Below are 144179 nucleotides of genomic sequence, written 5' to 3'. Positions count from 1 at the left end.
AAGACGATAGAAAGCAACATCGGAAACACACACACGAGCGCAGGCACACGCACACACGAACTACATGTACCTTACATACTCAAGAATAAACATCCTCTTCAGGTATTACATGAGGCATGAAGTGCACAACCTGTCAAATGAAAATAATTGCACTCTTCAGTGTCTTTATTTCCCTCATGTATTCCGACTGTATAAGTGATGAATTGACTGTGAAGCACAAACAAGCCGTGCCTTCTCAAAGGAGCTTCACAGAGATGCCAAGCTGGTTTTTTATTTCTAATGGAAAAAAAAAAAAAAATACTCCTGCAATGTCACAAGTATTTTTTTTTCAAATGACAAATAATGGCATGTAGTATTCAGATGTTTCCGTTATTAAAAGCACACATATCCTATTTCTAAAAAAAAAAAAAAAAAAGTAGTATATGGCAACCATAGTGTCGCGGTCCGGGTTGAGGTAGGTGAGGACCCAAACGCAGGGAAGCCAGGCAGGGGTAACTTAAAGGGCATTTAATAACAGAAAACAAAAGGCAAACGAGGAACTTGGGAAAAACTGGACAACGACAGGAAACCAACGACAGGGACAGGCGACAGGGACAATGACAATGAACCAACAAGAACTGAGAGCAACCAGGGAACTAAATAGACACAAATTGACGAGACAACGAGGAGCACCTGGACAAGACACGGAGGGTTGGAAGGACCGGATTGGTTAACACAAGGGCTTGGGTAAACGAACGCAGGTGGACACAATAGACAAGACGAGACACGACACGGGAACAAGGCCAAAACATGAAACCAAATACTAAACCAAAATTAACAAATACAAATCATGACACATAGCTCTTACAAGAATGCTATTTCCATTAAAAGCGAGTTAGTTAGGTTTCATTTCTGCACTGTCACTCCATGACTGTTTAAGAATCATGATGTTTGCGACCTTTCAAAAATGTTTGTAGATGCATTCAAACAGCAAGAAAAAGAAAATATACTTACTTCAAAATGCCCCAAGAAAGGCAGTGCAGTCAAAGAGTGAACCACTTATTCCACTATATTTCATTTAAACACACTCAAGGACAGCCAAAACAAATTAAATATTTGTACTTTTTTTTTTTTTTTTTCTCCAAAAGACTCAAATGTGGTTTTCCAGCTGGATGAATATTTCAAGCAGAATGGCTTTGATCGAGTGCATTTGAGAGTAGGTGCATGCAGCATCGCAGCGCCATGCTGCATGTCGGGCGGGCTCCATGCTTGGAGCACTTTGGAAGCCGAGCGGAAGAGAGGCTTTCCATGGCCACCGTCCAGCTGAGATAATGGAATTGGTATGTTCTCCCTGAGATGTCTTTCTGTCTGGAGTTAATTCCGTTAATAGCAGCGACTTGAGAATTCCAACCCTTTGCTGGCGTAGGTCGTAATCACAGAACACAAGAGATAGCTTTTTGTAAAGTTGGTGATTGATATATAATGGATTGGGAAGTGACACACACACACACAAAGCTTTTCAATTGTTCTTGAAACCAGCTAATGTGTAATCGTCAAAAAGTCTCGCCTTTTTTATCTTTAATTCATGATTCACGCAAGGCATCACAGAACACCAGCGATGACAATTTTATTTTATAGTCTGACTTTTTGCTAAAACACACTCAGCCAGTCCTTTGCTAGCCGCCGTAATTGTTTGCAGCTTGATTTTAACACACTCGATAATAAATAAATCATTTATGATCGTCAAATTGAGCACATTTCGACTAAAGGATTTTTTTTTTTTTTTTTTTTTTTTTTTGCTACTTGGCACAAGTAAGAACGCCAAAAGTAAACCATTTCTACAGCGAGGCATAATAAAAGCGCCATTGAACCTCCTGACATGCTCGTAAGCTGAAAATGAAGAGGACTTCACCTTAACCCAACGCATGAACCACAAAACAACAAAATAAAAAGCTCCTCCGCTTCAAGTGGCAACCTTTAATTCAATCAAGCAATCAAAATTACTTTGCTTACAACAAGAGAATGGCTTAGTCAAATCCCAGTCAAGACATGACGAATCTAATTGAAAATCTTTGGGGTGACCTAAAGAGGGCAGGAGGTGCCCTTACCATCCGATAGATTCAGAATGCCTTTCCAAGAAGGACTGGACCGATAAAGCCAAGTCAAGATGTGACGCTCACCTAAGAAGAGAAGAGAATTATACCATTTCATTAAGTGGTAGTTAAGTAAACATGCAACCATTGGTTAGTTTAACAATTCTACACAAACTAAATAATATTATAAAATAACCGTGTGAGTTTTATTCCAAAACACTTATCTGAACATTTCTCTTATTACACTAAGTCTCTTTGTGTCGGCCTTGTAGGTCATAATGTGAATTCTACATGGCGCGTAAGGAGGAAATCTCCAACGATCTTCACCTTGAGTTAATTACTGCAGACAAATACGGATCACTAAGGACGTTATCGCCGACTGCTTCGGGAGACTTGCCCCACATCTGATATGATTTTAAGCTCAAAGTAATCTCTGAAACGGAGCAATTTGTTTGCCCTGTTGTGAAGTATCTCCTTTTTTCATTAGCCATTATGAACAGCGTAGACTCCATCGCACTAATTAACTGCAGTTATTACCGTGCGATGAGACTGGATAACACAAGCTTCCACATTGTTTCTATCCAAGTATTGCTTTGCGTCTAGAGGTTTGACATTAGCCGCAATGTAGTACGTATGGAGGGGAGTACTTTTCAAATACTTCAAAGGCCAGCAAATGCATTGTCACTACGGAGGCACCACACAACACGTAAATATCAAAATGCTATTCTTGGTATAAAACAAAAAAAATATATAAACAATTTTTAAAAAATTAAAAATGAAAAAGACTTAAGAAATTAAAAGATTTAAAAAATGTACATTTAAATTTTACATATAATTAAATTTAAATTTAATTTTTTTTTTTTTTTTATTATTCTTCTTTTATTCTTTTGATTTCTTAAATATTTTAAATGTTTAAAAAGAATTAACTGAATTTAAATTTAACTTAACTCGTTCACTACCAGCCGACTAAAAATAAAAAAAAAATTGATCTTTGACGTCTTTAGCCGTCAATGGTAGTAAATGAGTTAAAATAACCAAAAACAGTTTGCTCAAAAATGCATTCCTGAGAATAATTCCTATAGTCATGCCTGCACTTGCCGCTTTGCGATTGTCTTGTTGGTCTCAGAACACACTTCGCACTGCAGTTTGTCCATGCCTTGTTTAAAGTCTTGCCCCGGGCATTTGAGCTCGGGTGGGTGGCAGAAGGTCACGCAAGCATCAGTTCTCTGACCAGATTTGCTGCAGCCTAAGCAGCTTCCTTTCTTTGTTGTGGTCAAACACAAACACAGGTGGGTTTTTTTTTTGGTTTTTTTTTTAAGGCCTAACTCATATTTTGTATGCTTTTGGCCTTTTGTCCACACAAGGTCAGCAAAAATGGACTCCCCCCCAAAATAAATACATGCAGTCCATACAAATCTTGCAGCAGCATTTTTTTTTTGCCTACTCAATTTAAGCCTTGCAAAATGACAGAAACATGATTTTATGCATAATTTATGAGAGAATATACAGTCGGAGTACTCTTAGAATCCACAACAAACGTAGTTATTTTTTCATTTGGTGAAGTTTTTTTTTTGTTTTTTTTACCCCAGACTGGAGAACATTACCCGTATGCATGTCAACTTAACATTAAAGAAGACAAAGAGACATTTTTTTATGCATAAATACAGTACTTATATCCATTCATATCCACGTTCATATGTACATAAATACATATACAAAAGATTCCTCTCTAGCCTTGACTGTTTGGACTCCTCCAGCTCGCGTCTCCATCCAGGTTTTCGTCGGCACAGTAGATTGTTGATTTGTCTGTGGGGGAGGGAAAAGTGAGTACAATGGACAAAAGCAATTGTAGCAACTCACATCCATTCCTTTGCTCCTTGCGGCTGTTATTGTATGAAAGTGCTGTCGACAGCTTTTGCGCGACCATGTGCGTTTTCTGAAACAATACAAAGCTCACCTGCCTTCGTGGGCATAGATTTGATGAGGACAGCAAAAATGAAAGAGAAAATCCATATTTGCAAGGATTGTAAATGACAATCCGATTTGATAATAAAATGCAGCTAATTACGTTAATTGGAGAAGGTAGACTTATGTTGTTATCAGTCAAAACACATCGTTAGTATACTTAATAACAAATGCAGGAAATTGAATATTTATACTTCATGATGATGATAATCATGATCACGATGATAGTTAAAAACTCTTAATGTAAAACATTTCAATGGTGGTGCACTAAATACAAAACAACATTTAAATAAAACGTCTACTCTGTTTATTATTTAAAATGCAATATGAGCTCAAGGGCAGAAAACATTGTGACAAAAAAAAATAATATATATATATATACAATATCCACTGCATAATAAAAAAGTTTTTAACTTTGTTGATCCCCAATTCATCTATATATTAGACATTTTGGAAACCACGCAGCATTTCGATTTTAACTGTATCGTATCTCCTGCTCCTTTTTCCCGAGGCGTTCCCCAGAGCGCTGTCCTTGATCCTCCTCTGTTTACCTTTTACATCCTCCAAAAAACTCCCCTGGCTGCCCGTTCACCACGCAAGCAGTCCAGTCCAAGTTTTTCTTCTCACTCTCACTCACCTACCTTTTTGACCTCCTCCACCAAGGCATTTCTCCTGCGGTCTCCACTCTTCAGACGCTAACATTTTCTCTCTACCTCACATTCTTTATAAAGCACTCAAAATGCAAAGACATTATTGTTATTATTATTATTATGAATTTACACCAAATTATATCCTGTTACAATGTTATTACAATGTTATGAACGTCACACTGTTGTTCACGCTGATCTAGCTAAATTATTTTTTTTTGTTTGGGTGCCCTGCAACTTTCTGATATTTGTTCTGTCAAAACACATAGTGGCTCCCATAAGTATAATTTTCCTGCGAGAGCGAGATAAAACTTCATCTTATGAAATGCCATTATCTTGTGCCTTTTGCGTTTGACCAAAAATCCCTAAAATGAAACACAAGAACAGAAATCAGTTTTAAGAAGTGGGACACGATCCTGGTAAACATTTTTATTAGTCATCTGTTATTTATTTGTCACAGTTAGAGTCTGAAGATTATATGGCTGCATTTTTTTTAAGGAGTTCCAAAATGGGAAAATGATTATAATTGACTCGTCTTTGAATAGTCTCCGGATGGCGTGTCCGCCCATCTGTGAATTACAGGACGTAAATATATATTCATCAAAATAAAGAAAGCACAGTTGCTTTTCTCGCTCTGATTCGAATGAACCAACAAAATTAGCGGCGCAAGTTTATGGTAACCATCCAAGTGTGATTTTGATTCTCGGTGAAAAAGTGCCGGCGCCACAGGTTAAGCGGTCTTTGGCTTCTCTGTTCAGACTCTGGGATGTGCAAGCAGCAACTCGACTGTGTCTATAGTTGCTATGGTAACAACGGTTGTATTCCACAATGTACATGCTGGCGGATTGAGCTGCGGCTCGTTAGTTTGAGACAGGAAAACACACACACGCACCAAAGTTGTGTTAAGTGTGGGCATTAATTTTCATGTAAATTGTTATGTGCCGCTTATTTTGACCGAAAAATGTTCACCACCGGGTTAAAAATTCCACTTTAAAAATAATACTTGTCTCCTTACTACAATTCATCGAGAAATACAATAGAAACAAAATTGTTACCTGTTTTTAACAAAACAGTGAATTTGTGAAGATACAGGCATCTGCTGCTCTCGATCTGTGGACCCAGATGGATATACAAAGATTCCTTCATCTTTTTTTTTTTTTTTTCTCCAATTGCAGTCCAGATTGTGCCGGATTAAAAGATTTGCCTTGTGTCCTTCCACCACTATTCAAGGCTCATAGCTAATGTTGCAAATGTTCTCTGCTTTCTAATGTTCAGCTGAGGGAAAAAAAAGAAATAAATTATTTGAGACATATTAACAGATAATGATTTGCAACCGGTGGGGAAAAAAAAAAAGAAAAAGAAAAATGAAAAAAAAAAAAAACAGCGATGAAGCCAAGTAGCAGGGTGGGCGATGTAATATATTTATGGCCTTTGAATTCCAAGATATAAACTGATGTCTCACCCGTTGCGATTCACCTTCAGCCTCATCACACCATCAGTGCACCCCCCCCCCTGCTATACCCCCCCCCCGTGCAAATGTGGTCGTTGATGGGCTGTCTAATGTGAGAACTGGAAGAAGTCGTCGCCTCGACTCATTTGGTCGCTTCATTGCACACTCGGAAATATTTCATGAGGTCTAAGTGACTAAAACACATAGTTTTTGAAACATTTTTTTTTTTTTTTTTTTTGGAAGATCTTTACGTTTTAATACGGTTGAGACAAAAGTTTAGTTTGGCAAAAATAAAACTCGACCCGACCCCAATGGCAGTGTTGAGGCTACTGGATGATTCAAAAAACATTCTAAATTCGACCGAATTAATACACACGTGGGGATTTTTTTTTTTTAAATCTTAAAAATATTATCTGTTACAGTCCTCACACAGAAACATAAAAAAAAATCCTTTTGAAGTACGACCAAAACTTTTTTTCTAATACTACAGGAAGATAACAAGTCATAACTAATATGTAATAAAAAAATAAATAAACCCTAACTTTAATGCTATGGTTGCTTCTGCACAAGTAGAAACCTCCACGGACCCTCCTGCGGGTTTTTGAGAACAGTCACTTTGTATACGCGAAATAAGCAGACTGACTCAAATAAGGCCTATATATAGCACAAAGGTTGCCGTGTTGCTTTGTCATATCGCGACATGCTTCGGCCCAGTTGAGTCTAACTCAGTTGGAGTGCAGCAGAGTATACGACAACTGGACCAACGTGAAAGCACCCACAGACGCTTTTGGCTTTGGGAAAAAGTTATGACCCGACTTGCGTACGGACGGCCGCGCCATCGCCAGTTGATATATATATATATATATATGTATATATATATATATATATATAAAATATATATATATGTATATATATATATATATATATATATGTATATATAATGATACCAAATAAAATGGTGGCAGTTGGGAGGTGGTTTTCTCAACAATAGCAAAAAAAAAAAGGGCCTGGAAAAAAAGAAATAGAGAATTGTATCTTTATAATACTGATCTGTTCATTAGTCACTGAGATGATACACTTAGAAGGTATGACTCGAAGCATTTTCCTCTTGAGATCAAACTTCCGACGGTAGCCGTCTTCCTAATAGTGCAGGAGGTAGTCGTCATTACGCACGTGCGACACATTGTTCGAATATCGGACATTAGGATGCCGAGAAACAGTTGTGGTACAAGAAAAAAAAAAAAAAACTTCAATGTAGCATTGCATTTAAGCTTCAGAAATGTGGGGCAATCATTACTGCTGGGCACTGCTTGAAATGTGACTTTGATGTGTATGTGATGTGCAAGTAGAAAGGGAAAGACGAAACCATGCAGGAACGGTAACGACAAAGCACACGGCTGAAATCCTGTTAAGTGTACCGGCACTTGTTTTTTTTTTTCTTCCCATTCACATTCCAATTACATGACCGTCCTACATGGACATCATGAATCATAGACTAGATCATGATGCTTTAATGAAGACAATGAATTTCTGACAAGTTGGGCCCGGTTGTTTCCTGAGCTCAGTGATGTTCGGAACAGTCGGAAATGATTATTTCTTTCAACAAATCAAGTCAAGTGTGTCGAATTATGACTTCATCGTAGAGCTGCGGTTTAACTGCAGAATGGTGAAGTTGTCAGGTGATAGCATGGAACACATTTTTCCAGTCATTTCATCGAAAGATTATTGTTCACCGTTGCATAATGCACGTTTCATTACCTTCGGTGCTACGAGGATTATATCGCCAAAGACACATTTTTTTGGTGTTTTGCTAAATCCCTATAAATATGTCAATATGTGCTCAACTTGTTTTCCAAATGGAAGAAATCACAAATAATATGTTTTATACGCTTCCTGGACAGAGAAGAGATAAAAAGTCATTGACCAAAAATATGACCGCTGTGCGCACCTCTGCAACACTGGAAAAAAAAAAAAAAAACTACGAACACGGTCAATTCTCATCTTCCAGTTTCATGTCCGGGTAAATGTGCCAATTAATGAAGTAAGAAACCGAGTCAATACGTGGTATCCCCCTCCCCCTCCTCTCACATATGTGCAACGATTATCCAAAAGTTGAATGTAACAAAAATCAATTTATTTTGTCCCCTTAATTTGAACATTAAATTCTCAAGTATTGCCTATTTCAATTCCAATAAAACATAAAAATAATGTTGCTGTAATCATAAATAAACAATATACATAAAAAGAAAATGAAATCCAAATAAATAATAAACCTCCCTTTGTTTTATATAGCACACCTTAAAAGAATTTCATTTTTAAAAAATGCTCCGAAAGATTTCATTGACAAACTTATGAAATAACTTTATGTAGAATCTTGGGAATAAATGATTCCATATTTGCATGTACCTCGCGTAACGTACCCTAAGGCGTACACGCACCCCTGGTTTTTGAAACACGGAGTTTGGGGATAATTCAGCTCATTTCATGTATGTATGTATGTCTTATTCCTTGTACGGTTATATTTTTTTCTGAGGACATATCGTTTTAAATATGTATTCATTTTTAATGAATGTAAAATGAAATCTTTCCTCGAAAGTGGCCCTGCAAAATCCTCACAAAGCGAGTTTGTTGATGTTGAACGTAAAAGCTCTTCAAATCAGGATTAAGACGCTGGCTAATGGTGGGAAATAAAAATTGGGGATTTATTTTTTGTTGTCGGCGATCGTTTTTGGAGAAGGATAAATTCCTTGAATTTCTTACGGCATTGTCGTCAATTTTAATTTGACGATTCACAGTTATTTTTTTGTCTCCATTTTCTCTCTGCCACGCTCATTTTGTTTTTTTCTTATGTTTTGAATGAAATTAATTGTTTTAAAAGCATTTAGTGGTTTGTTTTCTTTGTGCACTTCTCCATTCACGGATAAAGGAGCAGATAATTGATGGGTGGATGTTTCGATGAACATATAAAGAAAGCTTTTTTTTTTGTTTGTTTGTTTTTTCCCCAAGACCACTACAGCTTTCTCGATAATGGCTCTTCTTTCTCAAATGTTGCTTTCTTAAAACATTTCATAAACGTTTCTTAAAAGAACTAACAGGAAAAAAAAAATATTTCGGTTCTGTTATCTTTCTCCGAATGTAAATTAGTGTGTCAGACATTTCTGTGTGGTGGCTTCGACTCATTCTTGCATTTAGCTTGTAGGGACCAGCGACAATTTCGGTTAGCTTAGATTAAATTAAATTCCTTTTTTATTAATTCAATTAATCACATTTTTCAACTACCATTATATTTAATTGTCTTCACGTTTCACATTAATCTCAGATTCTGGCATGGAAAGAATAAAAGCATTTTTTTTTATTTTTTTTTTCCATTTGTTTGCCGTCTCGGCGACCAGAACCACCTTAGCTATAGTTAGTACGTCTCGTCATTTGGCTGAGTGATGCACTTTCATGAATCATTTGGTCAGATTTCTAAACCGTCACACATCATTCTGTCATTGTGACATCTCCATCCAAGCATACCGTTGTCATAATGGTTCTATTTTTTTTTTCCCCTCACTTGGAAAATTGAGGTTCTCTCACGCACACAAAACTAATTCGAGTGTTACTATATAATGCTGCGGGGGGTTTTGTGCCATGACTTGAGATGTGTAATGCGCCTAATTAGCAGATTGACTGAATTGCATGTGGTGCAGATGTCTTCACCCCCCCCCCGCATCTCTTTTTGTCATCAGTTTACTGTACCGGCACAAAACATTTCCACTTTGCTTGCTAATTCTCATGGAATACTTATTTGATTTGAAACAAAGTGATATGTACCTTATTACAACATGATCATCTTGTTCAGGATGAACGCACAGATTAACTCCAGTCCAGTTCAATCGACGTATCGTCGCATCAGGATGCGGCGAGCCAGATATCGGCGGAATTATTGTTTTTATTGCTGAAATGCTAGAATTCCAACCATCCTTTTTCGTTTTTGAGTCATTTATCCTCACAATGATCCCGCAAAGTTGAGGAGAATTCTGACTGGTCTTTAGAAAAGTGGAAAGATAATTCCAAATCTGACTTATAATTTTTACCTTTAGAATGACCGCAGTTATGAGCAAGTTTTCATTCACAAATCATTTATTTTGGTTATTCTGACCGTCATGACAGACGAGTTCAACCTGCAGCTCATGCGGATAAAACACGAAAGCATTTTAGTCTTTCCGCTCATATCAAAAGGATACGTACATATGCATCCTGCCTTAGTTTGTGAAAAAAAATGCAAGATACAACTCGAACATTATATCAAAAACAATTTGTTGTTGTCTTTAAAGATAATAGCGAAGACAAATGCTGCTACTGTTTAACAATGCGAAATTTGAGAGCAAAAAATAGAAGCACCAAAATAGTGTTGAAAATAAAAAAAAATAAAAACCTCAAGCAAGACATGTTAACATTTTTTTTTTCATGGATTTGTTTTAGAACCTGCCCAAATTGAACACTTTGAAATACCTGTCAGTGATTCAGAACTTCCGCCTCAGGGAATCACACTCCTATTCCTGGGCTGAATTCCTGACTATAGAGGCACCGAGTACAACATCGCACACCGCCAACTGACACGGAGAAGTCAAAGCAAACAGTCGCAACAACAAAAAAGGCATGATTTGTTAAATAATAAAAGCCCGTTCATGTACACAGGGAGCAGTCACGACAACACATTTGCATTTCTCTGTCTTTGTCAAACATCTTCGCGCCGAGTACAAATTATGGCAAAATAGTTCATGCACTGCAAACCGAAAGCCCGTAAAACATGTTCCGCCGTTTTTGAATCGCACACTGTTTCAAGCGATGCTGTTCTCCATGATGCTGTTTCTTTTTTGGTAGCCATGTGCATTCTGTGGGGAGCACAGCATCGCCGTGGCACCTTGACAAGCTCATCCATCAGCACAGCGTGTTCACGTCCTCATCAAATGCCTGCACAGCACCATAAAGTGGAGGAGGAGAAGTGTCACTCCCTAAACAGGATATATGGCCTCACACTGAGACACAAATTAGACAGTAAATACATTACAGTGCAGGTACATACCTCCCCAGTAACATGTTTGCACTGCTGCTGGGCCAAGAACAACACCAGAACCGTTGAAGGAAGCGGCTCTCGCATCAACAAGAATGTGACACTTTTTGTGATTCACTCATCTCACTAACATTATATATATATATATATATATATATATATATATATATATATATATATATATATATAAATAAATATATTAGTGCTCTCAAGCGATTACATTTTTTAACTAATTAATCGCAAAAAAAATCCTTAATTAATTGCGATTAATCACGTTTTTTTCTACTGCTATTTTTTTGTGAGGCTAAACGCAGTCATCTTTACAGGATTTTTTTTAGAAACAATTCTCAAAACTTATACAGTACATTTTGTTGTAAGCACCACACACCAGCAGTGTTGGTTTGCAAGGCCCAGTGGTAACTTAAGCAGTGTTTTTGTTCTGAGATCATGTGGAATTTGGCTTTCCAAGTTATGCAAATTAATATTTGAAAAAAATAAAACTGTGTTAAAATTAAAAAAAAATTAAAAACTTAATCGCGTTTATTTTTTAAAAAATTAAAAAATGAATCTTGAGTTAATGCTTTAATTTTAACAGCCCTAATATATATATATATATATATATATATATATATATATATATATATATACACGACTCCATTATTTCACGATTAACACATCAGAATTAGTTTCCTCTCAAATGACTCCAATATCACGACACAACTCCACCAAGAAGGAGGAGTCCCAATTAAATATAGCAAAGTGATTTGTTGATGTTCGTCACTGCAGCAGCAGGAGCACAAACAGCCAGAGGTAGCGCATGAGATTCTGTAATTAGGACAAGTGTTTTGGCCTTTTCTCCACATCATGGAGAAATCCGGTTTGCTATGATAAGCAGAGTTATGTGTGAGGAAATGAACCAACCTGACATGCCAGATGGCTTGTTTTACAAGACTTCTTCAGAATTCCATCTGGAATTGTACTAATAGAAATGACATGCAAATTAAAAAAAAAAAAAAAAAAAACAGGAAGTGAGGTGTTTTGACATCTTGTCTGCATCCGTCGTCATCAGTCAGATCAACAAGAGGGCTAAATCTGTCCTAGAGTGCAACATGTCTACATTTGTGATTCAGAAAACCAGATCGTCACAAATGCTTGCGATTGAATGTTATTAGAAGCTTCCTCAAATAACTTGTCATGAAAGTTATGTAATGGTATTTTCAGCTAGCCGAATGCTCACTTGCGAAATGTGAAGGACACCAAACACGACACATAAATATGCAATAAAAAGCCACGCAAACAAAACTTTTAGCTCACCGAGAGGATTAAAACGCAACGGAAAAACAATCCATTATGGAAAAAGCCTTTAAGGTTCTTGCTCATCGGAGCTTTGAGTAAGTTTAGGAACTATTCGCAGTCAACGCGTGAATTAAAAACAACACTGACGCATGCAACATCATTTTCGTGGCGCTTAACAACTCTGGGCCAAGTTTTAGTATCTTCAAGTTTTCTCATTCCCGCACTGACTCAATGTTGCAATTGTGCTTTTCTGCTGGTGTGCTGCGTATGTTTGGAAGCTTTTATTCGTGTAAACAAACATTCACCATAATTAGGCTCAACGAGCATTTCGCAAGTCTAGCGGAGAGACAAGACAGCTCATTTTTTCAAAGGTGTACGCTGTCAAGTCTGCAATGTATTATTACGGCGGTACTGTAACATTTTCATTTCCAAATGAGATGAAGACTGTGCAAACAAATCATGAGGGAAAAGTCGTGCACAAAAAAAGAGATACTGAACAAAAAAACTCAAGAAAAAAAGTGTAATTAAATTCAATTAGCAAAAAAAAAAAAAATGCTTGTGATTCATTTTCAGGAATAAAAAAGAAATATCACATTTACACAGAAGTGATTGACTGAAATGTGGGAAAGGTCAAAAACGTGATTTGGGTTTCCGAAAGGTTTGTAGCCCTGTCAGAATGGTTACTGGCTGTCACTCGGAAACAAACATGGTCCATTTTGAAAATGCCACAAACAGGAGTTACTCTCCTCTGAGATGGAACACGCAACACAGTTAATCCCAAATGTGCTGCACTGCCAGTTTTATTTATTTATTTATTTTTTTTTATTTTAAGAACAAAATGTACTGCTTTTACTCAGTGGAACAATGTGAATCCGACTAGAACCACTCGTTGATATATTTTCTCTTTTAATCACACTGCCAAGACTATTATCGCCCAATTAGTAGAAAATAGAAGTTGCACAAATAGAAATAATGTTGCAAAGAATATTTGTCATTAAATTATTAATTTAGTAAATGGAGCACAGCTTCATCCTCTGTCCTTGAAGTCGTTTTTTTTTTTTTTTTAATTATTATTATTTATTTGTTTTTTTTTATTCAAGTGCGTCTCAGTATAATAATAATTTATAACAATGTCATTGATTCAGTATTTCATGCGCAACTTAAGTCCTAATTTATGGCCATAAATTGACATTACGGTTCTAATTTTTATCAGGTCACCTCTTGGGCTCTAAATGATAAAAACGCAAATGCAAACAATACAGTTATCAAAAAAGCTGAACATGTCGGACAGTTCAAAATACAGCTGGGATTTTGAATCTCTTCATCAATGTGTTTTCACGTCTTGCAGTACGTTTCAAAAGTCGCCGTAGGACAATGAAAGTCTTGTCCAGCGGTCTGTATCGTTAAATGATATATTAAATCTCAAAGCAATTGACATTCCCTCTGCGGACTTCAGCATACGACAGTGCCAGCTGGTTGACAAGTCCAATTAAAACGTATCAAATTCCTCTCATGACACAGTACACCAGGACCCTCATGCATAATTTGTCTGCACTATTAAACCAAAAAAAAAGTGGAACACACAATATTGCCTCGAGAAAACAATCGTTACCAAATGTCATTTTTACAAATTAATTTTTCAGACAATGCGAAAAAAAATGTTTTTTAATTCATTACCATTTGCATTGAAATAAACAAGAGGAAAATATTACTTGGAAAAGGCAAGACAGGACAGATTAAAAGCTAAAAATGAAAAAAAAATATTCTATGATTATCATTAGATTTTATTATTTTTATTCATCTCCAATTTGTGGGTGCATTAAGTGGCCCAAAATTTTTCACTTGGGCGCTGGGATATTTTTGGTGGACTCCGGATAGAATGCATCCTAGCAGAGGCACTGCCATCATTTCTGAAGTGGGGCGGAGGGCCTAAATTATTCAGGAATAAACAACTTTTATGTCACAGGTTATATGATAATCACTGATATTAAAAAATGATTTATTCGATTTATTATTTTTGGAATGTGGGAGAAAACCAGAATACCCGGAGAAAACCCACACGGGCACGGGGAGAACATGCAAACTCCACACAGGAAAGCCGAAGGACGGAATCGAACCCTGCACCTCCCAACTGCGAGGCGGACCTGCTAAGCAGTAATCCACCGTGCCGTCCCAGTTCAGACTCATGCAAATTTAAAAAAATATTTTTATCCATGTTGAATATATAAACGGGCATCTGTTTTGAAATGAAACACATTTTATTGAAACGGATTTGATTGTTTAATGATTTGGCTTCAATATGGATATTTTTAATACTTTGTCTACGTGGTGGGTGCTATAGCTGGAGGGTGTTTTTTTTTTTTTTGTTTGTTTTTTTTACTCTTAGCCCCATCTCCCCCCCCCACCTCCCGTCCCAGAAAAAAAGCTATTCAACTCATGATATCAATCTTTTTTTTTTTTTTGGCAGCTTGGCCATGCAGCTTTGCATGATTGGCTCTCTCTCTGTCCTCTCACACTCCCACTGACATGCATTTGATTCGTCACCAGCATCCACAGTCTTAACTGAATAGTGCAAAGAATCTCAGAGTAAATGTTCTCTCTTGGCACACTTCAACGGCACAGAAACTGACTATTCAGCTGAAGGATCTTCTAAGTACCTTTTTTTTTTTTTTTTCCCAGACGAAGAGGGTGGGATTACAATACACCACCAAAAAAAATATAAAGGGAATGGATGATGTGAAGATGACTTGGCACATAAAAACGCGCAGGCCATGATACGTTATTATCACATGATAAGACGCCTGTTTCTTTGAATCCTTTCTTGTGAGAGGAGGGTGAAAGAAAATAGGGCAAACTTAAGTAATTGGCTTCAGAAGTTGCAGCTTTCTCCGCTTCAATTTGAGGTTGGCTATGAGTAACCTGCCAGGCTTGTCAAATCTACAGTACTTGAACGTTTCTGTGACGGGTAATGGTGGCCGCTCTCTTCAAAGTGTAAAAGTGGAAGTACAGTCAAGCGTGGAAAAAATAGGCTTTGTTATCAAATCGGAATATTTCATATGTGCAGCTCTCAAACTGATGTTTTCAAATGGAGTGTCTGCCATTTAAAATAAAAAAGAAAATTCCACTTTCCGAATGACTAATTATGGAACCCTCAACTCATTTAGCCACATCGACGTCCAAGCCAGATCCGATCTGGTGGTCGAGCTTACACGCGTATTATTGGCTGTCCTTAGTCCGCGTTATTCATCTCCTGTCTTACAAGAGATAGTGTTACAAATTATAGTGAAGGTGACAACATTTAAAATTGATAAGAGACGCTGCCTCGGGGCAATGAGTCGTGCACATCAAAAAAAAAAAGATTTGATTTATACTGTGAAATCAGATAAGCCCAAATGTGAATGTGTCCACGGAAAGCAGGTCCAGTGCAAACACCTCTCGCTATCTCGCTGACTGTCAAAGTTTTCTCAAGCCCAGTGGCAAAAAACACAACCAAAAGAGTCAACACACACACGGGCGGTGCTATCATTATGAACAGGGACACATTATTTTTAAAGGTTATTTGTTGACAGGGCGTGTTCCGCTTCTGGAAAGAGAAGGACACAGTCTGTTGTTTTGCGATGCAACGTGACCGCTTGAGGAGAAAGTTACAGAAAAATATTAGGCTTAGTACAAACTTTAGCAACATGGATACATTTTACAAATTCACCAATGAAAACATACACCATTTTTTTATAATAAAAAAAGACATTACTCAAGTAAGAATTATTGCTAAATTATTATACAATAAAATACAATATAACTTTATTTGTATAGTGCATTTCATAACAGTTGCAGCTGTAACCAAGCACTTTACACAGATTAAAAAAAAATTGATAAAAAAAAAATATATATATATATAATTTTATATAATATATATATGTGTATATATATATATATATATTTATATATATAAATAGATTATATATATATGTATATTTAGATATATTTATATATATATATATATATATAAATATATATATATATATATATATATATATATATATAAATATATATATATATATATATATATATATATATATATACTAACAGTGTGCTTTTAATCAGCACCTTAAGTATTAATGTCAAATTGAAGTTGAATAAAGTTGGATTCATTTTCTATACAGATTTGTTTCCCTTATTGTGCAGTAATACTCCTGATAACCGTAGCCGTCCAGTGAAAAACACTTGTGTCCATTTTATTTTCAGATTTTTTTATTTTTACTTGAACGGGTTTCCGTGTCATAGGCATCCCAGTAATGTGGAAATTGAAATAAAATACAAAATTGGACATACTTGCTTTTATTTATAATCCGGTGCACGTTATAGTCTTAAAAATACGGTACATCTTCAAATGATTGTACTTACTGGCACTTTACAAACTACACGTATGAAGTAAGAATGTAATTATTAATCCGGACTACTAGACACATGCGAGACAACCATGTGATTTTTTTTTCTTTTGCATTACTTGACCATAAATAATTTACAGCCTCGTTGTAGGAATCCCCATCAATGTTTGGCTGGAGCGAGTGCTCTGTTTCAACGGATCATTGAGTGAATTACTGGTGAGCAGATTTGCTAATTAAAAAAAACAGGCCGCACCATTTGCTTATTATGGAGTTGATTTTGGAGTCGATCCAGCAGAAAACCACCTGGTGAGTGACTTCACACGGTGTTATTAACGACTACACCAACCCGATCCTTTGAGTGAGGGGATAATGCCATGTCTTTACTTTCCAGGTAGCTGGCTTGAGTTGATCCCTGGCACTGTGGCTGAAAGCTGCTGAGGGATTGTTTTCTCCATCTCCTTGTCTCACAGATTGGATGTATCAGAATAGCACCCCACCCCCGCCCCGCCAGCGCCCAACCTTCGCTGTCCACCAGGAGAAAGCCCTTGTCTCGGTTTTTCATTAACCAGCTACTGTAATTAGCTTGTTCGAGTCGGGTGTCTTTTGCAGCAAACGCACAGCCGTCGTCCATGTTGCGCCTACCGTGATTACGCCAAATGCAATAAATCAATAAACCATTTGGAGTGAGATGTGAGCTTTTAATTTGGCTGCATTTAGCTTTCTGAGAGACACTTCCTGTACTGGAGGATGCAAAACGCCAAAGCGGAGCAGGCGATGCGAGCTGTTATCTCCGTCTAACACACAGATACACTTCACTATAGCCCCCATATCGTCACGCACAGCATGAGGCACAAAATGCCGGGGAGAAAGATGTATACCTCCCACAAATAAACAAGAGTTGTCAGCGAGCTTTATTTAATAAAACCAAATTTCGATTGACGTCACATTTAATCAGAGCAAGAAATCACGTTATCACGTCGACTCCTGCTGCTTGGTGGAAATCAGGAATGCTCAAGCAGCTTCCGAATACACACAAACTGAATATCCTCAGCCACATTTTCTAGTAATCAACCACAACTTATACTGATGTGGGAAAATGTCTGGATGCCCGGTATTATTCAAGCAATATACTTCATACCCAATGCTAATGTAAACAGAATCTGAATCAGAATCAGAATCAGAATGCCCTTTATTGTCAATGTACCCAGTGTAAAGATTGGAGAGCTTCCCACATCAGCGCAATTAAAAAAATAATTAAATTAAATATGTCAATTTAATTCATTAAAAATTAAATAATGAAATAAATATTAAATTAAATTAATAAAACATGTTATGTTGCATTTCTAATGATTCCTTTAATTTAGTTTGAGAGGAGAGACTCCTTGTTGGGGGGGATTCAATAAAAAGGGCTCGTTGTGCTTTTTTAGTGACGTCACTGATGAGCCTGTGCATTTGGTGCGTTCCAAAAAAATGATGCAAGTTCACACATTGGAGGGAAATCTGCAAAGCCTTCTGGGAAATTAAGTTTGCAGCGGACGTCCTACGTTGTTTTATCAGGATTTTAGCTGGCCGGCCATCGGAGGATCGACCCGCATCTGGTAACTCAACGTGAATATAAACAAATTGGAGACAATTTAGTAGACATCGAACATTCAAATGGTTGATATTATAAAAACAAAAATTGGAGTTTATTATTGTAGTTTGTCACGAGACTGTCAGCAACACAACGGCATCACAACGATGACAGACGTCTCATCTTACTTTGAGCGTTGCTATCTTGCTAAAGACAGAATTTGATAATGCGGTTCTCCTAAATCCCCAAACTTGTTTCCCCGATGAAAGCAATGCTGAAAGAATCAGCCCAAAATCTTGAATAATAGTTTATAAATGACACTTGCATGGATAACTAACCGTCCTAAAGTGTCAAATAAATATGCCACGTTATTGAGCAGACTGTAAAACCAGACGGTTTATTTCTGAAAGGGAAGCCTTTGGAATTGATGAAGGACCAGTACAGCCTGCACAAGAATGGATATGATGAAAAGACGGCCAATTGAAAAGAAATAATACAACAATAAATTCAAATGGATAATACGAGGCAACATGGTGACGTGAAAGAACTTTTCAGATTCCGTATTTTTTATCCAAACAAGTACATTTTGCAATGGGTTCATCAAGAAGAAAAAAAATATGGAAATATATTGAATGATGTGATATATGTAACCGGCCGCGTAAGGAAACGGGTAAGCTTCGGACCTTTAAATGATGAGAAGAGGAGAAGGAAGACACACTGAGACCTTTAACAAGTGAAGCAAAGAGGTAGTCGATTCTAATTGGGTGGGAATAAACGAAAAAAAAAAAAAAAAACGTTTTGTGAGGGAGCTCACTCAAGTGTATAAGAATTTTCATTATAACCGAATGAAATGCACGACGCAAAGATAGATAGTGTATCTTTTCAATCACGATGGGTGACATTTTATTGAATAAGAGATTAGCTCTTGTGTTTCGCCAGCAAATTAGTTTCCTGTCAATTTAATTTTCATTAAACAGAGTGCTGTCATTCGTTCCCAGACCACAACACTGCAAAAGTGACAACTTTATTGGGCGCAAGATATTTTCCTTCCTGGGCACATTTGGTAAAATTAGGGCACTCTACGACATCACTTGCGACCAAATGTGAGTAGAAGCACACTAAAGGGAAATGTCAATACAAATTGGACAATTTGGCACCAAAGAATGGTGCCGTACACTCTCAGATCAAAGTGTTTCAGCGACCCATTTATCAAGATGGGCAGCTTTGTGCGGCTGCTCGGCGGTTCAGATGCACTTGGAGCTAAATTTGAAAGTTGGACTCCTTGAGAGTGATTCGCCAATATGTTCAAAAGTCTTAAAATAACAAATCCCAAGGTTGATTTGCAAAGAACTAAACATGAAGGCTGCTGCTCGTTTCCATTACAAATCCATGCTCAACCTTCCAACTATAACCTATCAATGAACAATTTCAAGGAAATGACCCTTTCCTCCGGTATTCCCCAAGGCTCTATCCATGGTCCCCTTCTATTCTGATTCGACATCAGGGCTCGACAATAGTGTGCCTATGAGTGCCTGTTCTGAAAATAGTTCACCAGTGATATAAAACTCACAACCTCATAAAAATGACGAAATCATTGTTGATGACTTTTGTGAGGAATGATTCATTTTATTTCAGAAATGTGGATCAAACGGATAGCACTATGCGAATCAGCACGGAATAAGTTTACATGATCCATGCTGTCCCCACCTCCATCCTAGCACCCACTTCACCATCTGACCGTCTTAAAAAAAAAAAAAAAGTCCTGTATTGCATGCCATTAGATTTCTCACATTAACAGTAAAATAAATAAATAAAAAAATCATCGCCAATTGCAGCAAAGCCACCATCTCAAATACCAGCACATTTTGCATCCACTTCAACAACTCCTATCCCCCCCACCCCACTCCTTACAGGATAAGAGTCTGGATGCCACCCTCGATATCACTCTAATTTCAGTCACACATTAACTCTTTCGCTCGGTCTGTCTATTTTCACCTCCGCAACTCCGTCCATCCTTCTTCCAGAATAAGCCTTCCAACGCTTATTCATACACTAGTCACATCTCATCTTGATTACTGCAACTCACTTCTCACTGGCCGACTGAATAAATCCAGCCCTAAAATGCGACTGGTCCAAACCTCTGCCACCCGCAATTTTTTCGAGATCCACCTCACACAAATCCCATTAGATGTTTTGGAGAACAGACTTAGAGGGTTTGGACACTTTCAGAGGAGAGACATTGAGGATAATGGTCGAAGGGTGATGAGGATGGAGCTGCCAGCAAAGAGAGCGAGAGGAAGCCCTAAGAGAAGCTTGATGGATGTAGTGAGGGAAGAGATGAGGGCAGTTGGTGTTAGAGAGAAGGATGCGCAAGATAGGCTGAAATGGAAACGGATGATGCGCTGTGGACACCCCTAACGGGACAAGACCAAATATCTGAAACCAAAACCAAGGAATGTCTGTAAATATTTCACGTTTAGTTTAGTCAAAGATTTTGAATAAGTTTATGTTTCCATATAAATAAGTATATTATTCTCGATTGCTTCGTGCAAGCTGTTAAAACTATTGATAAAAGTGTGACAGTGAGAACTCTTCTCATTGTGGATCGTTTTCAAATTAATTTATGGTAGTGCATCTGTTTTGATAGTGGATCTTTGAGTATTTCAACTACGCGGAAATAGAGAGAATATATCGTCGTATTTGCATAAAAGTAGCTCATGACGTGGTAAACGTACTCCGAAGACTTTCGTCTTTGTGAGTGTTTCTAATTTTCTAAACATTTATTTTAGGTCAAGTGTGTACTTTATAAATATAGTGTGAATATTCAAGGAAAGCAGTATTTCTTCTTTACTAATTCTAAAAAAAAAAAAAATGAAACCACTGAGAACTCAAAATAAGAACGACAAAAGTGTGCCTTGTTCACACATGAATGTGTAATTTTATATAATTCAGTCTGAATGTCAATGAATATTGAGCAATTCTGTATGGAATAATAATAATATTATTCCTATGGAAAGTGTACCACAGCAAAGGTGTTCATGGATAAATGATTTTAAGATGTTCAAAGGGTGTAAAGTCAACTGCCTTTGGCCAAGTTCCCAACAATATAATCCACATAATTTGACGTGAAGCATTTTTAGTGTGTTTCAAAACAACTGTCAAAAACATAAATTCTGCGCAAAATCAACCTTGTTTAAAGATTTGTGAGATTATTAAGAACAACACAAATGGTCCCAAGTGTGACATATGATGGGACCAACCCTAATTAGCCAATCAATTATTGAGATACGCTGGCAGTTGGCTCCGCTGTGTGCGGCGTTCAACAGTTTTACGGCCTTCAAAATGGCAACGGGGGTTTCTTTTATGCACAAGACAAGACTCCACTGTCACCAAAACCAAAATATCCTCAGAGAGGGAGAAACATAAAACAAAAACAAAAAAAACTGAATTCCTTCCAAGAAGAAAGCAAACCACAACCAATTATTCTGTCACCTGGAGGCTTCTATGAAAGGCTGACAGATTGTGTAAGGCAGGTGATTAGTTCAGCTGTTTTGGCTATGAACTCTGTGCTTAGAGAACTATTATCAAGTTTAAAGGAGAGAAAACTAATATGCCACCGAAAAAGTCCTCTAACAAGCTTGCACCTCAGTTGAAGACACTTGGAATTGTTGAAACTGCTTTCTCAGGCCGATATCAGAAAAAAAAAAAAAAAAAAAAATACCTTTGCAGTGCCATGGGTGGTATTTTAATCACCCCGCAGTAGGAGCAAGATGTTGCCCCTCAGATACGCCGCTACGAGTGTAGTCTCTTGTAAAGAATTCATCAACGACAATTTGTTTTAACATTTAATAATAAATCAGAGGCGGTAGACTATCATAACTAAGACAATCCTCCTACAAAAGACTGCAATGCCTGAGGCTGTTAAATGCTTTACATCATGTTAACATTTTATTTAACGTGAGATTCATTCGTAACCCTAACACATAACCCTGAATCTGCAACCCTAACCCTTAACCCAAAAAAATCTAATTTATTATAATAATAATAATACAATAATAATAATAATAATAATATCAATAAACATTATTGTTATTATTATTATTATTATTATTATTAATCCTAACCCCTAACCCCATGACTGAGTGTGAATTCCTTGGCAACATATCTTGCTCTTGCTATCATCGTACGAACAGGGAAACTGTAATAATGCATTAAGTAGCCGATAGAAGGAAAGGTGCTAAAGTGGCAAAGTCGTAGCGTTCTCCCAATAGCTGCTTATTGACTTGGCTGTGGACTGAGTGGTGCTGCGCCCATCCCCACCCAAGTGCCACCTTGTGTGAGTGCAACGATCGATTTGAAATTTCTCGAGGGCAGCACAGAAGCCTGGTGGTTACATAAAGTGTCCCACATCTTCCCTCCCTGCAGCATTTCTCTGTTTGCATACGATGTCGCGTATAAGGAGGAGTGTTAAGGCCATTAGGCAATTTCAGTCTGGTCCAAATAATCCATTTTTTTTAAGTTTACACAAGCCCAAAATTAACACCATCTTTAAAAATGTAATTTTAATTTATAAAAACAATTTTCATCATTTCATTTATTTCTCGGAAAGTCTGATGTCATCTGAGCACACAGAATACATTTTGAAAAGTATTTGTTTTAACTTGAAAATCGACAGAAATAGAAACAAAGAAATTCACTTCAGTATTTGATGACCCCATATCTTCATGTATTTACTTAAAAAAAAAAAAAAAAAGAAATCAGCAAGCACCAAAAATGCGCACGTTCATGTACGTGCATGAATAAATAAAATACGACTAAAAACGAAGACTTCCATTCCACATATTAAACTAGTCGAGGGCAGTAAATATTCAGCAGCACTGCGCTGATTATAATTGGCAGGGAAAAAAAATACAGTTGAAACATCTGAATATATCCCTATGCTGAATTGATATTAGGGAAATTGCGAATGCCTTAATAGACCTTAAATGTTGCCTCATTAGATTAGCGCTTAAATGCCATGTTTGTAAGGTTAAGAAATGCAAATGAAAAGCATTAGTGTATCATTTAAGGCTGCGTTCAACATTTGTCCGGTAGCTAAGTAAGCCGTCACGTCGTTGGTGTCTAATTTAATTCAATTTGGATCACTAATACTTTTTGAACGTGTATATGATTAACATTAAACTTTCATGAATACTTGTAGTATCTTTGAAGCCACTTGAACATGAAAATGATATTTGATATTTTCAAGCAAACAGCCCATAGTTGAATTCTCCCTCCATTTATTGGCATTTGAATCAAAATTCCCTCTTACGATTTCCCCGTGAGAGCGACAGTATGCAAGTGCCTCTCGCTAATCGCATTCCAAGCACCTCCCACCTGCTCAGACGGCCCACTCCTGCCTTGACAGCCCGCTACTTTGTGGCCTCGCTTTGCCCGAGCGTGCCACGACCAGCTGGGGGGCAATCTTCGGTACAACACCGGAGCTGCATTAACTCGGTTGCAGGCGCACTTTGGGGAAGGTGCAGGTAACTGTCGGGTGAGACGTGGCTCGTGGCTCGTGTCAAAGGAAAGACAAGTTGCTTCATATATTTAATGAGATGCAGATTTGGGGTGTTTGGAATAAAGGGGGAAATGAAGCAATAAATACCAAAAGGGAGCGGCGTCAGCAGATTATGTTATAAGTCATGGACACCGCACGTCCCATTCTGCTTGGAAATCATTCCAATGTAGTTGGGTTGTCATTTTTTTTTTAATCGGTGAAAAAAAAAAACTTACAGCAATAAAACCCAATTGTGCACATAGTTATATATTAAAAATCAACGCTCCTGTTATTGTGTATTTTTCTTCACTTTTTGAGGCTCGTGATTAGAGTTTAGTCTATCATTAACTCAAGATTTATTTTTTTTTACCGAGCATTATACATATTCCCGTAAACGGACATTTTTTTCTCTTTGTGTCATTCGCCAGACATTGTCATCATCTGGAAAGGTTCCTTAAGATTGACATTGAATGTTGCATTTAACCACCGCCACTATCATAACTTGCCAGTAGCCATGATGGATGAGCTAATTTTATCTCAACAGAACACGAACAGCGAGAGTCGAAGCTGATGCTATGGGGACGGCACCGTTTTTTGGCAAAGCATTCAACTTCATCGATTGTACTCCGACAATTTTGTCAGAATTGCCGACGAGGCGTAACATTGCCAACTACTGGCCTGGCATGGACATTGCAGCATTTTCATTTCATTTCTGTTGCTCTTTCTATACAGTTACAAATTTACAAATGGGACAGTTGTGTTAGAATTTGGATTTCCGTTTAAACATTAACTGCAGAAATCTTATATTACACGGAAAGAGCCGCAACTCACATGCCAATTATTGCAAAACAAATGGCGCTAACATAAAAACCAAAAAGCATATACGTGTATAAAACGTCAAACGTACGACTTGAACTTCCTTGTCCGCATTTCCAAACAAATCATTCCAACAATCCCGCCAACCAGAGCCGTCGTGTCGCCACGGACGCTTCATCTCATTGGTGTTGTGCTTCGTTTGAATTAACGTTGAGTCGCATTCCGCCACTGGCTCCATTGCGACAACCATTTATTGAAGTGAGAAGACTGACTTGGGAATTAAATTTCAAAGATGTTTATAGAGAAGCCATTGACTGACAGCTATCAATTTCAAATGACTGTAATTTCCCCACTGCAGCCGGGTTTACAGTCGAATAAGGACAAAATAAACATATTTTCTGCGTAAGGATGAACGTCTCGGGAGGTGATTCGGTGAATATATCTATTTTTTTCCTCCACCAGTAAAGCAGAACTGTTAAAGGTAAATGGATTACATTGATATCAAATTTTTTCCCGATTGCATTCCTACACTGCGGGCGAAGGCATTAGCGGTAGTTAGGTGTTAAGCATCATGCTCAAGGACACAACAATTCCAGTGCAGGATCAAACCATGAACGCTCTCATTACGGGATAACCCACTCCACCTGGCGAGTCGCGGCTCCACACAAAACATATAGAGCGCATATCTCAAGTGCACGTATCGACTCAAAGGGATTCACTGGCTTCAGTAACATTGGCATGCGGTAATTAAAGTTAAAATAGCTTGTGTGGATACTACTTAATTGTTTTTCTCCTTAGACACATAAAAGGACGTATGTTGGATTTGATCAACCTACCTTTTAGTGAAATCGCGACATTGGGAGCATTGATTTACTTATTTACAATATGTGCATTGTGGTAACAAGACACGTTGTCGTGTTATTCGCAATGTAAAAAAAATAAATAAATAAAAGAAAACATGGATTTGGAGGTAATTCATCAATCTAGCAAGCACTGTGTTGGCTTTTTGAAACATAGCTCCCAGGTGTGTGCTTTATTATATAGAGAGCAGATGTAGCTGCAAGGAGCATTGCTATTTGAAAGTATTTAATTGGAGACTGCATTTCAAGACAGCCAAGCCTGCCGCTGGTTTCATTCTAATTGCCAGTAGCAATGCACTTAATGAAGCGAGTGGGGAAAGGAGTGCGAGTGACCAGGTTTCCAAGGCAACAGCAGCGGTAGCCAAGTAGTGTTTTCATCGAGAGGAAAAGGCTACAGGAGAGTAGTGTTTCCCTGCTGTGCTTCCCGTAGCTCAATAATAAATGCCGACAGTATAGTTTCATTGTTATATTTGTTCGAATGATTCAAGGCTGAAAAATTGGCGTAGAGACCCTGACGAGTAGGGCCTTAAAAAAATAGAGAGGAGTAACGGTTTTCTGCTAAACTTGAGAGTGTGGCGAGTCGAAAAGTGCCATGAGTGGAGTTGGTGTGTTGAGGAAACAAAAAAAAAACAAAAAACTGCCATGTCTATTTTTTAACAAGCAAGATGTGCGTTGATAATTGACAATTTGTGTTGTTATATCTTTTTAGTACTGTATATTTTTTACAGCTCTCTGATGACCTCTCCTGGAAACGCAACACCACAGCAGCGATAAAGAAGGTCCATCAGCGTCAACACTTCAACCTGAACAGTCACTCGTCCATCAAAGGTCAGCTGACTTACTGAGTCTCTACTTGGTACAGCAGCTGCATTGAGGCAGACAGAGTGAGGACGATCAAAACGGCGCAGAGGATTATTGGCTGCCCTCTCTAACTCCTTGTCGGACATCGACATCACCCGGTGCTTCAGGAGAGCTCAGAAGATCATCAAGGACAATAGTCAGCCAACTCTTTGACCTTTGACCTCTGGCATGTGCTTTTTTTTAATTTCTTCTATTTATTATTATTTGATTTGTAATATTTTTATTTGCACATCAAAGAGCTCTCCAATCTCGTATATTGAGTACAATGACAATAAAGGGGATTCTGATTCACACAAAAAGTGCCCGTTTGATATGTAATATTGCTCAGACATCAGCTCACAGTTTATGATGTTTTATTGACGTTCCGCCAGAAATATTTCCCTCCCTTCTTTCTACTTTAAAACATTGGCTACTTTAAGATGATGTTACACGAATTTATTACCTTGTCGTCCCAAACACACCCCCCTTGCCTACCTCCAATTTCACATCTTACGGCAGATAATGCTAGCATATAGCCTACACAGTAAAAATAATATGAGCCGTAAAACATTCCAAGCCAGGAAGCTGGAGAGTTATGAGCTGGAGCTATTGACTGGATTTAACATCTTTAATTTATCATCAGCCCGGCCCATCTTTATCGGATTGTCGATTATCACATGGTCCTGGGTCTCCCTCACACAATTCGAGGCGACTACCCTGAATACAAAACCACTTCCATGAGTCAAAAAGCAGATAATAACCATAATACTGAGACAGCACATCCCTCATGTGAGAGGGTCTCCAAAAGAACATTGACACATTAATAATTGATAGATAGAAAGCCAGCAGTACACAGCTATTCTGAGAAGCTCGGTGCCGACCACAGGAGAAATTCCCAGCAGCCAATAGACACCGCTTATGTCATCCTTTACTACAAAAAAAAAAAGGAAGTGAAAATGTCAACATCTGTGATTAGATGACGACTTGGGACTCGTGATTGCAATTCATTTGAAAATATAAATCTCCTGCAGAAGGAACAGTTTTGTTTAAGTGACGTGAACCACCAGCTCGCCAATCAAACATGATTAACACTTTCCTCTACATTTTGGCGGGTTGGGTCCATCATTGCTTTCAGTACACCCTGAGAACTTGTACCGCTGCGGTGGGTCATTTCTTTTGAAATTGATCCAGGGATGTGTTGCTGCTCCTCGCAGTTCACGAGCAAGATGTTCAAACAGGATTGCGCAACAAAATCCATAGTTGATTATTCCCTCCCCGTAAATATCAGATTCAAAGTATTCGTTTTAATATAATACCATTTTGTGGAGCATTCGGGCTTGCCATTAAATTGAAATTGAAAAATGCCCCTCCCTGCTAGCTTAAGTAAGCTAAAGCTAGCTTTAGCTTTGGCTGTCTGTGTAACAAAGTCCACCGAATAAAAAACAAAAACTCTGAAATTACAGGTTGCTTTTGACTCACCCATGACTTAAGAGAAGTCAAAGGGAAAACATGAGACTCCATGGGGTTATTAAATGAGTGAAATAAACAAATAATATTATCTTGTGAACCAACAAGGTTTGAGCAACTCACCGGTGAGCAGAGACTTTTCTAAACTCACAGCAGGGTTACCGTGAAGCTGTTTTAATCAATCAGTCACCTTTGAGGTAGTTCAAATGTTTGAAATAAACTCCGCCAAGCCACGGTGAGGAGAACCAAGCAGTCGGCTCAAAGAGACATGTCCACGAAATCAGCAGCACAACAGCAAGTTTTAGTTTACGTGGTTACATTTACATGCTATTGATTGAGCTTCTTCCTCATCCTACAAAACAAGGTTGACTCCGATAAGAAGCGCTCGCTCCTTATACCCTATTACTTGGATGAAAGAGAGACTAATTAGACCTGAACTCAAGTGCTATGGTAATACGCCTCTTAATTGCATCTATAAGTCCAGCATTGTAAATGTCAGGGTGTGTTGTTTTGAGATACCCTTAGTTGTGCTTGCTTATCCTGCTCAACACTGCAATCCGAGTAAGCCTAATAATTTGCTGCAGTTTAGGAAACACAAGCAAGACAACATAGCACCTCGGTAATTCTGTATCATATATTTGATAGTTATTACAATGTAATTACTTATAATTACACTTTTGGTGAAAATATTAATTGTTGTATTTAATTGTTGGTTTGCTGTTGAGCAGTTTTGTGCCATCCTTGAATGGTATTTTTTTTTATGAATGGGAGCCCTTTGCACGGGAAAATTAAAATACGTTATGAGGTTATCTTGCTTTTTGCTTCAAACGCTTTGTTGTTGACGCGTCTTTTATGAATCTTGAGCTGTGGCATGTCTTTCATACATGCACTGAGAAATATATTGAGAATAATTAATGAGCATGTATTTTGCATGTAAGCGGGTTCGATATTTTGTCCATATTTCAATGTTTTGTGTGTGTGTGTGTGTGGTGCTATGTGTAAAAACAATTAAACATTGTACGAAACAAAAGTGACATGTCCTTACATCTGCATTCTGTGTTCATGCTCTTTAGCGGAGAGGCTAATTCGCTAGCAGACGGAGGTGGTGCACTTTTGTCTGGCGCATGATTGAGCGAGCGGAGGTGCACAACAAGATGTGCGTTCATCTTCGTGAGAAGGTTCAGCGCAAAGGATAATAGAGGTTGTATTGTATAAACACCCACTCGCTCTGGCCACATGCTGTCACTCTATTATCGCTTTGTGAGGGTTGATTTCCAATTTAATACAATAACTGCATTGTCATATTCCCCCTGTTTTGTGTTTTATTCTTAAACGAATTATAATTCATGGAAGGTGCAGAATGAAGCAAAACAGAACTAAAAAAACAAAACAAAAATGGTTTTGGCTCTCTTGGTTCATTACATTCTCTTCAGGGTGAACAAGAACTGTGACAAGCACAGACATTCTCCATCCTTCATCGTAGAACCGTTGGGATTTCTTTGGGTTGAGGATGGTTCACTTGGATGCTTTTCATCATCCATCTCGATTGGGGGGGGGGGGGACCATGCATCGCAATCATACGCTACATTGCTCATTTGGAGGTTATTCTCTGACCAAACGTCTCATTGGTCGATTGCCAGCAATGCTTTCAATTGGGGTAAAAAAAATAAAATTAAATAAGACACTAAAAATGCGGCCTTCCAGAAGAACGGCGCTTTATTTGCAAGCAAGAAAGCCGGTATGCACCATTAATCATGTACAGTCAGTGAACCTATCAGTGTTCTCGTCTGTCTGAGGGAAAGTGCAATATGGCCAGTGTGTGGATTTGCCCTCGAAAATTATGGGGGAGCTCTATATATACTTGATTTCTTCCTGGATTGTCAAGACCACGTTGCGTAAACTTGCGTCATTATTATCCAATTAACTTTTATTGCCATTGACGGCTAAAGACGTCAAAGATCCAATTTTATTTACTCGGCTGGTATTAAAGGGCTTTATCAGTAACTATGCCTTTCAATATTGATTTTCATACTGAGAAAATGAAGCAAGAAAGGAAAGTTATTGATTTAAGGCAGAGAAACAAGAATCTGAGTCTATGTACTAAAGTCTCTGAGCTGCAAACACAGGATTTGCCTGCGCTTGCGTTTGAGAGAAATTTCCTACAAATACCCAGGATGATCTTTCTTTTCCCAAGAGGTCCACAAACACAAACTCAGCCAACAACGACCATAATCTCCCCCTAAAATCCACAGTAGATTGAATCGCCTTGCACCTTCACTCCAAGGGGATGCCAGCGGAGCTCGGCAGGCTCGAGAAAGGCAGAGATAGCAAGTTGACGCTACTCACCGAGCTAAACAAGATGGATGACGCCCGGAAACATCAGAGTGAGGCGACATGGAATATTGCAATTCTAGTTTTGGAAATAGCTTAACTGCAACATTTCCAAGCAGCTCACCGCATCACACATAATGCTGACTTTGTATGTTCAACGGAAGCTGACAGGCTTTGCAAACATAGACTTGGAAAAGAATCACGGTCAGAAGTCTTGGGTACACAATGCAATTTTCAAAAAGGCATCAACTCAAGTCGCTTTTGTGACTTTGTATCACTACTCTGAATTATTAAAAAAAAAAAAAAGTATAAAAAAGAAATATTAGAAAGAAAAACTGTAAACTGAGTTTCTTGTAAAACATCACCGTGCCTGAATATCAACAAAATCGTCGGTTTCAAATCGCAAAAACATTTGCTCACAGCCAACAGTGGCATCAGGTAACATCTTTCCATGGAACTCGTGTAACCTCAGATTCAAACACAACAAGCTGCTTCGTAGCAAACAGTGAGAGTTAAAAAAAAAAAAAAAAAAAACGGTTCCTCAGTTCATCTCCAGCAGTCTTTCCATTCTTGTATATTATTCCGCAAACGGCACATCCTAATCAACATATTGGTCAAGTGAATGCATTTGTGGAATATGTTTGTGGAAATCCTTCACACTATAGACAATTGCACGCAAAATACGCCATTTCACTTTAACTCCTGGGGAGTTGATTTTTTTAGTTTTTTTTTTGGGAGATAGCAAAGTACTCAACACTTTGGATCACAGGACTCTGATGTAGTTCAGTGTACTTTGTTTAACACTTACTAGAGTAGATTTATAACTTTTCTTATTCTAATGTGCGCAACCATCAACTTTCTTTTTATTTATTAATTGGAAAAAATCTGCCTGTCACATACAACTTGATGCAGATTTGAATGCCACATTGACATTTGATAGCCAACCAAAGCCAAAAAATGAGAAAAAAAAATATAGTAAAAAGAAAGTCTTTACTTACCGGAACAATGTGTCGGCTTTTGTGTTGGCAGATGAGGGCAGCACGTTTGGACGAACATACAAAAATGAAAAAGGTTCTGTTGGCCTAGTTAATTCAATTGCAAACACTCAATTGCCAGTATAATGTGGTTGGTTGTCCTCCACTGCTGAGCAGCTTGTGAATGCAATACAAAGTGTTTACCATTCACAAACTGAAAGGACGCACGGAGTGCTTCACGAAAAAACACGCTTCGAACTAAGACAAACAAGCATCTTAAGATTTACATCACAACACAGCATTGCTCGTTGTGGAGTTGGGGCCGGCTGCTCGTCAATGCTTTATAGAATTGCTCTAATTAGGCTGTTGCAGGAGGATTACCCGCTTCGAGTACGGATTTTGTTTTTCAAGTAAGAGAAGGTCTAAATGCAGGTCCTGGGACTGATTTTCTCGTGATTAGAAAACGGTCATTCCTCTCAATATGCTTGTGGGTATTCTCACGAAAATGAAGAGAGGATTGTTCAAATATTGAAGCATATGTCCACACATGCGCTAATTTGGAGTTTTATGATCAAAGTTGTTGCAGGAGGGTGGATAGTACTTAGTAGCTCTTGTCAAACGAGACAAGGAGGAGGCGATCGAACTGTGTGGGTTTCACTGGAGAGGCTGCATTTATTGCACGTCACCCCTTTCCTCAAATTAAACACAACTTAAGATGCTTATTTCGGCTCTCAATTGCTTCTTCACACAGCCACGCGTATCCATTCCGTGTTTTTTCCGTCTTTGAGCTCACACGTTCACGCTCGCTTGCTCTCTCTCACTCTCTCCCTCGGTCTGTCCTTTTTAAAAACCTTCTCATCCTCTGTTCCCAAATTCGACGACCGAGGATGTAACGGCCATCGTCTTACCTTTGGCAAAAGAGCGGTGATACAATAAGACATATCGCTGCCATTTTTTTTTTTTCCCTGAAGTCATTTTATTACAAAGTTCATGAGGACAGTATTACAAGAGAAGTTGTCAACATGCTAAAACAGAACAAATTTGAACACAGGAGTTTTAACAAACTGGTAAGATAAGACAATCCACTGTTCACAATAAACATAACTTGATTAAGTCTTCAGGAGGTGGGAGCCAGTGAATGACTACAGTGCAGGCATAGAACGGCCACATTCACACCGACTCAGCAAAGGTCAATCCAACCAAGGCAAAGATGTGCACAGCTCAAGAAAAACAGGTTACAATTTTTATGTGCCATCGGCTTTTCTCTGAACTTTTAGAAAGCATCACTTGTATGTACATAAAACTGTACAAAAAAAAAAAACATGGCATCACAAGCATTTTTGTCCTATATAAATATACCAATAATTAGGATAACAACTAGATTCTCTCTCTCTCTCTCGCAATTGTCTTTGCTTCCCATGGACGGTGAAAAAGATGAAAATATATGTGCAGTTAAATTTGTGTGAAGAGGGCCTTTTTTGAATATCAACCAGCACTGACATTTCAGGAACTGAAAAGCAAAAGAAACAGTAAACAGTTTCAACCAATTATCTTTGGAATTCATGCGAAAATCTCAGCCTGCTTTGACAGCAGACAGAAGGTTGTGGAGATAGATCTATGTACACTTACACCACCAACAGATACTTGTACTTTAAAAATTATTTTTTTTTCTTCACACAACCGCTTGGCTAAAGAGTCTTTGACTGACACGAAAACAAAACCGCTTGCCAATTGCAGCACAGTAATTTGTCCAGCTGTCCACAGAAATAAATGATCACTTTACAATACAGACCACAGAGAGGCAAAAAATATACTCAAGTGAATTCAACATGAAATCAATGCAAAGTACAAATAAAACAATATTCAACATATTTTAGGTGTTGTTTCAGTGCTTTGTGACGTCGTGTCCTTTTGATCGGGGGGGTCGTCCACGCTCGATATCATTCAGTGAGCCTTCAAAATCAAATTTAGTCCTGTTTTTTTTTTTTTTTTCCTGTTATTCAATTCAGACTAATGCCTGACCATCCCTTCCCCAATTTGCTAATCAAGAAGGAGATACGTTTCATATATGTGCCAGTGATAAGCATGTACTTACGCTGGAATCAGGTTAACACTAATCCCAGGAGGAGGAAAAAAAAAAAAAGATGGATGCAAAGCAGTTGCAGGTCCTAAATGAATGAGTCAAGAAGACACAAAACAGATCAAAGTTGCGACTGAGGCGATGTGGCATTGGCTTTATCACTCCTTGCCGTCTTTCAGTCTGTCGTTAATTCCAGGTCAGTGATCACACCCGCTGCTTCCGGGCCATGAAGCGGCTATCCAGGGGTACTCGTGAGGGGGAGGGGGGGGGGGGGGGGGGGGGTTAATCACAGTGCATCATGGCTGTTGTTTGAATTTAATTTCAGTCACTAAATGGCTTTGAAAATGGCACAATGCGCTCGCTCCCCCCCCGCCCCCAAGGCAGGATAATCGCCCCCATTATTTAATCATGGCCATGTCCAGTTATTTCCATATGTATTCGCTTCAATTACTCGAAATGCACTTTTCAATGGCGGCGTGATGAGGTAAGTGCTGATCCTTTTAACTGATTGTAGTGCTGCGGGTAGATGTGGGTGCCTTGTCCTGGGGAGGTGTTTCTCACACACGCACGCACACGCCACGGCTCAGGACTCATTACTCACCCTAATTAGGATGCGTCTATTTGCGGATCTTTCTTCTTTACTTAGAGACAATCTCACCATGGAAATTTTGCTGCAGTGGTGAAAGGTATCTACAAGTCTAATCAAATCGATGTTTTGAATCAAAGACATCGCCCGGCGCTCTACCATGTTGCAAGACAGGCTAATGTAGTCGTTACTAGCTTCCAATTACTGACTAATACAAAGTGTCCTTCAGGCATATCCTTCAGATTGACTTGGAGAAACTCCATTAGGCAAAACAAATCCTTACATTTTGGACGCAAAAGGAAAAAAAAAAAAAAAAAAGAAAAACCTCACTGATGCATTGAGCATGCTGGCTCCAATACAAGTCTGTTTCTGTTATGTTAAAGACGATTTACTCGAACGATGTTCTTCAAGGACCGAGTGTCGTTCTGCATTAAGTCGATCCGCAAGACACGGAATTTACCTGTGAAAACTGCTTGAGAAATTATAAGACAAAAAAACAAAAAAAAAAACAATAAAAGTGCTCAAAATGAAGAGGACGACGTCAAGTGCAACGCGAACTCCAATTCCCCACTTGTCGTTTTGTGGTAAATAATTTGACATATTCATTAATTCTCCAGGCATCCACAAAGCATGTGAAGGGAAAGTCGATTGTCTGGATAAGGGAAGAGCTTCAAAACAAGAGAGAAAAAAAAAAAAACATACACTGGTATATTTTGAGTGAGTCACAAGGATTTGAGGCACAAAACAAAACAAAAAAAAAAACAATCCCAATTTGGTCATTGTGACTCCAGGGGACTTTGGCCAAGTCAAGCGTTTTGATGATAAACTATAGGTCACAGTGCTGAGAGTCAATGGAACATAATGTCTGTTCAAATGTTTCTGCAGAGCTTTCTCCACCCACTGTGGAACTCGGCAGGGAGCAGAGGTAAAGGCCATTTTGCTATGATTAGGGGTTGAAGGTGTTTGTGATTATATGGCGCGGATAAATGCTTTCCACAATATTGAGCTTCTCTCCCGCAGATGTTTTCAATCAAGTTTTAAACAGCAGCAGCAGCACCAAACAAAAATCTTTACTGCGGTTAAATTCGGAGCCAAATTACTTTCTTTTTTTTCCTTTTTTTTTTTTTTTTTTTTTTAAAGTCAGCTTCTGCCGGACAAAAAAAAAAATATATATGTACAGCACACCATTCAAAATGTATTTACAGCACTGTACAACAAGAGAACGTTTCATTTGATTGTTAGTTAAAAACATGATGCCGCTCGACGGGACCTTATTGGCTGCCTATCAAAACTTTACCTAACAATGGCACACGAGCACTGATCACAAATTCCAAATTCAAAAGATTCACTTGACAGCGTTGGACTTGGCGAACGACAACAATTAGTTACTCCTGAAGTAGTAATTAATGAGCAAACTCGTTTGGATCCATGTCCTGATGAATAAATAAAAGAGTTTATCAATTAACCTTGTGGAATTTCTAATAAATATGCAAATAAATTAACAGGAGGTGGAGATGGCAAATGACTCAAGTGACCACGCCGGCATTTGATTGCATGACTGATAATTTCAACGGGGCATTGGCATCGGTGGGTGAGCCGCCTTATTTGTTCTTCTGCCATGGTTGATCTTTCCTTTCATTTCTGCACTGATTACAGAGGGGGGTGATATTCACAGATAGATTTCTCTTTTAGGAGTGTGGGCAGATGGCGAGGTGGGTGGGAACTCCGAGGTGACACTGAGCGGCATCTCCTCCAAGGGGCAGTCCTGACCGGCATCGTGACCGCTGCTCGTATAGGCACTGCGAGAGGGTGGAAGGCGCGACCGGTGCTCTTCGCCACCCAGAATGGCGTTGCCATTTGCCAGGCGTCCCAGACTCCCTCTTTCCTGGTAAGGCACAAAGGTGGAGAGTTTCGGTGGGTTCCTCGTCCTGCGTACAGGAGAGGGATGCCCGGGCATCCAACACGCATCTGAGTGGCCCAATTCACTGCACTCAGTTGTACAGTTTCCGGTCATTGCCACATCAGGGAGTGAGCGAATGTCTGTAGGCAGAGAAGAGAACAAGACATTTGTTAGTTTGTTTGGAAATAATCTCGTTAATCAAACGCAAGCAATTATAAGCCTTTTTAAAATCCATCTCAGATCAGAAATGGTGTCATCTGAACACAAAGAATTACAGGCACCCATCTTTTGAGGTCTTTGCAGCTGTTGCTATGCAGTGAGCAGCAGTTGCTATGTAGCGGTTGCTATGGCTGTGTAATGAGCACGACTGTGTGTAGTCCACTAGCTGATGTGATACATTCAGGAGATGGCGTGCTGTGTCTGTGTCATTTAGGAGTATCCAGCAGCAGTTAGTCTGGCATGCTTGAAACGCGACATCGGCGAACTGTTAACAGTTTCAACTGCCGCGTATTGATTTCAACTGCATGCGATTTGTGTTCTGAAAAAAAAAAAAAAAAAAAAAAAAAAGAATCCGCAAAGATGTAGCAGGATTAAAAAAAAAATTAATAATGATAATAAATTTAAAAAAGAATAAATAAATAAATAAATAAATAAATGACAATTAAAAAAAAAACAGACAGCGCAAGCGTTATTGACTGACGGCACAGCAATTCTCAACATCCATATCAATTAAACTATTCCAAATTAGTTTGTAAATCAATGAGACCATAAAGTAGTGTCCGGCGAAAAAAGCTCCAAAATCTTGGGGAATTTACAAACCTGTCAATCAAAAATCCAGAATGGAAAGACTCACTATTACAACATAACAAAATATTAACTAAACAGTGAGTTCTGAAACATCTAACTTCTGGTAACTTCTAGTGTCGCATTTATATTTCAAAATATTTTTTTATTACTTATTTTTAATTATTTCAATTAAATTAGAATTAATAAACAATATATTGGCGTTAATTAAGTTTTGAATTAAAGACAAAAATAAAATTATCAATAAAATTGGGCATAATATGTTACAAACATTTAGGTATATTTTTATTAATTATTTTTATTAACAATCATTACCTTTTCATTTGTATGAATTAATTTAATTATCACTTTAAATGACTATTTATGTTGGAAATTTACGGTAAGCAGGCTGCACAAAAGAAGGCGACGTCGTTTAAGCGCAGCAGCCAGACGACCGACTTGTCATGCAACCTACCTGTTGACAGACTACACTTTTGGCTGCGGTTAAACGGGAAGCATTTGGAATTTGTCTTTGTTATCCCTTCATACTCTGACAAGGACAAGCAATCAGTGTCTGCAAAGCCGAGAACAGACGAAACCACTCTGACACGATCGCTATGATAAACACGTTAGTGTGATGTCATGTCAACATTGCGCATACAATAAAAGCGCATGCATATCACTGACTGTTGATGCAGAAACGAGGCAGTATTTGAGCAAAATGTATTTGCGAGGAATGCGTCCAGCTTGGTGGCTCGGGGGTAAAAATGATGCCGCTGCATGTGACTGATGCAACCACAAGAGACGGCGAACCACGGGCAGCCCACGGAGGAAATGTCATCTTAACAGAGATTCGCCATCCGTATTGTATTCTTGACCAGCGGCAAGATAATTATCTCACTAAATGTCAGACCTCTGCGGTTGGAATCAGGCCTACGAGGGTTTAAATCAATCAAACAGCTTGTGTTGTCTAATCTCTTTTTGGATAATTTTGAGTGCTTTAATAATATTTTGTTTTAAACCCATGTCCAGTTTTACATCTGAAGTACCCATTTAAATTCGAAATAGCCGTTCGGAAAAGACATTTAAAGCATTTCTTGTCAATGCAATTGCCAGAGAGGTTGTTTATCGGACCTCGGGGAAATTTGAGTGCTAAACAACCTCAAATATGATTTGACTATTTGGTTGAAATTGTCCCCTGGCATGAGTATTTATGAAGCTGTCTACAGAGGGCAAAAAAAAAAAAATGGCATGTTGCGTGATAGTTCGTTATTTTTTAATTCCTTAATAAAGCTGTCGTTCAAATTCAAAAGATGGAGGGAAAAAAATGGGCACGCAAAACACAAATGGTTGTCATAAACTTTTTGTTTGGCAAATTTTGCAGCAGCTCAGCACATATTTCCCAACAAGAATGCTAGCACTGATGCTAATGCTAACGCGAGATGTCCCAGCTGGTCCGCGAGTATTATAGAACCCAGCTGTCGGTGATCCAGGGTTGCCATGGCAATGACAGAGATGTTACTTACTCATGCGCAAGCCAGTGTGCTACTTTGATTTTTTTTCCGATTTTATTTTAAGGTAAAATGATCCCATGCGTATACAGGTACAAAATAATCCATGGAAGCGTGGAAAATTGTTTGTCACAATGATAATTACTGTTCAAAGGCGGGTGCGCTATCTTTTGTTGCCCTTAATCTCATTGTTCCTCTAATCCTAATTGCTGCTTTTATGGTGTCACAACATACCTTTTATATCCTCGCTTAATTATATCATTCACTCGCAATGTTCGATTCGATAAAATGAGACTTTTGAAATCAATTCGACCCGGATGTCTAACACCCAATGCGTCAATGTAAATCTTCAATAAGAGTCACGAAAAGCCTCCGAAACGGTGCGTATATCGCACACATGACGGAGTTTATTTCTCATCTCTTCCAAGAATATTGTCTGGATGCATCGCTTTGGTGAAATGGACCCCTCGCTATACAAAGTATGTTCAAGGGAGGAGAGTTGAGTGAATTGTTGTGCGTCTGAGCGTGAGCACACTTGTGTAGGCAAAGACTCCAAAAGGATTTCACACTTGATTAAAACCTCTCCACAGCTTCCAGGAGGTTTACTCCACACCAAGCCGCCTCGTGTCAAATTCTGCATAGCTGCAAGACCGGAAATCATTTACCGCATCTTTATTGAAAGAATTTAATTTTTTGTAATTTTTTTTTGGGGTCATGCTGCAATTAAGGATATATATTTCACTTCCTACTGTATGTGTAAACACATTTATATTTCATCGGACACATCTTTACTGATTGTCAGTTTTACTAATCGACTTCAGTTTGTTTTTTTTGAAGGCACTGGACATAATGAAAGCGAAAGAAAGCATCCTGATGCCAAGGACCACTGAGTGCTCATCAACAACATCAACAGCCATAAAATAAGCAACGACAGCTCGTAGCCTGCCAACGTTTGACATTTTTCTTCTCGCAATGTCAAAGCGCATGTTGCACTGTAGCGGGGAGACGGCGTCAAATGTTCAAAGAGCAGCTATTTTCATACTCCAAAAAGTACCGCCATCTCCATGCGTGTTTCAGCTCAATTTTCACATGGTTTTATTTGCGAAATAGTGTTGATAATTAAACGAGCAAGTGGTCTAAATTGGGCGAGTGCAGCCCGCCGCGTCGGAGTTGTTGCCGTCATGAGTTTGCATATCATTTCAAGCCCGTGCACGTCAGCTTACAGCAGTTGTCAACATGCAATAACACTAATGCACATGCTTGTATGAACTTTTTTTTTTTTTTCCTCTTGAAAAACACGCTGAAAGGAATGAATAATGTATGATTCAGAGGTTTGACAGAAGCTGAAATACACAAAAGAGCACAACGTGCTTGTCGCTTCAAAGCAAACACCCGAGCTGGTTGTCGTAAAGGTTAACATCTGCGGCTGATGATGAAGTAAATGAGGGCGTATGGGGTGAAAAGGGGGAGTTTAGAAGGCCATGCTCGAGCTGATTCCGCAAGCAGCTAGAATTAGCAGGTGAGAAAAATAAATGGGTGGCTTTCGTTTGCCGTGATGTGTTACGACACTGAAGTCGTATTGGGAGACATTTTTTGTTGAATAAAATGGCAAAAATGTCAACCCTTCATTTAAAAACCAATGAGCACAACAACCAATTCCTTATATTATATTATTTATTTTTATTTATTTTTTTATGTAAAATATGTGTCTATTGTGCTTTTTTTACAAATATAAACACATTTCTTTTTGCAATTATTTTTTTTACAATTATTCCTGGCTAAATGTTTTTTTTTTTGTTATTTAACTTTTACAATTTAATTCATGATTACTTTTGTGAGAGGTACGCGGAATTGTTTGATATTTTGTTTTTTTTTGTTCATGCTTTTGTAAAAAAAAAAAAAAAAAAAAAAAGACTCAATACATACGCTGGTATTTATTTGGAGGACTACTTTTTTCTCTTACATGAGCTCTACCATACCAAAGTAACAGTACTCTTACTTGCGTACATTTTAATTTTTTTTTTTACCTTTTCCTGTTTGAGAAGTGGCATTTGTAGTTAGAATTGCATCCACTTTTAAGCTTCATTAGTATCGTTTTTTTTTTTTTTTTTAATCATGATGGTTTAGTCCCATCAACGTATTACTGTGTGACCAACAAACATAAACAAAGCGAATATTTTCTTTTCTCTTTTTAATGGTTTAAGTCATGAGCGAAGCCTTCATTTGGCTTTAGAATGCAAAAAGTTATAACAAAAAAGGCACATTGAGAGGAGTCTCTGAAAAACTACTTGCAATTCTTTATTCCCCCCCCCCCCCCACACAGTGAGACCGTAAATTTGATACAGACTTTGTAATGAATCTCATTAGATGCATGTACCTAATGTTGTGGCTAGCGAGTCTCTTCTTGAATTATTTAATGGAAGGAGCGTTTAAGAGAAATGATGATGGGAAATAATTGCAGCTCTATTTTGCAAGTGGAATTGGCTGCCTGATGATTTGGCTTTAACGAGTTGTACTTCTTCCAATATGCATGCACCACAAATAACGTCCTGTCTCCAGCTTTGGAAGCAAATGCACCTGTCGTAGTCTCCATTTATGTTTATATATATGTTATAAAAAATAAAAAAAAAGGATCACTTTCTTCACATTCCTCTCTATCCTCGCCACCGTTTCACCAACTCAGTATGAACCTTTGCAAAGCTCCAAAAGGCAACCTCGGACGCTGTGGCATAACATCGCACTCCGCAGCGTAGTCGCAAGGGGTAGGGGTATTCGCACAGTTTAACCCCCCCCCCCCTCCTCCCTCTGCCCCCCCCCCGGGTGACTGATACATGTGAAGGGTGGGTTTGCATGCTGCTTGCATCAGGGTGCCAGTGGGAGGTGTTGAGTGTCTGAGGCAGGCTTCCTCATCGTCTGATCCCCTGCCCAAAGGCATCGGGAGGTGGTGGTGGTGGGGAAGCTGCCTCTTCCTGAGATTTCACACTGCTGCTCTCCGTTTGATTGCAAATGCTGCGTCTCCCCACCGGCTGCTTTCTAGTGCGTGTGGCACACGGCTATGATCGATGGTGGAAAAAATATGAGAGCCACAGCTCATAGAGGGATAACAGCCACTATCGTTTCAGAGTGTGGGGGGGGGGAATTAATGGGTGTGTTTGTGGTCCCTGCAAACAGTTTATGTGGCAAATGACTAAAAAAAAAAAAAAAGTTCCATGAAGAAAAATCCTCTACATCTGAGTAGACATTAACGCCTGGTTCTGGCTGTCGGTATAATAACTGGCTGTGAATGCATACTGAGTTTGTCATACTTGGAAGAAAAACAACAAGACCAGGGTTTTGTATATCTTTAGCTGTGACATGTCAAACCTTCTTTTTTTTTTTTTTTTTTTATACAAGTGCTCAGAGCAGCCTCTCACAGCAAGCCGAAGGAACCAAAAACAGCCTTTTGTTCTCCAGAGGGGTGCATTTTTTAAGAGATGCAAGGCGCAAGCACTGCAAGCGCACACACTGTGTTGACATGCACATTCTCCTTGCAGAATAATGGAGCACACAAAATAAAAAAATTTTTAAAAAAGCAAGATGGAGTTAGTAACCTGACACTTGTACTTTTACGTCTCACAGACATGATGAGGATGTTTTCGGTCAAAACCTCAACTTGAAAGTTCAAGCAACCGTTTACCGACAATGTTGTCGCTTTATGCCTGCAGATCATTTTATGCATTTATTCCAAAACATGCTTTTGTTTAATATTGCTGCTCAAATCCAAAACAGCATCAGACTTTGACAGCTTTTCCGATCTAGATTCTATTTTTAAAGCTTCTAACATATGTTTGCACATTAGCAGCTTTCGCAAGGGGTTCGGTCGGCTTATGTCTTTACATTTTGTATCAAAAACAAAAATTGTAACGATGGAAACACGACACTAAAATGTAAACGATTTAATGGTTTGCAAGTTCACAATAAATTTTAAGTCAGTCTCGTAGCAAGTGAACGGTTTGGTTGTTTTTTGGATACGAAGACCAATTCTATATTTTTATTGCGCTTTTAAGTAGTGATGGACAAACGAAGCTTCGTGAAGCTTCATTCTGCCATCACTACTTTTAACCTAATATTGACATTAAAATTGATGATAAAGTGATTGTATAATTAAAAAAAAAATACAACCAGAACAATAATGACATATAAGCCAACAACTTCCTAATCACTGCCAATATGCCTTTGAGCAAGGCACAAAACCCCCAACTCAGCCCATTCCAAGTCTCTCCTGGCATCCTTAACGACGCGCTAGAAGGAAAAATACGGCAACTCATGAATGGTCGTGTTAACATCAGTAATCGTTCCCATTCGTTTGAATTCAGCAATGTTTTAAGAACATTTTTAGAATGCTAATGCTTGCGTTCTCAGTCCACTGAAATGTCTTCTTGATTCATTTGGACAATTGGCGCTCTACTGCCCGGTCATACAGTCCGAGCAATAAAGTCACGGCTCTCGGTCGGGCTGCATCGCGTGCGCTCCTTAATTGTTCGTGTTTGACCTACTGTGCAAATTGGGATTAAATATCACTTCGAAAATTACATAACTTAATGGTGCTTGTTTGTGGATTCTGACTCCATCGACACTCGCTCCTCTTGAGGGATTCATAAAAGGATTGTTGGTCTCCACTTCATGGGTGTAAGTCCGATGTGTTCGTCTCCCTGAGCAGGTAAGGCCACATGCTGACAGCGCCTGATGAGCGGACATGACGGCCAGCGGCAGGAAGCGCTGCTGTGGATGGTTGGCTGAGTGACGCTACGAGTCCTGTCAGTTCTTCCGACAAGCACAATTCTGCGTAAGAAGACTTTAATTTTGAAGACTGCTTTGTGAGGGCTTGCGTTTGACAGTCTTATCACCTTCTGACAGATCACGCTATGCACTGGCTCCTCCAATTGAGGAGGTGAGATGTGATGTGTAAGGCACCACCGGTGTTGGGGAAGCTACTTGGAAAATGTTGTGGGCACAGCTACAAGTTATTTTATAGTAAATGAAGCGTCACTAAACTGAAGCTGAGAGGAATCAATATTATTCTTCCTCCTTAAAATGAACATTTTTTTTAATTTTATTTTTTTTAATGCATTTTATTTCTACAAAAATAAAAAACAAAAATTGATGATGCAAAAAAAAAAAAAAAAAAAACGTATTAATACGTCTTTGGGAGGCGGCGAATACGTTTTTGAAAAGGTATATGTATGTCTTACGGATTGAATGAGTTAATGACCAATCTAAATTGTTGAAAATGACGTGCTGATTTTCACGATGCACGAGGCAGGGACAAACAGGCCATTTTTGGGGTCTCTTAAAAAAAATGACGGAGGTACAAGGTTTTGGCCCGACACCAGCGAAACATTATTGTCAAGTCAAAACTACAATAAATGCAAATCCTTTCTGATTTATTTGCCTTTTTGACAGCACTAATATTAGACCTTACGGCACAGCTGAATTAACCCCAAAATATACTTTTTGAGAGGCTTATACCTGAAAAATACCGCCATGATTGTTCAACAGAGTGTTTAATCACCCAGACCTTTGCTGATGAATGTGACATTTACTTGGCGAGAACAAGTCTGTCTATTCCTATCTCTAACCAATGTTTTTTTCTTTTTTCTTTAATGGCCTGGGCCTCTGAAGCATGCGAAGCTTTCAGGCGTTTTATGTTTTCACTCTATTGACCTGTATGCCATAGCGGCATCACCCTCCGGCCCCAGCAGATCCAAGACCCCTTTAATGTACAACAGTAAACTAACTTTTTCTTTTTTTTTTTTTTAAACCAAACATCCCACCTACAGTATCTAGAAATAGAATTGTTTTTCCTCCCACGCATATAAGACACACACGCACGCGTGCGCATTATTCATCGATTCAAAACCGGCAATTAAAGAAAATCAACGTCAGCCAATATGCTGTCAAAATGTTCCCTTTTAGGATTCGCGGTGAAAAAAAAAAAGGTCTGCCTATCGTTCACTCATCGATCGTGTTGACATGTAAAACAGATGTCTTTCATGAGACATTTGCTTTTTTTTTTTTTTTTTCCCTCTCCTCCCCCGAATTGATCGTCATCTAGCCGTTGGTTAATTCTATCTTTGATCGCAAGAGTGTGAGACACCGTCGGATCTAGCAACCTGGTGCTTAGCACTCTGAATGGAATACACGATGAAGAAGGAAGGTTATCATGCAGTCAGAATGTTGTGTGTAGCAGACGTACGACATCGTGCACATGAAATTACATCGAATTGAATACAAGCCCTACGCCTTTAGCAACTTCCTGGAGCTGACATGGGAGTTCCCAGACGCAGTCGACACGTACTTTGAGGATTTGGATTTCACTGAGTCCTGTTTTGGATATTTGAGTCCATGGGAGTCCAGACCGAAAATTCCTCATTGAATGTTCCCCGATGGATGAGCAAATATGACGCCTGCGCTTTTGTCCCCAGATACTAAAATGAAACTTGAATCGATTCCGATTCGATTTGATATTCGATTTTTGATTCAACCAAAGAATACCAATTTCGCTTTTGTAAATACGTCAGCCTTCATGCTTGTTGGCGCTGACTTCACCGCTTCCGCCATTTTGTTGCGACAGGCTACTTTTGCATAGGAACAAGTTATCTAACTTTATGTGGAAAAAGAAATTAAAAGTATTGATTTACTGTTTTATAAATCGATATCGGGCTATGAAAAGGAAGATATCGATTTTTTAAAAATCAGTCCTAGGAATAACTTCAGTGAGAAATAACGTCCCTCCATAACGTTTGCGGCGGTAGTCCGGGTTCCTAATTCCAGAATTTAAGAACTTCCAGTCCAAAAGAGGTGCGGTCGGCTAGAGCATTCAAATAAATATATGCAATCAGAAAATTAGGACGTCAAAATTTCCATGAAAAATCCCATGAAACAAATGCACAACATGAGTAAACATCCGTCTTTTTTTTTTTATGTCCGCACTTGCCATCTGTTCTTCAGTGCCGGTGTATGATGGCTACCTCATTTCCCTGCCAGACACACTTTCAATGTAGATAGCTCATCAAGATGAGTGACAAGTGTAGATGCCTCGCAATATATCGCTTCAAGAGCTACAGACCTCTGGTTTTCACCGATGAATCGCGAGTGCTACAAGAATGTCTGACAGAAACCCTCGCAAATCAGTGACAATATTCCAGTGGCGTGGATTCGACTGCCTAATTAAAGCAGACATTCAGAAGAAATCTGGCATGGGAAGAAAGTTGCATTAGAGAAAAAATTTCTGTCAGGATCCTTGAAGAACAAGAGCTCTACGGGGACAACTCGTGCGAAAAAGTGCGCTTTGAAAAGACGGAAGTTTCAAATAAACGGCAAAGGGATTAGTCGGATTTGACACTGCTCAAAAGAGAATCGTGGCGTTTTGTTTTTAACTGTACTAAAAGCTATGGCATCCCGGATGCGTGACACGCTTGCAACATGGCACAAAGGCTGTGGAAGACAAACTCATGTCATGTTCTCTCTTGCTTAAGGCGTGTCGAATGTAGACACATTATCGCGATAATTTAGGAATTGGATCCTTTCACAGGGAGGTGATGCAATATGCTCAATTGACCGACACGCCATTCTTCGGGAACTCACTGAAAATCAGGGAATCCGTGTCTGAGCAGTCCCTCCGGTTCTATCCATCATTATGGGTCGGAACACTCGTGAGAGGGAGTTTCAGCAACTCTTGGTTGCCAACAACGCAACGTGATGGGGGTGACCTCTTGGGGGGGGGGGGTTTCCCTCTGATGCCTGCCTGAACTGTTTGACAAACTGAGGTTGAAGTGGGTTTGGCCTCCAAGTTGCATCGCACTCTAACCTCGTTCGCAAATCACATATGCGGTGACACTTAAAAAGACCCCACCTCAGGCTGTCCACTTGGCAGAACACGCTGCGCCATGCTGGATGTTCTGGCAGACCCAGTTTTTTTTTTTTTACAAGCCCCCAGCACGCCTGACAATTTGGTGATTGAAATTAGACTAGACTTTGGACCGGCTTGGAGCAGGTCTAAGTTGTGGCGCAGGTGGTGTCACGCGATTTTGGTGAATTTAATTGAGGTGCAGGCAGATAAATATTTTGAAGTATGTTTATTCGACTATTTTTTTTTTCATGACTGCAGCTTAGTGACCGAGAAACCTCTATTGTCGAGCCGCCACTGATGAGCACGTCTAAAGATTAGCAACAGCGACTAACGCACCTCTCACTAATTTTATAAGTCTAGTGTGAAGCATTTTTATATTGCTATATTATATTTTATATTTTATATTCCCATCTAAATTCAAGCGAGGGTGCTTCAACGCTTCCCCAAAGGGGCGTTTCAGAAATGTCTTAATATTTGATTAGATTTTCGGTTACGGGGCATGGCAGGGTGTTGACCCCTTGCTTTCTCTTTTATTTTTTAAACATTATTCCGTTCATGCGTTATACATGAAAATGTAATAAGTGGTGGAATACAACCCAACAAATTTCAGTTTTGTTTTTTTCAGGGAAAAATACGATCGTCATTATTGTAATTAAAGCCAGCAGGACACCATGATGAAACTACAGAGAAATCACTTTCATGCGCAAAAGAAGGTGAAATGAAAATGGCGGGGGTTGTAGATTTATTGCGATAATGGGGTTTCTATTCTGGTTCCTTCTAGATTTCACATGTGGCTGCAATCTCCGCGACTCCATTAGATGTCAGCTCATATTTAAAATCAGCCAATTTTCTAATTTGCTTCCCGTTAATAGTCTGCGTCTCATATTACCCGATTCAAAGGTTTGGCCTTGCTGAGGTTGTGTGATAATTACGGTAATCTATGGTCAGGACCAAATATCATCGCAACGTTTGTGATCGCACAAGAGAGAGCTTTTTTTTTTTATTTAAAAAATATCTGAATATTGCGATGACAGTTTTCCTTCAAATATTGTGTTGATAAACCATTGTCTCTCGATGGCATCAAAGCCTAATCCAGGTTAGAAAGTTTAATTCTGCTCCAGTTAGGCTCTTCCAGTGACCTATTTGCTCTGCAATAAAATTACAAACAAGCGAAAGGGGGGGGGGGGGCAAACAGCAGCAGCACAAAGCGTGAGCTAGAATGATCTCAGAATTATAGACGTACAACTCAACAACTCAAGACAATTTGCCGCAGGGGACAACTTGATGGGGCTTTTTTCCCCCCGCAGACGCCTCTTACAAAAAAAAAAAAAACGGATGACTTTCTGCCAGGGGTTGGTACAGACAGATGAAGTCCACTCCCGATTTAGCAAAAAAATAAATAAAAACGGTACGGCACCTGTATGAGGACACCTGCACTTATGCATTAATGCAATATTATGACACCAGCAGCGACCTAAGCTGTGACTCACGGGTCAAAAAGCCCCATTAAAATGACAACTCTTTAAGATGCTGCCGTGATTTGCTCATTATTTTCATAGGAATACAAAACAGATTGTTGCCAGGAAGAGGCAATAAAGGCAGCAAAGGTTGATCCCTGCGTGATATTGCGATGGCAGTCATTAAAAGCGCAAGAAATTCCCTGACAGGATTTGAAAAAGAACAAACATTTGACACTACATGCATCCTCTGAGAGATCTAAGGCTGCAAAATCAGACAGCATTTCTAAAGAAGCTCATTATCATGCAAATGGCATTCATGCCATTTAATCTCACCCTACTTGGTGTCCCACATGGCAATGAGTCCGCACAGAGGAAGTGACAGTGAGACCGCACGCAAAGCAAAGCGTCCATATCAAAATTCCTCCATCTGTGGATGGTTAGGTTTTGTTTTTGCTTTTGTTTGTTTTTGTTTTTTTACAACTGTGTTTTGACCCACAATCAACAAGAAAGTAGTTGAAGTCGCCATGACAGAATTGGTGGTCAAAGTAATGTGCCGATGACGGTTTTCAGCTTCTGAGGACAAAATTTATTTATTTGAGAATTTGCTTGTTGTAACACAGATGGGAGCATAAATGGTCAATAAATCAGTTGGTATTTAGCAGGAGCGCATTACCAATGTATTTTTTTATGTATTTTTACAATTCCTGTTTTCATCAATTAAATGCATCACAATGACCACGTGTGTCATAGTCTGTGTTTGTTGTTTTTGGTTCCGTATTTAGTTTCATGTTTTTTTTCCTCATGTTTGGTGTGTCTCGTCATGCTCATTACGTCCACCTGTGTTCGTTTACCCAAGGCCTCGTGTTAACCAATCGACTCCCTCTAATCCTTTGCGGCTTCTCCAAGTGTGTCTCGTTGTCTCGTTAATTTGTTTGTATTTACTTCCCTGTTTGCTTTCACTTGTTGTTGGTTCATTGTCCTTGTCAGCGTCCATGTCAATGGCTCCTGTCCAGCGTTTGTCATCTGCTTCCTCAGATTGTTTCAGTTTTCAGAGTTAGGAACACGTGGATTAAAAGCAATTAAGCGTACCTGAAGTGAAGTGCACAATAACAGTTTTAGAGGCTGTATCAGAATCGGTAAATCGTTCTTCTACCAACATTGAGCCAACAAGTTGAAATGCAATGCCCAGCTAATATTTAGCGTAGAAACGGCCAAAAATGCAAATCCTGCTGAGTGATAGAAGGTTAGCGAAAGGAGGATTTGCATTTTGGCCATCGTTATATCGTACAAATGTGCTTATACACATTCATCGTACGTTTACGGTTTTGCGTTATCGTTATCAGGCTCCTGTAAAGCACGCGAACCGTTCCAGTCATCAGCTCTGAGCATTGGCAGGCGATCTCTGACTGATTTCACACATTTATATCACATATCACTCTTTAATACGGGCAAAAGGCACTCACCACTGTTATAGTTCAACTTGTACAACGGAATGGATATACCTGTCGATATTTGCCGGGCTCCGAGATGCAAAGGGGGCGAATCGGGAGGTTCACACAGCATTTGATTTGACTTTAATAGAGTGACATATCATGCTCGCCGTCTCATTTTATGGCTGCCAGTCATCTCCACTGTGATGAACACAACCTTGCACCAGTGCGGCCTGTCACTCTGTCACTCAAATGCTTAAAACGAATTTCATGGCACTATTCAGGTGGAGCTGGGGAGAATTTCAGCTGTCTCTTTTGATTTTTCCGTCTCAACCTTCCTTTTATCTGGGGTCTGGGTTATCTCCCTAAAGTGGGAATCACTTTTTAATTAGGTCTATCCTTGCTTAGTGGTTCATCATCACATCTCGCCCGTCCTATGTGCATGCCCTATGGGTTTGCATGTCAGAGACTCTTAGTCCTCACTTCCTGTCACAATCTAACATCTCCTGCATCTTGTGCCATCTTTTCATTCTGTAACGGCTCCATTTCCATTCACAGTCAGGCTCTCCTGCCGCTGACAACAAAGAGTGCCCTGTCTGACGAAAAGCTGCATTCTGCAGATGGGCAAAACAGGAGCAAAAATAGAAACTGGAATAAAAAAGTGAAAAAGAAACACACCGATCATATGGAAAGGCTTAGGCGTCACATATATATATATATATATATATATATATATATATATATTTTCTTTTTTTATGTAAATGGTGTCAGAGTTTTGACCATGAGGTGACCAAGATGAAATGATACGTTGCCACAGATAAACAGGGAATGAAAAATGGTATGTGGTCTGACGAGACACAATCACGTAAAAATGTCTGTTCCGGAGAGGCAGTCTAGTAAAAAAAGATATAATAAACCAGATGCACGTTATGTGAATCGGTGTGTTACAAATAATGTTGGACAGTTTAAGGCCGTAGATTTTATTTATCTATTTATTTTTTTCATGACACTCAGTTCACAGAGTGGCGGTTTAAAGCGCTGACTATCTTTTAATATTGACAGATATGATGCTGAACATTTTTTTTTTTGGAACAAATGTGGATTTTTGGGTCCAAGAAGCAAGGGGCGACTTGATTATGCGCACAGTATCATCTGCACAGATGTCACGGTGAATTCATTTAGAGGGCAAATGCTTCACGATTTGGCTTTTAAAAGAAGGTCATTAAAGATGGGCTGCTGATGAAGAGGAAAGAGAGCTGGCTAACTCCAAATGTGTTGCGTTCCAAATTGCCAGGGAGGAAAACCAAACCTCACACAAAACACACTTCAAAACATGCACCAGCAAAAAAAAAAACTCAATGGATCCATTTGCATTGAAATAACTATTCCTAGGAGCAAGTATGAAGAATGTACCGTTTTCAGGGTGTTCACTCTCTCCAATGCTGCCATCTGGAGTGGTTCGCTCATAGTGGTCTTCCGGCAGGGTCAAGGGTCCGATGCGAGGGCCAGACGATGACTTGCTGCTGGGTGTCTCGGATTCTTCCAAGCCGCTGTCATAGTAAATGTGCTGGGAGGCATCCTGCAGGTCCTGCACGGGGTTGGCTGTGGAGAAGGTCACTCGCCGATGGGGATGCTACAAAACAGAGACATACAGTAGGCACAAGATTTAATTTTTTTTTTTCTTACATCTACGCTTATCCTTCTGTTGGCGTGCTCCTCTGAGAGACACAACAGGTTGTTTGCTTGCAGTTACACATGAAATACAGCGTACAGAGAAAAGTATTGGTCCATCTCGTTATTGCACCGAGAGGAACTGAAAACGGAAGACAATATCAAGTTGTTGTACCCTTGGTGGCTTTAACAACTCAGATTCTTCTCTGATGACTTTCTGCAGGAATTTGTTGCTTGAAACTATGAGGACTGTCTCAACTTGTGATTGATTAGTTCATTTAGCAAACTGAAGGAGTGTGTGGCAACACCTTTGACCACATGATATATTTGGAAATATTGCTGAATGTTACGCTCTCCGGAGAATTGCGCTTTACGGCGTGGTCTGTTATCGTGTGTGAACGGCCGTAGAAGTTGAGATCATTGGAAGAAGCCATGCATTATGAAATGGAAACGATCAGTTCTTCTTTTCGAACTCAGGTAAGTCTCATGATTATATCTTGCGCAGTTTGATGATATTGTGTCACCGTAGACCATGTTTTGAATGACAAGAAAAACATGTTCTGGCTCTGTTATTCTCTGAAAATTGAATAATGCGGATTAAAACCCGATTTAGCGTACATCTGCCCATGCAGTTTTATTTGCATTTTATTTTTTTATTTTATTTAAACTTTATTTAAATTATTTATTTTATTTAAACTGTAAATGATAAAAAAAAAAAAAAATTGCATTTAATAAATTCAAAACGTCATTTTTTTTTTCCAGCTCGTGTAACGCTAAAAATTAAGCAGATCAGATTTTGCACATATAAGGACACTTATAGGTGGCATATCCACAAATTTTAGTCTACGTTTTCCATCGTCCTGTGTTCAAAGCCCCCAATATGACTCGAAAAACGTGTTGCTTCGTGATGTTAAGCAAAAATAGTTACCGAATGAGTAATTCAAGTTTCGTTGCTAATTTGGCAACACTAAAAAAAAAAAAAATGGCGTCTTGAATTTACTCAATTTAATTACGTCAAGTGGCCAAACAAAATATATATTTTTTCCAGTGTAGCTTTCACTTCTTGGCACTGCGGATTGCTTCTGCTCAAAACAGCGGTAATTCCTGTAATATTATTTGTATTACGCCCATGTGATTTTGTTTTTATATCTTACTACTTGAGATTCCCGCAAACCCCAATGAGATTTCTAAATCGACATATTAGCATACTCTTCCACACATTTTGAAGTTTAACGAAGCAGGGAGGAAGGAAATATGACTGTGATTTAGCGGAAAATTAATCCTTAAGGTCTCCACGCTGGGGAAAAAAAAAAAGAATAAAAAGGAGCACGGCAATTATACTTTGTGACAGTCACTATTTCCTCGTTACATGCTGATGAGATTTGATGAAAGAATAAAAAAACCAAATGCATGAACGAGCGTGCCGATGGAATCTTGAAATCAATGGCTTGAGGATGAACGGGGTCGGCAAATAATAAATCATTCAGGATCACACCCGTGATCAAATTGAATGGATTGTAAATACAGTTAGGGGACCATTAAATTCTTTCTTCCAAAGATCAGATTACTAATGGCGACTTACCGCCGATCGACAACAGAAAGACAACTCTGTATGCTGTACGTGTAATTGAAGGCCCCGCCCCCACACGTGCATCTCTTGTAAAAGTCAGCAAAGCACTGAGACAGCAGAACAGGTTCGCCTCGGCGAGAACCGTCAGCCTGGATCGATACGACGGCTTCTCTGCTTTCCACCGTGCAAACCACATTTCTGGCAAACAAAAACCTCGGCTGGAAATCAGGCAAATCATCGTGCTTTTAGTGCATACATGCCCGATATGGAGAACAATGCTTTTAGGGCGTCGGTAAGTGCGGCGAACAATGCGCCCTTAATATAATTAAAGGGCTTCAAAAAATGTTTTCTGTTCATCTCTGGCGATCTCAACCACTCTTTTTTTTTTTCCAGTGTTGTACTGCCTCATCTTTCATCTTATTTGACTTTTAGTGTGCATCCTATTTTTTTTTTTTTTTGCTGCAAGTAGTGCTGCAACGTTCATACATCAAGCACAGCATGCAATATAAAAGTGTCCTTTCTCGTGTAATGGCAGCGGAGGTGGCTTTCCAAAAAGGAGTGAACGATTTTTTGACCAAACAATGGCTCCTTATAGTCCTTAAGATTTGTATGCACGGTGCAACATCAAGAAAAGGGACTGATAAGAATAAAGCATTTGTATTCCTTCAGTTAAATAGACCCTTTAAGGGGAGTATAGTTGAATTGGAACAACTTGTGACAAAATCCCTTGTTGGGGTTTGAGCAACCAGGAGAATCCCACCATCAATATTCCGATATGATTGTTTTTTTTTTGTGGCATTTAACTCATTCACTAGCAGCCGAGTAAAAAATAAAAAATAAAAAAAAATTACGTATTTAGCCGTCAATGGTAGTGAACGAGTTAATCAAACATTCCATGCAGCTGATCCAGAAATATGCGCTATTTTTCAGTGGAGCGTTCATAATATAATGCTCCGGCTCACTGACTATTCAAATGTGAATGTAGCATTTAGTTGTTCAAATATGGGTTCTTACTTAAACTTATCCTCAAGGCTTCACTCCAAAGAGTCAGCATGTTTCCAGGGTATGATAACTAGCAAAGGCAGCCGAGATGGGAAATAGATTCTCTTTTTAGACTGAGCGCAAATCCTTTGCCAGGCCTCAGGGCTGCAGGGATGTGGCAAGACAGAAGGATTGGAAGGGGAGGCCGGTCAGGAGTGGAGAGTTGGTCAGGCAGACAAAGACGGCACTTTGGCTGGAGGCGACAAGCAGAAGGATTGGATTCTGGGAGACTGGAGGCGGTCGTCGGGATTGTTTGGACATTGTGGCTTGCGATGGGACTTAGACCGAAAGAAGGAGCATTTATGATGACGACGACACTCGCCTGCGAAAGTCTTGGAACGACGAGGCACATTTCTTGATGTCTTGCTTTGAACCCGTTCCCAATGTTTTTTGATGCTAATGACTCACATGCCAGATGCAGTTCATGCAAGTAGATGATTTCAAACCATAGTCATAATCACTTTAATGTATTTAAAGTCGAGCTGTGCCGATCAGTAATGTGAAGTCGAGGCCCGCAGAGCCTTCTCTGTTGGACAGAAGCACTGACCTACATTTACAACGAAATGACTGAAATTGTATACGTTTTAATACTCTATTATCCTCATTCCAATGCCATTTTCTTGCAATTGCCTATATGCTATATTTTTCTAATCCAACTCCAGCTTCTCTGTGTCAATGTAATCTGCCTTGGGCCTTCAGAATCAGGAGTGGTGACCCATGACCCATACACAAAATGGGAATTTATTTTTTTATCATATTTAAAAAATATATTTAAAAAAGTGTGATGTTGGCATTTTTGAGAAAAAGGATTGCTGGCTAATTCTATCTTCTAAGTTGTTTATCAGATCCATAAAATAAGTCAATCGTAAAATAGTGTTGAGCTTTTGTCTTTCCTCAATTCAAATAGAAAGGAATCGGCCTCAGCGTTCCAATCCTCTTGTCGGAGAGGAAAACCGCATACCTCCAATTAGCGTGAGCTTGAATTGTTTTATTGTTCACGTAATATTATGACCCTGAAGCAGGTAGAAGGATGTTCTTTTCACAAGGGGGCCAAGACACATTTGAAAGTTGTAATAAACACCAATCATGCTCAGCCTCCTACGCAGAGCTCCCACTGCATTTCGAAACCATTTTTTTTTTCCAGGTCACACTGGCAGAAATTGTAGCTGCAGCATTCTTCTACTTATTTTTTTATTTTATAGGTCCAAACACATTTATAACGTCTTTCACAATGCCAAAAAATGATACTGGCTGCAACAATCACGATTGTATGTATTATTAGACATCTAAAATGCAAACAAGGTATCACTTAATATTACACACGTCACAATCGAATTATATTTTCGAGCATCTGTTCATCCCACTACACTGCATTAAAAAAAAAAACGGTAAAATTAAAATAATTCTAAACTGTTGAATTTTTAAATATTATCAATAAAAAATAATTGGTTAGCTTACCATGCGCAAACTTTGTCGTTTTACGACCTTATCCGGTTTTTTTTATGCGCAAGATCTTTTTCAAACATAAATCATATATTTAAAAAAAAAAAAAAAAAAAAAACTTTAAATGTGTGGAAGAATCCCAATCCTACGTCAACTTCAGGTTGACCCAACTTTTTAATTTTTGAGCTACGAGGCTTCGCCCTGCCAGATTCTTATTTTGTGTCTTGTGCTGTGAGAAATCATTTGAGTTCCGACCTTTCTGGAGCCACGGCAGTAGCGAATTTCACAACATAAGCAGCAGTTTGACAGGTAGCGAACACCTGAAATAAGGCAAGTGTGCTTGATTTAAAGACTCCTGAGACAAAGAGAATTCAACATTCCAATGAACAACAGTTCGATACTTTTTACCCATGTAAACTGCAGAATGGCGCGAGAAGCCCAAAAAAAAAAAAATTGAGCATACCTCTTGAGAAAGACTTGCAGTGATACAAAATCGTCATTTTGTAATGCACCGTATTATATAACTTAAGTGACCCATTTTTTTTTTTTTTTAATGATAAACTGCCTCTTCTTCAATGGCTAGTTTGCATTTGACAAAACAGTCGTAGCGAATATCCATGCTAAATGAAAAACGTGCAAAAAAGTCACGAAAAACTTGACTTATATTGGAGTTGCATTAAGTGCGGTTCAAGTGGTCATGCCTGCAGAGCGGAGTGCATCGAAACGCTTGATACAACCGATAAGTGAGCAAACCACACATCTCCGACCACATAACAGGGCTGCGAATCTTAGATCGTCAATTTTCCCATCTCGTGACAAACATTCAACGTTATTTGCCCATATCTTTTCTCATTTTCACCATTAGGTTGCGTTAACACTTCCAAATGGAGCTCCAATATCTCCTCCACACTGCACTTAATCATTTCAATCTTGCGTTCGCCGTGTCTTTTGCTCGCTCTGCTTCTACTAGCTTCCGAGGAATAACAGAAAAGCGTATACTCCTGTCACGGAGATGCACGGTAAAAGCGGTTTCTATTGAAATTTAGGAAAATGTTTATATGATTGGATTCCACATTGATATAAACCACCCTCACCCTAAGATCTTGATCAGAATGGGCTTGATCGGGTCAGAATATTCCAAATGGGGTGCATTTTTATTCCGATCAAGCTTTTAACCCGAATCAATGAGTCCACGTATGAGAGGATAAAGTCTGAGTTCTGAAAGAAAGCATTTTGGTGATTGTCGAGAATCAGTGCAGCGTCTGCTGATTTGCACCAGTGGTCCCGAGCGGGACATCGGACCCCACTGCTGCCGCGCTTCCCCACTGCACCAACTCTTCAGTCCACTTTTGAAAGCCCGAGAGCTATCTGACACCACTCTGCCGTCAGGTGCCCTGTCACTGAGCCAAGCCTCGCTGATTGCCAGCACTGAGCTTGCCGCTACTTATGCAGATGCTAAAGCTTTTTCATCAACTCCATCACCCTTTTTTTTTTTTTTTTTTTTTTACTTTCTGCAGAGTGGTCGGTGAGGTCGACTTTGCATTTGCATCTCGCATGTCGATGGGACGACTGTGGAGAGTCAGCAGTGTGAAGTATCTGCGAGAACACCTTGTTGATCACCTCCACCTCGATTAGAATTAGAACCAAGAGAGCACAATTGTGGCTTCATTCACTGTAAGATCAGGAAAACTTTTTTTTTTTTTCCAGCATACACCGCTTTCTACGGTAGAAAAGCAAGCATCGCAACATTTCTTCTCCTAGTTTGTATTCCGTAGCGTTAAATATCAAAACCTTAAAACTATTTCATGATCTCAATAATGGACAGAGCACCCTTGTAATGTGGTGGGCTCGATGTACGGGTGAATGTCAGTTTGTCGTCTTCAAATTTCTTTCCGTTACGTTTGCATTTTATCGTTTCTAATCATAAGCAGTCATTTATATGTTGGGCTTATACCGGAACGGCGACGACTTCTTGCTTCTTGGTCTCGGAATCATGGGTAATGTAATGTGAGCTATTTCTGCTGGCGCATTTCTAATTTTCACAAGGTGAGACGATATCATCAACAAGTTCAATTTCTTCCCGTTTATTTGAACATGCACGTTCGCATTCTCATCGCGAGCTGACGTTAATTTCTGTCATCCCAGAACTAGAATTACTTTGTGCTTCCGTGTCTACGAATCATGAGAAATGTGGCCCTCCAAGCTGGTTGGCTCCAACGTAAGATGTGCTTTTCTGCTGGTATATTTCCAATGTAACAATTCTGAGACGTATCCTGTCTTCAAAGAAAATCAAGCAAGGTGCTTTAGGACTTAAATATTCAGAGTCTGTCCGACAATGAGACGGGTGGTTGTATAAGTATCGGAGCACTATATGCTCCTACGCAAAAGTGGCCCTTTTTTTCGTCTGAGGTGATGTCGTATATTCTGCTTTAAAACTCTTAAGATTTCCACCCGGAGAAAACCGGCCCTGTTTATCTGCCTTTCGTTGCGCGCTATCCAATGTGTACCGGAGCTGGAAGCCAGCCATTTCCTGGTGAATCATCGTTATGTGTCACTCCGATATTATGAAATGGCTTTCCTGCCCATGTTAAAGGAAAAGGCTGATGTCTCAGTGCCCCCCCATGATATGAAAAATTCAATTTAAAAGGATGAGAGAAAGAATGCTGCAAAGGCCTATTTTCATTCGCCCCACACTGAGAGATATGACAATGATGTCATATTGTGCGGAGGGAGTGATGCCAATCTTACTGCAGAGAAATTCCTTCATAATTCAATTCAATTTCTTCAAAATCCCAGTGGCAGGCTCCTCTGCCAAAGTGAGGCGGCATGATGGAGTCAAACAGGGAGGGCTGCATACGACGACGGAAGAAGAGGGACGAGAGATTGAGACCGAAACAATGGCGAAAATTGAAGCCGAGTCGCCGGGAACCGCCAAGGCTCGCTGAAAGGTGAAAGGAAGCTTGTGACACAGAGTGAAGACGAAATGGACACAAGAAATAATTTTAGGAAAGATAGATTTTGGCAAATGGTAAAAATCTCGAACAGTCAAAATAATTACATCTGTGAAGTACCTGACAGCCATCCGAGTTCGTGAATCAGTTTTGTATCGAGCTAGAGGCTGTTCCCGCTTATTTTCGACAATTGTTCCGAAGCTAATATTTCATATATATATATATATATATATATATATATCAACAACTATTTTTTATGAAGATTATAACAGATATTTACTTGAATAATATATTGGAATTAATGTAAAATATCCAAATATCAGGTATATTTTAATCCAAAGAAAATTTGAATAACTTTCTTTGATTTTTGCATACAATCTAAAGTGAGTCATCTGTACAGACATTTTTCTTAGAAACAGTTTTCAAAACTATTTAGTTCTGCCCACAAGCATCACACTCCAGTAGTGTTAGTTTGCAAGGCCCAGTGCTAACTTGAGTAGGGTGTATTGTTTTTGAAGTAAATAAGACGGAGTTAACTGAGTTTAAAATATTTAACTGCATTAAAAAAAAAAATCTCCAGTGCTTTAATGGTTTAGTTTTGAGAACCCTAATATATATATATATATATATATATATATATATATATATATATATATATATATATAGTATTTTTTTTTAGATTTAATTCCATCATGTCCACATCACTTCGACTGCTCTCTTGCCTCTCCTTAGACACATCTACACAAGTGCACACACACGTATACACACACACGCACACACACATACAGTTGTTTTTTTTTTTTTTTGTAGGTGCAATAGCTCGGAGGCAAGCAGTGTGGAATTGGAGTCTTCAAAGAGTCTTGGATTATCAAAGAGACACAGCTACCAGAAAACTAGGGGACACGCTGCAGAGGGGGAGGGAAAGAACATAAGCGAGAGGCGGGGAGGGGAGAAGAGTGCAGGGGAGTCAGCATGGGTTTGGGTGGAGGATGAAGTGATCAGACAGGGGAAGAGGAAAGGGAGGTGGATAAAGACCAGAAGTCCCTTTGTTCGCATACTGTTAATGGAGAGAAAAAAACGGCCGGAGTGAATGCATTAAAAAACAATCAGAGAGGCCCGAATGGTCTTGATAGGCAAGACTGAATTCCCATCCTTCAGTGACGGTGTCACCTATTCCGGAGTACTTCTTTTCCCACCCTTACCCCCAATGAGAATTTCATTTCACTGGAAGCACTGGCCTTGAAATACCATAATGTTGTTACAGTGAAATCAAGTCTTACTGCAGCGGGACCCACCAAGTGTGACTAGAGCTGCCACATCTAATGACAAATCGGAGTGTTCACGCCATTCCATATGACAGGATGTGGGAGTGCTGCCGTGAATGCATCACCCTTTGACAAAAAGCTCTTCGTCAGCCCCTCTGTCCTGCAATGAGCTATGGGTGTCTATTCTCCATTACAAGGACACGTTTCACTGTGGAACACGTTACAAGCTAGTGTGGGGAAGAAATTCTCCTTGGTTCACTGTGGTGAGCTGCGGGCCATCATCTAGTAATGATTCCGGCTCCCCTGCTTCAGCAAAATTGTGAAAACCTCCCAACAATGACGGCTTGGTTTGGAGGAAGTCATAATCCATATTACCGTATTTTCCGGACGGTAAATCGCTACTTTTTTCCTGGATTTTGATTCACGCAGCGAATACAGCGGTGCGGCTTTTCTGTGGATTTTTCTTTCACCTCTAGGGGGTGCTCTATAGTTCAGAAAATATGCAAAATAAATCTCCATGTTTTCTCTTGGGTCTGTTCTGTTTTAATTGGCAAAGTTGTTGCCGTGTTAAAAGGGACTGTTTTAACAATACAGTACATAAGTACAAAATAATTCTGTAAAAAAACAACATTTTCTTTCAACATAAAAAACTGCGGCGTATAGCCTGGAGCGGCTCGTATATCTTTTTTTTTTTTAAATAGTCGCTGCGGTGAAAAAATATGGCAAATGCCTGATCAATTGTGAGGCGCAGTATGTCCCAAAAAAAATAAATAAATAATGCGATCAAATCCGTTGGTAATATTCCTGTCTGCACGAGTCAACACCACAGAGGTTTTCTACGTGAACAAACACATCCACCTGCCTGCGCCATTTGGCAATGTTGATGAATGCCGATGTGTTGTTTGTTTTGACACAGGCAGGAGGGCAACACGTGTTAGCCCGTGAGATGATTCGGTTTGTTCTTCAACCAATTTTCACTGTCTTTCAATATGCAATACATCAAAAGGATGCTTGTCAAAATGCTCTCGTTTACATAGTAATGACGAGTCTTTTTAGCTGAAGACACTTTGTGGTAAGAGTCAATGAAATTCATCAATTAATATTTCCTCTGGCAAAATCAAATGTGATGATGGAACGGGGTAGACAAATATATTATACTTTGGTGTCAGGGGAGGTTGGCGCTGTCAGCTTTTGGAAAATGCACAAAGGATCAGTGGGAAAACTTAATTGGGAAGAGCAAAGGATTAACATTTTGATTAGTTTTTTTGGGTTAAGAAAATTAATTCCCTTTTTTTTTTAAGTGACCCTCATTTTCTTTAACAGCGGGGAACAAATATTCTTATCTGAGCCCAAAGGACAAGAAAAGTCATTACTTGACATGATTTGAGGTTTATAGACATCATGCGACTACATTCCCAAAAAGGATAAGTCTTCGATGCGGTCAAACGCAAGGTAAGAGGACAGTGAAATGGATGACGAGATGGAGAAGATAAATAGAAAAATAGCAAAAAAAAAAGGAAAGCGTTTGAAGCCTCCGTCTGCCAGAAAAATCAAGAGAAGTTGACAGATTTCCATGCCGATGTAAAGTGCCAGACAGGAAAGATGTTATATACAAAAAGTTGAGCTTTTTCTGCTTTGAATTTGAACACAAAACTTGCTTATAACCTAAACCCGTATAACAATCGCCACAAAACTCAAGCTTCCTTTTTAACAAACAAATATATTGCAGTTTTACCACAAAAGCTCTTGTTCAGTTCAATAGGTGAGTCACGATTGTATAAAGTAATGACTGAATTTTCATACAAAATGTGAGTTTTTCTGCGCCTAAAAATAAATAAATAAATACACAAATGAATAAATTAATTAATAAATTACTTACTTAATTAATTAATTATATTAAAACATTTGTCCAAGCTTAGGCGAAGTATTATTATCGTCACTATTATTCTTTGTGGTTTTTTTAAATTTTTTTTTCTTTGCTTGATAGGATGGCATAAATCATAGAGTTGCACATTTAAGAAATGAGACTGTACCGTAGAATCCGGTGCATTTTAAAGTCCAGAAAATACGGCAATTTATACAACCTGATTGTGCACACAAATAAATATCTCATGCCACTTATTATATTTATTATTATATATTATTATGTCAGTCCCATTACAATCTGCATTTCAGTTGGTTGTCCTGTTGTGTTTATAAATAAATTAAAAAAAATCGGCAGCTGCGATTTTAATATTTTCATTCATTGATTTTATCTATTTTTTTGATAATTTACTTTTTTTGGTGCACACTAATCAACACTCAGCGTGTGCACGTCAGCAAGCTTAACTGACTTCAACAAGGCTCGCTTCAAGGACCCACCTGAAGTATCCACTCGTAGGAGATTGCCATTGCCATACGCTCATATCACTCAATTTCCTTTGATATTCTGTGAAATAAAAAGTCTGCGGAAAGAGTTAATCATGGCGGAAGGGAGCTAAAAACAAAGAAGAAACTGGGCAGCCAAGAATCAGACATGAGAGAAATTAATCCTCAATATCCTCTCCCGGCTGGAAACCTTATTGCCTCTCAAAGTTCCCATCGTCGGAGTTCTCATCTTTTGCTGCAGCATCTGGATGAGACGCATGCATACACTTTTGTTTTCTTTCAACGACAACATCATTGGATGGAGGAGAAGGGATACAAATCCTTCAAGCATGCTTCAAATTTTGCCCACCCCTAATATTCTCTGCATTTGAGTCAGAGTCTCACAGTGCGTGCGCATGCCTATACGGCGTGCTAAGAATAGAATCTTTTATGGTCTTGCTTTTCATGATTTGCTAGCCCACGTTCCGATTGGCAATACATTTCGAGGGGTTGGATTATTCCGGAAGAGTGTGCGCGCATCTCATTCTTGCACTCAAAGTAATTATTTTGATGCAACTAGATGGGGAGGTCTCACCGTTCTCCATGTTATCAAGATGCCGGGGAGAGAGAGCGCGAGAGAAACAAACAAAAAAAAAAAACATGCGTAGTTAGATTCCCAATGACCTTTTTCATGTCCAGTCAATGCCGAACTCGGATATGCTCTCAAAATTCCGAGCGTCAAGAAGAATCCCGCGACGTGAAGCGAGGCAGCAAAACAACTTGTCAATCATCATATGAAGCGATTACGCCGTTTGATCGAGCTGTTTTGTTGCGTTTTACTTTGCGGCCTTTAGGAGTGAGGGATCTGTCATCCAACGACCGCATCTGAAATCATCTCTGAAAAAGGCAACAGAATGTAAGCGCCGTAGTCGTACCCTCCGTCTCACTGTCTTCATGCAAATTCAACCCTACTGCATTGCTCAGTTACTGCCTCTAAATCATCCCCCCCCTCCCTCCCTCTTGGATCCGGCTAGCTTGCTTCTCATCACATCCAACGGCAGCCAACAACAACTTGCAGCTTCCATCCCTCGTGTTTAGCGAGTTAATTAACACATATTTGATGTATGGCCCATATTGCTTTCAATTCTCAGCCTCAGCAAAAGAGATACTATTATTAATGCCACATTTATCACCCCCCCCCAAAAAAAAAAAATATATATATATATATATATATTAAGACCTCTAAGTAGATAGCCTTGAGCATACTAAAAGAAGCTCTCATTTTGAAATGTTTGGGGAAAAAAAAAAAGTGAGCAGATCACAGAGCATCTTTAGCTCAGATACTGCGAGGGAGGATCGACTTAGATGCAGTTGATACAGATATGGTATGATATTGATGACAGATCTGATTAATCTTCTGATGAATTTTTGGCAGAGTCTTTCAAAATGGGCTTTAGACAAAGCCCCAAAGCAAAAAAAAAAAAAAAAAAAAAAAAAAAGCATCTAGCATGAATACTCCGTTGCCATCTCCTTTCAGAGCCCATTTGAGTCAAAACTGACATATTTATGGCTCGCTGTGTCGTATCGTAGACATCACAGTACAAGCACCATGAACCATTTAAATACTCAGGGCAATGCTGTCATATCCTGTTAGTAACATATGTCGGAAAGATGCAGAAGAAGAGGAGCTCGGCTTGTTTCTTCTGATTGTGTTCCACATAAAAATTTTTTTTAAAAAGACAACGCTTAATGTCAGTGAATTCACGGTCAGGAAATGATTTCATGAGGACTTCGACGAAGCGAAAACAACCTTGTTGGGTTGAATGGAGTGCATTAGTGACGGGTACCCCGATATTGGTGCACACATGCTAAAGTGTCATCCGGATGCAGAATTGTGCAATTTGTCGTGAAGTACGGGTTAAGAGTAGCGCCCAAGAAATTTATAATGATCCTTTTGTGTGCACCTTAACAGGGTTGCTTGGCAACAGAAGTGGAGCTCGGCACTGAATTAAGGTGTCAAATTAAATGTGTGTAAAATCAACACGGATTCATTGTGGATTCTGATGAGGGTAATGTGATATTGCAAGCTGTGCAAAATGAATTTGGAAAAAAAAAAAAGAAAATAAATAATGGTTTCAAATGGTCATCTTTAATGAATGTGGAAAATGCAGATATGAAACACAAGCGTGGACGTCGAGTTGATAGAGTATGATAGGATATAGATTAGCACCACACCTTCGTCTTCTGAATTATTGATTTATTCCGCTTCTGTCTGAAAACACATCTCGTGTTTGCGTATGACATGCGAGAACTCGCTTTAAAAATGGGTTCGTGTCGGGATTGCTTTTGCAGATGTACAAGATTGACAATCTGCGTTTGTTATTTTCGGCTAAACAAACTTCATATCTACACCAAGGGACTCAAATGAACATCTAATGGAATAGGAGAATCCGTACCAAGCAAACCCCCCCCCCCCCCCCCCCCAACCTCAAATATGGATCTTTAATACATCAAACATCATCAAGTTCGTACGTCGTCAATGGGCGCAAGCGTAATCCAAAGTACGTGGACAAACTTTACACACAATGTCTCCAAATCCTCAGAGGACGCGGAACGAACAGACCCCGCCCCCTTCATCGTGGTTAATACATCAAACAGAATTAGCTTGCGACATTCCTGAAGCTTAGACAGACACCATTCTGACAAGCCCACGATTCCAAACGACTCGCTGCCTCGTCCCTGCAGCATCCCCCAAACTCTTTATTCGTCGTCACAGGATTGCTGCCAAGATGCTACCCTTTTCTTTCTTTGCAAGCTTGTATAACGTCTTGTTTGAAAGACGTCGCCATGGTAGAATGGAACTCATTTTGCAGTTTTACAGACTTGTTTAGTGTTCAGGATTTTTTAAAAGATATCGATAGGCTTTATTTTAAACCAGGGGTCTTCAATCCTGTTCCTCGAGGGCAGGTGTCCTGTGTGTTTTCCATCTCTCCCTGCTGCAGCACTCCTGATTCAAAAGATCGGGAGCGTTATTGAGCTCCGGCAGACCTCGCTGATAATCGGGTCAGGGAGCGATGGGAACAGACAGGACACCGACCCCCGAGGAACAGGATTGAGGACCCCAGGAAGAGTGAGGATACATTTCATGTGCAAATCAAATAGACTTTGAAATGAAATGAAAATTATTTTTGGTTCTGAGACGGTGTACGAGTTGAACATTTAATGGATAAGAATATTTTGATGTCCAGGTTCAATTTCAAGTGGTGCCAAACGTGTAATCGCAATCAGAGTTGGAATTGTATCACTGAAAGCACTCAGCATAAAGCCACTTGGCAATTTTATTTAACTCTGATAAAAAATAAAAATTAAATAAAAAATTGGGGGGTGAAATGTGGTTACGTACCACGGTTAACATATTCACTACCATTGACGGCTAAAAACGTCAATGACCATTTTTTTTTTTTTACTCGGCTGGTAGTGAATAAGTTTTAAACATCACCATGAAATATATTCAGGTGGCAATGCAAAAAGAAGGGAATATTTTTCGAGTGTTTATGATTTCTTTGCAGGCAGCACAGGTGTGATTTCATGCCTCTTGTCCCGTTACTCAGGAACTTCAAATCCCAAACACTAATAAATGCGAGCAAATCAGCCAAAAGACTTGCTGTGGCAGCGTTTGATGCAAAAGTCACAAAATTCTCTTCATCAACTGTTTAAGCAGGACAAAATGGCCAGTCATTGTCGCATTTATGACGTCCGTTGTTTTTCACTCTGCTTTTAGCGCGATAGCGAGTCAACCTTGAGTGGCACGCTTGGACAAATTAGACGTGAAGCATATTTGACTGTGATGGAATGTAGTTTACATTTTTTTTTAGTGCAATTTACTGTGATTTCTGTATCATATGGCCAACAAACACACGCCAGGGGACGGATATTTTTTTTTTTGCACCGTTGTGTCGGAAGCTTTTACTAATAACTGAAAGCACTCAGCATAAAGCCACTTGGCAAATGACTTTTAGCATTGCATAGTTTTCAAAAGAGCCGCTCAAATTAAATACGTACAAAAATGAAACTATGCCCCCCCCCCCCCCCCACACACACACATGTTAAAAGTCCACTGGGCTGCTGATAGTGTGGCTTAAGTGCAGGGAGACTCACATGTGATCTGCTATACTGCAAATCCTCAGAAAGAGGATAAAGAGGCTTTAGAATCACATTTACAGCACAGCAACAGTATCTTGCTGATAAATACAGATTGCGGCGTTTGACCCTGTCCATCAGCATACTGAAAGGCTCATTGCGTCGTTTCAAACGAGCGGGAATCACGCACACGCACGGGGCAACGGTGACTCTGGAGCACGAGGTTAACGTTGCCGTCAGCCCTTAAAATGCGCCCGTATTGGTTATCGCTACCGTTCTCATGCTTAAGAAAGCGCGAGCTTAACATCTCAATAGGTCAGAGGGAACGTTATCCTATTGACTCGACTATCCAACCTCTATAAAAGTATGTGGGTTGGCTCGTGTCCCTCCAGTAGGCGCAGCGACATCGTAATTGCGGTTACGTGCGTTTGCTTTCCGCGCTAATGTCGAAGCGCTGCATCATGTCCGACTGCGACCTCATCAACCTCAAGTGATGACTAAGGGCCACATTTTCTTCAATTAGACTGTAAAATATCATAAATGAGCTGACACGTGCTGCATAAAGGAGATCCATTCACTCTAGCAAGATAGAAAGCGTATGGGACGTGAAAAAAAAGTTACGATAAAAACTTTTTTGGAGGCGCAAAAGTATAAATAATAATAATCCAAAGGTCAGTCTGGGAAAACAAAATGAAAAGACCTGGGTTCGCCCACAGGCTGTTTGTGACTGGTCCAACGGGGTTGTCTTCAGATTCTGAAGATGGTGAGCATTGGTCGCTCCGTATTTTCACGAGGCGCACTTATAAGTCGACAATTTTCTTCAACGTAGTACACGCTGCGTATATTTAAAAAACGGCGGACGTGACTGAGGACTGAAAGCGTGAAAGAGGACGCACGCAGTAGGTACCGGTATTGTATTGTATCTGCAAAAAAATGTGAGCCGCTACTCGCTTTTATCATTGACGCACACAGCCGAATGAATGCCAATGTCGACGTCACTGCCCACGCGGGGAGGCACATGTCCGCTCGAAAAAGAAAGATCCAAAAAGTCACAAATATTTTCAGCACCTCTATTATTGAGATGAAAACCTTTCGGCAACAATGAATGACTCCGAAAGGCTGCATTTTCTCCAGGCTGTCTGTGTACCGTCGGCATGGTGACGAGACCCGGCCAACAAGTGCTGACCCGAAACATTTTTCAATTAGTGCGCGGTTTTGCACGCAGTCGGCGCTGAACTCGTCAATGACTACCCCCGGTCTGTACTGTACGACATTATTGACTGGCGATCATTCCGGTTTGTTCAATCCTCACACTCCGAAAGTCGTACGACATCTTGCACAATGTTGTAGAATAACATCCAACACATCTTTACCGATTGTCTTTAATTGACGTCTTTATCCGTCAATGGTAATGAATGAGATAAATGAGCACATCTAATCTAACAAAAAAAACAAATGATTTTTTTTTTAACTACACATCTGGATGAGAACAAATACTGAGGATAAAACGAGCACGTATGAATCACGCAACATCCGACACACTACGCTGCATTGTTCATATTAGAAATCTTACTGACCAGAAAGCAATCACCCGACATGCCTGCTTTGATAGCGGTGGTATTTGACAAAGATAATGAACAAACCGCTGCAGGATTTTTCTGCTGTTCTCTCCGCTCCAAACATTAGAGGCTTATGGGAAAGAAACAGCTCAATTTCCCCAGTGGCATTTTAGTGACATTTTGATGTGAAGCCTCGCCGGTGATTTGAGGGGGAAATGTGCTACAGTATTTTTTTTTACATGTTCAAACACAACATTGTTGGTTGCCTGATAACCATCTTGTATCATCTATCTCCGATCGATGGCGGGAGCCAAAATCCAGATGACCACTCTAAATCAATAAAATGGAATTAAAAGCATGCCTCTTATCTAATCTTTAAACCAGGTTTCCCTCGAAGCAAAGAGGATTGTGTGTGTGTGTGTGTATTGGTGACTGCCTCTGTTCTTGGTATAATGGAAGTAGTGTTGAGATTATGAAGAGAAAGCAGCTTTCTACCATCGTAATATAAGGCGGTTTATGCAAATGAACTTGTCCACTCTCTCCACCTACCTGTTTTTGGGCAAAAGCCCATCAAAGATCATCTTAAGTCACACCTGCCAATTATGTCTTTTACTTCCATACTGTATGAATATCTTCACATGGCAGAAATGTAAATGTTCGAATGATATTACGGTATTTTCCGGACTATAAGGTGCACCTGCATATAAGCCACAGTTTTCTATGTTGAAAAAAATGAGTTGTTCACGGCATGTACAGAACAATTTTGTACCGTGAATGCACATAAAGGAACATAAATTGTTAAAAGAGTGCCTTTTAACACGGCAACAACTTTGCTCATTAAAACAGAACAGACCCCCCCCCCCCAAAAAAAAAAAAAAAAAAAAAAAAATCGAGATTTATTTAGCGTATTTTCGGAACTACAGAGCCCCCCCTACTGGTGAAAGAAAAATCCACAGAGAAAAGCTGCACTGCTGTATTAGCCGCATAGTTCAAAATTGAGGAAAAAAAGTAGCCACTTATAGTCCGGAAAATATTATTAGCTATTTGCTGAAAACTCAAGAAAGACTTATCAAAGGCCAGGGCTAATAGGAAAGTAGTAGTTGAGATCTCAACTGTAACACTAAATTACAAGAAGTCATCGCCACACAGTCTACTTATTTTTAAGTGTAATGCTATATATAATGAGCTGAAGTGTTAAATAAATTGTCAATGCATCTGAGTGTTCCTACGACGTCGCTGGAAACCCGCCCAAATATAACCGTAATACAGATCTTATGTTTAGGGTCATATTTATGCAAAACATGTTACTCCTCAAAAATAATAATAATAGCATTTTTTTTCTGTTTTCAAACGCTTTTTCGCCATCTCAAACGTGAATGAGAGCAGACCTAGATGACTCATTGGCACGACAGCAGTTAAGTTGCTGCTTTATTTATGAGCGCTGCTGGTTTTTCTCCTGTGCGTCTCCAAGGCCCAGTGATTCATGAATGGACTAGACTGACTTAGCCTTCAATAGCTGAGGTGCATAGGGAGCGGTAGACAGTCAGGATTCATTTCTTCCGTGTCGTACTGGTATTTGCAACCCCCCCGCCGCCCCCCTCCACCCATCAAACTCATCGCTCTCATGCAACCTATCTTCCATGCCTTTTCCCGCTTCTTGGTTTAATAGTGCAAGACATAATTATTTGTCCACTGCGTGACTCATGCTGAGTATTATATTTCCCTTTGATATTCCGCAGTAGATATTTGGTAGTTGCGGGGTACGGGGGGGGGGGATGATTTGGATGCGTGCACTTAAATGGTAGGCATACTGAGGCAGACAGGATTTCATTACCTGCATGGTGGAAGAAGACGCAGATAGATCGTCGGGCATAGTGATGCAAATTGAAGGTTTAAAGAATAACCGGAGCTGAAGATCTGGTGTAGAATTCGACAATAAATCATGTTGTGACTACGCCATCGGTGAGGCAGTTCTTCACGCCGCTCGCTAAATTGCATTATCCTGGCGCTAAAGAACGGAATTGCCCACTCACTTGATTGGCTTAAACAGCCAAATTCTTCTGCATTCTGTCACAATAGCAATCGTTTGAGAGCCAACTTCAAATGTAGCCCGTGCCTCTCGTTTCAGCGACACAGTAGGAGTCCAGAGGGCTCTTTGAAATAGATGAATATGTCCTGGTTTCAACAGACCCCGTCCCTAGATATTCCATTTTGGCACATTGTTAAATATTCCTTTCTAAGTGATGTTCCTTCTGCATCCTGACCCACAAAAATCAAACCATAAAACAAACAGCTCTAACCCCAAATGGGGTTATTTCAGCAGCTGTTGACGGTTGCTTTGTGGCTGACATGCCAGTCAATCACAACAGAAATAGTCTGAACCGTACTCACAACATCTGAAACAGCGGCTGCTGTCTGCTGGGAGAGAGTGCTGACATTTTGCATTGCACCTTACAAAAGACAGTTTGTTTTGCAAAGATCTCCAGCTACAATTCATTTGTCTTTGCCCGATGCATTGCGGTTTTAGAAAACCCGACAATGCCTCGCTAATGGAAGTGCAGTGTCAGTTCAATGAGTTTCTTTAAAAAAATAAAACTATGAGCAGGTTGTGCTTTGAGTACAGGTATCTATATTATGGCACCAATAAAATCCTGCAGCACCAAAAAAAAAAAAAAAAAAAAAAAAAAAACAATCCCAGTGGACAAAAATGGGCTTTGCAATAACTGTAAATGCAGCAAAGTGCTGCTAACTTCAAAAGACTGATGATGCTATTTTCTCCTGGCCGACTCTCTGTTGTTGTAGAATGGCTTCTTGCTAGATCAATGTGCTAACTTGATTTATAAAGAACAAGAGGTATTGAATTTTGTAATTACCAAGCCTTGAACAAAATAACTGCAGAGATGCTCTGAGCACACCCGCAAAAAAAAAAAAAAAAAAAAACATATTTTTTTTTCCTGGCTTCCATTGTTGACAAAATTGTGTTCATGCACATAAACGGCTATTTTAAATCGTGTGTATCATTTTTAGCACTCACTAAATCACAACACATCTCATCAAATGAATATCGTACACCTCTGCTTCATATTGTTGAACTGTAGGAGAGAGAAAAAAAAATGGTTTAAAAATTCTGCCGTATTCAAATGGACATTTCAGTCAACCCTACGTTGATACGATACACTAGTGGCGCTAACAAGCCTCAAAACAACACATTATGTGCCTCTTTTCTTATTCTGTCATGGTGAAATTGGAATTCAAGAGAGCCTGTCAACTGTCGACATTTTGCTGGGGTGTTGCACCGCTCAGAGACGAGAAACAGAGCACAACACATCACTCTCGGAAAAACTTTGCCCGCTGGAGGGGGGTGGGGGGGGTGAACAATCATTACCATGATATCAAATGCCAAAGGCACAAGTGGGGAGACGATCCCTGCGACTCCAACAATTTCTCAAATGACCAATATTATTTGCCATGAAGAGAACTAAACGGGCTTCGTTCAATCCGTCACTTCTCAACTTCGCTAAACTGAAAGGCAATTCACGTTGACTTTGTGACACGCGGCGGGTGTTAAGCATCAAACGCGACGACAACGGGGCTCTTCAATCCTGTTCCTCGAGGTCGGCTGTCCTGACTCTCTCTTTCTCTGCTACAACACTTCGGATTCAAATGATCAGATAATCAACAAGGTCTGCGGCAGCTGGTTAACGATCCTGATCATTTGTATCAGGTGTGTTGCGCACAGGATCGCAGAACTCGAAGAACAGGATCGAAGACCCCTGCGCTACAATTAGCACAAAATGCACGGCGAGTCACGGGCAACCGGTAAAAATGTGTTTTTTCTCCAATTTTCTACATGCGACTGTCATTGCTCTGTTTTTTCGCCTGTGCTGTGTTTACAACCGGCGTATATTCAGTGCAGTGTTGATAACTTATTTTATTGACTTTTTACACGCGCATTTATGCATCCTTCGTCAGTGCTCTGAATGCAGAAATGGGAAATAACAGTTTGCGGCCTTGTTTATTTGGTTTCCCGTTTAGATTGAATAGGAATTCACTTAAGTGCCTTAATAAAGTGCGCTGAAATACACTTTGTCGATGTAATTATGTGCATTTGTCTTTGAAAATTTTGTTTTTATTTTCTTTTAATGATTTGCTTGGTTTTTTACCTCTAAAAAAGTGGGTCAGAACTTCATGAGAATTTGGATCCCGCGTCATGCTCAGACCTCACTTTTACTTTTGACATATTGTTAAGTGTTGGATTTATGCTGTTAGTGTCGTGTTAAAATGCCCTCTGCTCTCATTTTTTATTTCAGTAATTAAAAAAAAAAAAAATTGGAAAAAAAATTCTTTGGTTATAAGATTGGATTTAAAAAATGATCAAGTCCTATTTGGGACTTGGTCCTTAGTCTCTGCACTAAATTACACACTCACTATAATCTCTGATTAAAGTGTGGGCGGTAATTGCCTATTGCATCCTTTTATTTCCGTCAAGCCAGTGCTTTCTTGCATAAACAAAAGGTACGACACATGAAATAACTAATTTGATTCACTGGCTCGGGTTAAAAAAAAAAAAAAAAAGCAGCTTTTGAGCTTTCATTATTTATCTTGCTGGCTCTTTTTTGCTGTGCCGTCCTCACTGAATATGCAATGGCTGCCTGTCGAGTTATGCTTTGAAACGGCCTTTTCGGAGATAGAAGCAACTCGCTAGCAAAATTAGGCAGAAAATGTATAAAAAAAAATTAAAAAATCGTACGCACACCCATTAATTAAGAGTGACGTCTTTGCAGAAGACATGCCAACATTTTCCGATATTTTTTTGTCGCTTGACGAGATAAACAAAATGTTGGAAGTAGTGATCAATACAATATTGAATACCAGCCATTGAGGCATAGAAACAAAAAAAAATTCGAACGTTGCCACTGTTAGACATCTTGCCCGTAGTTGTAATTGCATCATAATTGGCTGCGAAAAATAACAATTCATCCCGGTTATTCGTCAAATTGTGCGTTCACAAAGAATAAGGTTCACGGTTCGGCAGATTAGAATTTTTGTTTTCTTGTCTATTCCCCGGTTGATGATGCTTCATTCCGACACACGGGAGCTTTTAAAGCATTGTTTCGCACACTGGGGGGATGAGACGCCGCGCAAAAAGAGAGCGCTGGGGATTGTTATCCCCTCAAGTGTGGGAAGGACTTAGTATTCTTCTTCTTACGACATAAACACATAATTGTGCAAAAGCTTTGTTACTTCATTCCTTTTTTTTTTTTTTTTTTTTTTATGGCGACGACTGGATAGGATCGACAAATGACGTGATTTGTGATTCGTCAACATGGCCTGATTAGTGTTACTCGTGCCGGCAGCAGGTGCAACAAATATCGTCAAAACAAAAGATTGGATTATACAATCGTACGTCATCCCTGCCAATTATCTGCAAATACTAGTCACGAGAAAAAGCACATTTGTCTTCAGTCTGCCGTCAGACCAAACTAAAGAAGCCGGAGGGGCTTTGATGAGAACAAAACCAACAGGACTCGGATAGCCCTGAAGCGAACGCTGTAAGTTTATCATAGGATAAATATTAGATCAAAAAGAAGGAACAGCGTGACCTTGCTACGCTTTCTCATCATGACATCTTCTCCACGGCGAAAAATAATAACGTTTGGATTTTCCTTTCTTCTACTTTTCAATGTCTCACTCACTCACTCGTCTCTATGCGCCATCACTCCGTGTCTGAAGTCTGCCGGGTGTAAGAAGGGCATGTCTTGACACATTTCCATTAGTGAGAAGACTATTCAATTAACACGGCTCACAATATGAAACCTTGCCAATTCTGAATGCGGTTTCGGAGAGCTGAAGGTTGAAGGTTCTCCTCCTGACACGGTGGTTTTATTCGCACATTTTAGACACAAGTGGTATTTTTTCGTTGCCTCATTGCCAAGTTTTTTTTTTTTTATTATTATTATTATTTTTTTTTGTATTTAAGGTCAAGATTCAACAAGCAGTAGCTCATCTGTCAGGAACTGGAGGGTAAATGCTCAATGTCCCGTTGCAACGCGAGGAAAAATGACAACTAGTTATTGGAGATACACTCGGATGCTTCTTGAGTACTTGAGTCAAAGTGCCCTGGAGCAAGGCACTGACCCCGCCCACCTTGAGAGATGCGGAACCGTTTGAGTGCATTCTTTCATATTTTATCTCCTTGATATGTGATCTGTTTTATTTTTTTTGTATATTTTGGTTCTGATAAAAAAAAAAACGCATTTTAACAACCCAATGACATTTTTTCCCCTCCACCCAAAACATGTCACTACAATTGCACATATTGTGATTTCAGTCAAGAGCATTTTATCTAATTCACTGTATCCTAGCAACACTGCGTGCACTTTCAACACGGCGAGTAACAACAGCAACATTCACACTCGCAATCCACCCACTCCGTGAGCCCACTCATGTCTCGGTGCCCTCTGCAACTGCCCTAATCCCCAGGTGAGCCACTACCGCCAATCTCTCACTACACTTTCTCTTCACCTCAACCCACTCACTGCTGTTCTTTTCCTTCTGATGCTGGAAATGTAATATGTGTTGCGCCACAAAATTCACCCCCCCCCCCTTCCAATCTCCCCCCCCTTCCCTTCCAGCGTCGGGCACCGACTTTCTACAGTGAGCATGTTGACATTTAGCTCAACTGCTACGTGGTAGAAACAAACATTCTGTTACGTTCATACGCAAGCCGGTGATCATTTCTCTCATCCTTTCAAGAACTCACAAATACCAAGACCCTGCTTTTATCGGGTGATGAAAGGGAGAGAAAACATGCCGGAATGTACCAATACAACGCTGTGTATAAAAGTGTATTGACAGACTAGAGCGGCATTTTGATCAAAAGAATACAAGGGAGAATCACGGCGGTTTCCGTTGGTCATGTCACTCCCACGTGGATATATTTTTTTTTTTACTCTACTCATTTTTTTTAACAGGCCACCTTTGCAAGGCCATTCCTCAAGTCATCAACAGAAAATGGTCGTCATTCTCTTAAATAGGTCATTTGTTCAACCCTGATTACAAACAACTTGACATATGATCGAGCCGTGATAGTTTTTAGAACAGTTCTTGATAACATGGCCTCTCATATGATGCGTTTTCTGCTTTTTTGGGGAAAAAAAAATAATAATGAAAAATCCGTCCAAAAAAAAACGATTGGTTAAAACAATGGTAGCCTATTTTTGACAGATTTTTTATTTATTTATTTTTTTTCCCCATTCATCCCCGCCAATCAGCCACACCCATCCTCAGCCCCGTCACTTCCCGTATATAACAAAATCTGATTGAGCTGAATGCCGAATAATCTTATGGCAACATAATGTGGGCCGCTGCAATAAAAATGAAGTCAAACGGAGCACATATTAGAAAGTGGTTGATTTAATAAAGGTGCTACAACCCAAGTGTGACATGAAATACGAGCAAATCAGCTTAGCATGATAAAAGACACACGGTAACAGACAATAATCCATAAGCTTTAAGGGTGGGGGAAAAAAAAAAAATAATCAGACGCTTTATGCAGAACTGTAATCAAACGTGGGTCTTATCACACATTTGCAGCACATTGGTCTAACGCGTACAAAATGCTTATCAAGCACATACAGAAACACTTCGAGATGCATGGATTTAGTCAAACCTTTTTCTTGGATAGGCCTTGCTTCGACTTCTTTTTTTTTTTTTTTTTGCAAAACCTGTTGAAGCGTTTAGTTTCCTGACACACTGCATTGTGAGCTTATCCCGCTTAGCAGACTGTCTTAAACGTTTTAACAGGGTGGCGAGACAAGTTAAAGAGGGGCACGGCTATGTACGGGGGGGGCACACGCTTTCACTATTAGATAACATTTACTCTGTGATGGTTGTTTCTTTTGTGAACACTAATACCGAAGTGTTCACCCTTGAGACAGTTTGGAACATTCCAATAAGCTTTTTTTTTTTATAATAAAGCAATGAAACTGCCCATGTTGGGGCACTCTAACTTAATTACGAAAAATGTGCTGAGAACTGGCGTTGCCTTCGTGAGTTGAGTGCAACCACGACGACGATTGTTCTCGGAGCAGCCGACATGAATGGTCTCAACTGTAATTGGTAAAATGAGCCTTCGCTGTGAAATGTGCTTAGCATTCAGTTCTGCCCGAGATATGCTGTTGATTTTTTTTTTTTTTCAATGAATGCAAATCCAAGGCTAATTTAAACAGGCCTTGTGTCTGGTATTGCAGATCGTGTTCAATTTCCAAGGATGGTTATGAACACTCAAGACCAAGATTGGTTATATTCAACCTTAAACAAGTACTACGGAATATACGCACCAGTTTTTGCGGCTTCACTTCTTAACACCAAAAATTAACTAATATCAATTTTAAATACTTTTGTTGGATACTTTGCTCAGGGCGGCACGGGTGCCTCACAGTTCAGAGGTCGTGGGTTTGATTCCGGCTCGGTCCTTCCTGTGTGGAGTTTGCATGTCCTCCCCGTGCCCGCGTGGGTTTTCTCCGGGTACTCCGGTTTCCTCCCACATTCCAAAAACATAGATTGATTGGACACTCTGAATTAACGACGTGGGTTCGTGACCACGGATGGTTGTACGTCTTTGTGTGCCCTGCAATTGGCAGGCAACCAGACCAGGGTGTACTCCGCCTACCACCCGAAGACGGCTGGGAGAGGCTCCAGCACGCCCGCGACCCTCATGAGGAGTAGCGGCTCATTTTCAAATTTTCTGCAACAACAGAACGGTAGAATTTGGCACAAGCAACGTGAACGTGGGCATCTATCCGCTCTTCAGTCAACGACTCACGAGCACTTTTGGAATGTGAGGGACAAAAGATTTGCATCACAGATGCAGTCGACAAATCTGCTCCAACTGCATATTGGTATCAGGTGACTGTTATTGAATCTATCCCACAAAGAATTGATGCACATGGACAAGCAAGGTGTGCTTAATAAAATCTTTGGTACAGTGGGGTTCGTTCCACATTATTATTTTTTTTTAATATGTGCTGTAATGTTGCATAACACCAGCATATAAAAGTAGATCATTTGCTTTCCGCAGTCATGTCTTGATTTGAAAGGGTTTTTTCTAGGGGATTGTCGAAAATCGATTTGAATCGGAAAGCAAAGTGAATCATTATATTTTGGGGGAGAGATGCCCACCCTTAGGTCGATTCAAATTGTATTTTTTTTAGGTTTATTCTAAATAGTGGTGGCTGGCTAATAGAGACACTGCTCTGCGATTCAGCTGAGTTACATAAGAGACATGAAAATAAAATATAATTATATAATCACACAATGATATAAGAAAGTCAACATATATCTATATTTTGATTAGCAGGATAAATAGTATGCAGTTAATGACGAGTAAAATTGAATCGTTCATCCCCGGCGTCTCACTTTTATGATGCAACTTCTGATTCAGGGGCCCAAAGAGCAGATATGGATGAGTCGTCAACAATCTTACAGTGAGTGAGGAGAGCTTTAAAAAGTGGGTGTGGCTTAAATAAAAAAAAGCCTGACATCCATCTGACTTTGTGAACTAAAATACATTTCGACAAAGCATCAAAAGACAAGCTCGTGTGCCACACGTCTCCGTCATTATTGTAACAAGGCAGTTATTCTGACCTGAAGACAGAGACGCTAACCGTAATTCTTCTGGCAAATAATTAGTTTTATCTCCAAAAGACACGGGTCACCCGTAAGGGGCTCAATTATAATGCGGGAACAATATAAGAAAATGTGCAGCTCAGTGGAGCTCTCAAAGGGGATTGCTTCCTCCTATCTTGTCAAATTTCAGATGACATTTGGTATGGCCGCAGACCAGAAACAACCCTTTTCCTGACGTGAGCCACTGCAGCTCCAACGTCATTATATTGAGGGTTGAAATTTCCACACGGCATTTTTCCTGCTTCAACACGTTCATATTAAAGCAGAAGGAAAAATGCGATCAGATTTGAAATCAATTATATGAGGATGATATTTTAAACTAACGCATATATTAAGAGAAAATATTGAATCTCTATGAAGCCATTAGGAGGCTGATGCCTGCATATTTAACGGAATAGCAATATTTATTTGAGATTGTATTATTCATAACACTTTCCATTACCAGCTGCATTATGCCCTCTTGATAACGCCGCCGCTACATTGTGTGCGCACGGATGAAAATGGTGTGGGAAACATTTATTTTTCTTATTTGCTTTTCGACTCGACTCCAATGTGTATTGTGTTGACCATCCGTTGAATAGCACTTGTCATTTTTCCCAATTACATTCGCCACACTATATTTCTTAGCTCTGCCCGACGGATCTGCACTCATTTCATGTTTGCTGCGTACTGCTGCTTAACAGACTCGCATTAGCATCAGAATGATTTAGACGACCGATGCATTTTTAATGCTCATGAACGGGAATGTGCGCAGTATTACAGTGCCACTGGACTGTTCATGTGGTTGTCATAATTGCAGTAAATATTCAGTAGGATATTGCCGTCACGGCACGATAAAACACCAAGACGGATGTTGAGTTGATTCATTTTCGATTGCGCCGCTGGTTAACATCTGTGTTTAAATTAGTGGTCATTAATGACCCACTAATGATAAGAATATACAACCGCCTTTGGAAGAGGCGTCTAATTAATAGCGAATCTGAGTTTTCGCTACCAATCGCCTTTTGAAGGAACTTGACTGATGCGTTTTTAAACATTTTCCAAATCACACCGATTAGTTGTTTGCTGCGAGCATCGCATAAATTAATTGCACACACCAGCGATCAGCCGTGTGACGCACATTAACAATGCACGGAGCATTTTAGATGCAGATCGGCCCATAGGGGGAGCTTAGGCCTTTCATATGATAATCTACTGTAGTTATTAATAACTTGTCACTAAACCTCTCAATATTGCGCAGAGCAGTCTCATGAATTGTACTCGGGATGATGACAAAATATTTATGCGGGAAAGCAACACTGCAAAGATTATTCAGAATGTGTGCAATACTGCCGCATTTGTATCCTCTACGAAAAGCCTACATAGTAGTTGATGTTCCCTCCTGTGCATCAAACAGCAGCAATGGGACACCTGCCTCAAACAATGCAGCCACAATAATTTCAAGATAGAGCGATGAGTGTCTGCCGGTATTAGGGTGGCCTAAAGCCTTTATCTTATCAAGTTTCAGCCCAGTACACACGGGGATGGGGGCAGGGACAAAAGGAAGCCAAGCAATTAATTGTCTTCTCTGCTTGGCATCTCATTTCAACAGCCCAGAAGGTCTATTACAGGAGCAAGACAGTCATTAAACCTCAACAATAATCACTGCTGAGCTATCCCTTCATCCTTTGTGCTACTTCACCATCTCCTGTTTAATGCCACTCCACTGTGTCAATTCGACTCACCAATACAAGTTTGGATACAAATTACAGGATGTACAGTAAATGCCGTGTCAGTCACGTGAGTGGCATGGAAGAGAATTTGTCGAGAGCTAAAGACTTTACATGACCAACGACTGTTATTTGATTAGATTTAGCGTTAGATTTGGCACGGGAACTCGCAATGATGACAAGAATAAAACAAAACGCTTTTTGTCATATTTGTTAAAACTGACTGTAGTATATCGGTAAAATGATCTGTGGAGAAAAAAAAAAAAACCCTCTCTGATCCCATTTTGTAACTCTAATTAGATTTTTAAGAAACCTCCCCAGCTGTGGAAAATCACCCGATCAGAGACACAAGGCACGACCGTCGAGGTTTCAATCATTTGCCGTGCACCCCTAGGCCTACACATAGCGGAGACGCTCACACGTCCTCACGCTGACCTGTTACCGTGCACTTCACGAGCGTTGCTATGACAGAATATCCACCTCTGAAAAATTGGTGGGCGCAGCAGAATGGATTTGGAAGTCGACAAAACCAGTTTGTCCCACAATTTACAGACAAATTCCCGACTCTAAAAAAAAAGGAATCATCGGTGGACTTTAACCCAATAGAGCATGCATTTCACCACCTGAGGAGGAGACGGAAAGGAGAAACCCCAGAAACAATTCCGTATAGAATTAAAATAAAGGAATTAACTTTGAGGTTTCCATACTTTTGGAGATAACCGTGTGTTAACAGCACAGGAAAAATGGACGATTTTCATTGGAGGGTATCCAGCATCTCGCGGAGCAAGGTAATGAGAGGAGACGAGGGGGTGGTGATGGAAGGTAGCGATGTGAAAGAGCACCACAAGATGTACAAAGTAAAAGTTAAAAATACGTCACACAGAATGGAGACTAAAAGCTGAAGAGCTCTCAGTAGGTAAGAAAAAAGACGACTTGAGAGAATAGCGAGTGGGTTGGCAAGAGACTCCTTGAGTTTGAGAGGCATAAAAGTGGCAGTTGGGGACGTGGAGTCGCTTCATTTGTCACTGTCACATCAGTTTGTTTCTCCTTCATAACGGCAAGGACAGGATCTGGCCCACGACCCGGGCCTTGATCCCCCACATCATCTTCCATCCTCCGACCTCTTCCAGCACCTGCCCTGTCTCCCATCGCTGGGGATAAACCCATGCAACACTGCACTCGCACAATTTCGTCTGCCTGTGTGGACATGTTCATTGAGTTTAATCAAATCCATGTCTGCGCAGCAGTCGCTACATATAGCCCGAAGGTAAATTATCCATCCGATGGCATGCCTGAGTGATGCTAGCATTTATTTTACGGGATACTTTCATATGAGACGTTAGTCCTTTAAAAGACGGTGAGCTAAACGGATATGCCGTATTTATATGCTATACAATATCCATCCACTTCTCCGCAGAAGCGGTAGCATGTTGACAAAGTCGTAGAAAAAGCTTTTATTGGCCGGATGTCTCCCCTAACCGGGGGAACGTAATGCATAGCACGGTGGTGCTTCCTCCGTAAAAACCACTCAAAGGTTTTAAAATGCTCTTTAGCTTAAGAAGCATGAAGCTGTTGGCAATTATTTGGCATGTTTGTTCCCCAGTGGAAAATGTGAGGACGTGCAAGTGTAATTAACATGAATTGTCTGCAGTATAGTGCAGTGGTCCCCAACCGTTTTTCCGCCGTGGAACGACCGGTTCATTAAGGTCTATAACTTTTGCCGACCGGCAAGCACATATTGTGCAGAGCGGGCTTTGTACGTGGTCGGATTTTTTTTTTTTACTGGCTTTGCTAGCGTGTGGGTTTAATACTAGCGGAATGAAACCAAGACAATTAGCATCTCGACGTGTGAGGAGTGGAATGTAACGGAGGCAAGCCGGTCACTTTTCAAAACAAAATATTTTTCAGCTTTGAATAATCAATAAACCAGAAGTACTGCACATGTTTCTTCTTTTATTAGTGGGAACACTGGTATAACGTATAGTATATATAATTTTTACTGCTCCAGCAGAAATCTGTCAAGTACCGTATTTTCCGGACTATAAGCAGTGACTTTTTCCCTAGATTTTGAACCAGGTGCAGCTTGTATAATTTTTTTTTTTTTTTTTTCATGAGATGCAGCGGCTTATATACGGGTGCACCTTATAGTCCGGAAAAAAATATATATATATATATACTATAATAATAGTTTCCAAATAGTGTGTGCAATTTTATTTTTTTTAAATATAACCAGCACTTATGTGAACAGTCTCCCATTACTTTGAGAAAGTATTTTCTCCTGAGTACCTGTGACATTTTGACAGCATGACTAGTCATTCAATAAACTTTGATATCTTTTTGCCATCACTTCATATACGTTGACATTAATCTCTGCCGCCGCTGATTTATTCACTACTTATCTTTTATTTTCCAGCAAACGTCAATAACACAGCTACGGTCGCCCTATTGCTCGGTAACGGGAGCTTGTTTGTTGGAACTAACAGCTTTGAGATGAATTGTGATGGGACAGTTTGGCGAATTAGGGAGCAACTCAAAATCAAATTAGAACACGAAGAGATTGTTATTCGTTTATTATTTCTTTGACTAGGACAATGGTAATTACGCCAGCTTCCCCCGTTCACAATACTAACCCACCTAACCACACACAGTCATTAGTGCAGAATAGTTTGTCAAAAAACTTTCCCCTTGATCTAATAAAAACTCATTTTGTCTGGCAATAATCCAATACTTGTTTTGATGTCAGCATGAGGCATATTGAATTGCTTCAAAACAATATATGAATATTTGTAGCTCTTCTGACAGTGTTTATTCGTTTAATGTCAAGAAAAACATCCAGAAATACCCAATGGTCGTCAAAAAAAAAAAAAGCATCGTCAAATCTGATTCGTGGCCAAGCCAGGTTTTCGCTCTTGAGCTGATCGAGGGTTTAGATTTGAAAAGTCGCTTTGAAAAGTGTGTCGGTCTGGTGGAAAATTTGGGTCAAGCTCATCAAGCAATAATAAGCAGTGCGCCAGTCACGGTGCTGAAACCTCACAGCTGCATGCACTCGTTCCCAATAGAGGAGGTGACCGAGCTGGCATTTGCTAAAGAGAATGCTCGGAAACTAAAAAAGAGAGTGTGAAATCTCCGATGGGATCCATTTAAGCGCAATGATTCTTGCGCTGATTTACATTTTATGATATTGTGAATTATGTACTGCCTTTCTAATGAGAAACATAATTTAATGAGTCTGTACTTAAAACAGCTGTCAACAAACATCTTTGATTTGGGAGTGATTAGGACCCAACATTTGCTTTACGCAAACTAAAATGCCTTTTTTTTTTTTTTTTTTTTTGATAAACGACTACTGACACGCCGTTTGCTATAAAGATAATACATGGCATTTTAATGCCAAATCAAATATGTTTTATACTGTCTGTAACCATGCACCTTTGAGACTGACTGGCCTTACAGGTGTCTGCGGACCAGAACGCTTCCCTAATGGATCTTAATGGGTTTTATAGAGCCTGCAGACTTCTAATGGGGCAGTATGTCTAATGGGGATGCTCCTCTCTGGTCCTCCTGGGCCATTTGGAGGTGCCTAATGTGACCTGAAGAGAAGGATACATAATGTATCAGTAGGTTCTCTCAGTGAGAGGGTTAAATAAAGTGGAAAGTGTTGGGGGAGTGAAAACACAGAAATGGAAGGTTATGAGAATTTGTAATAGTGGAAGGAAGGAAGGAAGGGGGGGCGTGTACCCAAAGAGACATTAAATCTGCCAGAGGAAGAAAAATACCACGGCGTATTATTGAGGGACACTTTGGTGCTAAGCTGCTTATTGATAAAAGCAGTAATCTGCCTGGCAGAAGGTAAGGAGGCTGGGATGTGTGGTGATATAATATCGCAGCTGAGGGGAACGGCATCAGAAAGCTGAGCCTTCACACACAGCTTTACCGAAAGGAGTTGCTCACATACATATACATATATATATATATATATATATATATATATATATATATATATATATATATATATATATATTAGGATAAGTGAAGGGAATCTGACATGTGGCAATCACAAAAATATGAGCCTGAGGGTGGGAAAAAAAAAAGGAAAGATGATTTTAGATTTCTGGCTTTCCATCAGATTTAATTAAGAGTGAGAATATTTTTGAAGGTTGATGTGGATATAATTTGACGGCATGACTTTAAACCACTTCCAGCGGGCTTACATTTTATGTACGTTTTATGTGTTGTGTACGATTTAGTTGCAAGAAAAGAGAGCTTGGTTGTCATTTTTTGGGGGGGCTGTATATTTGGGCTTAGATTATTCTTTTGTAAGTGTAGTGGGGACACTGCGATAATTAATACACTTCAGAAAAAAAACATTGTTCGGTCAAATTATGGCTCCGAGATATCTGACAAAAAAATAAACAAATGGTAGCAATTGCTATTTTGCATTTCTAAAACATCTGTGAAAATGTTATTTAAATCCCAAAATAGACAATCAAAAAAATTTGATACTATTATTCAACCGGCCGGTACTGCATTTAGTCCAGGTAGACACCGCGATTCAAATCCAACATTTAGAAGAGAAAAAAAAATCCACATTCCGCAGGTTTGTCTTTAAGCTTAAGTTTGCCAAATAAGAGAGCTTTTGTCACCTCAACTTTTATTAGGGTATTAATGAATCGCTGTAAATGCCGTATGTATCTTTTCAAGGCTGACTATTAACTAATCTTCTTATTCCATTTGCGCTGTTATGCAAGCGGCACATTAATCTTTCCTAATTACCATGACATGCAAAGCATCGAACACGAAATCTATGCTTCCACGAGGCTAGTTTTCATCTCTGCTGGCATTTGAGTTATGAAGACATACGTACACGGACGACACGTACACGCAGTCATGGAGGGAGCTTGAATAACGACATCGGCAGAAGGGTAGGGAAAAAAAAAAAAAGTAAATATGCTGAGTATAACAGGCGGTCATCTGCATAATAGACGGTGTCTCTTTTATATCCTAAAAGCCAGAGCCACAGTGGACGACATCATCTTGCATGACTCAAACACACGCCTTGCCCATCTGTCCACAAACTTCAAAGAATCTTTGGCAATGCTATGCGATATTTTTGGGGCTGCTCCAGCTGAATTAAATGGTTTCTTGGCACATAGCACTTTTATGGTGGTTAACTATTGGTAACATTGCGACACATCTGAGTTGGGGGTGGAGCTTATTGAATTCATTTAAACAGCCCTGAACAAGTTCTGGCGGCCATGTTTCGCGAGTCTCGTATGCAAACTATATCATTAGAGCAGTTCGCTGCTTTAGTGAATAACACTAAAGCAGTTTTTTTTTTTTTCTTTTGATATTCAGCCGTGAGCATATCCAGTAAATGAGGTCTTTTCTGCGACTAAATGTTTTATCATAGTAGACATGTATATGGCTCACAAAACTTTATGGATATTTGGCTTTCGGGTACAATTTTAGGATACACGTAAATGCACTATAACAGCTGCAGGAGAAATGAATTCCTCGTTCAATTAGAACTGATATTTAAAATGTCGCGTTCCTCATGCTGTTCACATTTTGACATCATGAGACAGGCGCATGTGCGCTCACCCGCTTCATTTTTGGGCCAGGGTAAGTCAGGTTTAACGTATTTGGGAATTTGGCAGACTTAATTTATTTATGATTAAGAATCACTAATCGTTAAAAAAAAATGTTATGAATCAGTGACTGACTCACATGGAATAATGATTTGAATTTCCATATCAATTAGAAATCAAAATTCTAAAGTCTTTATGATCTCAGCTGAGAATGAATTATTTGGCTGGTTGCTCCGAGTGCGTAGAATGAGGTCAATTAATTATAATGTGAGTGTAATTGATTCGTCGGTGAAATAAATACTTCCTTAAAGCGCGTCTTCTATTCATCGTCATCGTCCAATACCAAGGAATTGATTTCACATGGGTTAAGTTTTAAAAATCACTCGTGAACAGATTCATGTAAAGTCCTTGAATTGAATTGCAGAATTGTATCGTTCCTCAAGAGCAGGAGATCAGTTTTTGAAAAACACATTGTCTTTACAAAATAATATTCAATGGGATTTTTCCCAAAAAAAAAAACTGTTACGTGATTACAATATTCTGCCCCACATCCCAATAACATGACTTTACATTTGTGAAATGGGTCAGGCATTTGTCTTCATCCTCCTCCTGGTACCTGCCCGGAATTGCTTGTTTCTTGATTGAACTGCTTGGCATCCTGTCAACCCGCTGCCGCCTTCATCTGAATCAACTTCTTGGCTGCGTACTTTTAAGTTGCAAAAGTCATTCCCTCAAAACGCAGCTCGTCAACTGCTCCGTCAGTATTGATGTCTCCATTGTTGACATCTCATCCATCCTGTCTACCGACTTTTCTTTAATTGAATTGCATTGGAGGGTGTGAATGAAATTAGACCCGTGCAACACCGGGACATAAAAGTCAACGGTGTACATTACTCTCTTCCTCCTTCAATGATTTGTTGTTCACAGACAAATATTTCAAATTGAATTTAGGTACAATTTGTAAGATGTCTAATAAGAGTCTGCAAGTTTTGTCTTGGCCATGTCTCTGTCTATGCCAGCATTCATTTAGTACACACACAAAAAAAAATCAAATCTATATTCCACTTTAATGATGAAATATGAAAGTGGATGGAAACCTTGTGTCTATTTAGAGCATTTTTTCCATTTATATTACCAAGAGACAATAAACCCCAAAAAATGTGAGATGCTGATAATGCAATTGTATGCTTTTTTCTGAATTGGACCAGTCAGACGCAGACTTAAATAAGCATCGCCACCCACAAGTTGAATATTATCCAGGGGAATTAGCTAATTAGCTAAGAAGACATTGAGCTTGCTTTACTTTTTTCATTGGATAATAAAAATGTAATTTCTTCAAGTTCATGATAAATATCGCGATGATATCGATATTGCTACAGTCAGTTTTAAAAACTGCTTTTTTTTTTTTTTAAGGGGAAGCGTGGTGTCTCCAAACTGCAGCAAAGTAAATTGTCATTTTGGTTTTAGACTACATGTTCTGGATAATATAGTTCCAGAAAAAGAGCTGCGGCGACCTGTCATAAAATGATTGATCCAATTCAAATGGAAATGAAAAAATAAAAACTCTTATTGAAATTAAGTTAAAAAAAAATGCACTAGGTCCCACTCAATAATGGATCATGAAAACTCAGTGTACCTCTGTGCTCTGCTGTCTCGAGTTTATTTTCGATCGAAGCATACTGTCCACGCAATAAATCAGAGGGAAAAAGAGACTACCATATACAGGCGTTTTATTATCCGGAATTTCCCATGTCACAATATAGTGAGCGCTGTCATTTTTTCCACAGTATTGGGCAGTCGCATTTGCACGTGTGTTACTGCATAGTTTTTATTTCAGTTATTATTTTTTTTTGTGTACTGCACTTAGTTCTGCCCAGCTCGCACGATCAAGTGATGAAAATAGAGTATATACAGTGCACTTGATTTTTCAACAATAGTTGACTATATTTATAATTCCAAGTGTGCAGTTTCATGAGATTAAACGAAGAAAAACGCTTAAAGACCATTTCTTGTGGCTAACTTTGATATTTTATAAACTTTTTTTTTTTTTTCAAAGGAAAGTGCAATATGGGCTGTGCTACCCACCTTTGGCCAATTGGTCTGGATTTAATATAATCCCATTAAAAAGGAATGTGTTACATTTTGTGTCCTCAAGTATGGACCTTGTTATTAATAGGCCAGATTAATTAAGACTCGCTCACTCCTTCTTTAGCCCCTTAAGGCTCGGAGAATCCTCTGGATTGGCTTTAAGGAAGAACAGCAAGAAACTCAGATGAACATCCAAAACGGAACATAACACTTTGACTTGTGATTTTGACGGTGCCACATGGAACACATGTTTTGCACAAATGTAGAACTCTCATTAGAGGGGTGTGAAAAGAAGGTGCGAGCGCTTGGACCCAACAGGGCTAATTATCAGCTTCTAATTGCTGATGTGAGTCACGGGGTTCCTGCAGCAACCATCATACAATAGCACACGTTCAAATGTGACAAGAGGAAAAAAAAGTGAAGTTGCACAACGTTAACAAGATGTTAGCCATCAACTTGGTTGTTAAGTCAGTTGGTTTGGTAATGACAGAAGCGCAACGGTGTGATAATCTCAGGGGATATTTAATTTCCGCAATGACTAAGAATTGCACTTTAAACAAATGTCACATGAAATGAATCACAGGTTCATTTTCTTTTTTTTTTTTAAATAATCCCTAAAACTTTCATGTCATTAAATTTGAATGAGTCACATGCAGACAATTTATCAAGTACACCTGCACACTAATGATAGTAAAAAAAGAAAGAAAAATCACCTTTTTTAAGTGTAATAATAGCTAGACAGCGCCAGAGACGTGCAGTCCATCATCAATTCTATATAATCTGCACAAGACAAGCATTGCACAGACTCATTTACACAGAACAGCACAGATAACTTTTTCCCATATGCATTTATTTTACATGCACACCCCGGTGTAAAATTCTTATCAACAACGGAGAGTTGTTTACCTTGCCCAGAACTCCCAGTGCCCCCACTTTAATTAATATTACCCTTACAAAGTATGCAGAGATGCAGTCTGGAGACAAACATCAGTAGGCCTACCTTACTTCCGTGGTGGTGTGCACAGTGCATCATGTATTTCTGAGCCGAAATCAAACAAATTGCTCGATAAATATTCTATCAAATATATTATTAATTACCCTATTTTCACGGCCAAAAGACGTGCTGCATCAAAGGGTGCAGCGTTAATTGTGGGTGCTATTTCTGTATTTAACACACACTAGCCGCATTGTGGCGCTTGCTAGCTGGCGCTTGCTAGCTGGCGCTTGCTAGCTGGCGCATGCTAGCTGGCGCATGCTAGCTGGCGCATGCTAGCTGGCGCATGCTAGCTGGCGCATGCTAGCCCTTATTAAGAGAAAGGCAGCATTGTTAATCGCAGTCCCACTGATACTATAGGAGCTCACGTGACACTTAAGCAAATTGTCAATGTCAGGGGAGGTATGTCACTTGTCACCACACTCCTTAAAGTCACCGTTTTAAAACAAAACCAAAACTATCACTGAACAGCATACAAGCAAACTATGAAACAAAGAATTACATTTAACACAAAACATGCATCTCTCATGCCATTCATATCCCAAAAAGAAATAAAACGTTGTAGTATCAGACATAATAGCACATTCAGTACAACAAAAGCCACAATCAATAGCAACAGCTAATAGTAAGGTAAGAGGGCACCAGGCTACATCTGTCACCATTACTTGGCAGCTACTTTAATTATATAGTTTGGTCAATCTGTTCTCCTTGATGTGAGATGAGATGCCGTACATGAAGTAACATCTGTACAGTTATGTGACAGAGCTTCAACATCTGTTGACGTTTTACAGCCTGTCAATCATTGGGTATTTTCTCAAACGCCTTTATGTTATCGTATTGAAAAAGTGATGTCAAGTGCTGAGAGCTTACATCCGTGCCGCAGTTTCATCTTACGTTATTATACTAAGAGACACATTTCCGCGCAAGGGCTGACACTATACACAGAGACACACCCTGTGGTTTTTGTTCGCTTATGTTGTCATTCAAGGTGACAGTGGTGATTCTTCGCTAAACTGACACCATCCACAAAGGCTCGTGATCGCCTAAGATGTCAGGTGGCATCTGCTGAAAGCAACCAAGCCAAAAGTGAAACTGGAACTATTGAATTGCAAAAAAAAAAAAAAGTGTCATTTCTCATTGCAGCTATTTTCTTTAACGAATAATGCCAAGAAGAATTTCCAATATATTTTTTATCTCATATACTATTTAGGGGAAAACACTTTTAATTGTACAGTCAATGGCTACACAGGTGCTATACAAAAATTATATTTTGGGGAAAATAGCAACCAAGACTAAATAAATCTTTTAATTGTCATTTGTTGAGTTTTTAGACACACACGGCTTGTTAAACTCTGGTATTATGCGCCGTTGAGGGTGTGGCCTGCCAGAACAGCCACCCCGGCGCAAAGCAGTCTGCCAAATCCCCAAAGAGGCGAAACGAGGCTTGCACCAAAATCAAGATGAGTCAGTATTTACAGCGACACCGTCTCTGAATATAGAGCCCAAAAAGTGTATATAATGACATAAATGACACATAAACTAAGAGTCACACAGGCTTGATGATGATGATCATACTACTTTTTCATTTTATAAACCCACTAAGTCTATTTCTAGTTCCATGGTAATTTGCACCTTGCCCAAGACTGAACAGATGAGTGGAGATAAGTACAAACGGACAAGGGAGATAGAAGCATGTGACCCAAAGAGACCAGAATACGAGAGCTCATCCAGAAGTGTTCATTTCATCCTTTCTCTACTCCGCAGCAATGCAATTGGATTTTATTCTCTTTAAATATATGCCTTATTTTTTTTTAAGATTGTTTAACAACACTAGGGTCACATGTGAGGACCAACTTCGCTGACTTTGGTCGGGAGGTGAGGTACACCCTGAACAGGTTGTCAACCAACGGCATACCAGATTTAGACCAACAACTACTCATACCTACGGAACATTTCGAGTCTGTAGCAAAAAATGTTTTTTATAATACAGGAGGATCTGGAGTGACCAAGAAAAAAAACAGTCTATATATATATATATATATATTTATATATATATATATATATATATATATATATATATCCAAATCCAGTCACCACTGTTTCTGAATCAAGATGAAAAAGAAAATGGGCGGCTTGTGTCAGGAAGGGCACACCGTGTCAAAAAACGGTGCCAAACAAATCATGCAAGTGACTCGCTGTTGTAACGCCTGATCTGACGTTCTGAAAGTCACATCAGGCATGACTCAAAACTCTTAACTGATGTGGCAATAACAAATAAAAAAATTGAATAGATAGTGCTTTATTCCCCATGTAAGCAATATACTAAATGTATCACTTCTTAAAAGATCTGTCACGGGGCATCAAAATTGAAGACCTTACCTGTTTGTTGTACTTGGGTTGACTGGTCTTGTAGCTGTAATCAGAGTATTGGTCTGACCCAGTCGAATTGTCATCTCCTCCAGTCCCGACAAAGGTATTGGTAGCCGGAAGGTCCTGGACTGCCTGATGTTTTTGCGAGCCTGAGGGAGACTGGGCCTGCAGCTGAATGGAGGGCAATGGGGAATTGGAGCGGTAGTGCCGACCTATATCAGGGCTTTCTGGCGAGTACGTCAGGGGCAGATGTATCCTTGGGCTATCATTGACTGCATCAAGGTTGAACTTGAGGCTCTTTTGGAGGCTGACCTCCTCGTCTTCCCCAAGTGGTTTTGGAGATTTCTGAGGTTTTCCTTTCCGACCTCGTTTGCATTTGGCATTTTTTGGAGCCTGCTTAGGGGCATATAAGTCCTTTGATTCCTTCTTGCCAGGTTGATATCCACTCTTTGTTTCTCTTTGGATAAGGTGTCGAATGAAAACCACCACCAAGATAAGCATAACGACACCTGCTACTCCTGCGAGGCTTCCGAACAAAATATTGCTCCGTTGCGCGGCAAAGCCATTGTCGGGATCGCCCGCAATATCCCGGTCTAGCGGAGTGTAAAGACTATGTCCAACGAGCGCTTCCACTAAGCTGACATTTGAAATGGTTTCATTGACGTAGATGTGGACCAAAGCGGTGGCATGTCGTGCTGGCTTCCCTCTGTCACTCACTTTTACCACCAGGCGATGTAGTCCACCATATTTCGGGGCCATCTCCTTTGCTAGCGTAATTTCGCCACTGGATGGTGAGATGCGGAATAACTGGTAAGGGTTACCACCTGCGATGGTGAAGAACAGCTCTGCATTGGGCCCGCTGTCCAGATCTTCCGCTTCAACAATCTCCACATGGCTATCAGGGGACGCGAGGGGTGACAAAAGCCTGAAGGAAGAGTTGGAGGGCTTCGTAACGACAGGATCGTTGTCATTTTCATCCAGTACATTGATGGTGACACCCACGTAAGAAGACAGAGGCGGTTGTCCTCCGTCCACTGCTTTTAGACGAAAAGTATAGCTGCTCTCTTTCTCTCTATCGAAAGATATGCTTGATAGAATGGTGCCAGTCCCATTTTGAACCACAAATTTCCCTCCATCTGACTCGACAGAGAGGTGAACGTGAGCATTTTCACCTTTATCAACATCCATGACTGTTACCATGCCAACTGGGCTGAGGGGAGGCATGTTTTCTAAAACGGAGAAGCTGTAGCCATTAAGCATGAATTTGGGGTCATTGTCATTGCGGTCAAGAACTTTGATGACAACACTTGCTGTTCCTTTGTGGACAGGCGACCCTTTATCAGCTGCGGTGACCCGAAACTCATAATGTTCTTTGTGCTCACGATCAAGTGGGTTCCGGGCTCTGACTTCACCTGTATTTGGATCAATCTCAAAGAGCCCCTTGATAGATGTGTCCGCCACAATGTTATAAAGAAGCTCTGCATTTGTCCCACTGTCTGCATCTGAAGCGATAACATCCAAAACTTTTTCTCCAGGTTGGTTTTCTTCGGCAAACTCTACCTCAAACAAGGTTGGGGAGAAGACTGGAGAGTTATCGTTCACATCGGTTACCTGTACTTTCAGTGAGTTGGTACCAGACAGCGCCGGATTTCCAGAATCTACAGCCACTATCTCCACTCGATAATCCTTCACCCTTTCATAGTCAAGGGGAGTGGTTGTTTGGAGGAAATATTTCCTCTTGTTGTCACTGGATGAATCACTGATAGGGCGAAGCTGGAAGGGCACATCCCCTGCAACCACACACGTCACCACCGCATTCTCTCCCTCGTCCTTGTCCGACACTTGCACCAAAGCCACGGCTGTTCCCACCGGCATGTCTTCTGAAATGTTTGCGACTCCTTCACTGTGTGTCACGAGACCAATTCCACGTATCTCCACAGCTGGTGGATTGTCATTTTGGTCGGTCACCTCAATGGTGACAAAGGTCTTGGAGCTCTTTGGTTGTGGACCCTTATCCCTCGCCACCACGTAGAAGGACAAGCTGTCAATCTCTTCTCGGTCCAGCGGCCCTTTGACATAGATGATACCAGTGGACCGATCGATCCGTAAGAGTTTTGGGACGGGGTCGCCTGCTTGATGAAGTGTGTATTCAATTTCTCCATTCTGGCCCATGTCGGAGTCATTTGCTGTGACCTACAAAAACAACAATAGTAAGATTTAAACTATGATTTGACAACGTATGGTCATCGAACAATTTGCAGCAACCATTACGTTTACTTTAAACCGGGCGGGTAAATTGTTTTCGGTAATATAAGATTTACCCTTACCTGCAGCACAGAATGTCCCACTGGACTATTCTCCAACACTTCAGCCTCATACGTTAATTTTTCAAACTTTGGTGAATTGTCGTTGACATCAGTGACGACCACTCGTAACAAAGCACTGCTGTAGCGCTGTGGGTTTCCTCCGTCCACTGCCTTGATGGTAAGGTCATAGGAATCCTTTAACTCACGATCTAAGTTGCCCAGAACAATGAGCTGCGGGAGCTTGCCGCCTCTGTCATCCGCCACTTGTAAACCAAAGAGTGTTGCTGCATCTTGTCCCGCTGTCAGGGCATAATCACTTACCCCATTCCTATCCGAGTCCCTGTCAGTCGCTAAAGGTATGGAGAACAGCGCCCCCATGATCGTGTTCTCGGGGACGGATATGGTCAGCACAGAAGAAGGGAACTGAGGGGTGTTGTCATTGATGTCCTGCACCTCAATGCGTCCTTCAATGAGTCTCGGGCTCTGATTCTGTATCAGATCTGTTACAGATACTTCAAATTCCAGATAGCAGGCCTTCCCCCTAACAAGCACCCGACAGTCTCTCAGTGTTTCTCGGTCGATGGGGATCTCAGTGGTGAAAATATCTCCAGTCTTTCCATCAACACGTAGATAAGGGGCACCAACCTCCAGCTTGTATAGATGCCCTGAGTCGGGCAGCCCCTGGTCTGCTGCCAGACTACCAATAAGAGTATTGGGAGGTTGCTCCTCCTGGACCCGGTAAAGAATGCTGCCTTTAGCAAAGCCGCAAAGCAGCACCAGGAGCCAGAACAGCATCATTAGTAATTGTTGTTCCATGGCGTCATGAGAAGATCTTCCTGTAAAATAAGCAAGATAATTGATGTCAATATCTACTTTGCATTCAGGCATACTGTAGCTGTCCAACTCCCGAGTCAAGAATCACATATTATATCTTTAACGCAAAAAAACAAAGTGGGGAGGGTAAGGGTGATAAAGTATACGTCTGTTTGCCTGAGGAAAAAATATATTTAGATTACCCTAACAGGTGCTGAATGCTACCACCACCGCTCAAAGTTTTGTCGCTAGCCTAATGGCATCATTTTTAAATTTTTAATCTTTAGAAAAGCCCCTTGATATTTGTTTTATTATGAATTTATTCAGACAAAGTTAAAAATGACTTGGGAAGTTATGATTTTTTTGTCTCAACTGTCAATATAAATTCTGCACATAAACATATGTCCTTGCTAGCTTACCATGCTACGACAGAGTGCTCAAGTACATATTTCATTTTGAGTGCGGCCCATGACAAATTCAAACCACTGAAGGTGTGAGAGCTGCCTCTTGTAGAGATGACGTGCCATCATATTGGTGCTCGGCACGACTTTGTCCCATTGTACAATTCAAATGTCTTTCCATGCTCCATTGCTACAGATAAACTCAAACACTGGAATAATTTGGTTTGAATTCTATCAACAATTGTAATTACCAAATGTTATTTGTGGGTCTTTGATTCACTTCCCCTCCAGCATTCTCTTTTCCCCACACAGTGCAATCATTTTCTGCGCGACTGAGTTATTTGGGGAATTTAAATAAGAGCACACGTCGGGGTTATGTATTAAGGTCCACAGCTATGAAAAACTTGGGTGGGTAACTTTTGCCACATTTGTATGAGCATGTAGGCCGGTTAATCGCGAGATCATTACACTTGATTTTGCCTCAGTTCGTGGCATTTCAGCTGAGCTTCATGTGTTAGTGATGCGATCATGCTTTTGACGATCATGTCGGGAAATAATCAAACCGCCCATTATAAGCACAGCTTGTTTGTCAATGATTTTGCCAAAGTTGTATAACGCTGCCGTCTTTTCCTGCCTGCTTGGAATCATCCGATTCATTATTAATCAGGTCATGAAAATACAACGAATAAAATGTATTTCTGCTAGTATGACAATAATAAAGTCGCAATTATGCTGAGCTTTTGTCAGTTTTCAGTTTATTTTGTCACATTTTTGGAGGAGGTGCTTCGGTCAATATACTGGAAGATTTCTTTGTGTGTTTGCATGCTAGAAAGAAAATGAGACAATAAGTTATAATCAGTAAAAAAAATAAAATATTTATTAATTAATGAATTAATTAAAACAAAACAACACGTTATATTTGAAAACCATTATTACAATTCTAAATTGAAGATCCATGTTTAAAATTTCATCTTGCCATAGATGTCCCTGCAGTGTGACATAATCATCCCCATTTTCATGCCATCTATTTACAGAACTAATAGGCGTGCCTTGATTGTGACATGATTGTTATGGTTGATGACACTCATGACTTAATATCTTCCAGTTGGCCTCTTGCCTGTCTTCCAGATGGCACCATGCCTTGCAGTCACAGCAAATTGGGCTGATTTTCTTTCCCTTTGTTTACATTTGAATTCAACATCATGTTGCTTGTGGAGTATGTTTAGACTGTTAGGTTTTTTCCTCAGCACTCTCACAACTCTTTTATTGCCGGCGTGAGCGTCCTACTTTTCTCCCCCCCAACCTAACAGTGGAGGTATATTTGGGAGCCTCATTTGGAAGATGTAGACTTTGTTTCACTAAAATGCTAAACCATAATGCAAAATGGCAACATTAAAACTGCAGCAACTGCAAGGACTGCAATTTTCTGCAACTCAGCACTTTATTCTCCCTAAAAATGTGATTATCATCTGCCGACCCAGATGGTGTGGTCGACCTGAACGGCTACAAGCTGATTCAAGCAAATTGCGCCACATAACTCAGCATTTTTTTTTGTTTTTATTGTTTCTAGACATTCATAGAGTTGCATAAGGCTGTTGATGAGCACAATTTTGGATATCCATATCGATTGACTTGAGATGAACAGTCAAATATTTAATATCTAACTCCCTGAAGGAACTCAAAACAGCCAACCAAATACATATATAAAAAAAAAAATGAAGAAGCAAATGTGTAATCTTTTCCGCACTGCATACAGGTTTAAACAGTAACACAATAATTGATGCCTGGCAATTAGATAAAAGCCGTGTTCCTTATTACAAGCCAGTCTGCGCTATTTTAGTGAGGATTTTGTTTTGAGGTCAATTCACAGCATCTGATTTGATTATTATACGATCAAGCTCGCTCCCTTTCTGCTGCTCCTGCTGCAATACTTTCTGATACTGTTCTACATTTTTTTTTTGGCCTTTTTCCTTCATGATTAGTGTAGGAGGGATGCGAGGCACTACACGACTTTAAGATGCCTTTGTGAGTTGCATTTTCAGATCAGTGTTTTGCTTGGCAGATAAGTTTCAGTGTCACTGCTGTAATTGTACGAGGCACTGAACAAGAACCGGCCAAGGTTAATAGTGACCCTAAGAACTTGAGGAACAAAAAAGGAAAAATGCCTCAGTGAAGCCCCAAAAAATAGATGAACAGGAATATGTGAATAACGACAACATGTTGATGGATATTTGAATATTGAAATCCTTTTTCAAAATTTGAGAGCTTTTCTTTGTCTCGAGACTGTTTGTATTTTTTTATGAAATTGCTACGCACTGTAAAAAACGAGGCGTGATATTTACTTGAAAAAAAAATGTGGGGTTTCACTTAAACTTGTAAAATTGACTGAGAATTTTTGAGTGAAAAAACTTGACTAGGATTTTTCAAGTAAATATCATTCCCCATTTTTTACAGTGTACTAAGCAATGAAAAAAAAAAAAAAGCAAGACCACATCCGGAGACATTTACCTCTATCAGATCAACATTCATCATACTGTATAATCTCATGCTGTGATCATGCAATGGTCCAGACGATTCCGTCTTGGGGGAGAAAAAAAAATGCCGAAGCATGCTGCTGGACCTTTAAAGGCTATCTATAACTGCCTAATCGGTGCGCTATGTGCTTTATCTTCTCCAGATGTTTAACTTTGCAGAAAAGAGTGCAGTCCATGCAAAAATAAAAAATCTTATCATTGGGGTTTAGGACCCTGGGGAGAGCAAAGAAGAGGCTTGCCTCGCAGAAAGAACAGTACCTGGCTAAGAGCCAGCTTATTAAGACCATCAGGGTGGCAAGCCAGAAAAGAAAATGGGGCCCTGTCGCGTGATTCACGCAGAGCGCCGCCGTCACTCCGCTGACCTACAAGTCCCGGGAGAGGGTCGCCCAAATACACCCTGTCACTGATCAATGACCTCAATAGATAAGCATTGCTCAAAGTGGAAGGAACGTATTTTCTCACTCTCATGTGATGTGTCGCTTGAGCCTCGGTGGCCACTGACGAAATTGACATGAGATGCCAAAGATTGTTTGTGATAATGTGAGACCCAAAGTAAAAAATATGATTATAATCGGGCAGCATTGAAATTAATTATTATCCACATTTTTATTTAGTTATTGGAATTTAGGTAAGCCCATTGGGAGGGTTTTGTCGCGTTCCCAATCGGGCTCCTTTTTTTAATTTTATTTTATTTTATTTATTTATTTATTTTTTTCGAAGAACGCATGGAAGCTTCTTTCCTTTCCTCTTGCTTCTGCTGTTCCACGCATTACTTCCAATGTCATTTTGAATGACAGTGAACTCCTCCATCCCTTTTAGCATCTGACCGCAAGCCTCCATTTAGGCGGCGCTCCCTCAAGGCTTCAGTGCCTTCGGTGCCATTACTAACAGCTAAGCTTCTTGCGGCAAAACATCAGTTTAACTGCAAGGTGATTGATTCGCACCTGGAGGCCCTCACATAGTGCCTGACCTTTGTGACCCCGAGGTTCAGGAGCACATTTCAACTTCTGCAAGTCTATTATCAACTTTTAGCAATATATCAGACTGTGCACAGTTCGTGTCCCAAGAGAGCTGCACTTCCAAGCCTGATTGTACAGACGGTGCTGACCTTAGAGGTAACAAGGTCCTCTGAAAAGGATGTTCCAGCCAAGTTTGTAAACAGTACAAACCCTGCGTGAATTGCGTGCCTGTAGCACTCCGGCACCTATGGAACAGCATTTTATTCCGAATTCTATACAATCATATTACCGCTAAACATTGTCATTCAAAGATCATTTACGGACAAGTGGGAAATGGCTAGCATGTAAACATCTATAATCATATTATGCATTAATTGAAAATCTAAAATGTACACGTGGGACAGAATGCGAGCCAATCAGGAAGCAAAATGAAGCTTGCGCTGTGGCTGGGCATCAGAAATGGAGCACCAACTTGTTGAGTGTTCATAGAATGTCTCTTTGAGCTTGGTTATTCCAATAAAAGGAGGCGATTTTGAAAAAAAAAAAAAATGGCACCGCGTCAGAGTGAAGATGGCACATAGTTACATTCCCTTTTTAAATGTATAAAAAAAAAAAGGATATTCTGTCACTTAATCTTAATTAAACACATGCAGCTTCTTTTTGTTTGAGACAATAAGAAAGGTATTAAAAAGAAAGTCCAAGATAATTATGCTGCAGCCCCTGTGCACCTGTCCTGGTTACCATAGAGACAGATGATCTATGACTGTGGACTGAGTCAACGCAGTGACTGACTGGCTGACATTTGCTGTGCTACAGGTACAGACAAAATGACTCGAGCAGAAAATCAAGCGAGGCATGTTGGTAAATTAACAATAAGCCGTTGCGAAGGGCAGACGAGCATTGGAAAATGGCGTTAAAGAAATTAATTAATCATTTTGTACTTTGGTGTTGTTTTAAGACGGGCTGCAGTGTCAAGGGTTGTCTGCACAACTGGAAAGGTTCACTTGTTCCAAGCTTGCATGTTTCTAGTGTGGTTGGGGGCGGAGGTCAGGCAGGTAGGGGTGCGGGGGTTCTGCTCCTCCCAGGCACATAATGATAATAGATGGACGATTTTATGATTTTTTTTTTTTTCCAAAGAGTCATTTTCTATATTGGCCTCCTTTAGCCTGTAAAAAATCCATTACCCTCTCCCACACAGACTTTCTAATGGCTGGCATCACATTGAATGACCTCAAATGGTTGATCTTTGCAAAGAATTGATTTCAAATGTGTTTTTTTCGAAACTATGCACAATAGCGATAGTGTGTCTGTTTATGCAGGCGACTCCATGTAGTCATTTCTCAACCATGTTAAGCGTGGTTAACAACACCGCTAATCAAAAACTACAACTTTTTTTTTTCTTTTGAGTGTAGAAACAAATTTGAATTAATTACAGTAATGGCAATGAGTTGTAATAGCACATCAAATTAAGCTGAACGACTCCCCCCCACCCTTATCAAAGCTTGGCCAAATCTCATCTCTCAACATGCCCAGTGCCTTGAGCTCTTCACAGATGAGATCACCACATTTTCAGGGCTCATGTTACAGGCAGTTTGTGGGATATGAGCTAGAACGTTTTACAACCCTGTTGTGTTTGTGGACTGTTTGGACGGCCTGCAAGTGTGTACACTATGTGTCTAGCAGACTATTAAAATGAGCCTAAGCGCTCGGCGGAGTGGGGAGAAACAACACCCAAGACTCTCACTTGGAGCGCGGGGGGTGAGATTTCCCATGTGGACGCGCACACTTGCACACTTCCAGTCCTCTCCGAATGGACGCAGAGCCATTTCCAGAGCGATCATTTGTTATTTTGCGCACCAATGTTACCCACGAGGAAAGACACCTAACTAATACACGCAATTAGTGTGAGATTTGTAGCTAAAAAAGAAAGGAGAGGACCGCTGAGAAATGCTACAAATGGATCGCATTTTGTGCTTCACAGAAGCTACTAAAGAATGCAATTACCGCATAGCGTTCCGTGCAGTTGACTTGCGTTGTTCAAGCTGGAGTGGAACGGTACGCGCGCATGCATTCCTGTAAGAGCTTGGTTATTTTATTTATTTATTTTACTCGCTGTGCATCTATCAATCATTATATTCCGACATCGAGGCGAGATTTCATCCAGACTGCCGCGTAAGTGCGCCACGGCGGACAACTTGTTGTTACTGGACCGTCGACAATTTGGTCCAGATGCGATATATAATACATGACAACAAAAAGAAATGCAATTAAAATAGTTATTATGATTAGTATTCTTCGTGTGTTTGTGTGTGTGTGAGATGTAGCCTACCGGAACGAGACACTTGGATGAGCGCTTTGGTCACAATCCGTCCAAAAGCTGGTACATCCACCAACCCGGAATAGCTCCTCAAAATAACTTCAGATGTCACTCAATCCGGTTATAACTTTCCTGCATTAAAATTCACAAGACTGCAACCTCGTTTAGTCTCCCGACATTGGCCAAGCGAGACTGATTTTTCGCCCCCACGCTCTGCAGAAATATTAAGTTTGCGGTTTGCTTTAAATTATTTGACGATTAAAGTGAGAAATGAGCAGCCTCGTTCCATGGGGGGTTGCGTTCTTATGAGCCATCTTCAGTCCTCAGATCAAAATTGCGCTGGCTGGTGCATCCCTTTCGGTCCAAGTTTGTCCAGCAGAAAGTAGCCTGGCGCGCTCTCGAAAGACACGCCAATAGGTTAAATGAGATCAACACGTATGTCACCCGCGTGGAAAGACAGCAGAGGAAAAAAGAAAAAAGAAATAAAAGAGCCCATCTGAAGCAGTTCCAGAGAGCAAGTGGTGGTGAGATGCTGTGGCTGACTTGCTCCCTTCGCTGCCTCTCTCCTCTCATCACAAGGTGGGAGGAGGAGGAGGGGCTCCCATCAGCTGCATAACGCAGCAACTTCACACTCAACATCACGTTATGCCCGGGCTGCCTACCACGAAATTGTTCGATTCCTGCCGTTTAACGAGATCCCATCAAAGTGGGTCACCTCAAATGGCCAAACGCACTTCATTGAAATCAGCACGCTAATTCACTTGGACGCGCTTTCTGCACGCCATTCAAATGCTGCGTGCAAAAGACTCACTCGGGGTATGATGAAAATGACGATGCCACTTGTTTGAATTTGAAATAACAACAGGTATCGCGCGCTAACAGTTTACTTGTTGATATGCATTCCATGTTGAACATGAGAGGACCAAAAAAAAAAAAAGGTAGGTAGCCACTGGCACGATCTGCTCTTTATTCTTTTGGCGCCACCCTCAGGCGGTTATTATAAGGAGGCCACACACTGACATCTAAGAAGGTTATTACACAATATAATGTGATTCTATACAAGAGATTCGCCTCAACAAATATAGCAATTGAAAGATTTTATTCTCACTGTTGCACTGGTATTAATCCGCCGCGCCGGATCATCACGTTGTCGTCGTGCGGTGGCAGAGTACCCGTACGGGGAAACCAAGAATGATCCAAAAACCCGGCGTCCGAACCGAAACTCTGTTTCGCTCCCGGACCCACACCTCTATGAATAGAGGTGTAGCCATACAAAACTTACTTACTGGTATTAATTTAACTTTATTTATAGATGGCAGAGCAGAAAAAAAAATGCTTTATCCGATGTTTGGGTCACACTATGACCATGTTAATATAAGTGGTTGTCTGTTTCAATTTGCTTTGTGATTAAATGCCAACTAGTCACAGGTGAATTGTAGTTCCTTTCACCCAAATTCAGGCCTGTTTTACTTCCGCTTCTCTTCCTTTCCTATTTGGAGAGGGAGCTTGATAAAGACGACTGAATGAGTCACTTTCCTGAGGAGTTACTTTGGAGAATTCTGTACCGACTGATCAGTCCAAAAATGTCGAGCAATATTACAGTATGTGTTAAATGTTGCCTACTCGGTGTACATCGCAGCCTGGTTATCCATGGATGGCCGATTCCCGCCATTGGCGGTCCTTATTCGATTTGTTCTTTTTTGATCAGAGGATGTCACGAACATCTGTCAACTGTGGACGTGTGAATCCTTTTGAGACTTTTGGGGGATTAAGGTCTCCGCACAAACAAACAAACTCGACTTGACTAGCTAGTTCGACACAGCCTAAAATCGTACCCGTATGATCATGAAGTCGCTATACCTTTGCTCAAGGCGAGATATCAGCACGGCTCTACAGGGAGTGGAAGCCATTCCACAGCACATTACTCGCTCTTCCTTTCCTCCAAAACACTAATGGCAATGATCGTAAACACTTAGTCATAAGTAATGAACTAGGAGCAATGAGACAAACACAATCTTTTTTTTGCCACAATGCAAACGCCTTGAGCGCTGCCCCCTCCCTCCGCTATTCCGAAAGCAGAGTTTCTCATAGGCTTTTCTGTCTGTGATTCTTTACCCCCCATCTCTCATTAGCTGCAAACACACAGCTGTTGGGTTACCTCTCCAGGGCTCCCATTAAGGGCTGCCACTCAGGCTTCCCATGTCCCCGAGCCAATCATATTAGAGCACCCACCTACGCACTACTATTGCAAAGCCGCTCCTTAACCAGCTGTATTAATAATATTAAAACCAAAAAAAAAAGAAATTCTCAGGTTGTCCATGCTTTTGTCTCAAAAGATGAATGCATATCCGAAATCCAACTCAGCAGACTCTGATCACACTCCTCAATGACATTCAAATGATCCATTTCAGTGAAAAGACATTCATTAATATAACACTGTTGCTGTGTAAACCGTTTTTTTTTTTTGTGTCATGCGACTGCATTAATCAAAACAAGATTTCAAGGTTGGCGTTTTGATGTCGTTTAATTAATATCTAGAAGTCAGGTGTCACTGTTTCTACAAGAGGGACTCCGACGAGTGCTATCGCAATCATTATGGAGGACAAAATATTTGCTTGTTATGTAATGGAAATATTGATCCAAACCAAGCAACATGACTACAAATTACTCGCATCTCATTTGCCTACGGTTGTTTATTTTCATTCATTCATTCATTCATTCATTCATTTTTCAAACCGCTTATCCTCACAAGTTATAAAAGAAATATTTATGTGAGGGCTTCTGGCCTGGCACCTTGAGCCCCTCCATTTGTGTGTGTGTGGGTGTGTGTGTGCGTGGGTGTGTCTTTCAGAGCTGCCGAGACTGTGGTGCTGGGACCAGGTGCAATCAATTATAATCAACAGTACTTGCTCCACCTGGTCGCCGGATCAACACTCTCACTTGCGAGTTTGTGCATCCAGCGAGTTCGTCTTCGAGTGTTTCCCAATCCTGACCTTGCCTCGTTCGCTGTGTTCCTCAGATTGTTTGTACCCTGCCCCTTGCTTGCCAGTCCTGGACAGTGCAACGCCTTGGATTCCTTTCTTTGACCCGGTACTGCTCTCGCTGGTCTGCCAACACCTGCTGCAGCTTTTGTTAAATAAGATTGTCACCTTTTTCTGCTATCCATCTGCCTCTTTGCTCTTGGGTCTTCCACACACCCAGCGACCTAACAATTTATTTTAGTTAGCACATTGTGAATGTGATCCAACATGAGATTACCAATATGGCCAAATATAAAATCAAAATGAGTACAAGTTCTGATTTTAGCTGAAAAAAAATGAAAATGTGCACGTCTCTCTCGTTTGGAAATGAAATTTCATCTCCGCTATTTTAGGACCGTCAGTAATAACCTGTTTACAAGGGTAACAGCATACAATTTGATTCATTTAGAAACACTTTGGACCACTTCACATCAAAAATATATACATTCATATAATATGACCGCTCCTCCTCATGATTCTCATCCCCAAAGTGCGCGTATTTGCTTGTTGAAACTTTGAAACGGGAGTCAGCATAAATGCCCATATATTTGTGTGTGTGTGTGTGTGAGTGTATGTATATATCTATATACGGGGCCCAAAAAAAGTTTGCTACCATTTACATCCTTGATCTCATTCGCAAAATAATCTTTCACTTCACAACTATCTGAATGTCGTAAAGATGTAAATGGTCAAAGCGTATTCTGCCAACTTGTCATTTCGGCGAAATATTTGTCTCAACGCATTTGAGATTTTCCGGTGTATAATTTGTGAGCCCTCTTAATTCACACGCTTGACAATTTGACAAACACAGCAGGTCGAATGCTGGTGCCACCCACCCACGAGAGGTTTCCCTTTTATTTGGGTTCAGAGTAGCACACTATGCGGCTGTGATCTGTGCTCATTTGCATCTTTCTAACCTCTTATCGCACAACGCACCTGGAGCACATTGCCCCCACCTCCGCAAACACACACATGGGCCACATGTATCGCGTTTGAAGGGACATTCATAAAGAGGAGATAAGTCGACAAAAAATGTATTTTGAAAGCACACAGACAGACACACACGAATGAACGTCCACCAACAGAGGACAAATCCACTCGGAGCGAGATTGTAACATCTGCCGGCGTATGCTCCCCCCCCCCCCTTCTCTGAAGGCGCAAATCTTCAAGGATGCTTTCACAGCGTGTGTTTCGCCTTTTGACATCTGATTGAAAACACTCACATCGCAAGGTGTGGCAAGACATGCTGCAGCGTTTAAGCTAACGGGAATCAATGTAACAACCTGCTATGTGATTTAGCACGGACATGGATTTTCTTCTTATGAGTCTGAAGAAAACTTAAGCTTCTGAAGAAAGAGAGAGACTCAACGAGCAATAAGGGAAAGGAGAAATTTTACTCAGTTCATTTTTTTTCCTTACTTAAAAGCTCCGGTCTGTATCTTCCAATTGGAATGTGTATACATAAACAATCTCAATGTGTATCATGAGATCATCACACGTTAGTCCGTTACTGTAGTTTACTTCATTAGCATTCATTTCGTTTCGCACAGATGAGATAAAACGTTTTTTCATGGCCGATCATTCAATGTTGTGAACGCTGAAAAAAAATCTAGGCCATTTTTTTTTCCTTCTTCAAGCTGTATGTTCTGTGTAGTTATATTTTTTCAAACTTACCCAATAATAAATACGGGCGTGAGCTTTTAGATAACAATGATTTGCAATCAGTTATCCGTGACCACAAGAAGGAGAAAAAGGGAAAAATTGAATATTTTTTCTCAGTTTCCTGCCGCCAGCCATGCCTGCTTAAGAACAGTAAAAAAAAAAGAGTAAAATTAGATTGTTTATGAAAGACTATCTTAAAAAAAAAAAAAAGAAAGTAGTAATGAAGAGTGGAGTTCAAGAGAAGTAATCCTCTTAGTTACCAGAATTGTGTCTTGTACGCTACTTTGTGTCTTTATCATATTCAGAATATTTATCGATGCAGTCATGCCGGATGTTTGTCATTTAGGTATTGAGGGGGTTGAGTGATTTTAAGATTGCTCAGAGCTATGGTATAGTTTGCATTTCTGTTTTTAGCTTATTGTTTATTTTTGCCAGCGGGCTGGGATTATATCCACATGATTCTGACAGTTAGGCATGCATCCGCAGCAACAATAACATTGCTGAGAGTCAAACAGTCGACTTTAAATTCTCCCGCAGTCATTTTACGGCTAACTCGTTGCCATCCAAAGTGAATTGAAAAAAACCAAAACGCTTCGTATTATGCTATTTCATTTTGAAAAAAGGATTCAATGTGTACTAAGTCATAAATAAATGGGTCGGCGCAATCCATCCTCTTTCAAGTCAGAGCTTCAATTAATTGAATTATGACTTCCCGTTCATAAAACTTTTTTGGGCTTATTTATCGTGCATTATGTTAAAGCAGTCAGTCGATTACAGGCCGCATTTAATGACGGTGCTTTAAAAGATGTTATCCTCTAATGATGTGTGAAATTAAGTTCCATGTGGTGTGATGCCATATAATATCTTGTATAAAATTAAATGACTTCAAGTGAAATACAAGAAATGTGTTGCGAGGGAACGGGAGGGGCGCAGGAACGATTAACAGATACAATGCCTCGGGATACTTTCTTTCGCTTTAAATAAACATGATATTTGGCTCGGTTTCATTCTTTTTATTGGGTCATCCCCAAATGTTGATTGTGCTACATTTGATTGTAATCCTTCCCAGGTTGATTTGTTAATGCTGGAACAGTAAATGTTTTCCACATTCCATCAAAACGGGTAATATGCATGTTTCACGCCTGTACATAAAAAAAAAAAAAAAAATTCAGAGAACAATAAACACAATTTTGGTGAGCGAAACAGAAATTGACATCAGACCGAAATGTGACATTTGAGAAAATCCACAAAAAATGTTCAGCCTTTGACTTTGAGATATGCTGGTTCTGTTGAGATGTTGGTTTCCCGAATTCCATCCTGGAATTTAAATTGACTTTGACCGCTCATTCATTCCAGTTCCTGCGGTAGATTTAACGAGCCCGGTTAAGAGCAAAATGAGAGTGGTTAATTGTTAGCTGTTAATAGAAGCACATCATATTCCATTTGCCGGATATGTTCAGAGCGCTAATAAATACAGTACAGCAGTCACACGGTGGTGTTCAATTTCAAAATTGTCGGCCAAAGCATGATGCATTCCCGCACACCTACGTAAGATTGTCAAAACTCTCAATAGAACGCAGTGCGAGTTGCACAAAGTGTAAGCATCAGAATTTATCGAGACAGTAACCGGAGCCGCCACTAAATAAATAAATAAATAAATAAATAAGCCTTCTTTCATTCGATACAATAAAACGTGATATTAAATCGAAAAAGATGGCGTGGTAATAGACACGCGCACTCGCTCCCTAGAAATGTCGGTAAAAAATATGTTATAATCATTTTAGCCAAAATTCAGAGAATAAAGGAGAAACTATGATACGACTGGCGACAGGTGCGGGAAGGAGCGTATCGGGAAATGGAAACTATTTTTATTCGCGTGGGCTTATCGCTAATAAGCAAGAATGTAATTTTGGCTACCATTTGTCATGTCATATATCAATGAAAACGGCTCTTGTTATGAGAATAGCCGCTGGATGAAAGCGAAAGAATTTTCTTGCTTTATTTTCAATCCAGCTTGTTGCAAAATGTAGAAGCTGTTGGAAGCCAAATGGATTCATCAGGGTGAAGAGTGAAGGCAAAGCATCTGGCCTCCAAATTTTAATTAGATTTAACCACTGGGAGCTCTTTCATTTTGCAAACTGGGATGAGCCTGATCCCAAAGGAATACTTGATAACGTGCAAGAAATCATTTATGAATTTTTAATATAAGGTGGAAATCTTTTTTATTTTTTTATTTTTTTATTTTAACGCAAAGACGAAACAATTCTTAGAAATATGCAAGGATTCAAATGAAAGTGTCGCATTTTGTAGCATAACTGGAGATTCGGTTGACAAATACATAGTCTGAGTTGACAAAGCACGCAAGTGAATCCATTTTGTCAGGTTGTTTGTTTGATTGGAAGTTTTCGCCGCGCAAATTAGTCCAGTTCATCTGAAGTGCAACTGGCAATGGAGCGGAAAAAAAACACATTTTACAGCACACTGGGAGGAGAGCTGCTGCTTGACTGCCCTAAAAGGCTTCAGTGTTTTAAGCATCAATCTCTTCCCCAAGCCTGATTTTGTTCAGTCAATATTATGCACGACATTGCAAGACTGACCAGCTTTGACCTTGCAAGCCCAGGAATACAATATCGTTGCAAAGTGGTGAAGCAGGAGAGCCTTGAAAATATGCAGACAAAAAAAAAAAAAGCTTCTCCTCAAACTTAAACTTTTTTTCCCCCCTTTTTTTTTTTTTATTCTCAATCATTAGACTGAATGAAACATTGCAAGTCACAAAATACTGACAGTCTTCAAAGGGCCACTTTTTGAAGTTGAAGTTGTTGGGAGCAAAGTTGAAAAATCCTCAATAAAGACCGCAGTGATGTAAAAAGCGTTTTTATATCAATTGTAAAAAAAAAAAGAGAGAGTGAGAAAACGTCCTCGTCTCGGTCAGAATTCTAACTTTTGTACAATAAGTGCCTTTTTATTGAAAGGTTTATTCTACGGATACGTGTCAGCTATCGAGTGAAAACAAATTACTGGGACTTTTGAATCGGTCCTGCTTTGAAGACCTTTTCTCTGTGACTCTGTTTACATGCAGTCAATAAAACTTTTAAATCCGACTATTGGCATTATTCGGGTTTTTAAAAGCCATATAAATGTGCACGATAACCCGAATAAAACCTTATTAGGGTTTTTCAAATTCTGAATATCATGCCTGGGTTACTCCTTTTCTAACGCCGATCAGAAGACGCAAGATCGTACGAGACACTTCGTGCACGTTCAACCGAAAGGAATCTTGTACTTAGTGGTACAAGAATAAAACCAGTAAATAAGTTTGCAACCTAATTAGCTATCTCGCAATCTACGTCCAATGAAGCGCCTTATCCGGAATAAATAAAGCATTCCGATTGCCACAATGGAACGTCGGGTTTTATGTCATCTCGGGCTTCGATGGGCGCAGTCAGAAAACAAGGCCTCCTTGATTGGTGGCATGTCCGAGATTGCAACGCTAATCTACGAGTGCACAAGCGGCTCTTGATTAACAAGAGTATCGCCTCGACATCATCCATCACAGTGGCACAAATAAACAGGTCACACACACCCACACACACTTCCACACATGTGGGCGATTTAAAATATTGATGCATTTAACTCGTGATCTGATTGGCTATCGCAACTGTCGATCAAATCTGAAATCTATTGACGATGACAGAAGCACGATTTTATCTGAAGGCCTCGGATGAATAGTGCGTGCAACTGGTATCATGAAATCTGCCTGGCAACACGAGCTATCTGAATTCTGATTGGATAAAAACTTTCACCTAAAAATACAACACTTGGATATAATATGACATCAATGTGAAGAATATGATCATGATTTCTTGATTTTGTGAGGCCAGCAGAGAAGGCTTTGAAGGTCTTGACAGTCTGCCACTGCGACACTTCCATTTCATCAAAATTATGTTCTCCCCCACTAACACCTAAAATGATAATAGATAGATATGAATATGAAGAAAAGAACAATATAATTATCACTTGGACCTTCTCAAGGAACAATTTGAATCGATTACCTCACAAATATGTTTGTTCCGCTGGTGTCTGATGATCGCACTTGTTTTTGTACCTCCCGAAAGTGAAGCTCTACAGATTGCAAAACTGTTCTTTCCTTCAAGGCGAGGTGGAACAGACTTGGGCGCTTGATTGTGCAGAAACAAACATGTTGGCCTGTCAACTGTCACACAGCGAAGCTGAAGCCAATTTGTCCGAAATCTCGGGTCGGCAGTGTGTTAGAATGGTGGAAGGCACTTTTTTTTCTTTTTTTTTTTTTTTGAAATCACACTGGGAAATACACACATGTAGCTAGAGTACATTTTTTGGCTTTTACACTGTACAGAAAATAACATGTTTAATAAATACATTATAATATAAGACAGTTGTGTCGGAGGATCTGTTTCATACCCATGGAGGATATTTATGTGCTGGACTTTGATTCATTCGATACCGTGAGATAGCGCACTCGTGTAACTACGTTGTATGAAGTCTGTCAGTCTGAGCTGTTTTGAAGTCGATGCCATGAAAGAGAGGAAATGAGAAGCTTTTCATGTTTAATTAATAATGCTAATGAAACTTAATTAGAGCAGCTTATGAAAAATGCATTCAAATGAGAGATGGGCTTTATTCTTAAATAACAAGCCTCCTGTTCTAGATTGGGTGTCCTATTACATGCTAATTAGACTTCACTAGGGATTGTTAATGAGCATAGATCATTTCATTTTTAGCATAGTGTGACCCACCCACACCCACAACAACTGTTAAAGACCAGATCCGTAAAAAAATCTCGCCCTGCATGTGTGTGACGAGTGCTGTTTTGCCAGCTGTTTTGGTTTGCAATAGAAAACGCATCATTAAACATTCAGATCTAAGCAGGGCCAGCTGGTCCTTAGGGGGCGTGAGGGTGCTACCACGTTAAAATGTTAGTAATGACTTTCTCTGTGTGACTGGTCACTGTGAAATCTAGGCCTATAACGTATGTCAGCGCTTTGCGAATGAAGCCGGAGTTTTAGGCTAGTGCACTCGACTCTTGACCAGTGGAAAAAAAAATTACATATATATATATATATATATATATATATATTAGGGAAAAAATATAATAAAAAAATAATAAAAAAATTTTAAATTAAAAATATATATATAATTTTTTTCTTCTATTATGCATCACCGCAGCCAAATTGTGTCCCCCTATAAATCAATAGATGCATAGGCATTACTTTAGTAATAACACTAGCGCAGCCAAACACTAGCTACTGGTCAAGAGTGCAATTACCCACGACTGTAAAAGCAGAAGCCCCAACCTGTGCACTGCCTGGATTGACTATGAGAAAGACTCAGTGCCGCACAGCGTATTCTGCTATATAGTGCAATTGTCCAAGACTGTAAAAGCACAAGTACCAACTTGTGCATTGTGTGCATTGACAAGAACAAAGACTGTGACTCAATATGGCGCACAAAGATGCTGGAGTGAACTGTTTCGGATCCTAAGAAACTACATCAAGAACTCAATGAGGCTGTCGACTGCAACTCTGGAAGTGGCATAATCCAAGGAGCTGCTCTGTGCCCACTGCTGTTCTGCATAAAACCGAAGCCGCTCAGTCACATCATAACTAAGAATATCTTGGCGAACCGGTTCTCCTCTTCATGGATGACATCAAGCTGTAGTCCAAGCCCCTGGATGGCGTGTTCCACCAGCAAATTGAAGAAGTGGCTGACTTTGAGAAAAAAGACGAGAAAAAGGTTGGGCTGAGAGACAGCAGGGTGTGAGATGCCGGCAGGGCACACGAAGAGGTGACATAACCAGGTGGCAGGAATATTGGACCGGGAACATCTGTACCAAACATGGTCTGGCAGTCCCAGAATCAAGGTGTGAGAGACCACCACAACCAGACACAGAGTTTCAGATCCAGACTGACAAACTGGTGAGAGCCAACCAGCCTGTCATCGTCGTGATGGATGGACGTCACAAGACAGCGGTTGTGATTGATGTCGCAATCCCGAGTGATCGAAATACCAAAGAGGGAATGAAAAATGTGGCTACGCCAGTAGATTGGGGCGCAGTGGACAGCAACCCCACGTTTGGTTTATTTCTCCACACATTGTCACAATAGTAAAATGTTAACTTTTATACCATACATGCGTAAAATACTTCCAGATTATTTTTTATTTGGATTCATTACAACAAATAATATCAGGACACTAATCAGAATCCTTTTGACAAATAAAAAAAATTCAATAAAATCTTTTAAATGCTACTAATGATTTAATACATTTCCAGTAGTTAACAAAACTAGAAGGTCACCGATAGAATTGTTGTTTATTATTTAAGACTCCTCATCCGTTTTTTTTTTTTTTTTTTTTTAATTTATAACCTACGTTAGCTTCAGATGGAAAAAACAAAGCAGGAGTCCTTTGGGAGTGCCTATTAAAAACACCTTGCACACAGCAGCCTCACTTCACACTTTTCACATCTGGGGAAAATTTCTTGAAACAAGCATGCTTCATTGATTCGTTGAACTGCATCCAACAGGAAAATCTCAAGTATGCAATATCCGATTTTTTTTTTATTTAAGGAATTGTGTAAGTTAGTTGTCACAGTCATACTATTAAAGTTGCTATAATAAATGCATTCTCTCTTTCTACTTGCGCCTCAAAATGTTCAGGTTAGGGGCCACTGAGCTCCGAGTAAAAAAAAAAAAAAAGTTAGTGTGGAGCATTGCACTGTCACCCTGAATGTCATCTGCAGCTTTCTAACAGCATACCGACATCACGACTCAATTGTTGAAAAACGCCGCAGGTAAGATTTCCATTAAATCCGCCTACACTATGATCCTGCTCCTACGCTTGATTTCATTTCAACCTGTAAGGCTTTTGGCCAGAAACACCTTTTGCAATTTGCTTCTTCTAATACCCGAGAAATGAACCCTTAAAAGAAAACAAGTCAGGCGGTGATTTTAGAAGATACTGTACACACACACGCACATATATATATATATATATATATATATATATATATATATATATATATATATATATATATATATATATCGGAGCAGAATGAACGGGAGGATCAGCGGGCTCTGTTTTACTCTGTCAATTTGTTGGACGCCTGCAGGGCCTGGTATGTTACCATGGTGATACGCACAAGGAATGAAAGCCCAACAAGGTTTGTGGAAAAAGGACCAGACCAGACACCTTAAGCACGGAATATAAGCAACACAAGCATCCGCACGCATTATGTAGAAATACTTTTAACTAATATGGATCATTAAAAGTTTCCTTCATATTTGATTGAACAGATTTTTGACTCATTTGGATCTGATGTGGAGCATGTTTTTTTTTTTGTTTTTTTGTTTTTTGATGCAAAGAAAAAACAAAACATTAAATGTGGGCAAGTCATTTTTTTTCTTTTAAAATCTTAAGAGATCAAGATGAAATCTCCCGGACATATGTTGGAGGTTTTTACATTTTTGTTTTGTTGGCGCCAGCATAAATTTGGCAATTTTTACTTTATTTTATGTAATAACATCTTGTCTCAGGGCTCAATCTAAATGCACTTAGTCGCATATTTGGTTCTGAAAAAAGAGGAAAAAAATTATTCATTTAATTATTTATTTATTTAATTATTTATTTTGGGCCTGAGAATCAGTATATGAAATAAAAAAAAACAGGATTTAAGATATTTATTTAATTATTTATCATTAATATTATTTTCCACATAAGAAACAACTGACTCCATTGAGCCTTGCTGACATAGAAGTTATATTCAACACTGAGTGTGTGACATTAGTGAGTTAGCGAAGTATGTTGAGCGTAAAACCACCAGGGCGTCTCTCTATTAACCCGCAGAGACCATCACTGTAACTTATGTTCCAAATTCGCTTCAGCCTGGAGTAGTTAATGTCCCGATTTCTCCTTACACTTCCTATAAAAAAAAAAAAAAAACGCCATTGTTGGTTAACACATTCACTATCTTGAAAAGAGCCAATTTTTGGCGGGTGAAATCCACTCAAGTCTGAAGGTTTAATTTTAATCGAATGTCTTCGGAGGAGGTGGTGTTGCATTAAATGACGAGAAAAACATCCCCTTTTGTGACAGTGCGCACTGAGACGGAAGCTGAAAGCCGGGACGGAAGCATTAAGCACATTTGCGATGCCAGTTAGCACTTATTGGGAGTTCAACTGATTCTGATAGCGTCAATTGAACTTGCGTCGTAGCCTTCTTTTCTAGAGTAGCGTCGCAAGGAGAAACTGTTTCTCATAACGGATCGAGGCCTACTGTACCCTAGAGACAAGGAATCATTAGGCTTAACTGTAAAAATAATGAGAAAGGTTTTCAAAGCAAATACTCGGTCTTGCTTGTTATGGGCGTTTAATAGCAGCGCAGGGCATTTTACGAAATCCAATTTCTGTCTCTTTTGAGAGGGGTGGCTCGTTATCAAACATCCATCAAAACTGAACGGACGACAACCTTCTTAAAAATATTAAAGGCAAGGTTGAGAAAAGAAATGTCATTAAAAATGCCAAAGCATCACTTCAAAGCAGCGCATTTCAAAATAAATCATGCCGTGGAATTAAGAAAATGCAGAATTAAATGGTTTCTCATATTGAGGTTCAGGTGAGAAATTATTAAGAACTAACCAAAGTCAAGAACGTTACGCGTTAGTTGAAGTATGATGGTTCAAAAAAATACGTTGGGGGGGGGGGAAGCAATTCTTAATTTTATTTGCCCACTTATTTTTGAACAAAATGCATTGAATTCATACGCGTGACAAATGTAGTGCTAAAACATCCGGTTAAACTTGTACTCCCATGAAAGCCGGCTAGTCCTATAATCTTCGCCCTCAACATCTTCTGGCAATACTATGGAACAATTCTCATTAGCGATCTGCGGTGCTACAATCATTATTCCGGCTGACAGCTCTGTCCACCCTTTGGCGGAGCCTGATTCCGTTTTCATGCGCGAGTCTGATCATTAATTCTACCAGCACTCATGGCCTATAGCTTTCACAAAGGGAGAATAGGAGGTTAATGCCGCCTTCCCCGACCGGAACACGTTGACAAGAGTGTCTCATTCACCCTGAGTGGTAGACACAAATATGAACACCATGTATCAAGGCCACAACGGGACCTCATTGGCTTCTCGGATAAGTTAGGAATTGAGAATGTGAAGTCCAATAGAAAATACAATTATGAAACATGCAGTTCTCCATATATATACATATATATATATATATATATATATATATATATATATATATATATATATACAGGGCATTTAAAAAAAATGAAACAAACAGCTGAATTAAAATTAGACTAAAGTATGCAATAAAAAAACAAAAAAAACAACAACACTTTCTGATTTCTAATTAATTAAGGTGATATTTTTTTGGGTGGCAGTCATTTGAAAAAAAAATGAAATTCAAAGTGTCATGGAGATGAAAGCGAATGCGAAAGTGATTTCACAAACCAAACGCACAGCTTCAAGAGTGCGTGCATATGTTATGAGTGCACGTTGCTCGTATGGTAAGGAAATGTATTATATTTACATTTATGATAAGTGCTTGTGTTCAAGCACACAATGTAAAATTCATCATTACAACAGGCGAAATGTAAATTGTTAACAGAATGACCTGAATTGTATTATTAATAATTCACTGGGGCTATACGATGAATAGTAATTTTTTTTTTCTTGAACTTTTTTGGCTTCTCATTTATTGTCACCCTAGTTGTTGTTTAGCCTCATCATTTTTTTTTTGTCCTGTGAGACCACACTTCTTCTGGGTTGTTCACTTCAGTGGAGTATTTTTCACAGATGAGCACAGATAAAAATGGGTGTTTGCGCCGTTGAGAGAGTCACCTCATTATTATTATTTTTTTGAATCTACCAAGGAGCCATGGAATGTTGCTTTGAATCACACATTGTCAGTTCATCCTTAAGTATGGATTGACGTATGTACTGTCAGAAAATGACATGCGTGTTTGCACATTAAAGCTATATTCTGTCCTTTAGTTGAAAAGGCCATCTGTTCATTTTTGTCCTGGCATCACCTCCGTTTTATATACCTTAGAGGCTTATATCTCCCAAAATGGTATAAAAATATTCCTGGATCACTGCCTATTAAACATGAAGGTAGACCATATTTAATGGTGTTCCTACTGTGAAAGGTGAGGAATTGTAGCGATTTCTCCAGCACGCCTGCGACGCTCGCGAGGAGAAGCCGCTTGGATAAAGGATGGATATTTGTTATTACGGTGCGCCCTTGTTGGGGTCAAACGTACAATTTCTAGATATGCACATTGAATGCTTTTCTTTGCTTGATTTTCGACCAAGTTGGAGAGAATCAGTAAAAAAATATTTGTTGCTTTTCTAATCTTTAGTTTTTTTTGTTACCTTGTCAAGATAAATTAAGATTCTTACATTTTCTTTCTCCCTTATTAAACTGCCACTAGCAGATTTCTCAGTAGAGAACAAAGATTGTGGCTGATAACTATGAATCATACAGGAAAATATGTTCATGCCAAATTCTAATATATGATTAAACAGAAAATTAGCACTTTCACAATCAAAGAGAAGAAATAAACCCAAAGGAACATTTAATCATTATTACAATTTTTTAGATATATTTTTTTTAATCCTTCGTTTTAAAAACACCTGCAAAAAAAAACACAAAAAAACACAGCTTCCCTTCAACCGACACAATATGCACAGGTCTCATCATGCCAGTAGCGCAGCCTGCAGTTAGGGAACGCCACCTCACCCACATGGTTCTGACACTGCGTATGACACTAGAATCCCAGAGGGCATGTTCTCAACAGATGCTGCTGCCAGACAGACTTTGCCGTCCACAGTCCCAATTTGAAAGGGGGAGAAATGCAAAGAAAGAAAAAAAAAAAGTCCAACCTTTTCATATCCCTGACAGCTCATTACTGCCGAAAGAACCCTGGCCTGGCATCACTGGCCTGTCCTCCTCACGGGAGGAAACGTGCAATAAAAAGTGGGTGTTGAGAGAAATGAGAATGCAATATTAAATACCCCAAATGGGTCCTTAATTAAAAGATAACTAGCTGCAGAGAGGGAAGGGGCTGTTTTAATTTTTGAGGGGGGTGGGGGGGGCGACAACAGCCGCGCACGTGTGTGCCGTTGGAGCTCACAAATACCGTCAAAAATGAAGAGCGGTTATCTGGGCAAAACAAACAGATGAACTCATTTGGCATAAAGCGGTTCACTTGCTGGCTTCTGTCACAGTTTGGCACACTGATTGTGGGCTTTAACTCCTTTGTACACAAAGCCAAAGTAAGAAGGTGATAGGGTGATGTGAGCTGGGAAAGGATGTGCTGGTGTCATCGCCAGCATAATCAGATCACAGGCAGCTGCAGATCGAGGGAAGTACAACTTTGTGTGAGTCTGAGCATCTGTAAAAATCGTAAAACACATGAGGAGCACAACTGGAAGGAAGCCAGCCTGACATGAAAACATAATGCGGTATATACATTACAGCAGGGATGGGCAACTAAAATGACGGAGGGGGCCATCTTGGTTTTTTCTTTTTTTTTTTATTATCTTTTTTTTTTTTATCAGCGCTACTGTGGCCACCGCACACACCATACGTCTTAAGCAGATGTATGAGAAAAATGACATTTTAAATATACACAAAATATGTACCGGCCCACAAATAGGAAATCAGTATAGTTGACTCCCATCGAAATGCATTGGGAAAATTGGAAAGGCTTTTGCAACAATTTTATTTTATTTTATTTTATTTATTTATTTATTTATTTATTTGTTTATTTATTTTTAGTGTATCTATTTTTAAATGAATCAACGCCGGGTGGAACAGTGGACAACAGGTTGGCACATCCGCCTCACAGCAGAGGTGCAAGGTTTGATTCCTTCCTGTGCGGGGTTTGCATGTTCTCCCCGTGTCTGCGTGGGTATTCTCCGGGTGCTCCGGTTTCATTCCACATTCCAAAATCCTGCATTGGTAGGTTGATTGAACACTCTAGATTGGCCCAAGGTGTGAGTGTGAGCTTGGATTGTTCGTCGTCTTTGTGTTCCATCTGATTGGCTGGCAGGAGTGAGGAGAAGCGGTACAGATGATGAATGGATGGATGTATTCAAAGCTCCAGGGCATCTCAAGTAAGACGGACTTAAAAAAACAACTAAAACTATCAATCAAGTTATCAATCGTGGATGACTGACGGTTAAAGATATTACCTTATGTCCAAGCTTTACCGCCTGGAAAATTAAAGCACAGACCACATTATTTTAACAAGGCCGGGATACCAGCATAATGATAATTAATATTTAACGTAAACACAAGAATATTGCCGTATACCTTCATATCTGCAGATGAACACGGTCATACATTGAGCCTTTCCATAATTTATTGCTCTGTACTTTGGAGGCCGGCTTGTAGCATAATGCCATTTTTCAAAACCGGAATAGTTCAAGCCTAATTTCTGTAATATGGGAGATGATGTGCAAAGAGCCCATCGGCAGGATGGGAAAACATCACTCAACGCTGAAGAGTTGCTTGGCATAGAACGCTCGTTCACATTATGTGTGAAACCCGGCGCACATGGAGGCTAAATATCACCTCTAGTCTCTCCATACTGTGTTGACCCTTTTTGGCCTAACTCGGTTTGATTGCTTTAGGGTACATCCCACACATGTGCAGCGATTGAAAAATGCACAATGCAAAAGCTGTTAAAGCACTTAGCTAGCCACAAAAGGTAAAACACGATTTAACCTTGGAGCCGAATGTAGCAGTTTGGTATCAATTCCATAAGTTATAAAGTAGCGAAGGTTCAAAGAGGATTCAAATTAATAAATAGATGGGCATTGTATTGATAAACGTAGGTTGACGCCATCTATAAAAGCACCACACAGTCCTCCTTCGAAACGTATTTGAACGAAAAAACGTCAATTTCCTGGTTTTTCTCATATACGCAGGAAAATTGGGGGTAAAATTATATTCTATGTACATGTGAATCAAATGCAGATTTTTTCTTCCCATTCATCCAAAATATTTACGATGCGTTGAAATGAAGGGTGACAGCTGAATTCATTCTGTTTTAACCCCCCTTTAAACAAAGTCCGAACGAGAGAAAATGCTACCACTGGCCAGCGTTGTCACAGATGTGATTGTGTCTTTGACCTTTCACACTGCAAAACTCTCATCCATATTTATGAAGTAAATAGCATGAGGAGATGCCTGAATTGGAGAAAAAAAAAAATCATAAATCACATCAGGCAGCTTTATCCACTAAAGGGGATATGTTCAGTAAATACTGCCCAAACATCTGTCCATCTAATTTTAATTCTCTTTGGATTACAGGCAGACATGAAATCGTCTTCATAAAATGCCACGACTTGCCCCTTTTTTTTTGATGCACTCAATTTTTTGATGATGCCGGAGCAGTCAAAAGCAAATAAATCGTGTTGTTTTTTTTAATATAAAAGCTGTTCCTGCTTGTTGGCTTACCGGTAATCCTTATTTCGTGCATTGAGTGGAATCATATATATAGATTTTTTTTTTCAGACAACGCTATGTCTGGGAAATAAATGTTTACAAATCAAATTTTAATTTATAAATTATAGAATAAAAATTATATATATATATATATATATATATATAAAGAGTGAAAGAAGTTGGAATGGAATTCTAGAATGAGCACTTTCCTTTCCTCATCCGTCATGGCAGTGAGAAATGCGCTGTAAGAGATGACAGTGTCGCTGAAGGTCGACTCTTCAGTATATTTCTCAGATTGTGTGGTCTTCTTGTCAACAATTCAGGGTTGTGTGGTTAAACATTTGGGGAGGGCTAATTCAGATGGTATGATATGCCATTTTTTAATTTATTTTTTTTATTAACAGATTGCACATCCCTGGGGGTTGGTTGATAACCAGCCTTGGCTTTGAAGCCTGTATCAGAAGTACAGATGCAGTGAATCTGCCTAATCGGGTTTTACAGGCAGAGTCCTCTTCTCCTGAACAGAATTTCTGTTTCATTCAATTTTTGAGCACTTTTTCGAGACCGATTAGGACCAAGTTTGGTTCCTGTATATATATATATATATATATATATATATATATATATATATATATATATATATATATATATATATATATATATATATATATATATATATATATATATATATATATATATATATATATATCATCCAGTGAGATTAAATTCCACACACAAGATGCTCGCAAAAATAGGAAAGCCTCTCGACTTCATTTCAAAGTCGCTCGCCCGCCACAAGGTAAACTTGATCCAGGTTTTTCCCCCCACCTCTGAGATGCATGGGAGTGCTTTCTCTGAGCCAGACAGATCAACAGACTCAAGGCAGGTAAAAAGCAGGCAGACTGAGCTAGAGGGGAAAGTAGTGTTATTAAGTTTTAGCCTTTATGTAACTGCTTGGGGTGAGTGAGTGGAAAGGGGGATTTAAAAAAACAATCATGAAGAGAGCAGACTCCATTATAGGTGAGAGCTTTCCACTGGCAAAGGAGCAAGGAGGCTCTTTTCACAACATTGTTTCAAATGAAAGTTCACTGTTGCTCGGTTGCTATCAACGGGAGCTGCGACACGAGTGGAAAAACAAATGGAGGCATACACTTACGTCATAAATGAAACTGACATTTAGAAAAAAAACACGTACGGCACTGGAGACACCAAAAACACCTCCAAACTCCGTGCCACCTGTGCACATTGCCAGGGAAGTGACGCAAGTCCGTCTGGGAGGTCTGCTCAATGACTCAATTGTGACATAATCTCATAAGAAGGGGACTTCCATCCTGTTCCTCGAGGGTCGGTGTGCTGCACACACCTGATTCTGATGATCAGAAAATCAGCAAGGTCTGCGGAAGCTAGATAACGATCCTGATCATTTGAAAAAAAAAAGGTGTGTTGCAGATGGAAAACAGGCAGGACACCAGCCCTCGAGGAACAGGTTTGAAGACCTCTGATCATGAGAGGCAAACTCGTCCTTGCAGACAACAGGTAGTCTTTTTAAAATGAACACCGAACAAAGCACGTTCCAAAGGCTCAGTCAGGCAGGTCGTCTATGAGGTCGTCAGCCACTGTCCTGTTCCCTTGCTTAATCCTCTTCAGTGCCACCTCACATCTGTAACCGCCCAAATTCAAAAACTTCCTCTCGCTCCATGTTAGCAATTATTGAAATGAGACACAGCTGAGCCCGTGTTAGGTTCAAGATCTCATCACAGTATTCTGGGGTTCCCCCCCAGGGGGTCAGGAGTGTCTTAAGTGAGCCGGAACTGATGGTGGATCAGGACAAGTTGGACAGGGCCAGGATGTAGCAAGATAGGACACCAAAGCTTTGATCTTCTGGAGATTGTTGGCAAAAGCTTGTGAGTGCTTGGCTGAAAGCTTCAGGTGCTTGCCGAGTTTCCAAAGCTTCGACAGACATCACATGATCGTGTTGCTCAAGGACACCTTCAACCCTGTGCAAGTGACTTACTGACGGAGGGCAAGCCAGCTCACCGTCGATTGATCCTGGCGTGCCATTTTCAGACTAATGACGTGCAGTGATGTTTGGAGACATAGAATATGGACCGACTGTCATCGTTTACTGCACTGCAGTTCAATCTTCGAGTGTTTAATTTGGATGGCGAGACATGTTTATTTTTAATTGGGTCCTCTCGAAGCATTGGAGCGACCCTCTTTGTCTTATGCTGTCCTCAGTTGGCTGGCCGTCGGACAAATGCGCTATGGCTAACATCTTTTCCGTCCATGTTGTAGCAGACAGCTAGTTTTCTAAACATATGCAGCAATTAAAAAATCCATTAATACCCATGATGTTATGTCATAAATCACATGCCGTATCTGGGCAGCTGGTCTAACTGTAATTATTACTGAGCAAGAAACAGAAACTATCTGATTAACTGTCCTATACTTCCCTCGTCCCTTTCATTTCACATATGAAATAATACGATGGGGAAAAGAAATCACGTCCACGTTAAGCCGTCATTAACCACACATTTGATTGTGACATGGAAACTCGGCTTCAGACTGCTGTTTGCAATTTGTGGAAACATTTGAATTCTAAAGATGTCAAATTAAAATCTGACTATACTTCTGGGCCTGGTTGTACAAAATTCTGTTGTTTTAACCATTGGTGAGCCCCTAACCGGCAGTTCAATTTCCTAACCCACCATTATTTATCCTTGAAAATATGCTGAGTCACATTGTTGGTTAACGGCCCGTCAAAATTAACCGGATCAAGTTGTTGCAAAAGACCATAACTCAGTCATGCTACGAATCGCACTATAGACAATCACGCATAACTCAGCAAGTTTCAACAGATTCTGCAAATTTACGACATGAGGGCTTCTTCAAAATAGAAATAAAAGAAATATTCTTAATGAGTAATGGCACGATGACAGACTTAAACTGGAGCGATATGCGCAATTTCGAGTCCTCGTGCGCACCGGCGCACCACTTATGTGCACCTCTGTACATTTCCTCTGCTGGAAGATGGAGACTATAAGACTAGACAAGCAAATATCATTTGCTATATATATATATATATATATATATATATGTATATATGTTTACTCCCAATCTGATTGATCATGTGGTGGGATTTTTTTTTTCACGTGGTGATGTGTTCTGCCTTGCAGACGATGCTGACTGATGCCTTGTGGCACAACGGGTTCTTGGGAAATCAAATTTTTTTTTGCGCAATAACAAGCCCAGGCTAGAATCTGCCCTGTGGAATGACGGAAAGCATATTACCTTTAATGCAAATCCTATTATCAACGACACACGCATCAATTATTTAGCCAATTCCAGTTTCACAAAGGCTGGTTAAAAAAACAAATGTGAATAATTTATCCTGGAAGAAATGGCTTTTTAAAGATAAATAAAGGGAGTCATCAGCTCATCACGAATACATACAGCAGACGTATAGTCAACATTTTTTTTTTTTTAATTATATTTTTAAGAATCGTGATCATACTAATACTCAGAATTGGTTCTGTTCTATAGCAAAGGGGAGTCCAGAAGGTTTATTGATCCATATCTAGCAGTCTAGCAATTTTTTTCTCAATAGAGAGATCATATTTTATGCCTAAGGATCAATGAAGAACCAGCAGCTACAGTTACCATTCACTTGATGATGTCATGACGACAACACCAGCTCCAATTATAGACTCAAATTCACGTCAACACACCCTGAAACATAACCAATGCGACGATAATAATTTTCTTTCCACTCATGAACGTCAAATCAGCTGTAAGTACTCCCTGCAATTAATACACCTGCTGTCTGCCAACAAACTGCCAATGAGCCAGCCATTGATAAAAATAGGATGGCAGGAATCATAAATAAGAATGAGATTTATAATACAGTAGATTTGGGCTCTTGAACAGGAATTATTCACAATTATTGTGCTCACTTTTTTCAAGGTGAATAAGTTATAGCAAATTCATGCTCTTTAATTTTAAATCAGGAAGTCAAATTTGATTTCCACATTTATTTATTTGAGCTATCCCCATTTTTACTGATACGGGAATTAACGACACATTGAATACAGACACGCGTATACGTGCATGCTGGACAAAATTGAAAAGTAGCCAACCGGCACATACGGCAGAACTGTTGTCGTTAATTGTGAAATCGGGCATCCCACCGCGCTTCTCAGTGTGGTTGAATGATCAGATGCAACATTTTTGACATTAGTTTGCATTATTAGGAAGTCATCCCCAAACAGTTGACGCCTTATTAAAAACGACTCAAATGTGAATTTTTTTTAAATGTGCGGTTGTTCCATCACATTTCAAATGCTTGCTCGCCGGGGACAAAGCACAAAACGGAATAGAACACACTGTGACTCATCTGTTACTCCTCGTCTTCATCCCTCCATGTCAACATACTCAATAAAACAGCTCTTATATGAATCCAAGACACAGAGTGACCCAAACCCACAAAAAAAAAAAACAACAAAAAAACACAGACCTTCATCAACAGGTGCCCAAAAAAGACATCCTGTCCTGAACGTCAGATGGCATGAGAGGATAATCACCATTGGAGCAAAATTATATCAGCCAGGATGTGATGAAGAGAAACTGGGGGAATGGATTGTACACATTTCATGAAAAGTAGAAGAGTACATCACAAGGCAGGCACCGGACTGAGCTCGACAGAGAAAGCTGTGGAGAAAGAGTGAGGCCGAGAAATAGCCGATAAAGATGGAGAAAAGTTTGAGAAAGAGGAATTTGTCAGAACAAAAGAGAGCTGGTGACAGAACAGCAATGATCAAATCCTTAAATATGATGAACAAGTAAAAAAGGAAAATATTTGAATTATTTTATTTTTTTTTTTTTGCAAATAATGATTCTCCCGCCAACGCGCAGTGTGGGCAGATGTCTCACAAATTATTTGTTGCACTTTAAGCAGGGCATGGGGGCATGCAAGCTCACTATCAGAGTTTGTATTATCGCAACTGAAATAATGTCTTTCGGTTATATTCTTCCTTTCCAAAAGCAGGAATTACTTGATCAACCATGCTCGGCTTTGCTAACTGTTCGTGAGTTTCCAAACGTCTTCCTATAAACGCTCTCTTATTGCAAATAGCCGTCAGTTCTGTTCTCATGCCGCCCTTGCTTGGATAAGTTAAAGGCTCCTCCATCAGCGCCTCCACCTACTGACCTTACAGAAAAGCAGCTGGTATTAACCTTTCACTTGCAATGCTGCATTTTATTACGTCCGGCCCCAAACTATCCCTCTCACCTGTCATCCTCAAGGAAAATTGAGAGAAAAAATGTGTACGTGTAAATTTACTGAAGAGAATGCCAGATAGACTGTGTGGGTCTGTCACCCTTGTATTAAATGCAACCAAAAAATAAATGATTCGTTATTTTTATTTTTTTTTTCACAACCGACAGTTTCAAAAGGGTCAACGTGTCTTGGGCTCATTACCTGGAAAACAAGAGGCAAGGATGCATTTTGAAATCTTTCTTGGATTCTATTCGTTTGCTTTGAACAAAAAAAAAAAAAAAAAAAGCAGAGCTCGGGCTATTAAAATATTAGGTTAATGTATTCTCTTTGATGATTGTAAAGCCAGAGAGCGGCTTGATCAAATGCTGATTGTTGGGGAAGACCCTTGGTTATTTATGGGAGAAGATATCGGTGCTGGAACATCATTGTGCTACTTTTTCCCTTTCTCGGCTTTGGGTTTGAGGGTACGTCATTAAAACAAGTGGGTCGAGTGAGTAACGAACTTTTACACTTGCAGACAGCGGTTCATTGCGATGATAAAATGTTACCTCATTCCTGTGAATGCGTTTTTTTTTCATTTGTTTAGTTTCATGATGGAAGGAGCCAAATAAATACGTGGGTGAAAATGCCTCCAGTCGTCCTCCAAAACAAACGCTTTGGTTCAAAGACAAGTGGGTCATTTTGCATCTTTAAACGGTGCCGGCAATTAGATGGTTGGAAGACAAAAGAAGATATTGTCGGGCGCAAAGTTGAATAATTGCATCGAGTTGGAGAGAAAAAAGGACGGCACCGTGCCTATAAGGGCTGCTTCTGTTATGAATGCCTGACTTATCTCAGCGACTCATTCATGAAGAATCTGTCAGGATGCGACATCACGACCACCAGACACCCTCTTAACTCAATCACTGCCAGCATAGGTAAAATGAATGGACGTTTTGACGTATATATCCGTCAATGGGAGTGAATGAGTTTTGATGAACCTCTAACTCATTTTTTTTTTTATAAGTTAAATAATGATGGAATTATATCCCAAGGTGTCATTATTTCAAAGTGATTAATAAACACATGCTAACTGACAGCCGAATACGCCGATCGACAAAGAGGACAGGCAGATAGAGACGGAGACTTTCCGCTTCAAAATACCAGCGCATCCCAAAGGCGCTAAGCGGCTTCGTTCCTCTTTTCCAAACAAACAAGCACTTACTGTACATCTCTTCTCAGCTTCCTGTCTCACAGTCTTGTTTCCTAGGCAACCGTGTCAGATGAAACGAGGGGGCAGCGGACAACCTCCGGGGAGCCAAGCCTCGATCATTCGAAGTTTGTCTCACTCGACGACATGTGACGACAGTTCCCATGGCAACCAGGTGCGACGGCAGCTTGGGTATCACTTTGATCGAGGGAAAATATCGACCCGTCGCGGGATTGACGAGGGATGAAAAGATGCAATTGACAACCCCACCCCCAAAAAAATGATCATTCATAAATCAGATCGTTAATTTTAGCACAAACAAACAGTTAGTGAAGACGAACCAAGACTGTCATTTTTTGGGGGGTTCAATTTGTCGTAACTTTCCAAACTTGGTAAATATCAGCTAATTAAAGCTCGAAGGTGAAAAAAGGACAACATCATTTTAAAAGTGAGCGGATGTTTTCTCGTCCACTTGCAAGAGCATTCATCACCAGCAGCAGCTGAGTCACAAAACCGATTTAATTTTGTGAGCAGGTGGCCTTAAAGCCTTAAAGGTCTTTTGGTGTATGATAAGCATTTGGCCTTTCTAAGCCTTTGAGCACCCACAAACAAAGAACCACCCCAAACCTCTGGGCTCGACCAAATGCTTGACTTTTCCGAGCCTTTTAATCTGCACAAAGCTTTTGGAAGGCGTCCATCAGATAAGCGATACTCATTGGTGTCCTTTTGATTTTCAAATGTGGCCGCAACCACGTTGGCATTTGACTCCTCACATTGGAGGACAGTCGTTTTGGTTTACATTTAGGGACAATTAGTTCAAAGTCACTGTAAAAAAAATAAATAAAAATGGGCAAAAAAAAAAAAAAAAAATGGGCAAAAAAATAAGTTTTTTTTGGCTGTGTGAATTCAGTCATTGAAATTCAAGTGTCCACCAAACAGGAACTCCTGACGAAAAGGACCGTTAGAGGCAGGGAACATGAGTGTGACCTCAAAAAGCTGCAAGAAAAAAAACAACCCCGCCAAACAGCCGACTCAATGTGGCAAATGTTTCGCCAAGCCAAAAAGAAAACAGTTTGAGATATTGAGGACAGTGAAGTGGAACAATTGGGGAATTTGACTCAACATGGCTTTCAAATGTGACAATAGAGGTTGATGAGCTGAATCAATGACTAATTAAAAATGCGAGATCATCGGGGGAGAAAAAAATGGTTTCAGAAGAATGAGGCAGAGAGCGTGAAATAATCACGACTGTCGTGTGAAGCACAATCATACAAAACAACGGAGGATACCTGCCTCTCGAAAACTCTTGTTGTTGATTATTATTTGGAGTCATTTGGGTTTTTTTTTTTTGCAATCTGGCTTCTTAACACAATGGATTGTAATTGGCGTTTACGCTAAGAACAAATTGTTTTCAAATTCCCTGAAGATGAAGTGTCTTAAACAAGACAGAGAATAAATATATGACGATAAAGTCAAAGTGGAATTTCACTTCAATCACCACGACTCCCTGAGTGGATCCGTGCATGTGGCGCATGCAGAGAACAACTCGTCAGTCGTAACGTCACCAGAGACAAACGGGAACCAAAATTCGGCCCGGGAATATTCTTGTATTTTCTATTCAGCAGTTGACTTTTGAGGGAAAATTTATTCCAAGGGCACCTTTCACCGTATCCAGCACCAGCTTTTGTCCAAGAAAAACAAACACATAATGTGCATAATGTGACCCATTAAGAGGGCATATTCAAATGCTGAAGCACACCTTTTTGGTCCTTCATTTAATTTATGCAGTTTAATGATGGTCGTGTTATTTTATTCCAGGGGAAACATTTTATTTTATTTTTTTTTTACTTTTAGTTCTACCAAATGTTTCCACCCCTAAGCAAAAAATAAATAAATAAAAGATTGTCCCGACTGTTGCAATGTCGATTTAAACTTGGTCGATATGCATGAAGCAGACAAACACTTTTCTTTTATTCCCGAAGTTGCGTTTGCTTACCCAACACTCTGGTGTGTCATTCTACTTTTCAATTCCACGTGGGGCTGCGGTTAACACACACAGGAAATACACCAATTGAGGTAAACAGTTGTTCCACCAGCTGTCTGGGTTGCTTTTCATCCTTGTCAGCACACTAACAATTAAGCAGACACGTGCGACAAATTGTGACCCTTGCTGTGAGGAAATATGTCAGGAGGAAGCCATAAATAGTATATGCGAGTAATAAAGTAGTTATGATTAAGTATTACTGTCTATTTAGGAACAAGGAAGCTTGAAGCTCCGGGTGGGGCGTTGGTTGAAAGCGAAACAGGGTCCGTTTTTTTTAATTTTTTTATTGAGGCCGTTTCCGTTTGTTTGTCGGTGTAAGGTCTATTCGTCAAAATCGAAAATCTAAATATTTCCATCCATGCCCAAAGCAATTCCCTCTCGTCTACTTGTTGTGTGCAGTGGTTAATAAGTGAGTGAGAAGAACATGATTGAAGTGTCCACCAGCCTGGATAAGGACACCGGGATTCTGAAATTGTAATTTAACACAGTGTGGTGTCACTTGCTTTGGGTGCAGCAGCTAATGGTTGAATGCAAACAAACAATTGCCATTTTCTGACCGTTGTTAGTGTGTCGGTTTTAGTGGCGAGTAACCTCACATTAACCCCATTTATCAATGCAATAATCGCAAAACAATCGTCCTTGCTGAAGACTTACTGTAACCGATTGCCAAAATGTAGAATACATTTGTCAAGAACGACGCTCATACGATTTCACCACAAACAAGAATATGTTTCTTTTTCTGGAGCTCTCCAAAAAAAGCCCAGCACAACAGAACGGGATTAAGATGCATCTATGAATCGGTAACACAGCACTTGTCCCTTTATACAACCACTTGAGCAGCTTTTTTTTTTCATCTTTATTTCTCCATCGAGCGGTGATTATACCAGGCTGCTGCGCTCCGCTTCTTGTCTGAATGCGTAATGAGCTGTGTTAATTGTAATCGTATCGCATTATTGTTACACAACAACAGTGACAAGAACTACTTGGACCAGCAAATTCATTCCTTGGTGGAAGAGCAGTAACACTCAAGTGTGTCTTTTCATCATTAAGACTTGTTACCATGGATACAAGGTAAAACATCTAACCAGTGATCATTGATCAATATAATTTAGCTGCCTGCACAGAACTCAGCATTAATCGCAACGTGTCTGTCGCCATGCAGACCGAAAGTGATGCTAAGAAATGAGACGATGCCTAATGCAAGTGGTCCCCACCCCATTTTTTTTCTTCCGCCGGGGAGTGGAGCATGTAGGTTTTACGGACCGGCAACCGTGGAACCGGAAGGTGGGCTGACCTAGTCTTATTGTGATGCGACAGAGAAAGACAGTCGATGTATGGCTTCGAGACTCCCGTGTGGGATTTATTAGCGTTTCAGAAGTTTTGGTTCATGTCCGTTGATTTTCCGCATCATTCTCAAAAAAATGCTTGAGAATAGATTTGTTGCTATTTAGTAAACGGTCAAATAAGTGACATGAATGGGATCAGAATTGGATCACATTTTTGAAACTCCCTGGTGACTGGCTCCAAAAATCCTGATCAGGTAAAAGTTTAATGCTTCACAGCATTGTCGCCTTCAAAGTCTTTCTGTCATTTGTGTTTTTGCCAATTATTTCTACTTTCTGGTTCCGTTGTTAATATATTGTACGGAAGATAGCTAAAAAAAAAATAATAAATAAATAAAAACACTCACAGACAGACAATATTCAAATGAAAAAGTTGCAGTCCACTCAACTCAATAAATGCGAGCCTTAAATATTAAAAAAAATATTGAAATGTCCTCATTTGCTAATGAGCAGCCTATTGACGAAAAAAACCGCAACGACAAACCAAACCAGTGGTAATTATAGCAAAAATATTCTGTAGATGTAAAGATTTTTTCTTTTCATTTTTTTTTTCCCCAACAATTTCTCATGACAGGCTGCCGTGACTCTTTTGCTCATAAATTGGTAACGACTGTACCGTTTCCTGAATACGGTTGAGGAACCACTGAAAAGGTGATTTAATTTGGTTTTCACTTTAATTAATGGATAAATTAATTTGGCATTTGTACAAGAAAAAAAATCATTTTTCATGTTCATGCCGGTATACTAGGGCTGGTTCCTATTATAAATAAATAATTGAAAACATATTAATCGCATCAAAATGTCAACTCCATGGCGGCGTGTGGAGCATGTTTACATTCCGGCCCTGGAGGGGTATGGATAAAACATTTTATAAAAATGTTTCATTAAAAATTTGTTTGGGGTTGTCTTTGCAATACTCCAAATTGAAAACATTCCACAATTGTGATCCCTCAAGGGAAAATCCATTTTACAGACGTATGGGTAGACGTCAGAGTGGTGATTTGGTGCCTTGCACAAGAGCACCTCGATAGCGGAACGGATGAAGACGAGCGCCTCCCCAAAAACTTGTCATTTCGTGACAAAGTCCGAGCTACTGCCATGAATTTCAACGCCCATTGAATTTTTTTTTTTTTTTTTTTTGCTACATGACTGAATGTCGAAACCTAATTAATGCAGTCATCGCGGTGCTTACCTAAGTGAAGTTGTTCAACTTTTTCTTTTTTTTCACCCCACATCCTCATCTCAAATACTTTGTCTGTGAAGGTGCGAGCAGTGCGATCCCCTCTGCTCGTGGCATAGATTCTCTCTCTAAATGTAAACACCTACAGTGCCACTGTGCTCCTTCTAATTAAAACTGTCTGTCTAATGAGAGACGTGCCTGTCAGAACCCCCCCCTCCCCTCCCCCGCCGCCCCCCTACTAGTCATTAAATCACGACTATTCAGGGCTGCGTTTACCCCAGCGCACATGTGGATGTATCAAGTAATCTCCAGTGCAAGTGTTTGTTTCCAGTATTCCCTGGGAGAGTTCATTGCTTTCTGTTCAATGTAGAGCAACATCTCAAACGTCATCATCGTCATGGTGGGCCGTGCTAATGTTCATGTAGTTTGGAGAATATTTCACCTCAAGCTTAGAAGTGTGGTGAGGTGCACCATGGCGTGATCATGATTCATTAGCGCCATTTACATGTTTTTTTTTTTTGGTGAGATTTTATGGGACTGACCGACACTTATCAGGTAACGGTGGAGTAGCATGAAAATGATACATCCAAACAATGAGGAGCAGTGTTAGTTTTCCGCCACATTTAGGTCCAAAAAAAAAAATCGACTTTGTCTCATCAGACCACAGCCCCTTCGACCACATGTTTGCAGTGTCCCCAACATGGCAAAAGTCTTTATTTTAATAATGCCTTTGTTCTGGCCACTCTTCCATAAAGGCCAGATTTGTGGAGTGCAATACTTCATAATAATAATTGTCCCTTGGACAGACTCTGACATCTGAGCTATGGATTTCAGCAACTCCTCCAGAATGACCACAAATTCACAAAACAGGTGTATTTATACAGAGGTAAGGACCATCAGTACTGGAGCACCTCAGAGCTCTGCACTTTGCCCCAAGCTCTTCTCCCTATACACCATGTACTGCACCTCCAGCCATCAGTGACTAAAACTAATCCAGTTTACAGACAACAGCATCTTCATGGCGTTTATCGCAGACAGTGATGAGTCAGCGTATATAAATATATATATATATATATATATATATGACGATGAATAGCCTGGAGTCGTGGTGCAACTGCAACAACCTGGAGTATAACACCCAGGCTTCTCACTGAGGAAACTCAAACCAGATGTTGGTGTGGTACTATATGGCCATCCTGAAGTGCATCATCTCCTCCATGAATGTCCGTGCGGTACTCTGGTGCCACTGTCAGGGAAAGGGGCAGACTGCAACGTACTTTGTGTGCTGCAGAGGAGGTGATTGGCTGAAAGATGCCATCCATTCATTCCACAAATATTGTACGCCTCCAGGACCCGTTGGTGTGCACGTTTGATTACTGCTGACCCTATTTGCCCGGGACACAGCCGATTTGACCCTCTCCCTTCAGACGGTTCATTTAGACCTCAACCTTTGCCACATGAACAGTTTGGTCCCCCTGGCTATAAACCTTATGAACGCGAAATAAATCCGTTTCTCATTGTTAACGCCGAGGGTGTCCAAATTCAGCCATCCAGGTCCACTATTCTGCATGTTTTCAGATGTTTTCCTCCGCCAACACACCTGATTGAAATGATCAGAATCATTATAAGGCTTCTGCGGGGCTTGCGGATGAGCTGCGTTGGAGTCGGGAAAAATCAAAAACATGCAGAAAAGAGGGCGCCTGAGGACCGGAATTGGACACTCCTGATTTATGCTATTGCACATAGTTTATTTTTATTTTTACTTATTTAACATGTGCTTGATTTTTATTATTAACATTATGTTTTATAGAAAAAAATCTGAGTTGTGAATTTACCTTTTACAATGGAAATAAAATCAAGTCTGCTTTCTTTTGAAGTCAGTCACTTAAAATAAAAATGTCTAAAAACAATTCAATGTTAATGACAATATCAAATAGGCTTTTATATTGAAGAAAATGAATATGTAACATAATGTGGGCAGGGGACTATAACACCTTCCGAAATCAGTGTAGCCCCTCCATCATTTTATTTGATATTCAAAAATATATTTATAAATGATTTTCTCAATCCCCCTATGTATCGATCAAGCCTTCCTGTAGCCCCAAGAGAGAGGAAAAAAATCCCCCAGTCGTCCCTATGAATGACTACACTTGACTATCCTTTTAGTTTTCATACATTCAACTATGCTGATTGAGTCTTAGCAAAACACAGCCCTCTGCCTGAAAGTCTGTGGTATAAATATAACCCAGAGTTCAGAATATACTGCATTCATCCCAAATTCCATGAAAATGTGTTTCAGAAAAAAAAAAAATCGATGACACACAACAAAGGATGAATGAGTTTGCATGGTGAGAGTAAAACGCATGAAGAGACGGCCGACGAGGACAATCAGGGCAAACGTGCAAAAAAACTGCTTTGTGAAGCGTCTTTCTGATGTGAGCTCTGTTTGAATCTTGCTGCATGTTTTCCGATTCGGATTCCTTCGACTGATTGTTTCTGCGTCCAGCATACTAGCCCAGTGTGTGTCAAGAGTGAATTTGCAGAAGTCTCTCGCGCACAGTCAAAGACAGGCTCTCGAGCTCGGCATGAGAGATTAAAGCGCAATTCTAACTGCTACATTACCCTTTCCCGGTGCTCTATGACATGATGGCAATGATAATGGAAGCGTGCTACTTTGGTTTCATCGTCAGTGTCAGGCACAAGAGCCATAAAACTAAAGGATGGAATTATACACGGCAACCTCATCGAACAGCACTGTCTCAACTTTATCTATTCAAATACAAAGGAAATTCTCCTAAATATTGGAAACTGACCCTTGTATTTCCGTGAAGATGAATATCCACCACAAAGCACTGTTGGTTTAAATAAAGGGATTAAAAAATGGCAAGTCCGTGTGCTTTCAGCCCAATGTTGAACAGAAATGAAGTTTGGAATCATACAGGTGCTATTACACTTCCTCATTGACCAACAGAATGAATTAAGATGAATAGAGTCAAACGCTGATCAATACACAGTCAGATCTAAAAAAAAAAAAAAATTCACCTCACATTGTCAATGTGGAATGTGAAATGTTTTTTCCCCCAAGTTCAGTTTTCAGTGAAACATTGCTTGGGATAATAAAAATAAATGGACTGAATAACCTAATGTCGAGAAAATCAACTAGAGATTTGTAAGGAGAAAAGATAGACTTTCTGATAAGAGCCCAAGGGAACATTAAGATAAGCTATTCATATAACTAAAGCGAATTCCTTTCAGACCTCACAAGATATGAGGCGTCGTTGTTGCTTGAAGCTACAAAGCAAACTGCCACACTCCTTCCATTTCTTGTAAATTCACATTGGAGAATACAATGAATCACCATCATTGTCCCGTAGCGCATGGTTTGAGAGACTTGAAGCCTTACGGGAAAATACAGAAAGCCAGCAATCATCACCGGCCCGAAACGTCACTTCAAAAGAACGACTTTGAGATTTATAACTTTATATACCTGCATATAGAAATGAACTCAACTGCCCTATTATCATGCCACATAAATGCTGATATGAAAGCATCATGAACAAGACAAAGTAAAAAAAAATTATATATATATATATATATATATATATATATATATATATATAAATAAGTGAAGTTAAATCATCATGTCACTATTTATTTATTTTCTACTAAAATAGTATTTCAGTGTTTTGCAATTTCCAGACTATAAAACGCACTTGTATATAAAAAGCAGCAGCTCTTTTTTTTAAAAAAAAAGCCTGAAAAAAAACAAACAAAAAAAACAATATTCAAGCCACACCAGGCTATGAGCCGTAGTTTTCTATATTGAAAAAAAAGTTGTTTACTGCATGCACAGAACGTTTTTGTACTATAAAGGTACATAAAAAGATTGTTAAAAGAGTGCCTTTAAACACGGCAAAAACTTTGCTAATTAAAACAGAACAGACCCAAGAGAGAAAAAAAAAATCGAGATTTATTTAGCGTATTTTCTGAACTACAGAGCCCCCTAGTGGTGAAAGACAAATCCACAGAAAAGCTGCACCCTTGTATTCGCCGCATGGTTCAAAATCTACGAAAAAAGTAGCGGCTTATAGTCCGGAAAATACCGTAGTCGTAAAAAGGTTCTCCGAAATGTACGTAATGTTCCACCGTTCCAAAGATTCGATTCTATTTCCCTATTTTCTTATCTGAGTTCAATCAATATAATCGCTGCAAGCTTGAGTTTCAGTCAAGATCTCTCCCAAGGCCAATGAAAATGCAACTGATACAGTCATGTACTAGGCAGTACATGTGATTTTTTTTTTTTCACCTTTGGCAGTGCTCCACGGAACTGCCCCGAACGCTCCTCATATTCCAGCATCTCAGGGATTATTAAGAAACCTGAAAACAAGGTCAAAGACTTGAAGACGAGCACCAAGCAAGTTAAACTTAACTTCCACTTTATCCCTGAGGCTCCGAAAATACTTAGAAGATAGTTGAAGCGGGCTCTATTGAAAGCTCCCCCGTTGGCATGCAAAGCTTTACTTTTGATGTTAATTCCTTGAAAGCTGTTTCTTTAGCTGGGGATTAGTGCATGAAGAGCTAGGCTTACCATACTCGGGCTAATAAAGATGAAACATCGACAACACAGGTACTCATACGTGCACTCGCCCGGGAACCCGCGTCTATAAGGTTGCCTTAATTATAGGGGAGATCACCTCGCTTCGCTAAGTATAAGGATAGGACGACACGGTGTTGGAATCTACCCGAGCGTTAAATGAGGAAGTAAAATAATGAGCGTGGGACACGCCACCTTGGTTCACACAGGAAAAGGCGACTCGCCATTGTTGGTATGCTCCAAGTCTTCCCGTGTTGGTCTCAAAGAGATTGACAGTTATGAACGGTGTCCATTAGAGCTGCTGATTAGCCGCCATGTATGCTTCCGAGTGAGTGACGGTGCTAGCTAATGATTCTGTGGATGTGGGCGCAGAATCACAATGCTGCAATTCATCCCAAATCTCCTTGATTAATAGCTTTTTTTTTTTTCCCGAGCCCAAGAACGTTCAGCCTTTTGAATATTTGAAACGCTCGGCCCCATCGGTGAATCCTTTGCTTTGACACTTTAAGAAGTAACGTTATCAATCCAGTCACTGCACTCATCCTGCTTCCACGCGCAATGAAAGCATTTCCATTCTTCTCCTCGCTTGGCTTCTTTCCAATAATCAACATCGGAAGGATTCTTTCCAGTAACCTTGACTTGCGGAAAGTACTCTGGAGGTATTTTTGGACATGACTAGATACAATTCCCAGTCAGAAGGTCTTTAACATATGGGATGAATTTATTTATTATACTGTTGGTGCAACTGAGAAAATAATTCTGAACCTAGCGCGATAAATATTGGCGGACAGAAGTCAGCGTTCATGATTGGTTGTGGTTCGATGAGTCGACTTTGGCATCGCTAAAAAAACGAAGGCCCAAAAAGACCCACGAAAGTCGAATAATGTCATTCAAATGGATGAAATAAAAAAGAAAATTGTATTGTTTACAGCAGGAGTGGGCAAACTTTTAAATGAAAGTGAACAACAAAATATATGTCTTTGAAAAAACTGAATTTAGAAAATAAAACATTAACAATCATTTTTTTCCAAGTTCGGCGGGCCGGATTAAAACGTTTAACGGCCGTGTGTGGCCCCCGGGCCGTAGTTTGCCCACGCCTGGTTTACAGAGTAGTCTATTGATCATTTGTGAAAAACGAGCAAACTTGATTCAGTTTTTTGAGGAATAGCTTCAAATTTCCCGTTCTCATCCAGGGCACTGATTCGCTAGCTGACAGCCAATGAGAGTCATCATTTTTCTCGACATCCCGACCTGATTCTTCACGTTGAATCGCCCGAACATGCCCACAGACACCACAACAACAGCTCAGACTTTCCGACGTTGCTCACCACACCAGACGGCGGGTGCTACTTTCCGACAGGCGACGTCGGATTGGTGTGCTGAGGCCTTGAGGCGTTGCGGGCACGTCCGAGGACGACCCACGCCGAACAGACGACGTCTCCCGAATGCCTTGGCAAGTTCTAACATTTACCCGATGTAGCTTCAGGCCATAATTTGGCTTTCTAATTGCGATTTATCATATTGCTCGAAATTGCATCATCCTTTTAGATTAGAATGTATTCTTGGGCAAAATGGGAGACGGCCATGACTCGGTGATGACATCAGATATGTTGGCACTGAAAGGTTTCGTTCAATTGTGCCGGCACGGTTTACCTGCGGGCATGCGTCGCGCCGTTTTCCCATGACTTGCGTTGAGCCATTTACTCTCGTAAAAAGGTGACAAATGTGTCGTTTGAATATTCAAATCAACATCTTTAGTGACATACAGAGCAGTGATTCGCAACTTTTATTGTTTTACACCAGCCAACAAAAATACTGAATTAAAGATAACCACATCTCAATTTACTCAAAGATTTATTGACTCGGTGTGAAATCTGTGTTTAATTAGACACAAACCAGGAAGCCATGACTTTGTCTTTTATATAAACGTCATCAGGTGGAAACTGGGTTATTTCCGTTATTTGTAATTATTAAATAATGATTCTCCGATAAATAAAGCGAAATTGGATCATTTCCCACGCTTCGGCTAATTATTTCTCATGGCGGACTAAGGTGCCAGGGCACCCGGTTTGAGGATAGCTGAATAGAGTATGAGAGATTTCTTTTTTCCGCCAATTTATTGGGTTCACCTTTCAACAAAGAATGCAGCGTACGGCCCACCCGACAGCAAAGCTGACCTTCATAATAATAATTGAATTTTGTTTGCGGGAGGTGTATGTTCATATATAATTCACAAGAAAAGGGCAACAGTCATATTAGCAAAGCGTCGAACACCATCTTAACCTACGGTGCATCCCGAATGAATTCACTGTCCTTTGTTATTTACACCGACTGGTATTTTACAACTGTATTCAAAAATTGATTAAGTAAAAAAAAACAAAAAAACTAAACATTCCCACAACGGTGATGGTTTTTTTATTTATTTATTATTATTTTTTTTTATTTTTTTTAATGCGATGCCACAAGCTTGTCACGCCTATCTTTGGCCAGTTTCACCCATCCCTCTTCGCAGCATCTTTCAAGCACCATTAGGTTGGTTGTCGAGCGTCAGTGACAAGTTATTTTCAGATTTCTCCAGAGATTTTTCAGTCCGGGCACTTCAACTCAATTTTACCTCAACACTCTCAAAGTAGGGTTGGCAATATGGATCGGGGATAGACGTTATGAATATCAATGGGACGAACAGAGGATGGGAAGTTTTTTTGAAAAGGACAGACTGAGCAAAGCCGGAAGTGGGTTTTTGACTTCTTCTTATAATGCTGTTGTGAATATTGGGCCTTTCACAGCGAGTTCAACGAAGCGCACGCTAGAGTGAGCAAGACTCAGTGAGCAAAAACACGGAAACGATACGCGTGGCTGTGTGAAGAAGCATTTAAGAGCCAAAATAAAGTATCTTAAGTTGTGTTTAATTTGAGCAAAGGGGTGAAGTGCAATTAATGCCACAAGCGCTTACAGTGCCACCCTGGTCTGAGCTCATCTTTGAATTTGTCTCATTTGACAACAAAAGTCTGAGAAAGATTCCGGGACGCTCTAACAATAGTTAAGTTCGGCCTTGTTTGGGGGGGGTAGACCACCCACATCTATGAAACCTCTGCCGTCAGCCTGTTGTCATGCACAGACGCTTTTGTTTGGGGGGGGGGGTGGAAGGACAGAAGCGCGTTAAAAGGACAAGGATGTACAAGGACGGAGGGCGATTATTTTTTCGGAATAAGGACAGAAGGAATAAGGATGGAAGTGTGCTCGGGTCATGGACGGAGGACGGCCCGGCCGTTATTGCAATGAAATGAATAATATGAGGCCACTAACAAGTTTTAAAAAAATAAATAAATAAATAAATGAAAAAAACTTTCTCAAGAGTATTATTTTACTCCACTTACATTGCTTGAGCAATGAATGAAGATTAATGTACTTGTCCCAATCTTAGTCTTTCTTTGTTGATTTCTTTATTATTTTTTTTTTGCTTCAGTTTCATGTTTCGTTAGCTTATTGCGTTCACCTGTGCTGTGTACCTAATGCCCTGTGTTGACCAATCAGTTCCCTCCAACGCTTTGTGCGTTGTCCAGGTGTTCCTAGTTGGCTCGTCAGTTTGTTTGAATTTAGTCGGCTGTTTCCTTTCAGTACTTGCCTCTTTGTTCGCCTCGCTGCTGGTTTGCCGGCAGTCGCTCTTACTCGTGTGTGCGTGTGTATGTTTTGCTTCTTTGATCCGTTTTCTTTTGCTCTTTTAGTATTGTTGTGTATGCCAGTACCTTGTTTGCAATTTGTTTTCTTTAAATTCAATTATCACTCAACTCCACTTGTGCCTTGCTTCCCTGCGTCGGTGTCAGCGATATTGCTTTGGTGGAGCGTCTTCCACAAATATGCTTCAACGGCAACAGCTACAAGAGCATCGATATCAACAACGTTGTAAATTAAAGAGGACATTCCAGATATTTTCATCGATAGTTGTCTTGGTTTACTTTATCTTATTGTTTTTATTTTTGTGGGTAGGGGGGGGGAAATTAAATAATTTTTTTTTTTTTAAATATTTGCCACAATATATTTTTAACACGCATCTCCCAGCCCTTCCTTTCTCAATGTTTTACAATTTCAAAGCGGGACTAAAGACTTTCCAACGTGCTTCTCGTATTCAAACTCGCATTTTAGCTGGCTTGCTGGGCTTCTCTGACAAGTCACAAGTTAATCAAGGGCATTTGGAATAATGCCATACATAATGATATGGTGATTTTTGGCCCACCCGAGGGATAGTCGAAAACAGTCGTGTGTCTCGCGTCTTTGATAAATGGAGAGCGTAATGTCGGGACGATTACCGAGGCTGCTTTGGGAATGAAATTAGAACTAATCGGCAACTACTGCTTGTTGTGATATACAATGTATACTTTACGTGTAGTTAGAAGAAAGTTAAATAACTGGCATAATTATCCCTTAATGACTGTAAGACTCGTGTGTTACATATTGGAAAAGCTGCCAGGCATCCATTAAAAAAAAAAAAAAAAAAAATGCTTATCGATTTTATCCAAGGGCTTCACGCCACAACATGCATACGTTTGCAATTAAAAGCTTCCACTTGAGAGAAAGAAACGAACGTGAGGGATTGTCCGTTGTTGTGAGTGTACTGTACATCAAGTTGAAAGGCGTAAGATTTATTGAGCTGCAGGTCTTTGAAAGCGGCGTATGCAGGACTCGACTCTATCATGGACATGTGCTTGGCAAGACGCTACAAATCACTGTCGCAGCGACACGCGCTGGATCCTCAATCGTGCTGATTAAAACTGCGGGGAAAATACGACGGATGAGAATAGATAGGTAACAATTTTGAGACAGGAGAGCCCATATTTTCAGTTGGCAAACTGTTGGAGTAACACAATTTACAAAATCAAATTTAAACAATAGAGGGCGCTATTTCTTTTTTAATTTATTCTATTAATTTTATTTATTTTTTTATCATTTATATTTGCACTGGAGAGGAAGGCAGCTCTCCAATCTCATTGGATTCACAAAATCTAATATAAAAGATAGAGGGCGCTATTTTCTTATTTTATTTATCCTTTTTATTATTTTATTTTTTTATTATTTATATTTATAATGACCATAAAGCCTTATTTTATTTTTATTTCTTATTCCAAAGCCATCTTTAGAATTGCGTTGCCCCTGAGGTTTTAGTTACCCGAACCCTAATCCAAAACGAGCGTAGCTATGCCTCAATATTTGTCCGGTTAGGCGTATGTCGCGGTGCAAAATCCATCTCCTAACTGTGCTAGTCCAGCAAAATACCCCAAAAAAAAGGAAACCCCTACCCTCACACCCAATTAAACAGCACATTGCGCTACACTTGTGCTGGGCACGAAAATATGCTGACTCAGTGCCTCATCAACCTTTTTTTTTTTTTTGGACAGAACAACAAATCGACTCTTGATACTCCATTTTTTTTTTCATCTAACCGACTCCCCAGGCTGACGTGCTTGAAGAAAGTTAAAAATAGCCTGACTATTGATGAGCTGTCATATGCTGAACATTTGGTAAATGGACCCAAATTACATGTTCAAGGCCAAGGGGGGGCGATGTCCCTTTTAGAGCAAAAAGGACGTAGCATTGTTCACAGAAAAGTTGACGGCTAGTTAGCACAAATTGAAATGGAGCAAATGGATATTTGACATATGTGAAGTGTTAAAATATGAACGCCCTCGAACTCTACCATAATGCATGTAGTAACTCCTTGAACGCACGTGTGCCATTGTGAGTGTCTCTGAATGCATTTCTCTTAATTGGACATTCCTTTTCTGAAAAGGAGACAACACAAAAGGCTAGAATAAAAGCGAGCTAACACCTTCTCGGCTAGTTGTTTGTGGCGACTGAGCCCAATCAGAATAAGTGCTTCATATTGATTCTGTAGTCTTTTTCAGCCCCTGCCGTTGATTCCACCCATTAACTCAACAAGGAAGTTGAACCCACAATCAGCATACTTCATCCTGATAGCCAACATTTATTTAGTCTTCTTTGATAAAGCCTGCTGAGACACCAGATTGTTGCTTGAATTTGTCGCACAATTCATGAGGCACCTGATCCGGCAAAAGGATTGTGTAACTGCCGGTTCTTCAAATTGTTTATATTAATAGCATATAATCAGAAATAGCTTTTTTTTTTTTTTTTTAATTTTTTCTAATATTTGTTTTATAATTTTTTGGGGTATTTTTTTTTTTTTAGTAGTAGAGAATTTAAAAAATATCATACATTTATTCGGGTCCTAGTATGCTTTTTATTGTTGAACACCATAAGAACTTGGATTTGAAACGGGAAAGAACAATCGAGAAGTCCTCGAGCAAGATCTCCAATCACTCCAACCTCTTCTCCACCGCCATCACCTCTAAGAAGTCGAGTTGTGCGGCACCGTTTGCGAGCGAAATCACTCCATGCGTGCCTGCATGTGTGTTCTGCTTCTCTTGTTGCATTCACAATAAAGGCCGCATTTAAATGGATGGCGCTTATTATGACATTCAAATATGAGCAATATTGCTTTTGTCATGCCGGCGCATTTATTGGATCTTATTTTAGTGCCCCAAAAGTTTTGCGCCGTCGTCTACATGCATATTCACAATAGTATGTACAAGAAGAAGCAATCACAGATACTCCAAATGTGACATTTCGACGGGTGTTTCATGACTGAGAATTACGAGGGGTCTAATCCATTTTTTTTTATATTGGGTAGTAATCCCGCAAATGTTAAAACCCAAAGAAGTGTGAAGTTAAAAATGAGCACTGTTTTTTTTTTTTTTATAGAAGTTGCATCATAGGCTTAACCAGGGGAAAAGCCTCTATCCAGTATGTCATGTCACGTAATATTGAACCTCCAAGATTTGAAGCTTCTGTCAAACCCCAGAAGCTCAATGCAGTCCCAATACAGGAAAAAAAAAGTTTGACATTGTATAAAATTCACACACACCACACAGGATTATTTCTTAGGTCTTTGCATACTAACACATTCATAATATCTGGACTTTAATGTAACCGCAATTGGCAGACGGGGAATAGTATATGCTTGTGTATTTCCAATAAAACGCCGTGTGCACAGCATATTTCTCATAGCTTTTAAAATTTTCTATAAAGGATCATATATTTGTCTCGGTAGAATACCAAACGGCTCTTGAAAACTAAACAAAATTAATCCCTCGTTAAATTACAAATGACATGGATATTTCACGATAGCCTCAAACGCTTCAACTCAAATCTTATACTCATGTCCTTGCATATATATATATATATATATATATATAAATATATATATATAATATATATATATATATATATATATATATATATATATATATATATATATATATATATATATATATATATATAACGATATACAAGCCGCACCAGGCTACTATAAGCCGCAGTTTTCTATGTTGAAAAAAAAAATGAGTTGTTTGCTGCATGTACAGAACGACTTTGTACTGTGAATGCACATAAAGATTGTTAAAACTGTGCCTTTTTACATGGCAACAAAATTGCTCATTAAAACAGAACAGACCCAAGAGAAAACAAAAATCGAGAAAAGCCGCACCCTTGTATTAGCCGCTTGGTTCAAAATCGAGGGAAAAAGTAACGGCTTATATTCCGGAAAATATGGTAAGCAGCACTAATATATATATATATATATATATATATATTATATGAATAAGTGTGTATGTAAAGTAGGCTGTAAAACAGTCTCACAGGCGAACAAGTGCACTGATATATCCTCTGCTTGTGCCACAATCCATTTTTCTTGCAGCCGGGGGAAAAAGTGCAGTGTGTTTTCTGAATGACAGAGTTATTGTTTGCCAGTAGCTCTCCACTGAACAGTCACCTCACTGCAGAGTAAAGAGGTGGGCAGAAGGGATTGCCTCCAATGCTGCCCACCCAGGCAATCAACTGTTGGAGGACTTGTGGGAGGTGGAATTAGTCCTTCTTCACTGGCTCTGCCTACAGCTTCGGCACTTTCTCTACCCGATACGTGTCCGCCGACTCAGCCAGGCTCGCAAACTCAAATACATCTTTCAAGTGACTGACTCCATTCAAAGCTTTATGCGCCAAATACTGAGAAGGTGAACTTCAAGGCTGTGCTATATCATACTGCCTGCAGTAATACACTAGAAAGTTGCTTTTTTTCTTTTCTTTCCTTATTTTTTTTTTCTTATACAACATATAAAAAAAAGTCACAATATTGATGGTATTGCAAGTGATAAAAAAAAAAAAAAAAACCTCTCTGTGTTTGCACGCACACACAACAAACCAGTCTAAGCAGCATGCAGGCAATGTGCACAGCTCCTCATCATTGCGCCTCTCAGTGGCTCAATAAATACCCATTTTAGTCCATCGCCACAAATTGTGATTCTAAACCAAACCCATCTAAACGAGAAAATATGACAACATTCCTGGCAAGTTTTGTCTCCCGTTGTCTGACGCTGTGGGAAACCTCGGGTGACATCGATTAACATTTTCAAACAGGTCCTTGAAATATACTCTACCCGCACTGTCGTTATCACTTCTGTGATAAGGCCTATTTTTTTTTAATTGAAGGTAAAAAAATTAATTAAAAAAAAAACAAAAACGAGGTAATAGTGCCGCATTCCTGGTCTGGAAACGGGTGAGTCATTGAGTTATTTGGGTCTAAAAAAAACACACACACACGACTCAGTTTGGCATTCAGCCACCTAGATGCAACCCATTTTGTTGGAAATTAATTTGCAAATGAAATGAGAAAGATTTGATTTATATTTTATAGACTTAACCTGAGGCATTGAACGGTTATAAATTTGGTCAATAATCCATTTTGGCATGTTGTGACATTGAGGGATTCCAGCTAATTATAACTGGCAAGATAAAGCACTCCAAGAACAGCTCGGAATGTGGGGTGGAATTTAAAGAGGGAATATGTTTTCACACATGCAGTAGATCAGCACCCAACGTTAGCTCGACGCTACAGATGCCCGAAATGAACAGTCGCTCAGAGCTGGCCCCCACCCTTCTGAAGCAGGGGGAAGAAAATTATGAATTCTGTTTCATAATGGCGAATCACAAAGAGCTACTGAAATTGAAAGAGTATGTTTTTTTTTTTTTTGGTTTTTTTTACAAATTCTTGAAGATGGATGCCCCTATTTCAATTTTCTGGCAGGTGCTCTAATGTAATGGTCCCCAACCTTTTTGTCGCCCTAACTTTTGCTGACCAGGAGGGATGGCAGGTCCTCGACGCATATTGTGCAGAACGCGTTTTGTACGTAGTCTGTTTTTTTTTTTCACATTTGGGTGTTTTGTGGGTTTAATATTAGCTTAATGCGACTGAGAAAATAAAATATTATTCAGCCTCGTATAATAAATTAACTGGAAATACTGCAAGTTGTTTTTTTTTTCTTTCCATCCATGCGGCCTGCCCAAAGTGGCCCACAGACCGGTAACGGCCCTCGGCCCAGAGGTTGAGGACCACATTTATACGCAGTATACACTCTGCAGCATTCAAATCTTGAAATAGCAAATTAGAATGTTGTAGTGAGAATTGTCCGAATTTTTCTTTCGATGGGACTTGAAATGTGGAGATTTGAAATGGCCATGTTCTAAATAGAAAAAATAAATTGATCAAGACATAGTTACTAGAGAGAGCGGACAAATAGGTATTATTTAAGCTTGCAGCAATAATAATTAAAAAAAAAAAAAAAAAAAAAAACATGTTAACAGGATTCAGCAATTAGCATTTTAGTCCTAAACACTTCACTAATCCCGGTTATCACAATACCCCGTTACAGTTATTTGCTTGTCAGTTTATTTCTATTTCAGATGAATATGCTGTTTGAAAACACTATCCGTGTGTCAAAATGATTATTGTGTTCCATCTTACCCAGGGAGAAAGCAAATAAATGGATGTTTATTATTGTGTACAAAACATCGCTTCCAGCGGCACATGTGCTTAGTATTTGCATTTTGGGTTTTGCAGTGTCAAGCATAATGGGCTTTCGGAATCTGCATAATGTATACAATTATATGTTCCGGGGGATTTTCCCAGTTACACACTAGTGAGCAGTTGATAGGCTTCTTTATGATGAGTAATGCTTTAAAAGTTGCTAATGAACTGGGATCAATATATAAAAAAAGAAAAGACAGCCTAAGTGGTCAATTGGGAGAGCCGTGTTATTTTTTTAATTATTTTTTTTAAGCACATGAGTTTTTTTTTGTTTGGATTTAAGTAAATTATAATACCACATAAGAATGAATAATAATGCTATTTTTTTTCTTTGTTAAATTTCTCATGGTAACGGGTTAACAATATTTATTTATATGAGTGTGGGGAGTGACTAGAAGCTGTTTATACGCCATGTTCCATCATGAAAAAAAAAAAATATTAGATATGTGCTGCCCTCTACAGGCACAATCCTGCCTTGCATTCTTCACATGCATCATTTCCATCCAAAGAGCACATCAAAGGCTCTTACTGAAATGAATCGCCGTCCGAATGTGAAACTCTGCAACAGAAATTCTAAGCAGGTATGCAAGTGAGCCACATCATGAGAATGATATCATCACAAATGGGGCACGCAGCCAAAATGAGCAAAAGCGAAGCTGCAAGCGAAAGTGAATAACCGGGCTATCATCCTCTACTAACAAACAACCAGAGGCTTGACTGAATTGGGGAACATAGAGCGGAGGAGAGATGCCTCATCGCGGCGATGGCAGCCTTTAGAACACAAGTGGCAGCGGTTGCGGCTCGGCGGAGGGGAGACCCGTGCAAGTTGCAACAAGCATTGATTGTCACGTGACCCATGGGCAGCGGTGTCATGCAGAAGGTTCTCTTCTGGAGTGGAGCTGATTGCTTGTGAGTTGAAGAGCTAATGACTCGTTGTCACTGGTGGTTATGGCATTAGGGGTTGCTAGGTAAAAAGCGCTACGGCAGGTGTGGGAAAACTACGGCCCGGGGGCCACATGCGGCCCGTTAAATGTTTTAATCTGGCCCGCTGAACTTGAAAAAAATTAAATGAATAAACCTTGTTAATGTTTTATTTTCTAAATACTGTGGTTTTTCAAAGACATATATATATTGTTGCCATGCTTTTGTTCACTCTCGTTTAAAATTAAATGATTTTTTTTTCCCCCGATGAGGTGAGGTTACCAAAACACTCCATCCATCTGCTCCTGGTCCTCTATCAAATTTTAGAATCCATTGTGGCCCGCCAATCAAAAAGTTTGCCCCCCCCCCTGCTCTATGAGGACACAGACCACCTACTATTCCCGCTTCCTCCAACACGCACTCACACAAACACCCCAACCCCACTGCTGCAATCTTACCAAGACTACTACTTGAGATATTGATTGCATGAATATATTTATTTTAAAAATTACAAACACTTTGAACAGTGAAGTGTATATAAGCATGGCAAAGCTGTTTTTGTGCTCGGCAATCAAGCAACAGCTGTGTGTGAGGATGCTTGCTTGAATGTCACCATTTATGTGGACAAACTTCTTCCATGTCCTGCTTTGAATTGAAGAGGGTTGCTGTAACAAAAGAGAAAGGAGCAGGCTATATTTGATCAGCGTGCATTAATACATCAATGCGAGAGAACGACTGCTTTTGCAAATTATATTGAAATCTGTTTGGAAAAATGAATGAATGTGACACCAGCGACTGTTTAATGTAACATTTAGCCTGTACATTTAAACTCAAGGAGAT

The 144179-nt window shown here is 39.8% G+C and overlaps 1 protein-coding gene across 1 annotated transcript; it reads right to left on the bottom strand.

Annotated features, from left to right (window-relative positions):
* Window positions 1-32249: 32249 nt before the first annotated feature.
* pcdh1a (protocadherin 1a) lies at window positions 32250-99224 on the bottom strand. Its single transcript, XM_088280298.1, has 5 exons — window positions 98686-99224; window positions 91671-92485; window positions 89353-91536; window positions 50332-50551; window positions 32250-35983 (listed from the first exon to the last, which is right to left on the bottom strand). The coding sequence occupies exons 2-5, from the start codon at window positions 92463-92465 to the stop codon at window positions 35613-35615; spliced, it is 3570 nt and encodes a 1189-aa protein (XP_088136424.1). The 5' UTR covers window positions 92466-92485; window positions 98686-99224; the 3' UTR covers window positions 32250-35612.
* Window positions 99225-144179: the final 44955 nt, after the last annotated feature.

This window comes from Idiotropiscis lumnitzeri, chromosome 17, assembly GCF_059441095.1.
Source record: "Idiotropiscis lumnitzeri isolate Australia: NSW breed Sydney's pygmy pipehorse chromosome 17, RoL_Ilum_1.0, whole genome shotgun sequence".
NCBI lineage: Eukaryota > Metazoa > Chordata > Actinopteri > Syngnathiformes > Syngnathidae > Idiotropiscis > Idiotropiscis lumnitzeri.
This window is presented reverse-complemented; position numbering and strand designations above follow the sequence as displayed.

Bases quoted from the DNA above. Each gene is read 5' to 3' on its own strand.
- pcdh1a (XM_088280298.1), bottom strand. From the start codon at position 92,465: ATGGAACAACAATTACTAATGATGCTGTTCTGGCTCCTGGTGCTGCTT. The intron at 91,537-91,670 runs GTAAGGGTAAAT...TTGTTTTTGTAG, and splicing joins TGGGACATTCTGTGCTGCAG to GTCACAGCAAATGACTCCGA. The intron at 35,984-50,331 runs GTACATTCTTCA...CTCTGCCTACAG, and splicing joins GAGTGAACACCCTGAAAACG to ACATTCGCTCACTCCCTGAT.